Source organism: Haliotis rufescens, unplaced genomic scaffold (assembly GCF_023055435.1).
Source record: "Haliotis rufescens isolate VD_foot unplaced genomic scaffold, xgHalRufe1.0.p SCAF_3, whole genome shotgun sequence".
Taxonomy (NCBI): Eukaryota; Metazoa; Mollusca; class Gastropoda; order Lepetellida; family Haliotidae; genus Haliotis; species Haliotis rufescens.
Genome location: NW_025964001.1, coordinates 51,837,650 through 51,962,984, shown reverse-complemented (window position 1 = coordinate 51,962,984; position 125,335 = coordinate 51,837,650). Strand labels below are relative to the sequence as shown.

Sequence of the window (125,335 nt, the reverse complement as noted above, 5' to 3'; positions counted from 1 at the left end):
ACGTGTGTATATAACGAGACAGTGATAGGTGATACCCGGTATCCAGTAGGACGTGTGTATATAACGAGACATTGATAGCTGATACCCGGTATCCAGTAGGACGTGTATATAACGAGATAGTGATAGGTGAAACCCGGTATCCAGTAGGACGTGTGTATAACAAGACAGTGGTAGGTGGTACCCGGTATCCAGTAGAACGTGTGTATATAACGAGACAGTGATAGGTGATACCCGGTATCCAGTAGGACTAGTGTATATAACGAGACATTGATACGTGATACCCAGTATCCAGTAGGACGCGTGTATATAACGAGACATTGATAGGTGATACCCGGTATCCAGTAGAACGTGTGTATATAACGAGACATTGATACGTGATACCCGGTATCCAGTAGGACGTGTGTATATAACGAGACAGTGATAGGTGGTCCCCGGTATCTAGTAGGACGTGTATATAACGAGACAGTGATAGGTGATACCCGGTATCCAGTAGGACGTGTGTATATAACGAGACATTGATACGTGATACCCGGTATCCAGTAGGACGTGTGTATATAAGGAGACAGTGAAAGGTGATACCCGGTATCCAGCAGAACGGGTGTATATAACGAGATATTAATACGTGATACCCGGTATCCAGTAGGACGTGTGTATATAAGGAGACAGTGATAGGTGATATCCGGTATCCAGTAGGATGCGTGTATATAACGAGACATTGATAGGTGATACCCGGTATCCGGTAGGACGCGTGTATATAACGAGACAGTGATAGGTGGTACCCGGTATCCAGTAGAACGTGTGTATATAACGAGACAGTGATAGGTGGTACCCGGTATCCAGTAGGACGCGTGTATATAGCGAGACAGTGATAGGTGGTACCCGGTATCCAGTAGGACGTGTGTATATAACGAGACAGTGATAGGTGGTACCCGGTATCCAGTAGGACGCGTGTATATAGCGAGACAGTGATAGGTGGTACCCGGTATCCAGTAGAACGTGTGTATATAACGAGACAGTGATAGGTGGTACCCGGTATCCAGTAGGACGCGTGTATATAACGAGACAGTGATAGGTGGTACCTTGTATCCAGTAGGACGCGTGTATATAGCGAGACAGTGAAAGGTGGTACCCGGTATCCAGTAGGACGCGTGTAAAAAGCGAGACAGTGATAGGTGATACCCAGTATCCAGTAGGACGTGTGTATAACGAGACAGTGATAGGTGATACCCGGTATCCAGTAGGACGTGTGTATAACAAGACAGTGATAGGTGATACCCGGTATCCAGTAGGACGTGTGTATAACAAGACAGTGATTGGTGATACCCGGTATCCAGTAGGACGTGTGTATAACAAGACAGTGATAGGTGATACCCGGTATCCAGTAGGACGTGTGTATAACGAGACTGAGATAGAAGACACCAGGTCACCAGCAGAAGGGATCTGAATACTCCACGTATTTCCTTTGATGTGGAGCAGCTGATTATCCGCGTGGAGAGCTTTCTCGGTAGTTTTCCAAGTTAAAACAAAACTCACTGTATCTAACTAACTTCAATTAGGTTTGTTGATCTTTCAGACAAAGGCATATATGTGGGTTTATATACAAAATATATAAACACAATTATGTATATTTGCTGGTGACTTATATGCAGTTGACAACGATGAGTGAGCGAGTATGGTTTTACGCCGCTTTTAGCAATATTCCAGCAATATCACGGCACGGGACACCAGAAATGAGCTTCACACAATGTATCCATGTGGGGAGTGTAACCCGGGCCTTAGGCGTGACAAGCGAACGCTTTAATCACTGGGCTACCCCACCGCCCGACAACAATGAAATGCAATGCCTTATGAAAGTATATGTGGTTTCCCACATCATCAAGAATGTTATGTATGTAGTCCTATCCCTTTGTGCAACTCCCCCACGATAAACAGTGGTTTTGTTGAGGGATGTAATTGTAAAGAGTTATACTATAAGAACAGGACTACTGCCGATTCAATATGTTCTGCAGTACATCGTTAACTGGTATAATAAATGCGCTTTGTATCCCCAACGTCAGATACGACTATATTATGTTTGTTTGTTCTTTAACGCCGCACTCAGCAATATTCCAGCTATATGACGGCGGTCTGTAAATAATCGAGTCTGGACCAGACAATCCAGTAATTGACATCATGAGCATCAATCCACGAAATTGGGATACGATTACATGCATCAACCAAGTCATCGAGCCTGACCACCCGATCCCGTTTGTCGCCTCTCACAAGCATAGTCGCCTTTTACGGCAAGCATGGGTTGCTGAAGACCTATTCTAGCCCGGATCTTCACGGGTCGACTATATTATGCACACCGTCCTATGGTACCAAGGGACAAGGTGGGGAAGTTGGGTTTGACGGCGTTGTCTGGTGATCGTGTCATGGCTTACCTCTCTCTGCAGTTGAGTGTGATCACTAACGAAGACACGCCACGTCCGCGCCTTTCAGGTACTTGTGTCATCACTGAAGTGAGCGCTACGGGAACAGAAGAGTGACGTCATAGAACAGTCTGACGTCACATCCGTCACAGTGAACTGTGCAAGATTTTTGCCGTTTGGTTACGTGATCAAGTCTTGGTGTTGGTGGATTGGCTTAGTGTGTATTCAGGAAGTAGGATGATAGCTTAATTAACTTGTACAGCCTATGTGATATTTTATGGGGAACACAATAGTGCATCAATAAACTTCACAACAGGGCTTGTCGGGGTCTTAGTTACAATAACCGAAATGAGGTATTTTTCCTTCAGTGGAGCCATGGAGCAAAGCTAGTCTCAGTGTCAATTGCAAGCATAGAAATCTGTTGCCAAATTAACAACTAAATTCATGCTTTAGATTCCTGTGATTCATTATATAGCAACTTAAACGTGAGGACGATACAATCACTTTTACATACGCGTATTTACTGGGCTATTTTGTCAAAATCCAGGTGACAACTGAACATCGATCCTGCCCTGTCTACATACAACCGTGATAATCACCGATATTCCGCAACAATTTTATTATTATAATTATAGACTGGAGATATAATGCAATGGATTATGACCATACCCTTTTTACAAAATATTAAACTTTTGAAGAAATTTAAAAGGAACAAAATATTTAGTGTTTTTTTATTAACCTTTCGTCAAAATGAAGAAAAAATGAATTACAATGATTGAATCAATCTATTTTGTATGAGGGCATCAGGACGCGCAACCGCTTCTTTAGAAGCAGTTATATGGATGAAATTAAGATGCATTAAGAATTGAGATGGTTAATAATAAGGTTTTCCAAGTCATGGTAAAGCAGGAACAAGGCTGGAAGTTCTGGGCTCGATCGAAGTCCCTTCTATGTCCCTCCTATTGACCAATAAGATTCCACCTCTTAGCATTCGATATCTCGTGTTCACTATTGGCGTGAACTGCCATGGCAATGTCAGCCCTCTTGTCTTGGGGTGCATGTGCAACCAGTTGCAGTGTCTACCGCCGTCATATAGCTGGAATATTGCTGAGTGCGGTGTTAAACAAACTTGCAGTGTCTGCAGTTCAGGGTCACGCTCTCGTACACGGCGATCCACCTCACCCCCATAGGCGACTCCTTGGGAACCGATCATTTGATGTTCGGGTGGAGATGGGGGCGGGATTTTGTATTAAGACCAGATATTGCCTAATTAAAACCTTGAAATTGTGACTGACAATTTTTTTCTTTTAACAATAAGCATAATTATAATAATAACAATTGGGATATGATGGCATCACACCAAGTCACCAAGTCACGAGTCCAGTCCTCTTAGGTTGCTGGCGACCTATTCTAACCCGGATTTCCCACGGGGAACTCTCCTTGAATCCCTTCCTTCTCACTCAACTGCCTACCGGAAATATTATTTCTTTTGTTTGAGGTACGAATAAGAAAGAAATCACTTTCTCCTACCGTAGGAAAATACAACATGGTGTTGTGTAATAGTAGAGGGCGCTTATAAGGGGCTATATAAGGTTAAGTATGTATAGAGTGGTCATTCTCGCTTGCAGTGCGCCACTGAAAACTTTACTTTTGTTATGGAAGCCCAAACACCTATCAACGACAAGTTAGACGCCATTTTGAAACAGTTGAATTCATCTAAAGAAGAGATAGCGAAAAGTATAGATGAACGATTAGATCTTAGAGTTGCTGGTTTAAGAGAAGAATTCTCAAAGACAAACAAGGAGTTACAGAAACTGAAAGCAGATAAAGATTACGTATGGTCACGCGAGGGTAATCGCATTCAATATTCTTTTAATGAAGAGATTTTAGAGACATTTAAACAAATTGAATTTGGAATTCTGTACGGTAAGAGTGATTACGTAACTGAGTTAGTCAAGAATGAGATAGCTAGGATCGAGAACAGAAACAAACACATAAAGATTGCAGATTCGTCCGAGGGAGGCTGGGAGACCGTGAGAAACTACGTGTCCCGTGAATTGGCTGATGACTCCGATGATGACCGTCGCATCACGAGTGCCGAGAACAAGGCCATCAAGAAAACCAAGGCCAAAAACGCACGTAATGCACGTGCACGTCCTTATAGGTATGGACCACGGCCCATTCCAGCGTCAACAGCGGTCAGCGACAGCACGCACGGTCAGTCTGCTGCTGGTGGTTCTCAGTTTTTTCGTGCCCGTGGAGGTCAGAGGTCAACAGGGGCCTTCTTTCACTGCGGTGACTTCTCGCATTGGAGACGACATTGTCCACTCGCCAACGGCCAGGAAGTACCATTACGGATTTAAAGCGTGGCAAAGGTGGGCTAATTCAAACAACATATGTGTAGACGTTCCTGTTCAGCCTTTGCATTGTGCTATTTATCTTGTTGCTGTAATGCAGCGTAAAGATTCGTTTTCATCAGTTCAGACTGCGTTTTATAGCATACGCCATGCGGCGGCCATGTGCATAATTTGTTGGGACTGCCAAGTCCGACAGATAATTCTCTTGTTCGAAATGTTCTTGAGGCTGCTAAGAGAAAGCTTTCGAAACCTAAATGTAAAAAAGAGCCAATTACTGTAGATATTTTAGAGAAATTGGTTGATGTTAAGCAACACAGCGATTGCTTGAAGGATATTCGCATTGTTGCTATGAGTTTAGTTGCTTGTGCCGGCTTTTTGAGATCTGCTGAGCTTCTCAATTTGAAGAGATGTGATATTATTTTTTACGAATCTTATATGACAGTGTTTATTGAGAAATCGAAAACTGATATGTATCGAGATGGTGCCTGGTTATTAATAAGCAGAACAAGAGGGAAGCTATGCCCGGTTTCTTGGTTAGAAACATATGTTGAAGCGGCTTGTATTGATAATGAGTCAGAAGAGTATCTTTTCAGAAACTTATCAAAGTGTAAGTCATCTTACGTCTTAAGAAAACAAAATTCAAGTATGTCATATACTCATTTGATGGAAGAGTTTATTGAAGCTTTTGCCCCCTTTGTCAGAGATATATCAGAGTATGGTTTGCATAGTTTGCGTGCAGGCGGTGCAACAGCTGCAGCTAACAATGGTGTCCCGGACAGGATGTTTAAGAGGCATGGTAGATGGAAAAGTGAGAACGCAAAAGATGGATATGTAAAGGATTCAGTAGAACATCGTTTGTCAGTATCAATGTCGTTAGGACTATAGTATTTTATATTATCAGCCCGTTCTTTGAATCTCGAGTTGTGGTGCTCTGCATAGCAATCCAGAAAGTGTTCTGTTATTTGTTGTATTGGAAGGTGATATATAGGAGAAATATTATTTCTTTCGTTTGAGGTACGAATAAGAAAGAAATGACTTTCTCCTACCGTGGGAAAATACAACATGGTGTTGTGTAATAGTAGAGGGTGCTTATAAGGGGCTATATAAGGTTAAGTATGTATAGAGTGGTCATTCTCGCTTGCAGTGCGCCACTGAAAACTGTACTTTTATTAATGATTGTTTCTAAGTTGCAGTATGTGCGGTTAACGGTGTTAACCATGATGGCCTGTCGCCCACGACGAGGTATGTCGCAAAAGATGGAGGCTTGTCACCCTGAGAATGTCGCAAACATGGAGGCTTGTCGCGCCGAGAAACTGATGCCTGTCGCATGTAAACAGTAGCTCGTTGCTCATGATATGTTATTATCACTGATTATGGCTTGTTGCCATAGGGCTCGTTGCCACGTATATTTGAAGCTCGTCGCGTTAATCGAGACTCGTCGTCAGTATTTGTATATTGTCAATTTATTCAATGTCATATGTTAGATATTGTGTATATCATGGATGTCAAATGACTGAAAAATATGTAAATGTGATATTAATGTTGAATTAAACGGTGAGTTGTGGTGCACTGCATAGCAATCGAGAAAGTGTTCTGTTATTTGTTGTATTGGAAGGTGATATATAGGAGAATGCCAGTGCTCCGTTCAATTTCAAGACACGGGGCGACCCTGGTCAACTGCTTTACCTTTTGTTGTTCAATGTTAGCACAGTTTAAACTGATTGACGTCATACTTCGGTAGACAATCGTTACTTACTGAATCCCTTGGGTGCGGATCTCTGGCTTAGCAGCCTCCAGGTGATTGTTAAAACTAATCAGTTTCATATATTGATTCAGTCATGAATATAAGCATTTTAATGAATATATATAACTAGGTATTGATACTTTGTACAATGTATGTATTCTGATATGGGTCAGGGACATTTCTTGTGTGTTTCTTTACATACAATTTATTTTCAAGGTTTTTGATGTCCAGATAAGTCCGACATGGGTGAGAGATTTTGTGTCCTAATCATTTTGATGCAATAGAAAAAATAAACTTATGCTCGCTCACAGAGATACAATACCTCAGTTTAACATGAATACCCCATTCAGACACATTCCGAGCTGACCAGTCCTTATTTTAATCCCTTGATGCCAAGCAGGGTAAGAACAAGTACCATCTTTAATATTTTTTGGTATGACGAAACCAGGGATTGAACCTCCGACCTTCCGCTCTTTGGCCGGACACTCTATCCACCAGCCAATGGAAGAGGTCTGTTCACTTGTGGTTGGTAATAAACTTTTGGTGTATAGGGGCTCATGTGGGGTCAGTAGATCTGCTCTCTGATTGGTCAATCTCACTTTGAGGCATAAGGTTTCATATGGCAACAGTTGGATCAAAGGCTATGTCAGCAATAAATTGATGTGTTGTCAGCAGAAAAGAGACCCAAGTTTGCCTAATGCTAACAAGAGTCATCAGAAATGTTGAGCAATTGTCCTCTTTCAGAAATGGGGGATAAATATACTGTCTTGAAATTAATGTGTCTCCAAATTATTATGACTGCTGACCCCTAGCAAATAATGTGACTCAATATCAATGCGACTCCCCCCACCCCCAGTGGAATGATACATATCCTTACCTTAATCCAATCAAACAGCAAATAGCACTGCTTATTGGCGCTGAGTAAAGCACTTCCGTAAAAACAATAAACAGTGTTTTCCTGAAAACAACACACAGTTTACATGTTTATTCTGTTGACTGGCATTAAGGAAGTTCAAAGGCAATAAAATAATCAAACCAACAACAGTTCACTGACTGGTATGCGGAGGAGTCGACAAACTTGAAGGCAGATAACCAGACAAAGGCTGTAGATCTGAGGAGTGTGATGAAGCCAGTGCGCGTTGGGTCGTGTGGGTCTTTGACGAAGAGTTGCATGGGTAGCGTCACTCTGGACTGTTGGAGTGTTCAATGATGCCAAATTTGACTTGAGTGGGTAGAACTCTTGTCCCCAGCAGTGATAAATCACCGGATGCCTATTGTGTTATTCCTATTTTTTAAATGACGTTATATGCTTGTTACAACTGCTGCTCAATAAACCATGTTTGTGTTTGTATTCAAGTTGGTATTTCAGCTATCCAAAGTGTGCAGTCCTATTGGTGATAGTCATTTTGAAGACATGAATGCAAAGCTTAATTAATTTGAACAAAGACCACTCACATTTTTCGCATTTAATTCACGTTAATTTCAAGATTTACAGTATATCCCTGAGCAACAGTGAAACAGAATAGTTTTTATTCAGGCTTTCCAATGTGACCATCTGATTCCCTACGGCACTGACGTCCCATTCACAAGGTACAGTTCTGAATACCATATTCCAACCTTCAATGACCAACCTATTCAAACACAATTCAATTCAACCACTCAAGGTCACAATACAGTTGGACTTAAGAGAAATTTGAAGTGTGCAATACAGTTATTCTAGTGTGCAATTAAAGTTAAGTCATGAACCTCAGGTTGCTATGTAAACACCAGAAACATTGGGGAAAATTGGCCATCATTGATCCTCAGAGAGTTTAGATCTTCTTTGGTTATCTGGAAGGCTTGTCGTGTGGCTTTGTGTGAACTTCAATCGGACGGATGACAGGGTGAATTTGACTCCGTAATGTCCTGGCAGGAACTCCATGTCCTTGCCTCCATGACGGAAGTCAACATAGCGCACGCCAGGCGAGTAGTCCTTGAAAGTGTGGGACGCCTAGAACACAAGAACAAGCATACACAGAGGTTATCACAAGAGTAGTTCTTGAAAGTGTGGGACGCCTAGAACACAAGAACAAGCATACACAGAGGTTATCACACGAGTAGTTCTTGAAAGTGTGGGACCCCAGGAACACAAGAACAAGCATACACAGAGGTTATCACACGAGTAGTTCTTGAAAGTGTGGGACCCCAGGAACACGAGAACAAGCATACACAGAGGTTATCACAGGAGTAGTTCTTGAAAGTGTGGGACGCCTAGAACACAAGAACAAGCATACACAGAGGTTATCACACGAGTAGTTCTTGAAAGTGTGGGACGCCTAGAACACAAGAACAAGCATACAGAGGATATCACACGAGTAGTTCTTGAAAGTGTGGGACCCCAGGAACACAAGAACAAGCATACACAGAGGTTATCACACGAGTAGTTCTTGAAAGTGTGGGACCCCAGGAACACAAGAACAAGCATACAGAGGTAATCACAAGATTATTTCTAGAAAGTGTGGGACCCCAGGAACACAAGAACAAGCATACAGAGGTTATCACACGAGTAGTTCTTGAAAGTGTGGGACCCCAGGAACACAAGAACAAGCATACAGAGGATATCACAAGAGTAGTTCTTGAAAGTGTGGGCCCCCAGGAACAGAAGAACAAGCATACACAGAGGTTATCACACGAGTAGTTCTTGAAAGTGTGGGACGCCTAGAACACAAGAACAAGCATACACAGAGGTTATCACACGAGTAGTTCTTGAAAGTGTGGGACGCCTAGAACACAAGAACAAGCATACAGAGGTTATCACACGAGTAGTTCTTGAAAGTGTGGGACCCCAGGAACACAAGAACAAGCATACACAGAGGTTATCACACGAGTAGTTCTTGAAAGTGTGGGACCCCAGGAACACAAGAACAAGCATACAGAGGTAATCACAAGATTATTTCTAGAAAGTGTGGGACCCCAGGAACACAAGAACAAGCAGACAGAGGTTATCACACGAGTAGTTCTTGAAAGTGTGGGACCCCAGGAACACAAGAACAAGCATACAGAGGATATCACAAGAGTAGTTCTTGAAAGTGTGGGCCCCCAGGAACAGAAGAACAAGCATACACAGAGGTTATCACACGAGTAGTTCTTGAAAGTGTGGGACCCCAGGAACACAAGAACAAGCATACAGAGGATATCACAAGAGTAGTTCTTGAAAGTGTGGGACGCCTAGAACACAAGAACAAGCATACAGAGGTTATCACACGAGTAGTTCTTGAAAGTGTGGGACCCCAGGAACACAAGAATAAACATACAGGAATCTAAAATGGTGTTTTCAAATATTTGTTAATATTTGGAAAATATCAGAAATATTCCCAAATAGGAACTACAAATCTTTGAGGCATTTAGATGCTCAATATGTAACTAATAACAAAACTGTATTGATAATCAACTTATTTTTTACAGTTGCAGTAACATTTTGATGTGGATTCTTACACTTCTATTACAGTTCCATACCACTGATACAATTATATGATCTATTTTTGTCAAGGCTATTTGTATTCAATTACAGGACCAATGAATACAAACTTACTTTCATATTAAGTTCTAAATTATTGCATTAAATGGACTGGTATAATAACTCTGAAAACAATTTATTGAAGAAAAAATGGAATCCTAATTTTGAACCAAAAAAGTCCCGGTTTGCCTGCAAAAGGCACTTCAAATACAATGTAGCTGATATACCTACACTATTCCACTACCCATGAGCACAGGGACACATGGCTGTAGAGTACATGGGTAACTCACCTGATGCCAGTCCCCTCCCTCCCCCTGTCGAAACTGTTTGAGGAACACATGGCTGTCAATCTGGTGTCCCATCCAATCCAATAACCGGACGGTCATTTCATAGGCACACCCGCTATCATGACGAGCCGCATACCTGAAACACAGGCAGGGACAGAACTGAAGACGAGTCAGCAAGTCTGAACCAATTTATTTCATGTTAAACATTATATTTTATTCTATTGTATCACCCTCAACTATCATCACTTACCAGTCAGACACCTGTATATGTGGCTTGACATGATCCATGACCCACTCCTCCACACCCTCAACTATCATCACTTACCAGTCAGACACCTGTATATGTGGCTTGACATGATCCATGACCCACTCCTCCACACCCTCAACTATCATCACTTACCAGTCAGACACCTGTATATGGGGCTTGACGTGATCCATGACCTACTCCTCTACACCCTCAACTATCATCACTTACCAGTCAGACACCTGTATATGTGGCTTGACATGATCCATGACCCACTCCTCCACACCCTCAACTATCATCACTTACCAGTCAGACACCTGTATATGTGGCTTGACATGATCCATGACCCACTCCTCCACACCCTCAACTATCATCACTTACCAGTCAGACACCTGTATATGTGGCTTGACGTGATCCATGACCCACTCCTCCACACCCTCAACTATCATCACTTACCAGTCAGACACCTGTATATCGGGCTTGACGTGATCCATGACCCACTCCCCAACAACCTCAACTATCATCACTTACCAGTCAGACACCTGTATATGTGGCTTGACATGATCCATGACCCACTCCTCCACACCCTCAGCTTTCAGATCAACCTCCTGAGACTTGACACACCAGTAGTATGAAGTGGTCCACACCTTCACACCAGGCTCTGGAACAGGAGTTACAGAGCAAAGTGTAGTGTGATACTATTAACAGTAGAGGATGTCACATGTAAATAAAATGATTGCAAATTGACAAATATGAAACAAAACATAGAGCCAAGGCACTGTGTTTCACCTGCATATGTTTTTTTTGTTTGGTTTGTTGTTTAACGCCGCACTAAGCAATATTACAGTTATATGTAACTGTCTGTAAATAATCTAGTCTGGACCAGACAATCCAGTGATTGACATCATGAGCAACGATCCACACAATTGGGGCTGCGAGTCTGACCACCCGATCCCATTAGTCGCCTTTTACGGCAAGCATGGGTTGCTGAAGACCTATTCTACCCCGTTCTTCACGGGTCACCTGGATATGTAGTCCACAGTCTAAAATGTCAAACAATGAGGACTAAACACTGACACTAGAATCAAATTATTTGAACAAAACATAATGGCATCACAAGGAGAAACATGCATCAGTCTAGCAATTACAATGTACAACAAGTTTACAAAACCAATATGCCTTTTGACATAACTGAGGAGCATGCTCAAAACAAGGTAAAACAATATTGGAAAACAAAACCCAGAACATATGCACAGAATCCCACACCTAAAAAAACAAACACCAAAAGTCTTCATATTTTTTACAAGGGGCGGTCGGGTAGCCTAGTGGTTAAAGCGTTCGCTCGTCACGCCGAAGACACGGGTTCGATTCCCGACATGGGTACAATGTGTGAAGCCCATTTCTGGTGTCCCCCACCGTGATATTGCTGGAATATTGCTAAAAGCGGCGTAAAACCATACTATCTCACTATATTTTGTACAAAAGTTATGACCATAAACAGATTGCTGTGGCACCCATATTGAAAATCAGCTCAACAAAGTGGGGTTACATCACGGGTGAGAAATAGCTTGAGCACTTGCAGCTTCACTGGTCCATGGGTTTCCCAGGTGAGGATGTTTGCAGTACAAAGAGAGAAATTACGAGCATGGTCAAATGTGCTGTGGGCCACAAATACCCAATTGCATCCCATTTTGAACACAAATGGCTGTGTAAGGGCCAAACTGCCCATGCAGGTCCAACTTGGACATACTACAGTAGACATTATTCAGCATGGTCAGTCACCACCATTTTGTAGTCACAGACACAGAGGAAATTACAATGTGTGGGGAAAAAATCACTTCTGCCATTTTATCAATCAATATCGAAGGGACATATCATTTGTGAATTAATTTCTGTATAGATGTTAGGTTAAACAGTACAAATAATAACAAAACGTGTCTTATTTTGTTTTACCCAATATACAGGAACACAAAAAATATGGCAATATGTTTCGTTTGAAAAACGTATTGCAGTATACCGATAATACTGAGCAGTCCTATTGCTCAGTGTAGAATGTGTAGAAGTTACTACTGAACTCACCTTCCATGGGCACAAAATCTGAAAGTGGTTTCACATCAACAGGAACATCCTCCACGCCGAATCCATTGCCACCATCCTCCTTTATCCTCCATTTAATGCAACCAGCTGGGTAAAATAAATCTAAATGAGACCAGGCATATAAACTTGTAACTCTTTCTTCAAACAGTTGAAATTAAGGGAGAAATTAACCAGGCGAGGGGACATGAAAAAACATGGTGAATGTTTTTGTACATTTATTATTAGTTAACAGAACATCTCTGGCCCAGCCACCAACCCTTCCATGATGATCAGAAATTGAATAAAAGCTGAAGGAAATTTATAACTTAGAACCCTTACCTTTCTTTTATCCAGGTCAGAATATTTACGCGAAACCATACCAAGTGGACCCTGATGGAGAGGATGTAACTCATTGACTTGTCTCTGACACTTCTAACTCCATGTTTCTTTCCTTACATTATTTTTTCACACAGATTTACCCAACACGAAATACTACATCAACCCAAGGTTTTAAAGAAACTGTACCGGGTAAATATGAAAATCAAAACATAACTAAATATCTACAAAGCCATACCATTAGTTATTACTAACATAAATTGAAACATTTGTAATTCCAATTTGGGAATTTGTCCTGATATTTGCGTCCGACTTGGGGCCAATTATCAGCCCCCGAGCAGATGTTGTTAAATCCCTAACTTACAGTGTTCCCGTTGGCTTTTGAAACTGCCTTGTGGACTGGCATCTCTAAACATTACCAGATCCCCCTAATTTTTTCCAGTCCCATCTTTCAACAAATAAAAAAACGTACGGAAATTATTTGGTTTTAATTCTTTCAACTTCATGTTCAGTGCACAGATGTCATCTCTGAAGTAACTTAGTTAGATCTATACGTCATTCACAAAACTTCAGTCACAATTTTCCCTTCTTTTTTATATATTTCGAGACATATTCGCTACACATGGATATTTAACTTAGAAATAGACACAAGGAAACCCTGATGGTAACAGACAAGCTGACTTTGTTAGAAAAATGTACTTATATGAATATCACCGATGTTTTGTTCAACAACAAAGATTTATAAGGTACTTTATTTACCGGTCCACAGGGACTGGCAGTCACATGAATTACCGGTCCAAGCCTAATTTTATTGTAAAAACCTGGTAATTACCAGTAAACGGGAATGCTGACTTAATCAAAATATTTTCATGAATAAAACACCTGAAGGTTTCACAAATAGAAGGAAACACATCCAACACTGAACTGTAATTCCATTTGTCATTACTAGTTACCATGATAACAGAATCTAACTATCTGCCTGACCAGTCACCAACTTACAAAAACCCAAGTCGTCACACCGTCCTGTATTAAACAACTTGTCATACCTTTGGCACATGAGTTTTTCAACAAATTTCTCCCATATGGATTGAAGAAATAAAGTTTCATGTAGTTGCCATCGTGTGGTGGAGGAGTGATGTTTGGCAGGAATTTCCTTGTCTTCTCACACTTGATTTGCCACAGATGAGTGCTGTTGATGACGTCTCTCCATTTATGACATACCAGGATACAGCTTCTGATTAAATCAGCGCCAGACACTTGAACTAATATTTCGGCAAGAACTTCATTGGGGAGACTTTCCATTTAAAAAACGTCGAGTGTTTTGGATTCTGTGTCTTTATCCTGATATGTGCACATGAGGATAGAATGCATCGTTCCTGAAAATTCAATTTGAAACTCATTCAAGATCAGCATTATCACGATAATGTCACTACTTCTGCTAATCCTTTATTCTTAATCAGTTGTATGTATGTATGTATGTATGTATGTATGTATGTATGTATGTATGTATGTATGTATGTATGTATGTATGTATGTATGTATGTATGTATGTATGTATGCATTTACACTGTAAATCTTGACATTAACACGGGCGTGAATTAATTGCGAAAAATGTGAGTGGTCTAGGCTCGCATTATTAAACATTGCATTTATATCAACAATAAGACATTTTGGATAGCAGAAATACCAACTTGGACATACGCTGAAAAAAACAACTATGTTTTCCACATCACTGTTTATTGAGCAGCACTTGTAACAAGTATATAAACAATGTCATTCAAACACAAATCACATCCTGTGAATTGTCACTGCTGGGGTCACGACAAGAGTTCTACTCACTTATGTCATCACTGATCACAGCTGCAAGTCCAGACAGACGCCATGCACCCACACAACACAGTGTCTTTGTTCTTTGCGACTGCGTCAAAGGCCGACACGAGCCAGCGCGCATGTATTGTTTTAGCGGAAGTACTCTACTCGGCGCTAATAAGCGGTGCCATTTGGTGTTTGATTGGGTTAACGTAAGGTTGGAATAAGGTGAGGATTCTCCGGTAAACCTGACAGAGGACATTTTCTTAAGATAACATATCCACTGATGCTTGAGAGGAGGGGGTGTCGCATTCATATTGAGTCACGTTTTTGGCAAGGGGCCAGCGTTCGCATTCTTTTGGAGACACATTAATTTCACGATTTACAGTATATATCTCGGATATATATATGTATGTATGGCTTATGCATGTTCTGTACATCGAACTGACAGGTTTTCAATTCAAGTTGAAAAGAACAACACATTCACCATATTTCCCATTGTATCATTTCACAAAAAGTGCAGATACCATATATGTGTCAGATATGCATTTATGATCAAATGTTTACGCTAGGAGCAAATTACCACTCGAGAATGTTGCCAGTGTGCTCATATATTTCTTTCACTTAAAAAATATTTTACGATGACAAACTTCCCGGACGTCCGCATCTTGGAAGTGTAAGAATGCATAACAGGCTAGTTGTCACTCATATGAACATATCGATTATAATGTTCAAAACAATATTTCAAAGTTTTCGGTAACTAAAATAATTGACATTTCCAGAAGCAAAAAACTAAAGTGACCGTTATCATATCGTATTTTTATGGAGAGAAGTAATAGGGCCTCATTTTGCTGCTAAAATGTAAGAGAGGTTCATATACACTTTTAAGGTTTCTACGGATATACACTTACAACTTTCTTTTGCCTCTGAACGCATGAAAAAGCGGGACGACCCAAAATTGAAGAGTGATAAGTATAACGCTACTGCGAGTTACCCTATCTTGAGTATTCACTGCAAGCTCCTTCACAGTGCGTGACACCTTCATTACCCTCCAGATCGACTGGGCTCCTTTGCAATTAAACTAGTAGGTTAAAAGCGTTAAGCTTGCGGCGCGTAATCACAGTGGAACCAGTTTACACACCCGCTTATAGTATAGAGAGCTCCACGAATGGGCTATCACTGCGAGGAGCTTGTTCTGTACTGTATTGGTAAATATGTTCATTCCGGTTTCGGAATTCTCGCCATTGATTGGATCATGGATCCCATAAACGAACCGAAAACGGTTTTGATGGCTGGAATATCATTCCGGATTTAGGGAGTGTTTATTATAATTAAAAACAATGCCCGTAAACGATGGCTAATGATTAATCACAGTGATTAATTTATAGCTGATTAGATGCATAATACCCTGAATTTCTTTTTGAAATGAAGAATTTAAAATTATTTTTGTGATGCGTATTTAAATTCAATATGTATCTCAAAGATAATATATCTCATCAAGTACTCCCAAGCACCGTCGAACAGAATCTGAAATCATGGAAGATGAGAGCAAACTCCGTCAGAGATGCACTTGGGAAAAATTTGAAAATGAAAAATTTGGAGACGATAAAGTATGGTCAGAAACATCTGACGAACAGGTACATGTGTAATCGATATAATGGTTAGAAAATTAACACAGCACTCACTATGATATTTTACAACACAACTGATCAAGCTACTCTTCCAGGTCATTGCACATTTCTGCCATGGATTGTCCTAAAGCTGATAATTGTTGCATTGGAACAAATATTTATGTCGTTGTCTTTAGTTACCACTAGACTTGCACTGTAAATTATATTAACCTTTTTTTCTAAATTGTGCAAACGTTTCTGAAACCTAGAATAGCTGGAGATATGGGATGTTGATATGGTTTATCGTTTTATCATGTTTATGGAATTCTCACAAATATTACTTACCTTGAACATGTTAGAGGTTTATTCTAGAAATATATGGTGAAAATATAAACTGCTGGCATGAATTATACATATGGCATTGTTTTATCTGTGCTGATTGTCTGTGATTTAGGAGATTAACATCATACGTGTTATATGCTTTCAGACCAGTGGAGGTTTAAACGCTGTTAATTTGGAGATAAACCTACTGTTTTTTAATTTGAGGCAGTCCCCCTATAGTTTGTTTAATCTTTGTGTATGTCTGAGGCAAAGACGGAATCAGCAGGTTACATAAGACATTACGAACAGATAAGCATGTTTCATGGACATACTTTACTTGGCAGGGCAATGGCAGTATACAACAGTCGATGACTGTACATACAAAGTTGTGATGTCACACACATGCTGTTAGTAGTGAGACTTCTTGTCACATAGATTAGATACCTTTTATTTCGGTTTGGAACCGAGCGCTTTAGGTTTATGTCATTCTAAACTCTAACTCATTGGTGTTCATATCCAGTGTTTTGAGTAGTTTTCTTTCTGAATTATAGAAACAGCAATGAAAACCTTTATAAAAATTATGGCGACATCAGTGATCAAAAAAAATTTTTTCGCATCATTATCATGATTATCATGATTATACTTTACTTGGATATATGATAGACATTGAAAGTGTGTAGCACACCAACTTTACAATCCAACATCGAGGGGGCAACACAAAAGAAAATGAAGTAAGCCTCACTAGTGTCAGTTCAATACCTACAATACTATTATGACATCACACTGCAAAAGATATGATGTCACTTTCAACTACACAAAAGCTCCATATCTCAATCATGTCAATCACTCTTGTTGTCCATCAAACTTGAAATACACAGCAACTCTGCATTTGTGATCTATAATTGTATACAATTATTTAATAATACCTTCCGACTATGACTAAGAACAAAGTACTTCTCCATACATATAAACTGATACGGCCATCATATCAGCTGTTTCAATCAGGGGTGGTAATTGTGATTTGATACCACCCCAGATTGACCAATAATATTTAGATAATGAACTTGATAAAATCAGCAAATTGCCTGAATGTGATGAATTCAATTTATCAACAGCAAAAGACATGCCATGCTTTAAGGGACAAGACGATGACCATCCTTAAAGGGGCACTGATCTAACGGACTGGTTGTTGCCTTTGTTATTGTTTTCCCCCCGTGAGTACCCGGATGATACGCAACGCAACTGAGCGTGACCAGAGACTGGGGTACCGTCTGCAAGGACAGCTAAATAAACTTGGAGGCTGGAGGCAATATTTGTTTTACGCAGCCTAAACAAACAGACAAAAAAAACAAGGGAGCTCATCGGATGTCGTCATTTGGAAATACCCCAGATGGTTATAGTTTAATACTAAAAAAAATATCCATGCAGTGAAACCTTTTTCGGATTTCAGCTTGCGTCGATAATACGATTACTACTCCCTTGTTGTCATCCACGTTTTCTCGTATAACCCTACACTTGTGTATTTGTTGTCATTCACTTGATGCTCAGTTAATGAATTTATTACAGGTACAGTTAGTGGTAGCACCACTTATATTACCTGACAAAGGTTCCCATTTGGCATTTATTGTGTCTGGGGTAATTATTCAATCTAAATCCAGGTTTGAAGTGAGGTGAAATGTGTGTTATGTAATATGCACGTGGCAGCCCAGCAAGAGATGAATGATCAGTTGATTTACTTTTTTTTGTAAATCAACGGATCGTTCCTAGTCATCAAAGGATTAACAGAAAATACGTTGATTGATTAATCACTGTTATCTTGCACAGTGGATATGTCAAGAGTGAGTGTTTACATGTCTAGGTTTACTAAAACAAACGGAATACACTCATATCATGGCGCGAAGTGCCGATGTAAAAACAACATACTTTGTTCAAAGGGTTAACTGATAATACGTTGATTGATTGATCATTGTTATCTATCACTCAATGGAATTTTTAGGAACCGTGGACGCTATGAAAATAGTTGTCACGTGGGCTTTCTCAGCCGACCATTGAGACTTGACACCTATGTGAAACACCTGAAACAATCCAAGCGATCAGTTGAGAAACGAACACGGGTTATAATATCCCGAAACGATATATATCTTTTAAAATATTTGATTGTTACTGAGACACGTGACATCGAATCAGTTTCTTTGTACAGCTGCAGACGAGTGGGATATTGTTCCTTTGTGTGGATATTCACGGATACATTCCTCGAAAAAGGAAGCTGCCTAAAACTTATACACATAAATTTGGTAGGTTGTAATTATGATATCTGCATTTTGTTTTCCTTCATTTGAACCGATTCGTTCTTGTTTCTCTACGTCTTGGTTGGGAAATTCTTCAATGCGCGATAGACGTTGTTGTCACAGGTCTTTTCCTTTGTAAGCGTGTATATATTACCGTCAATTTGTAAAATGTGATTCTCTCAGGCAATTTATAAAATGTGTAAATATTTCAGTCATTTTGACTAAGAAATCTGTCCAGATTGATCAAGACGATCAAAAGGGCCTACAAACATCACAACAGATTATTATGTAGGATTAAAAGCCAAACAACTTAGAAATGTACTTTTCAACGTTACATTTTCAGTCTCTTGGTGATGACATTAAACATCAAAATGTTTGGAATTCGTTGTCATAATAATACAGATGGAAATGTCTTTCCGTCACTTTGTAAAATAACTGAATATTTAGACGTTTAATAAATTTGTTACACATTTGACAGTAAAAAAATATACACACTATAAAAATAGCATATGCTCAGGTGAAATATTTACTTTGTGTTGCAAGTCAAAATAGTGTAAACGAAAATCGCAAAATTACCAAGCAAGTGACTTATCAAAACTTCGTCACCATTACCGATGATACTCACAAAGATACCTACATTTCCTTATTATCTCGAAAACTGTATTTCATTTTGTTGATCAATGTGACCATACGCCCTTATTACTACCCATAAAGTGACTAATGCGCTTACGAATGGCGCAGCAGAGGTCGCGAACTAGTCTAGATTTCTGCTATACATCCGGGTATTCACTGGGAAAAAACAATAACAAAGGCAACAACCAGTCCCGGGGAATTGCGTTAGATCAGTGCCCCTTTAAGCTTTGTTAGTATGCAGTAGTTGATAACCCCTGAGCTTACACAGCTCTGCTTGTCTTATTACGGGACAAAATGTTCTGCTCTAGTGACCACACTGCGTCTTATCACATGACCAGACTTTTCTCTCAAATGCACATATTCTCAAATAAGATCAGACGGGCCTGATGCATGCTTTTTAGTGCGCTTTGCATATTGGTTTGCTCAATGAAATAGATATACTACTACAACTCCGACATTGAGGTGCATGACAGTATAGCTTTGCACATCAAAGTGACCGTATCGCTCTGTGGGGCTTCAATGACATCACATGGAGGATAAATATGCAAATGGAAATAGCTTTTCATATTTTAGGATATTTTCTCAATGAAAGTTATGTTGTAACTCATCCATTAAAAAAATACACAGGATTTCTCTTCAATTTGCCTCTGAATACAAAAATGACTGAAGCCAGTTTACTCTGTGCAGTGCTTATGTTGGAAATTATTTCATGCATCATTTAATAAGACATAGAACCGTTGATTTACTGTCGCTATTATGACAGCAGTTTTTTTCAAGATTTTGTTACTTTAAAATTTGATATAAATTTATCATATAATCCTAAGACATCAAAGTGCTTTAGTGCTTCCTTGTACTACATGTACAATGTTGTGACTAATCAGAAGTTTACAAGAGCATTCTTTTGTCATTCCATCTTTTCTTGGTCACCTGGTGTTATCACTATTTGATAGTGATTCATAAACACATGCTTATGATATTGTCGGAACTGTACAATGGACAATGTACAGTGGAGGTGTCTTATGATTACTGAAATATTTTTTGTCGCTTTTCATTATTAACATGCTAAATAAGGACAAGATCAAATATATAGTAACTAGCAGAACCAAAAATGTGACAAATTTCATGGTTTTATAATTTAATAAATATTTGGAGAATTTCATTCACATTTTGCACATATCTTCTAATTTTGGATTTGTTGTCGGTGATTATAATCTGTAGCAGTACCATTTCTCTGTAAACACTTGTTTAGGTTGTCCCAGCTTTGGTGAATGACCCAGCACCATTCACTGTTATACTTTTGGCTCCAGCTGTTTCACATTATGTTTCATCGCAGATGGTCGATGGCAGGATTTGCAAAGCATTTGTTTCGTTAACTGTTGTTGACAGACATTTTCCAAATATTTCTGTGTTTTTAATCAAGGTGCTCAAATAATTTGATGCACTTTGCAAGGTAAGACCCATTTTATTACATATAGATCTGAAATCAGATTGTCTTGACTGGGGCATCTTCTGATTGGTTGAGGCACCACTGAAAAATCCCTTCTGAAACATCAGATGAAGCTGGACTTGCAGCATTTACTGCTAAATGTTTCACTGACCAATTGTATAACAAAGCAAGACACACTACCCGATGTCTTTCCTTCGCACCAAAAGTCAGCCAAGTCCCGATCCTGGCCTACACTTAGCGCTTCACCTGCTTCAAACTTCAGTAAACTAATGCTCTATGTAGCCCTGTCAATATTGCAGGCTTTTTTTGCCGATCGGATACCTGAATCATGTAATTCTCTAGTGTTTCTATTTGCTTTGTTAGCCTGACTGAACACCACTTCTGTGTTCTTGTGGTAGAGCATTCACCTGGAGAGCTGAAAGTCGGAGTTTTGATTCCTGGCCACGTCATACCAAAAGACAGTAAAAGATTGTACTTGTTGTTACCCTGCCTGGTGTTCGGCATTAAGAGACAAAATAAGGACGGTTAGGCTTGGAGTCAGTATACGGTGCAGGGTGCCAAATTAAGTTTATTTCAGGTGTGCCAATGGGCACAGTTATGCCAAATTAAGTGTGCCATAGGGGCACGCAGGTTAGGAATTCACCGTGCCATTACAGTTCGAGGTGTGCCCTCGGCATGATGGCACTAATAATTTCAAACCCTGCTGTGTCAGAGTTGGGTATTCATGTTAATTGTGGCATGATATTCTCAGTGGGTTGGCACTATAAAGTGGCACTAGTACAAGCAACCACATACACATATTCATGAAGCTGAAGCGTTACATGCTTGTTCCGACCAATGATGACCAAGAAGTTTGAATCCAAGTTTGAGGCCAGGACAAAGGCCTTTTTTGTTCAAAATCTCATGAAATTTGGTACATGTGTAGTTCAATCTCATTAAAATAAGATCTAAGTTCTTGCTGCCGCTAAACGAAGATCTGAGGACATCCCATTACGGGTCACATCAGAACGACTTTTCATCCAAACAATCAAAGCGTCGCTTACCAGATCATGAAAGTTACAGTCGACTGTCGGGATATCTCAGATCTTTGTTTAGAGATAGCGAGAACTAAGATCTCACTTTAATGGGAATGCTTTGTTTAGCGAATTTGAGAACTAAGATCAGATTTTAATGAGATTGATGTGTAGTTAGTAGTGGGGCTCAACACTTATGTTCCACTTTTATATTTTCATATTTAAGATTTTGGTGTCACGCTTTGATAATGTTCCAATTTTCTCTCAAGTGAAACCTTGTAAGCCATCATGGGCATCCATATTTCAAGACAAACAGACTGTCAACATTGGACATTTTGATCGTTCATGATTCTGCTGGGATCATGAAGATACAGATTCAGGATTTTTCAGTTTCATCATTACTTACTCTGCACATGATTTATCATGTTAATATGTAGAACATTTTGTCAGAAACAATACATGGAAGGTCACCATGGTGATTATGTTTGCAGATGCGAGTGGAGAGATCAATTGCTGCCCTATACACCACTTTCAAGAACAAACTTGACATCAGCCCAGAGTAAGTAGAATTTTATCTGTATTCAATGACTCTCTTATCAAACCTGCGTGAACTTTGACTTATCCAAATAACGGGTGTTTGGCTTTTTGAGATGATGCCCAACTGGCAGCCATGGACATTACTGGAGTTTTATTTATGTTTGGTGAAGGTGAAAAGAGACAACTGTATAAATTATCCACAATTTTATGCAGCAATTATTGCTCTCCATTTGGAACTTCTTTTGGAGATACAGAAAGAAGACATGTTACTCCAAATGCTTCTCTTGTATGTAGCTCGAATAAGAAACCTCCTTGCTGATTAGTTGATTAGAAAGGTCACCTGACATGACCTCCAATGGAGGGTTTGTTTTGATCTTGTTGGAGCAAGGTAGCAAATCAGTGTTAAAGATGATTCTATTTTATGTTGTAAGACACTCATATCTGTTGAGATTCCAGGACAGAATGTGTCCACAGTACCACATACTTGTGTGAAGTTTGTAACATGAATTTGTTAAACAACCATCACATTACTGGAGGCATATACACAGTAGAGCATATTCTTGCTACCTCTCAGGACATTCCATTATAGGTCACGTCAGAACGACCTTTTGTGAACTTTGACCGACCAATGAAATGACTAACAGGAAGGCAATATAAGCCACTAAGAAAGCAGCTTTCTTGAGCATTGCAGCACTAGTTTCAAACTGGCAACTTCCATTCCACAATGTAACATAACAATATGAATATTTCCTTTTTTTATTACACCGTGTTTGTATCGATATCTATCGTGTAGTTGTCCAATTTTTATCACGAACATTGATACTACTCGCTGTGCAGAGTTGCGTTTTTTAGGCACGCCATCAACCTATAATCATGAGTTCAAATCATGGTTCGCCTCCATTATGTTTCTGTTTTTGTCAGCACCATACCCGTGCTTGTAGTTTTCACCAAAGTTGTAAATGTCTAAGACTTGCGTCACTTTGGGCTGAACCCCTACGTCAAGCTGACACTACGTGGTATAATAAAACTAACTACTGCTCAAAGCTGCATTAAACCCAAAACAAAGAGTGACAGTCTATCTCTGAGATCAACAAATTCAGAATATTTTTATCACTACATTTCAGCTCTTGATATTTCTTTCTACTTACCATGCGTACCTGCCAAGCATTGACTTATTTCGGTAATATGAAACAAAGATCTCCATTTTTCCTTGCCAAAATATTTGCATTCACAGGAACTTATAAACTCTCAGCAACATAAATGTTATTGATGTTTTCCATGTTTTGCAGCATTCCAGAGTTGGAGAGGAACTCCCATAGAGTATTTTTGTGGAAGGGCTTGAAGAATTTGTCATCATCATATGAGGTATGATTCAGTTATTCGATTGGTATTACATATAATTAGTGACTCTATTGACCAAGAGATGCCTTATCATTGTATGAGCAAGTGATAAGTATATATACCTAAACATACTAGGCACTAATTGAAAGATGTCTATGAGGCACATAGTAAACACACATACTATTTGTACTACATGTATAGTACACTATTTATTAGCACTATCTCTCCATGTGGATTCTGAGTTAGAATAGGTCCCTAGCAACCTATGCTGTTTGTAAGAAGTGACTTAATGGATTGGGTCATCAGACTCGCTGACTGGTTGATGGCGTGGATTGTTGATCACAATATCAATCACAGGAATGTCTGGTCCAGACTCGATTAGTTACAGGCTGCCTCCATACACCTGGAATATAGCTGGTGTGCTGCATTTAATATACAAAACCACAAATATTACCATGAGTACATTACCAAGGGTGTTGACCGACATGTTGTCTGTGTTTAACAGTGTTTAGATGCGAGTCGGCCATGGTTGTGTTACTGGATCCTGCACAGTCTAGAAATCCTCAACGAGCCTGTTCCTGAGGATATTGCTTTGCAGTGAGTGCTGGACTTTTATTAGGGTTTTAAAATTACCATTGCATGTCGGACTGGTACTTGAACATTGTCCCAAACTGGTACTTGAACATTGTCCAAAATTGTCCCAAACTTCTGACAGATCATGAATATATGGCAGGTCACCAAAATGAAGCGTCCATTCCAAGTTACAAATGAGGGACCCAAATAGGAATGTTCTATTTACCAAAACAAATCAATAAGCTCCACACTGTCGTGTATTGCATTGGGAGATCCAACTGCACCGCCTCAAGCGGCAATCCCTATCATCAGCAGCTCATCAAACTTTAGTGAGACACAAACACACCAAGAGTTCACAGAACATTCATATTAATCAAGTAGGAAGTGAACGAAGTCGCCATTTCATGACTTTTTTAAGACCAAGGGGCGTAAATCCTAATGGAATGTTTGGGATGGATGACATCACAAAAAAGCAACTCTCCATGTTAATATAGTTTTCTTTAAGGAATTACATTTGGTGTTTAAATTGATTGTTGTGTTATGATTTATGTATCTGACAATATTAGGATTGAAGTTGAATTTGTTGACGTGATGAAGACAGGGCCTCACGTGAGCAACCATGAAGCGCAAACAACTTCACTCCTTAAATGGATAGATAAAAACTTGTATCTGGTTACTTCCAGTAGTGTATGTTAGACAACTTGAAAACAGACAGTTTGCAGTGACACGACACCAAAACCAGTAAATTTTTTAACTTATCCTGCATTACTCCGTATTGCATTTACTGCTATGTTTGACAGAGAGACGAACTGTGTGAGATCCAACTGCTGAAGAAAGTTGTCCCAACCAGCCCAGGAGGCAGCGCCCTCTCACAGTCGGCACGTGACCCGGAAGTCATGACGTCACACCAAAAGACATAACTGCTTTGTCACCTCCACGGACGGACGTACTTTGTATCCCTTGTGGAAATTAAAGCTTATTATTTGTTTTTTATATTTTGCGTGTTTCTACATTCATTATATGCTGCTACATTGTTACCTGTTATGGGCCGTGACCTTAGGGTCTTCCCATTCGTAAATTGTAACGTTTATCGCTCGTCTGTGGCTCACCGGCGCTACAAACTCGACCGGCGCCCCCGAGAATCACCATCTTCGGCGTTCCAGGCGCCTCAAGCTCTCCGACGCCTCACGCTCTCCGGCGCCTCGGGCCAGACTATGTGAAACGGTCGACACCCCAACCCTAGATCTGTTTGCCTATCTGAATGTGGCCAGCAGTCGTCTTCCATTCCACCTGTGCCGGATACGACCGCTGTGGCAGTCGAAGCCTTCCATCGTTCCTGAGAAGGATTACGCGCGTACGCTTTTCCGACTCCGGTTCTCCCTCCCACGGTTCTTCAGAGATCCAGGCCACTCGACCCCTGCCATTGACTTTGGTCTCGCCTAATTGGTCAGCCAGAAGTTGGGTTATCGACCTCCGAAACATAGCCAGAGACAACCCCTGGAACTTCCGGTGTGGTCCAACCACACGGTCTGTTGCCACACCCTCATACCCCGCATGTTATCGTCTGCACGCCTGACACACATGCAGAAAGCCAAGGGCTATTCGGCTAGAGCGACCAAGGCTATTGCTTCAGCCCACCGTCCATCTACAGGGGGACTGTATGCTGATAAATGATGCTTGTTCCAGGCATTTTGTTCTGACAAACACCAGGATCCGATGACAGCGTCACCGCAGATTCTGAATCAGTTCCTTCTGTACTTGTGTAGCACCCGTCGGTTGAGGGCTTACCACCCCCACATACCTGGTCGCCATCTACTCCGTTCTGGCCATCCCGGACGATCGGAGAAAGACGAAAATTCCCGACCTACGGGCCTGGCTGCGCTCGTTCAGTCTTGAAGACCTGAATACCAAGTTTGGACCGCCTGCGTTGGATCTGAATGTGGTCTTCAACGCCCTTCGAACCACTCCCCTCGTCTTCCTTCTACGACCTTAAGTAGAAGACGGGTGTTTCTACTGGTTTTGACTACTGCCGCTCGAGTCCATGTACAGCACGCCCTCGACGTCTCCCATGCCCGGTTCGAATGCGGTACCCAGGGCGCCGTTCATCATGGACCGTACTGGGAGGTCAGCGTAAAGACTCAACTCCCAGGACAGCCTGATAGATCATTCCTTGTCCCCTCCCCCCTCGTCCAGTGTGGGTGCCGAGGATGAGGATGAGCGTCATTATGCCCAGTAAGGGCACTGAAGGTTATTCTACGATCTAAAGACTGCCGCAAGTCTAGGAAACACCTTTTTCTGCCGGTCTCCCCTTCGTCGCTGTCATTGGTCAGCGGGAATACTTTTCCCTGTGGCTCCGGGCGGTCATCCTTAAAGCGTATGAGCCGCCGGATTGGACCCTCCCCCCAAGGCTATTACCTGAAATAAAATGAGATCAGGGCGATCGTATTTACACTGGTTCTTCACGGTATACTGTTCCATCCCGTCGTTCAGGGAAGCCTGTTCGTGGCGATCGGACACCGCCTTCACCAACCACTACTTCCGTGAGGTAGCCTTGAAAGTTGTCGCCGGCGTTCACAGTTTTGGTCCCTGGTTGTAGCCCAACAGGTCATCTATCTCCGACGCCACTGATTCTCCAATACCCTGAGCGGGGCCCGTCGACCTCTCTGGTGTTTATCACCCCAGACGAGACGGCTCTCTTACGTTCCGCATTCGCTCTTAGGTCAGTTTTAGTTTTGGGTTACCCGACTCATTCTATTGCTGTCACCTATCCGGGTTTTACTTTTTGCATCAACTCTCGTTTCCTGACGACAGGAATGGTAGTAGATGTGGACACCGGCGCCGACGCCAACGCTGTTGCTTCTCTGGTACCTGAGCGGTGCCCGTCGACCTCACCGGTGTTCCTTGCCTCCAGCCTAGAGGGCTCTCCTGCGTTTCGCATTCGCTCTTGGGATTGGTCGTAGATTTTGCCGCCGATGCCGCTGATTCTTCGATTCCCCGAGCGGGGCCCGTCGAACTCTCTGGTGTTTATCTCCTCAGATTATAGGGTTCTACTGCGTTTCGCTTTCGCTCTTCGGTAAGTTATATATTTTGGCTACACGCCTCATTGTATTTCGGTTACCTATTCGGGCGTTTCGTTTTTGCATCGACTCTTGTTTCCTGAAGACAGGAATGGTCGTAGATGTTCCGGTCATCACTTGTATGCGGTGCGGATTCATCGGACCTTGACGAGGGTTTAATATGGTTCACATCTGCAGGTATGCCCACCGGCCAAGCCGTCTGATAAAGATGCAATACGGAGTAATGCAGGATAAGTTAAAAAATTTAGTAAAATCTAAATATTTTTTACATTTGTATACTTATCCTGCATTACGAAGTCTAAGTGCCCTCCCTTTCGCTACGCTACCTCCCCACGAAGTTTCAGATGTAATGTTTAAAGCAGTTATGTCTTTTGGTGTGACGTCATGACTTCCGGGTCACGTGCCGACTGTGAGAGGGCGCTGCCTCCTGGGCTGGTTGGGACAACTTTCTTCAGCAGCTGGATCTCACACAGTTCGTCTCTCTGTCAAACATAGCAGTAAATGCAATACGGAGTAATGCAGGATAAGTATACAAATGTAAAAAATATTTAGATTTTACTAAATTTGTGGATGTACACAATATGTAGTCTTTGGATTTCAGTTATTGTGTTTCCTAAGTGACGTGACAGATTGCTGTAAGCTGTTTTCTAGTAAACAGAGTCCCATTAACATGTGTATGTATTTGTGTAGAGTCGTGGACTTCCTCAAGCGGTGCCAGTCCCCAACAGGCGGCTATGCAGGTAAGTAGGATGATTACAGACTGATGTCATAATGTTGGATGTTACTCACAAGTGTCACTGGACTGTTTGGCCTTAACTCAATTATTTACAGGCTGGTGTCATATAGCTGGAATATTGCTGTGTGCGATCTTATTCATTATGACATCACATTCATAAAGAAACTCATAAAGGACACCTGTGTTCCAGGAAAGTTCAAACAATAGCTGGCTTTTAAAATGGAGACAGGTAGTGTGACTAAGGGAGGTGATTAGAGCTACTTGATATTCAACCCAATAATAATATTGAATATAAATAAGTTCCTCCTAAAAAAGCTTCCAATAGTTACTGTATATGGATGTTGTGCAGGTGGCCCGGGACAGAACGCTCACCTGGCTCCCACCTACGCCGCTGTCAACGCCCTCTGTATCCTGGCACCAATCACTGACGAGGCTTACAAGGCAATCAACAGGTAATTAACACGCCAATTGGTTACTTCAAATTTTGGAAGGGGCACAGGTAGCCCATGGGTCTTAAGGCTCGGCAGTTTGCTGTCCAGAGTTGCATTGCTTTGTCATACCAGGATCTGCTGTTTGTGGATCAGAATCCTGATTGGTGGAATAAACTCCTTACCATAGAAAATTGAAATAATTGTGGGATCTGCTCCCCCTTTTTTCAGAAACCTTACATGTTAACTGCACCCTCAGCCAGGTCACTTTGTTTGTCACCTAGGTATTATGTGCACCCCCATTTTTTTTCAAATTCTCAATCCACCTCTGTGTCTTGTATCATATTGTTACCTTAGTTTTGAGATAAATAATGTAGTGCACCAAGCAGGTTTTTTAAATCACTATTCTTTTAAAATAGGACCTGCCAGCAGGACTCGCCATAATGCTTAAACTTCATCGTCATCATCATCCATTGTTTTTCAACCCATGAAATCTCTAACACCTTTTCGTCCTTGTGTTATTACTATATATATGCAATTTTTTATCAAAAGTAAAGATACAATAATTGCAAATTGTTTGCAAATTTAGAAAAATACAATCAAAATTCATAATTATTACAGTCACATATTTTATATTGTACATTTCACTAAAATAACTTTTGTATTTCAGGGAGACATTATACAAATTTTTAATGCGGATGCGGATGCCAGATGGCTCGTTCAAGATGCACGATGGTGGAGAGGTGGACATCAGGTATTTGACACTCTATTCTCACGGCATTATAGATTGCTGTGTGACTATAACTGGATCAGAATAGGTCCCATATACAGTCAAGTCTCGTTAATCCGACACTCGGCTTTATCCGACACGAATGATGGGAACCGATTGAATCAGTGCTATTTAGTCCCGTTAATCCGACATTCTCGCACTCCGACTCTGACACACCTAATTTGCACCGAATTGCCGAAATCACTCATTAATCAGTCTCGTTAATCCGACACAGTGATCAGCGTACTCCGTGGTCATCTGACCGCGAGTACACAACCCCGTGTTTTGACACGCACTGGCTGCAGAGATTAACTTAACAATTAACAGGAAAAGCTATTCAAACCTGTATGTACAAAGCTATACAAATGTAGTTTACAAATTGAAGCCAGATAAATGTGCATGAAGCCAGTTTAAAATACGAACAGGTATATAAAACATGGTCGACTGGTATGTAAACAAGAAAGCATGGATGACTTCATTAATATTCAAAGCCTGGCTACTGATCTTGGATCGGCAAATGCGATTGGAGCAACGCCACGTGGTATTGCTGTTGGACAACGCCCCATCCCATGCTACTGTCGACATAACTAATGTGAAATGTCACTTTTTGCCACCAAACACCACATCGCACATTCAGCCACTAGATGCCGGGATCATAAAGAATTTCAAGCTTTATTATAAGAAACAGCAAATGAAATTACACCTCGACAATGTTGATGCTGAAGAACTGACGTCCGATTTTCGATCACAAATCACTTATTCTCTTTCTGATTAAATCCTCTTTGGGGCACTTATTGCATTTTCCTTGCTCAAGAAAATCTATATGACATAGTTGTAACCATTTTCCTTAATAAAAAATGTTACCACACAAAAAACTTCGTTTTTGTATGATATACGACCACCCTTACGGGGCCTCACCCCCAACGGCGCCTCACGCCAGGGGGAGCAACTCTCACCCAAATCACTTTCCTTATGTCATCTGTAAGAGACAGACGTGTTGATTTTTCACACAAGAAAAAAATAAGAGAAATCTATCGTTCGACAAGAACCATGGCTGACCAAACTGTATGTATGGTACATTTCTTTCTTTGCAAAGGCGTAATACCTTGCATTGTGAAGTTATAGAGTTGTAATAATACGCCACGTGCACGGTACCTTTGAATTCAAATGGCCGTAATGGCGTCCATATTGTAGTTCCACGGGCTGATACATGTAACACCAAGGCCATTAAGAAACGGCTTGGGGTTTTGTTATATCATACAGCATTGGTCTACAATTTTTTCCTTTACAAAACCCAAGGTGGTGTGTTAATTCATAAACTACACTTACCTTTTTTACGGGTTTTTACACCTTAGCGCGTAACACGCCCCTTTGGTGTTATAATTATACTACACATTGGCTATTAGTATCGCGTTACAAATCGCATTCTACATTACGCCTTTGCTTCTAGTTTCACAATTTATGCACGTTTCTTTCCGATCTTTATATCGCACTGATACACGTTGATACCCTTCCCGCCCACCTCAGAAATTACGGTCTTGTTTACAAGACCTTCAAACTGTGTACGGGTTGTTCTAAGACAGGCACGAACGCTGCCGAATATGTCTGGCGGAGGACATTGCCTTTACCCCCCAAAAGAGACAAGTTGACTTGTTCCACTTTAAAGAGGTCTATTAAAGGCGGGGGTAGATATCAGATCTACTAAGACATCCCCCCCTCCCCATCTAAAAAGGGTAAAAAAGCTGCCGAGATTGTCTCCCCCGCTCCCTCTCCGGGGGCCGGGGGAGAAGGCTCGAGGGTCCCCGTAGTAAGCACTGCACCCTCTCCTGCACTGTCTTTGGCAGACTTTTCTGCGTTACTTAAGTCGCAGATGGCGTCGATGATGGAGGAGGTAAAGTCTCAGCTCCGAGAGGAGATGCGGACCGAGCCTTCCCCGTTGTCGGCGCCGGACGCGGCTTCGAGACCTTGTGATATGCCCGGCGTCGGCCGAGGCAGGCAACTTGGTCTCGGGGACGATCTCAGACCGGGCTTCGGCGCCGGCTCGAGGTCGCTCCCCAGCGGAGGGGTGGCGGGCGCCGGCCCGTGCACTACCGACGCACAATTTTTCCCCAGCGGAGCCAGACGCCTCTTCCGAGGCCGAGGCTTTCACTAGTGGATTCGTAGCCCGGAGCCAGGGGGGTTCCCTTGGTCTCGGGGACGATCCGAGACCGAGCTTCGGCTCCGGCTCGAGGTCGCTCCCCAGCGTAGTGGTGGCGGGCACCGGCCCGTGCACTACCGACGCACAATTTTCCCTAGCGGAGCCAGACGCCTCTTCCGAGGCCGAGGCGTCCACTAGTGGATACCTAGCCCGGAGCCAGGTTGGTTCCCTTTGTCTCGGGGACGATCCGAGACCGAGCTTCGGCTCCGGCTCGAGGTCGCTCCCCAGCGTAGTGGTGGCGGGCACCGGCCCGTGCACTACCGACGCACAATTTACCTTAGCGGAGCCAGACGCCTCTTCCGAGGCCAAGGCTTTCACTAGTGGATACCTAGCCCAGTGCCAGGTGGGTTCCCTTGAACCTCCGGCACCTCGGCACCGGGACTCGGCCTCGGGCCGGGTGCAGAGACACGTGCGGGACAGGATTGTCCATGTACTGCCTCAGGTTGCTGCGCCCATGCCAGAGTCGGAGACACCCAACTTGACTAAGGTCAAGCAGGGCCGGCGGTTGCCCCCCCTTTCCCGTGTGCGGTGCGGAGTTGAAGGCTGCTTACATATGCTTCGAGGAGCAATATCATAATGCATGCCAACAGCTCCGTGTGTCCGTACACTCCGCGTATCTGTCGGCTGTACAGAGGGAGTTAGCGGGAGAGGGGCCGGCCGACTCTTCGGAGTTGGCCGCGCAACTAACATTATCTTGCGCGGGACGCTATTCGTAGCTGTGCATCGCAGATGATGTGCGCTGTTATGTGCATGCGCAGGCGGTGGATGTCGGTATCTAAATACTCGACTTACACACGCCAAGACCTACTTGCTTTGCCGTATAAGAGGGTGCCACCCTCTTCCCTGGGGCTCAGCAGGCGGTCCGAGAGGCTGCTCAATTGTATACTTCCATCAAAGACTCATAAGGCCTTGTTGGAGGTACCAAGCGTTAAAACCGCGTAAGCGGGCCTCTCCAATTGTCCCCTCCTACGCTAACGCACGGGTCAGACGTCCACACCTGCTTGGAAGCCGCCGCTTCCTTCAGGTATAAGGGCGCCGTGAGGAGCAAGAGAGGCACGGGCCGGGGCAAGGCAGCTGGTCGAGGCCAAAAGCTTTTTCGCGGGGCTGGGAACGATGGGTTCCCATTAGCGCCCGAAGAGCCCCGGGTGAACCCATAGTCGCAAGTTATCGGGAAAACTCATCCGCTCCTCCACTTTTCCGGGATAAAGCACACACCGGTGCCTGCTACCCGAGAGAAGGCGGAATTCCTCCGTGCCGAGGTCGACGCACTTCTTATGAAAGCTGCGATCGAACCGGGTCCCGAGGGACAGGAAAGCGAGGGCTTCTACTCGACTTGTTTCCTAGTCACCAAACAGTGATCTCAACTGTCGAGACAGGAGAATGGCTAACGTCAATAGACTTAAAATACGCCTATCTCCACATACCAATACATCCAGAGTTCAAGAAATACCTGAGGTTTTCTTTCGACGGGAGGTGTTATCAGTTCAGGGTTCTACCATTCGGGATCTCCACGGCCCCGAGGGTGTTCACCAAGCTGATGTTGATTCCCGCCCAAGTGGCCAGGTCAAAAGGTCGGTTCTGCCATCCGTACCTCGACGACTAGGTTACTAAGAGCTCTATTGCAATCCCTGAGTCAGATAGCTACACAACAAGTGATAGATATTCTGATCACTCTAGGGTGGATGGTCAATCTCAAGAAGTCAGATCTGAGCCCCACTCAGAATCTAGTCTTCCTAGTGGCTAATTTCAACACGGTGAGAGGACGTGTATCTCTGTCACAAGATATCAAGTCCCTTAAGCGCAAGTCACACTGCTCGTACATGGCTCCAGTTACTGGACAACATGGCGGCGACAGTGGATTTGGTCTGGCGGGCGCGCTTGAGAATGAGTCCCATTCAACAAGCACTCCGTCGACTTTGGGCGAACTCGGAAGATCTCGAGACTGTGCTCGAGACTCCGTAGTGGCTCATTACACACCTCCAGTGTTGGACCGAGGTCGGGAATCACTCCCGTTCCGTCTCTCACAGTTCAAACAGACGCGTCACTCTCCGGCTGGGGAGGCGTTCTGAATGATCACACTGCCTCGGGACTATGGTCCCAGCAGGAGATCAAACTGCATATCAATGTGCTAGAACTGAGAGCGGTCAGGTTGGTGTTCCAACGCTTCCCGGATCTGCTTCGTGGCCAAGTGGTTGGTCTAGAGATGGACAACCAAACGGCGATGACTTACATCCGGAAGCAGGGGGGAACGGCGTCTCCGTCGCTTCGACGAAAGACGTGGCAGTTCCTACTATAGTGCGACTCTCACGATATCAGGGTGCTACCTGTTTATCTCCCGGGGGTGGACAACGTCCGTGCGGACGCTCTGTCTTGCCGGATCCTCGCTCCTCACGAGTGGAGGCTCGACCCGGGGATATTCGGGATTTTCTCCCTGTTATACAGGTCGTTACAGGTGGATCTGTTTGCTTCTGGGTTAAATAACCAGACACCAACGTTCTGCTCCCGAGTCCACGACCCGAGGTCGGTGGCACCGGACGCCTTTCAGCTAGATTGGACGGACAGTTCTGTGGGCATTCTCCCCAGTACCTCTGATTTCCAAGGTCCTGTCTCAGCTAGGCACTCAGCCTGCGCGACTAATTGTGCTCCTGGCACCTCTTTAGTCGGCGCAGAGTGGGTTTCCAGTAATACTCAGGTTTCTGGCTCAGCCTCCTGTTATATTACCTTTACGACCGGACCTCCTATCCCAGAACGGGGCCCTCCACCCGAATCTCAGGATTCAATGGGTGGCTTGGCCACTGTCAGGAATCGCCTCCAGAAGAGCGGTATTCCTGCACGAGTTGCAGACACAATACTGGCTTCGCGGAGGGATTCGACAAACGTTCAGTACGATAGATAGGCCTGCTATGCGCCCAGGTGTGTCGATAGAGGGATTGCAGATCTTTTTTCTGCAGATCTCGTATCCGTGCTTGAGTTTCTCCAGTCGCGACTAGATGACGGCCTGGCCGCATCAACAGTCCGAGGGTACTCTACAGCTATCGCAGCTTTTCACGTCCCTGTCGACGGGGCACTTCTGGGTGCACACCAATTAGTGCAGCGCTTTTTAGCAGGTGTGGACAGGATCCGACCGCCAGTCCGGCGGATCAGTCCTCCTTGGGACTTGTCAATCATTCTAGATTGGCTGTCCGGTCCTTCCTTTCGGGATCTGTCGTCTCTCTCTCTTCAGCTGTTGAGCTGGGAGACGGCGTTCCTTGTGGTGGTAACGTCCGGCAGACGGGTAGGCGACATTCGTGTTATGTCAGCCGATCCCAAAATAACTGTCTTCCATGGGGTCGATAAATATCACCGGGACAGTCAGTTTTCGTCTACCGGACTATTACCGTCCTAGGGTCGCACACGATTCCACGTGAACGGCTCCTATTGAGCTACCTGCTCTTTCACAGCCTTCCTCGTCGGGGACCACTGCAAGACATGCTCATGTCTTGGATGTCCGCACGACTCTCAAAGCCTATATCAGCAGAAATATGGGTGTCCGTAAGGATAACCAACTATTTTGCTGTTACTGCGGTAGGAAGGTTGGCTCACCTGCGAGTAAACAATCTATCTCGAGGTGGATAGTTTCAAACATTTGTACAGCGTATACGCTTACAGGCAGGGACCCCCCTACCAGGTTGAAGGCTCATTAGGTTAGAGCAGTGGCTGCGTCAAAAGCGTACGCCGCGGCTCTGCCCATTGAGCAGATCTGCTCCGCGGCTATTTGGAGCCAGCCGAGCACGATTCATCAAACCTTACCAACTCGACAAACACTCAAGCGAGCGTACTCGGTTTGGTCAGTCAGTTCTCCGAACTGGGCAAAGTTCTAATCTCTAGCTGATTGAGCATTCGAGATTTTAGACAGTCTTCCGGTTATACTGCTCAGTAATGGTCCGGATTTTATCTTCTGCGGTCGATAAATATCAGTCCTTACTACTCGATAATACTCGTATTTTGCGCACGCACTCCTTCGATCCTCGGGGACCCTCTGGCCTAGCTCAGCGCTGGTTATGGTCTCTCGTGATCTACGCCCTTATATCACTTGTTCAAAAAAGTGTTGGGGGGTGGGAGGTGTTTCGAGTTCTCAACTTATGACAAGCCGCAAAAACAGGCTTTATCATAATATATGGTCGACCACGCCCTGTCTCTAGCCCCCGCCTTTCGACGGTGGTGCCTCACGATAAGGTTGGTTCCATTTATTGAACTCAATATTTTATTCTGTTGAATAATCAAATACGATGTATTTATTTACGCCTGTTGCTGACGGATGCCACTTCCTAGATTATCTTTGGGAGTCTGTCTTGATGCAATAAGTGCCCCAAGGAGGATTTAATCAGAAAGAGAATTTTACAAACCTGTAGAGGTTATGAATTCTCTGATGAAATCCTCCTTGGGGCACGGCCACCCACCTCCCCACATTCCGTCAGCATTTGACATATGGAAAGTGATTTGGGTGAGAGTTGCTCCCCCTGGCGTGAGGCGCCGTTGGGGGTGAGGCCCCGTAAGGGTGGTCGTATATCATACAAAAACGAAGTTTTTTGTGTGGTAACATTTTTTATTAAGGAAAATGGTTACAACTATGTCATATAGATTTTCTTGAGCAAGGAAAATGCAATAAGTGCCCCAAGGAGGATTTCATCAGAGAATTCATAACCTCTACAGGTTTGTAAAAATTTCGTTAATCGGACATACTCGTTAATCCGACACAATTATGTGCAACCAACGATGTCGGATTAACGAGACTTGACTGTATGCCAGACTTCAGAGTTAGAAACCGTCACGAGTCCTATAGTCCTTGCCAATAAGCCCTAGTAGACATTTGCCCTTTTTAAGGGTTTTCCTACATGTCATCATTATAAGAACTAGGGGACTAAAACTGTTAGTTATGTCACTGCAGACTGCCTCATTGGTCTATGAGGGTGAAGGTCGCCCTGTTGCATCATACCAAAAGACATTAAAAGATGGTACTTGTTGTTACCCTGACTATCACTCGGCGTGTGCTTCCTAGTCCAGACTTGTCCTGGTCTTATATTGCTGGTCCAACGAGATTCCATGCAACACCTTAACATGAATACCCCACTCAGATACATTATTCTGACTCCAAGCCGACCAGTCCTTGTTTCATCCCCTAATGCGGTGCGTCAGATCTTTTAGCATCTTTTGGTATGAAGCTTGGGATCGAACTACTGACCTTCCGCTCTCTGGGTAGATGCTCTATCCTCTAGACCACAGATTAAATGACTTTTGACTGTATAAGCACAGGTCAGTAACATGAGTGGTTGTATTCAGGGGAGCCTACTGTGCAGCCTCCGCAGCACGACTGACTAATACAGCCACAAAGGAGCTATTTAAAGACACGTCACTGTGGATTGCAAGGTGAGTGAGTGCCACTGTTGATAGTTCTCTGGGGTTGACTCAAACAGGTGTGTGGGGTCTAGATCCAGGTTAGAATTGGTCTTCAGCAACCCATTCTTGTCTCCCCCCTTGAAGATCCATGTTAGAATTGGTCTTCAGCAACCAATGCTCATCGTAAGAGGTGGCTACTGTGATCAGTGGTCAGACTCGCTAATTTGGTTGATGCATGTCATATCCCGATTGTGTAGATTGATGCTCATGATATCATTCATTGGATTGACTCAATTTTTTACAGACCATTGTCCTATACCTTGAATGTTTCCGAGTTTAACAACAGACAAACAAACTGAGGCTTCCTGAATCCTGTTAAGTTTACTGATGTTTTGTATCACCTCTCGACCATTCTCTGCATGGCACTCAGCATGGTTATGCTTGTAGTTGGGAAAATGCCTAACACATGTGTTGTTATAACTGCTTGCCATGCCTGTTGGTATGCCTATCATGTCTCCTATCCCATACCTGCCAGAAGGTGAGATTTACTGATTTTGTTAAACAAGTGTAACCATGGTAACAGCATGTTATAGTGACAAGACACAGTCACCAGCATGTTCTACGTCAGGTACTACAATCGGCACAACTACTCAGAAGCTTTGCAAGAAATCATTTTAATGAAATGTCCCTTGGTGGTGATGCTCTGTGTAGTGATTACCCGACAGATTCTGTGTGTGGTGATTACCTGGCAGATTCTGTGTGTGGTGATTACCTGACAGATTCTGTGTGTGGTGATTACCTGGCAGATTCTGTGTGTGGTGATTACCTGACAGATTCTGTGTGTGGTGATTACCCGACAGATTCTGTGTGTGGTGATTACCTGACAGATTCTGTGTGTGGTGATTACCTGACAGATTCTGTGTGTGATGATTACCTGACAGATTCTGTGTGTGGTAATTACCTGGCAGATTCTGTGTGTGGTGATTACCTGACAGATTCTGTGTGTGGTAATTACCTGACAGATTCTGTGTGTGGTGATTACCTGGCAGATTCTGTGTGTGGTGATTACCTGACAGATTCTGTGTGTGGTAATTACCTGACAGATTCTGTGTATGGTGATTACCTGACAGATTCTGTGTATGGTGATTACCTGACAGATTCTGTGTATGGTGATTACCTGACAGATTCTGTGTATGGCAATTACCTGGCAGATTCTGTGTATGGTGATTACCTGACAGATTCTGTGTGTGGTAATTACCTGACAGATTCTGTGTGTGGTGATTACCTGACAGATTCTGTGTGTGGTGATTACCTGACAGATTCTGTGTATGGTGATTACCTGACAGATTCTGTGTGTGGTGATTACCTGACAGATTCTGTGTATGGTGATTACCTGACAGATTCTGTGTATGGTGATTACCTGGCAGATTCTGTGTATGGTGATTACCTGGCAGATTCTGTGTGGTTTTTAAGGACAATGCTCTGTGTTGTGATTACCTGACAGATTCTGTGTATGGTGATTACCTGGCAGATTCTGTGTATGGTGATTACCTGGCAGATTCTGTGTATGGTGATTACCTGGCAGATTCTGTGTGGTTTTTAAGGACAATGCTCTGTGTTGTGATTACCTGACAGATTCTGTGTATGGTGATTACCTGACAGATTCTGTGTGTGGTGATTACCTGACAGATTCTGTGTGTGGTGATTACCTGACAGATTCTGTGTATGGTGATTACCTGGCAGATTCTGTGTGGTTTTTAAGGACAATGCTCTGTGTTGTGATTACCTGACAGATTCTGTGTGTGGTGATTACCTGACAGATTCTGTGTGTGGTGATTACCTGACAGATTCTGTGTGTGGTGATTACCTGACAGATTCTGTGTGTGGTGATTACCTGACAGATTCTGTGTGTGGTGATTACCTGACAGATTCTGTGTGTGGTGATTACCTGACAGATTCTGTGTGTGGTGATTACCTGACAGATTCTGTGTGTGGTGATTACCTGACAGATTCTGTGTGTGGTGATTACCTGACAGATTCTGTGTATGGTGATTACCTGGCAGATTCTGTGTATGGTGATTACCTGGCAGATTCTGTGTGGTTTTTAAGGACAATACTCTGTGTGGTGATTACTGACAGATTCTGTGTGGTTTTTAAGGACAATTCTCTGTGTGGTGTTTACTGGCAGAATGCTCAGAAAACTTCAGAAGTCTGAGCTTGATTTGATACATGTATGTACCACTGACAATTCTGTTTCCAGCTGTCAGACGTACGAGGGAGGATTTGCAGGCTACCCTGGACAAGAAGCCCATGGTGGCTACTCGTTCTGCGGCCTGGCTACTCTGGTTCTACTCAATGGTATTCAGTACTGTAACCTCAAACAGGTTCTGGTGAGCACAAACTTAAACTCCAAATAGCAGACACAGTAATATCAATTCATGAGCGGTAGTTAGTTTCATGTTTCAGATGTTGAAAGGCAGTGTTACAGTTCTAACTTTGTATAAAAAGGTTTTCATTTTGTAGACATTTTTCTGTGCCTTTCAATGCTCAAGGATTGTATGACAAAATTTAAATATTTGATCTCATAAACATATAAGAAAACTTTTGATGCTATGCACCAACATGGCGTCAAACTCTTTGTTTGCTAATTATATCAACGATAAAATAATTTCCCCAAAATATTTGATCAACACGGGCATGTTTAAAACTAAATGAATACTATTGTTTTCTTTTCATTTAGTGTTTTACATCTTAAAACATGTTTTTGACTACAATGTGATTACCTCCCTTACATACTGAATTTGATAAACAATGTCTTTCCACAGTAAATGAGCGCAGTAGCCTATTCAGGCTGAAACTAGGTCAAGCCACATTCTGCTTGTGATGAGCCGGCATGTAGGCACTTTCTCCTCATTATTGGGGTAAACTGTCTCACAAATGTCCAGGGTTTAAGTAAAACTAAAACTGAACAACTAACAAAATATTGATAACTACTAGACCAAATTTGACATGTAATAATTTTTATTTTAAAAACTAGAAAGTACTTTCTATTCAATAACCATAAGGCGATGTTTTGATTACCCATAGATTTTTCAGAAAACAGAGCGGTCAGGTTAAAGCGTTTGCTCGTCACGCCGAAGACCCGGGTTCGATTCCTGACATGGGTACAATGTGTGAAGCCCATTTCTGGTGTCCCCCACCGTGATATTGCTGGAATATTGCTAAAAGCGGCGTAAAACCATACACACTCGCTCACTCACATTTCAGAAAACTATTACAAATAGAAAAATAAAGTATTGCAGAAAGTTACATGAACACAGACACATTTAGAAACAAAACAAATATGCTTGTTTGGATTCATTATTTGTTCACTGGTTCCACTTGTATATGTTTCACTTTTGCTTTGCCTCATGTACAGTTACCGTAATCGACGTCATAAGCGCCCCGCTCTAATGAGCGCCCACGGCAATATTTGCAAATATATTTGCTAGTGAACAATCCCAATTAGCAGCCCTCTCCTATTGATCAATGGACAAAAAACATATTTATTCGTGTATATGCACCCTTAATTATAGGCAGTTGATTTCGTGAATAATATATCTATTGTGTATGATACACATATATCATTTCAGGCTGTCAGCATAAACCACAAAATTTATCTTTCAATTCTGTTTTTTTCCACCAAAATAATATTCTAATAAGAGCCCCCTATTTCTAAATTTGAGAGTGCCCTTGGCGCTTATTACGTCCAATACGGTACCTCCTATATTTACCAAATTCAGGAACTTCATTGGAAACTTCATTCTATGAATTTAGGGATTTCATAATAAATATTACTGAACAACTAACAATATGACAGGAATGTGTTAAACACGTATACAAAAATGAATTTTCACAGACAATTGTAGACAAAATTACAAATGCATGAATGTCCTATGTACAAACCCTGTCCAACCCATGCCACCTCTGTGACGCCCTATGTCCAGGATGTCGAGCTTAAGTGACAGAGAACCATCAGGAGTAACCGTGAGACCTTCTACCATGAGTACAGAATAACCTCCCTTCATACTTCCCCTCAGTGACCACCTCCGTGTTGGAGTGGTCTAGTGGTAGGTATCAGGTTCTAGCTATTGCCGGAGAGAGCTGGAAGTCACGTGTGTCAATGAGAAATGCTAGCAGTTTTATCTCTTATGGCAAAAATGTGTTGTATGTTTTCATAAACATACACTGTTCAGAGAATATTGCGGACTCTGACCTGAATTCCAAATCAACGTGCACATAAAAAGCATTGGTTCTGATAGTAATGATGTGAATATTGTGAAAGACCTATAAATATTTTTTCTACGTTGCCTGAATATTTTGTTTCAGAGGTGGACAGCGAATCGTCAGATGAGATATGAAGGGGGTTTCCAGGGACGAACCAACAAGCTGGTAGATGGGTGCTATTCATTCTGGCAGGGAGGGAACTTCCCCCTGCTTCACATGGTGCTCTGCTCTCAAGGTAACCATGAAAACTGCCCTCAAATAATCCTGTATGGCATCGGGTCCAAGCGGTTAAGTTACTGGTCCAAGCTGTCAAAATACTGGTCCAAGCGGTTAAATTAGTGGTACAAGCTGTTAAGTTACTGGTCCAAGCTGTTCAGATAGTGGTCCAAGCTGTTCAGATAGTGGTCCAAGCTGTTCAGATACTGGCCCAAGCTGTTCAGATAGTGGTCCAAGCTGTTCAGATACTGGTCCAAGCTGTTCAGATACTGGTCCAAGCTGTTCAGATAGTGGTCCAAGCTGTTCAGATAGTGGTCCAAGCTGTTCAGATAGTGGTCCAAGCTGTTCAGATAGTGGTCCAAGCTGTTCAGATACTGGTCCAAGCTGTTCAGATAGTGGTCCAAGCTGTTCAGATACTGGCCCAAGCTGTTCAGATAGTGGTCCAAGCTGTTCAGATAGTGGTCCAAGCTGTTCAGATAGTGGTCCAAGCTGTTCAGATACTGGTCCAAGCTGTTCAGATACTGGTCCAAGCTGTTAATGTGTGTTCTCCTCTTGTTGCCAGATGACCAGGCCCTAATCCTGTATGGCATCGGGTCCAAGCGGTTAAGTTACTGGTCCAAGCTGTCAAAATACTGGTCCAAGCGGTTAAATTAGTGGTACAAGCTGTTAAGTTACTGGTCCAAGCTGTTCAGATAGTGGTCCAAGCTGTTCAGATAGTGGTCCAAGCTGTTCAGATAGTGGTCCAAGCTGTTCAGATAGTGGTCCAAGCTGTTCAGATACTGGCCCAAGCTGTTCAGATAGTGGTCCAAGCTGTTCAGATACTGGTCCAAGCTGTTCAGATACTGGTCCAAGCTGTTCAGATAGTGGTCCAAGCTGTTCAGATAGTGGTCCAAGCTGTTCAGATAGTGGTCCAAGCTGTTCAGATAGTGGTCCAAGCTGTTCAGATACTGGCCCAAGCTGTTCAGATAGTGGTCCAAGCTGTTCAGATACTGGTCCAAGCTGTTCAGATACTGGTCCAAGCTGTTCAGATAGTGGTCCAAGCTGTTCAGATAGTGGTCCAAGCTGTTCAGATAGTGGTCCAAGCTGTTCAGATAGTGGTCCAAGCTGTTCAGATACTGGTCCAAGCTGTTCAGATAGTGGTCCAAGCTGTTCAGATACTGGCCCAAGCTGTTCAGATAGTGGTCCAAGCTGTTCAGATAGTGGTCCAAGCTGTTCAGATAGTGGTCCAAGCTGTTCAGATACTGGTCCAAGCTGTTCAGATACTGGTCCAAGCTGTTAATGTGTGTTCTCCTCTTGTTGCCAGATGACCAGGCCCTGAGTGCCCATCGGTGGATGTTCCATCAAGAGGCGCTGCAGGAATACATCTTGATTTGTTGTCAGCACTCCGGGGGAGGTCTCATTGATAAACCTGGAAAGTAAGTAATGGATCATCCAAATATGGTATTGTTACTCACTACTCAGCGGGTGTCAGGATTATAATGTAACAGTGTAACTTTTTATGATACCCGTGAAGATCCGGGGTAGAAAATGTCGTAAGAGGCGACTAACGGGATCGGATGGTCAGGCTCGCTGACTTAGTTGATGCATGTCATCGATCCCAATTGCGTGGATTGATGCTCATGATATTAATTACTGGATTGTCTGGTCCAGACTCGATTATTTACAGACCGCCATCATATAGCTGGAATATTGCTGAGTGCGGCTTTAAACAAGAAATCAACCAACCAACCAACTACTTATGATACCAGTGAAACATTGCAGTTGCACAGGGCTCAGTGATATTATGCAGTCATTGACTTTGTATGAGGTCAGTACCTCTTTTTATGGACCCCCAAAAAGCACATTTTTTAACTTACCCTGGATTTCTCCTTAATGCATTTACTGCTTGTTCTTGACAGAGAGAAAGAGCTGTGAGACGTCTTGCTGAAGAAGTTGTGGTTTCTTTGTGATTGTTATTCATACTTACGCTTTATGAATTCATATCTTTTATGTTTTTTATGCCATAGCATTAATATTTATCGCCTGGCGGTGGTGTTTACCATGGTAAATATCAGGTGTATTGTTGTTCCTGTTAGCCATTTTGAATTCACAACGTGGTCACATATTTTTGTGTCATGCATTCTGTATTCTCTGTACTACTTGGAACTTCAATTCATTATAGTACCCTAGCGATATTATTAAACTGGTGGTTTTTCGCATTGTTGGAGTAAACTTGTTCTTCGTAATCCCACATGGCTGAGATAAAAGATTAAAGCATACATAATCATGTGAGGGCACATTTTCATTACACTCTGCTATCATTGGAGATAAATGCCCTGTTGTACCAAGTGTCAGGGATATAAGTCAGGGTGGGAGCCTCATCTATGGTATCTGAAATACACCACCATCTGCTCCCAGAGTACTAGGTGTAAAGATTGTCTGCTACTCTCCCCTACAGCTTTCTCCAAAATACCTACAGGTATCTTGCAATAGGTAGACACAGCAGGCATGGAAATTCGTCTCAGTCAGAAAATGTCTGACTCATACAAGTCTGCCAACCACTACCCCCCTCACTAGCCACGACCATCTCTTCTTCAGGCTGGATCCCTCCGGTGTTCACCTGCACACCTGTATCTTCATCGGGGATGATAACCACCTCTTCTCCATTGATACAGTCTCTTCCAATCGTCGTTGACACCCGTGAAGATCTGGGGTAGAAAAGGTCTTCAGCAACCAATACTTGTGACTATGCTTGTCATAAGAGACGACTAACTGTATCAGGTGGTCAGGCTCGCTGACTTGGTTGATGCATGTCAAGTATCACATTTGCGTGGATCGATGATCATGATCTCAATCACTGGATTGTCTGGTCCAGACTTGATTATTTACAGACCGCCATCATATAGCTGGAATATTGCTGAGTGCTGCGTTAAACAACAAACAAACAAAAAATGATACGTCACTAGCACCGTCATCCACACTCTCTTCGTTAATTATCATCCTCATCATCCACGGTCATGCCCCGCATGGCGCTGACGACCTTGAGCTCATCTCTCCCTGCGTATTACCTGCTCTCAATGGCGCCAGTGGTGCCACAGTTTCAGGCGCCTCCAGGAATTGGACCTCCATCCTTCCTCCCAGTGCATTCCCAGCCACCTCAGTCACCTTACATGGACCCTGCTTCGTTTCATCTGATGCAGACAATGTTCTAGCAAGCCATGCCTGGGTTTACAGCTCCTCCAGCCTCTACGACGCTTTCTGCGCCTCCAGCCTCTACGATGCTCTCGGCACCTCTAGCCTCAGTAACGTCCCCCAGTGGATCCAGTGGATCTTGGTGATGCCTCTTCAATCCGCTCTTCATCATCTTGCAGCTCTGCCTCTGCCTGTCCTGTGGGATACTGTCTGGTCCCATCCAATGTCTGTTGCTCCTGACCATATGATCAACGATATGATTACGACTTTGGATGAAGACTTTGCCAAGCTGTGAGAGGCCGGCCTGGGACCTGAACGTAGTTCTTACTCTGCTGAGAGGCGGGCCCTTTGAGCCACTCCGCTTGGTGTCTTACTAGAACCTCACCACGAAGAAGGTTTTCCTCTTGGCTCTGAGGGAAATACACACTCTAGACATCACCTGTGTGAAATTTGAGCACTGAGTGCATGGAGCTATTCATCTTGGGCTGTAATGGGACTTCAAAGCCAAGAATCAACTCACAGGACAGCCCGATAGATCCTTCACCATCCTGCCTCTATCTTCGATAGTGGGGGTTGAAGAGAACCAGGAACTTCTACCATGTCCGGTGCAAGCGCTGAGATGCTTCATTTGATGCTTCAAGAACAGTTGAGGACAACATCGTTGCCTCTTCATCCCAGTATCGGGGCGATTGGGTAGCCTAGTGGTTAAAGTGTTCGCTCGTCACGTCGATTCCCAAAATGGGTACAATGTGTGAAGCCCATTTCTTCTATCCCCACCGTGGAATATTGCTTAAAGCAGGGTCAAACCATACTCACTCATCCTGGTATATCCAACGTCCCAGGTAGAAGTCAGCTGCAACATGATCACCCTGTGTCTTCGTGCCATCATTCTTCAGACCTGTGAGGCCGCCGCCATCATTCTTCAGGCCTGTGAGGCCGCCGCCATCATCCTTCAGGCCTGTGAGGCCGCCGCCATCATTCTTCAGGCCTGTGAGGCCGCTGCCATCATTCTTCAGGCCTGTGAGGCCGCCGCCATCATTCTTCAGGCCTGTGAGGCCGCCGCCATCATTCTTCAGGCCTGTGAGGCCGCCGCCATCATTCTTCAGGCCTGTTAGGCCGCCGCCATCATTCTTCAGGCCTGTGAGGCCGGCGGACTGGATCCTCCGAGAGCCAACAACCCTAATCTGGGGCAGTTGCCTCTACCATGGCGCTTCACAATAACTACTCCATCCTTGCCATTTTGGAAGGCTGTTTCTGGCACTCAGACACCATCTTCACCAGTCACTACCTGCGAGATGTCACCCTTGAAGTCATGGACAGCTTCATCCCTTTGTTGGTTGCCCAGTAGGTCACTGCCCTTACACGCCACTGATGCTTGCAAATGTCTGGAGCAGACCTTTTGACATCTCCGGTGTCTGTCACTAGAAGGTTACATGCTGCATATGTGTGTAGAAAAAAACCCACACCCCTCTATATACATATATGTATATATTGATATATGTATATAGAGGGGTGTGATTTATTTTTCTATACGTATATGTTATGTTATATACGCTATCATCGAGTTCCTGTGGTTCTAGACTTTAACTCTATTATTGCAATGATACCTGTTTTTAGCAGTAATGTACTGATCAGTTACGTCACCCCTTCTATAGTCATGTGAGCTGTGGGATAGGGTTAGCCTGGGTCAACCAGTTGGAATAACTTCTTCAGCAAGACCTCACACAGATCTCTGTCAAGAACAAGCAGCAAATGCATTAAGGAGTAATGCAGGATAAGTGTACAAATATCTAGATTTTATAAGTATTGACCAAGGACTTTCTTTATATACAATTGTTGTGTTATGTAATAACTAGACAAAGGTAGATTCCACATCTCAAACTCTATTAGAAAAAAAAAATGTTAGGAGGTTCCTACGAACAGAGACATCTGATTTTCTTAGGTTTGGGGAAACCACTTCCGGGTACTTCCAAGTCTGTTTTTTAGTGACTCAAGTCAATAATACTGTAAATCATAACACTAGGGTGTGTTATGTCCATTTATCCGGTGGGTTGTTATTTCTATTTACAACCCCGAATGTGTGATGTACTGAGGTTGGACAATTTGATACAGACGAGATAACAAGCCTTGGATCCTGGCATTGATTTGTTGCATAGAGTGCATTGCATTCGTGGCCCACATGGTATGAGTTGGTGCGTGTTCTGGGTGCAAGGAGAGTGTGTTCGGGTGATTGTTCTACACTATGATATGATCGAAGCAAGAAGGAATATTGCATTGTGTTGTATCAGGATAAGTAGGCTGAATAAATAAGGGGAATACCCTGATTCCCTACCATGTTGCATGATCTAAATATAAGTACTTTTATTTGGAGGCAATTGGCCTTGGAAGTGAATCAAGTTGCATATGTCGTTAGATTATGATGCATGCACTTTGCTGAAGCCTATGAAGTGTGATGCAGATTTGGATTTGGGAAAACACTATGGGACAGGCCATAGCTCTGCGTAACGACATGTCGGTGTTGAAATCATTTACAGGGAACAGCACAGAACGGCTACCGTATAGAGCTAATTGTGGTGGTGCTCTTGTACCACTTATAGTGGTTATTGGAGAAATAAACAGGCTGAATCTGTATTTGGTTCAGCTTCAACTTTAGTTTGGCGGGGCGGTCGGGTAGCCTAGTGGTTAAAGAGTTCGCTCGTCACGCTGAAGACCCGGGTTCGATTCCCGACATAGGTACAATGTATGAAGCCCATTTCCCTGCCGTGATATTGCTGGAATATTGCTAAAAGCGGTGCAAAACCATACTCACTCACTCACTCACATTAGTTTGGCAACAAGATTTGAACTATTGAAATACTCTCTCAGGAAAGAAGTAGAATATCCAGGATAATTCTGTTGAAGCATTTGTTGTGTGTTCAGCTGAGCCATTGTCGTGTTCACAGGTCCCGGGACTTCTATCATACGTGTTACTGTCTCAGTGGTCTCTCACTTGCTCAGCACTTCACAGGGGGCCACCTGGCGGACACGTATATTGTCGGACATACCAAGAATGAAGTAGTAAGTGCAGCCATCGCATTCACGCTAGCCCAAGACAACTAATTATATAAACTGTGCAGAGGACAAGTAAAAATCCAATGATGGTAGTCAACATGAACAGGTTGTATTTGAGGACTATAACTCTGAACGGAACTAAATAAAACTGATAGAAAATGCAAACTCAGGGAATATTTTTGTCTTGTTCAAGCAGGACTAGCTACAAACTCTGAGGACTAGTTATATACGGCTTCCACTGGGCCTCTGGGCTAGTCCTAAAAAGTATTTCTGAGGCTGTAAGTGGAATGTTGCATAACATAGCACTCTTTGCAATTCAGCGAACCTTTCTTTCAACAGGTCACTTAAGATATTGCTAGTCTGTAGTAATACTAGTTAACGTTTCCTTTAATAGGTATACCAGTATATATATATTATAAATGGTATATTCTAACTCCCTTGATGAAAAAAAGCACACTTTGTACTAATAATGGTAAGAGAAAAAGAGACAAAAACACACAGACACTCTCACTCGGTAGTCAGATTTGTGCAGTCAATGCAAAACATACAAGCACACACGTCACCAGTTGGAGTTGTGCACACACACAGCACTTAGTATATGTTAATTAATGTGTTGATAATTTATAGAATTCAAGTACAGTTTTCTGCGTGCATGTTTAGGGCAGGAAACTGAGTAGGGGCAGTGTTGAAGTAGACATCACCTAAACATGGCACCCTTCATACAAATTCACATCGACCCCATTCATACTTTGTGTATGAAGTTTGCAGTTGAGATCATTCTGTTTGTATTCCAGAAATCGGTGCATCCTGTGTACAACATCGGCATCGATGCCGTCATCCACGCTAATGAACATTTTAACCTGCTCCCAGTTCCAGGGTCGTCAGGGAAACACGAAGAGAAGTAACATCCAATATCTCTGTCTGAAACAATCTATTCTCTCGAGGGGCAGGACTGTCAGTATTGTTTATTAAGACAACTACACCACCAAGACAAGCTACAACCAACTGATAAACTGATGTAACTAGTACTGAATGTTTGTAAAAGATTTCGTCAATGCTTTTTTGATGGTTTCCAGCATAGATCTGTCTCCATGCTCCTAACTATCGAGCAAAAGGGGAAGGGCGTTGAACATTAACATGATAAGAAAATATATATGGGCATAGTGTTCAGGGACGTTGAGGTTTATTATGTATCCAACCCTGTTAAGTGGTATTCCAGATGCTCCTGTCATGAAAAGTTTATCTCTGCGGATGCCAATATTTAAATGTTAAAATTAATTTTTCGTTCTTTTTCTCTTGCAAAGAGTGACAAATCAATCCACTATTTAGCCCTAAGCTCATGAGCAGGCATGGTCAGGCCTTCCATGTGGAAATCCCAGTCTGATTTACTTGTTCAAGCTGTGTACACTGATATGTGTCAATGGTCTCTATTAAATTAATAGACTACGTCTGAGGGCAGAGCACTCTCATGATTTGCTACAAATCAACAGAGGGTGCATTTGCTTCTCACCATTGTCTGATACCAAGAGTTCTTAAATTGAATGTTAAGAGACATTAAGTGGTATGACAGATGGCTAGAGGTGTGGCGATGGCACCCTCAGGATAGATCCTTGTTACATGATGTCAGAAGAGGCAACTAAGGCGGGAACCAGGTGAACACAATAGCTAAAGAGTATGGATTAACCAGAGACTCTCCGTCATAACCTGGCTGAATGAGGGACATTGTACACGGGTCTGGTCCAAAACTTGAAAAGTCTCCAGTATAGTATAATGAAGAGGAATGTTCTACCTTCCACACACAGATAACTCACAACTGTCACAATGTGGGCCACACCAATAAATGTGTATTTTATTTACTTGGGTCAGTGTAACAAGAGGCAGGAAGTAAAAAGCATAATGTCAGTGGTCAGATAACTAAAGCACTCTATCACTTGTATTGAGTATTAGCCATGCATTTTTCAGATGTTGTTTGTTTTAGACTCTTGTGTCTAACCATATGTTTAAAGAGTTACAGTCAAGTCCCATTAATCAGACATTGTTGGTTTCATATGATTATGCGGATTAACGAGTATGTCGGATAAACTAAATTAAGTAGTGTCAATGTTCGTGATCGAAAATTGGACAACTACACGATAGATAATTATATGAACAAGTAAGGAAAAAGGAAAAAGGAAATATTCATATTGTTGTGTTACATTCATACATCAAAACACGAGGCTGTGTACTCGCGGGCAGATGACCATAGTGTAAGCTGATCACTGTGTCGGATTAACGAGACTGATTAATGAGTGTTTTCAGCAATTCATTGCAAATTAAGTGTCGGAATCGGAGTGAGAGACTGTCGGATTAACGGGTCTAAATAGCACTGATTTAATCGGTTCCCAACATTTGTGTCGGATAAAGCCGATTGTCGTAGTAACGAGTGTCAGATAAACGAGACTTGACTGTATATTGTGTTCCAACCATTGTCAGTATTTTCATCCGATACACCTTTGTTGTAACACCTGCAATTATTTGTTTTATTGAAAAGGAGTGATCCAATTATTTTGTTTGGCATCCGTACATTCAAAGCCTTAGTTAGGATTAGCAGTATGTGTCTTCTGAATCCTAAAGTGGAGGTAGATTCTTTTTAATTAGGTGCAGGTACTGTTGGAATACTTGTATAAAACCCTGTGAAGATCGGGGCTAGAATAGGTCCCCAGCAATCCATGCTTGTCCAGTATGTTGTATATGGTGAAATGTGGTACTAGGTCTGACTGATTGAGAAAGAGCTTCCAGGTGTACTGCTTTTCGAAGATGGATTTAGAGTGCCGATAAAGAACCATTTATGTTTGGCTTTTTGGACATGCTGATCCTAAATACGCAATAGTAAAAGAAACAACTTTTGTTACAAAGGTGGTACTTGTTGTTACCCTGACTGGTAGACTCGGGGGTCAGTATACTGTGATTGAGTAGGGATATCCATGTTAAACTGCAGCATATCAAAGTTGTTCAAGCACTCTAAAACCGGCATTAGTATGGGCAGGTACAAGCAGCCACACACACACACATGTAGCACTTGCCATGTAAGTGCAGTAATCTTGAACGTGATGTTTCAGCACAGGTGCTACTTGTGGTCTGTTGATCCAACAAGTAATCCCAGTTGTGGATCACCATGTGATAAAGGTTCCAGCATCGGTACCACATTGAAAGAATAATGAAGTGGAAATCCAAAAGTCAACCCTGTTTCATTAAAATGACAAAAGTCGATTAAAGTAGAAAAACACTCCAAGGCTTGCTGAGGACATTTTTTTCTACTTTTTGATATCGTGTTGATATATTTGATTTGACACAAAGGTGAGATTTTATTTATTATCAAATATCAATCTCAGTCATTAAGTACAAGACCAATGTATAAGACTGATTACTAATTGGACATTTGAGACCATCGTGAAATGATGAAGGTGTATTCCTCGCAAAAACATGCCATTGTTTTAATTGACTGAAACTTTTGCGGTTTATGTTTCTGTACGATAGCTGAGAAATCACTACCAAAGTGTAATTTTTTGTAAGTGTTGTGTCCATAAATTCAAAACTCATTGTTAAACAAGACACCTTTATTTGACTCTATTGGTAAGTTGGTCAAGCGTTTAATCTGCTGAGCAATACTGCCTGTCTGTAGATGTGGTGACATTCCCTTCTGACGTCCCAGTAACGAAGTGGCGATACATTGTAACATTACCATGGTTACAGTGCTAAGACTATACAGCTATGGAGATGTGTTGCACCCAATCACCTCCTCACTAACCAAAGAGCTTGTTATTCTGAATGTAGTTTAAAATGATGGAGAGAACGAAAGAAAATGTGTTTTTTAGTCAAAAGGTGGTCAAAAATAGAATCACTTGTGTTACATTTGAACATAAAAAACCTCACATTAACGCTGATGTCAGTTAACCAGTGGGTGACCAGGAATGCAATGTTCCCGTGGAGATATTGCTTGGTCTCCTGTGGGTGTTAGAATTAGACGAATGAATCCACCTACATCCTGTTAAACAGAAACTGAAAGATTATTTCTTTAGGTAAATTTTGTCAAGTTTGAAATGATACTCTCAATTTATTCAGTTGGTATTATCAGTCATTGTTGTTCTTGGATTAATTCTGAGCGACAGCATGTAGTGTTTTTGTAAATGCATGGAGTAAATTAGAAGAATTGAATCAATATATGAACATATCAGTGCAGTTAAACTTTTTCATCCATATTCTCCACATTACAGGCAATTGTTGGGGAATGTATGCATAGACATATAGAGACATGACCCATGTTTATTTCCTATCTGGAAGTTTTGTTCATGTGGAAGGTTCTGGATTTACAGGGTTTTACTGTATCAGTGGGGGCACGGGTGGCCCAGTCGTCTAAGGCGCCGCTGTGCAGAGTTGCGATCCTTGGGCACGCCAGAAACCTACGATTGTGGGTTTCGAATCCCGGTTCCCACGTTTCTAGGTTTGTGAGCACCATACCGGTGCTCATATGGTTTTCTGGAAGTGGTAAAGGTCTGAGACCTGCATCACTTCGGGCTTTTAAGCTGACATGCCGTGATATAACTGTAATACTGTTAAAAGCGGCATTAAACCCAACTCACTCATTCAAACTGTATCAGTTTGTAGTGAACACGGCTATAGATTATCATTTGGATTTTAAAGGTGTAAGATTAGCGTTATTTTTTATCAAAGCTTTACCTTTTCTGAAAGATGTTGAAAATTTGACATATATTTCTGCTGTATGGACAATCTCATTAAAATCAGATCTTAGTTCCCTCTAATGCTAAACAAAGATCTGAGAACATCCTATTACGGGTCACGTCAGAACGACCTTTCATACGACCAGTCAAAGTGTCGCTTACCAGATCATAAAAGTGACAGTCGGAATGTGTTTTCTAATCATTGAACCTACAAAACGTTAACACAGGATATTTCGAACGACAGTTACGACCTGTACGACTGATTCTGTCAAAACAATTGTCTATCTCTCCCTTCCGCGAGATAAACATTTGAATGGAGGAGTCGTTGCACAGTACGTGGGAAGCACTGCCATACAATCTCAACCATATATTAGACATTCCGTAATGTTCGTTTGTTCAGTTTTCAAAATCTAAATCGAGAACTGTGTCAACATATTTTTCAAGCGTAGTCTGAATTGGAAGTCGCCAAGTTGAAATGAGTGCAGTAAAGCTCGAGAAAGCTGCTTTCTAATCGGCTGATGTCGACTTCTTCGGTCGGTCGGTCAAAGTTTGCGAAAGGTTGTTCTGATGTGACCCGTAATGGGATGTCCTCAGATCTTTGTTGCAGCGAGAACCTATATCTGGTTTTAATGAGATTGGCAGTATGGAAAAAGTAGGGGCAATACCCTATTTAACAGGCATCAGTAGATTCATCAGAACAATTGCAAAAATAATCCATATATGCATATTTTAGCAACAACCAAAATGAAAGAAATATCATTAAAAGCAAAGAAACATTTTTGAGTGTGATGACAAAATATATGCTGTTCAGGATATAACATGTATTTCCAGTGTGAATTTGGTCATGCACTTTGGAGTTGAATTCTCAGATGCTCACTGATTATGATGCTTGGTTTGTCAGCACCTTCACAATGTTCACAGAAGTGGAACAACCAGCTTCACTTTCCTCCAATATTTAGTTAACATGCAATGAAATACTGCTCAAAACAGCATTAACTCAAATCACTCACTATTGTGCATGTCACTCAAAGTGAATACAATGATGTGACTTTTTTCTTCTCAGAATTTATAATAAGATTACTTATTAAGGGAGCCTTATGGTTAAAACATACTCACTCACTTTGTATATGCCTTTGTCATGGTAAGAGTATCCCTCCCCTCCCCTCCCCTCCCCTCCCCAACCCTTACAGTGTTTCAAGAATCAGCCGCCCTTACAATGTATTGAAAGTTACCTCCCCTTACAGTGTGTCAAGAGTTACACAGTTTCCAAGCTCCTCGCACTGATAGCCCGTTCACGGAGCTCTCTATGTTATCGAGAGTTTAACTAAGGTGTCGCGCGCTTGGAAGTTTCCCACTGTTACAGTGCATTGAGAGTTACCCACCCTTGCCATGTTTCAAGAATAACCTGCCCTTACAGTGTATTTTGTGTAACCCACAGTTACCGTGTATTAATGTACCAATATCTGTGGAACACAGTGCAGGTGTAAAAAATCAAAAATTATGGCCCAATATTTTGTTGAGATGTTGTATATGTTTCTGCTTACAAGTCAGTAATGGAGAGTCTGATCTGACATTGAGACTGTGGTACTATATATTTGTCAATGTGATGTCGTCTGCTAGTTTTGTACCATGGATATCAGTAAGATGGATGTTATGTGTAAGTTATATCTTGACATTGGATGTATATACTGTCATGTTACTGTGAGTTTCTGTGTCACATTTGTATGGCAGATGATTCATTTCACAGCACACTTGTCTTGCAGAAGTATCATTACATTTCTGAAAGTAAAGTGTCATTTACTATTCCTGTGTTGTTTTGTTTTTGCAAGTACTAGATCCTGTTTACAATGGATCTTTAGCAACCCAGTCTTTCCGTAAGAAACGACTAATGGGGCGAGTGGTCAGGCTTGCGCTTGCTGACTTGGTTGATGCATGTCGTTCTATCCCAACTGCGTAGATAATTGCACATGCTAATCACTGGATTGTCTGGTCCAGGCTCAATTAAACAGAAATACTATATGCTACTTACCTGTAAATAGAGATTATTAGGTTTTCATATCGGAAATATATCGCAAATAACGGAGAAAAATATCTTTGCTTCAAAAAGTGGTGTAAATGTTATTTTATTGAAAATAACAACATAATATTTAGACCTTTGTCTGATCAATGTCTTGTCAACAAATTCATTGAAAAGACCAATATGTGGTAAGAGCCCTAAACAGAGTGATGGTGTAACAACTCAATTAACAATGTCTATATCGGCTGCATCTTCCCGAGGCAAGAGAGTTAACTGATTTTAAAAGTCCAGTTTTCCATCGGTATGTTGCAAATGGGAGCGACGCAGGAGCCCCTTGCCTGAATCAGGGGCTGCTTCAAGTGCACCATCGCCAGACTTGTCACACGTCACAGGCAAACTGGTAGTACTGCAGACAGGCGAGGAGTGGAAGACCCAAGGTCACGACCCCACAGGAAGACCGGTATTTACGGGTGCTTCACCTGAGGTCCAGGGCCCACTTAGGGATCTAAGAAGATCGAAACTCCCATACTTTAACATAGGCTTACAATAGTCTTAGCGCTAAGATCGCTTTGTGCAAGTGGGCAAAGATTCCTAACTGTGACGTCATCATCCGCAAACAGCCTTGGACATCCAGTCAACAGAAGGACCGTTGGTGGACGGCGGCGCCTGTATGGTCTCTGTGCCTATCGACCTTTCAAAGGCATGACGTCAACGTGTCTACACCAACGTCACAGACTGAGATGGGCCAGAACTGTACAGCAGTGGCAGAAGAGAAATTGGCGAAGAGTGCTCATCAAGTCTTATGGGTGGGTTCGAATCTACTGACGACGTGGTGAACGGACGGCACGTTGTTGCGTCCAAGAAGTGGAGCCTTATGGAGGTTGTAGTGTGATGGTCTGGGATGGCATCTGCGGGCACCAGAAGACAGATCTGGTCATCATCGACGGGAATCTCACTGCACGTCGTTACATTGATGAGGTTTTGCGGCCTTTCCTGCAACGACACCCAAGGACGCTGTTTCAGCAGGACAAAGCCACCCCGCACACAGCTCGAGTCACTAGCGACTTTCTGAACGCCAACAACGTGACCGTATTACAGTGGCCAGCCAGATCACCGGACCTGTCGCCCATAGAGCACTTCTGGGACCAACTTGGACGCCGGATTCGGAAACGTCAACGGTCGCAATTGACGAGGGATGCCTTGGCATGTGCCCTGCAGGAAGAATGGCGTGGGATCCCTAATCAGGATGCCAAGAGACTCGTGTAATCAGTTCGACGTCGTGTTAGGGCCTGCATCGTTGCTGGAGGGAGTCACATCCAATACTGAGCCATGTACATGTATGTGGCACAGGACTTTAAAAGAGACCAACGTCGATTCTGCGGGTGTGATCGAATGCTGGACAGTCCACCCTGCAGAACTTTAAGAACATGGTTTTTTTTTTATCTTGTCACTTTCAAATACCGTTTTTTAAATTATTCTTTTTCATAATGAAACATCACCTGTTACTAAATTTTGCGTCTGTTTTGTTTTAGACCAGAAAATTGTTTGGCTGGCCACTGTAATACGGTCACGTTGTTGGCGTTCAGAAAGTCGCTAGTGACTCGAGCTGTGTGAGGGGTGGCTTTGTCCTGCTGAAACAGCGTCCTTGGGTGTCGTTGCAGGAAAGGCCGCAAAACCTCATCAATGTAACGACGTGCAGTGAGATTTCCGTCGATGATGACCAGATCTGTCTTCTGGTGCCCGCAGATACCATCCCAGACCATCACACTACAACCTCCATAAGGCTCCACTTCTTGAACGCAACAACGTGCCGTCCGTTCACCACGTCGTCGGTAGATTCGAACCCACCAATTAGACTTGAAGAGCACTCTTCGCCAATTTCTCTTCTGCCACTGCTGTACAGTTCTGGCTCATCTCAGTCTGTGACGTTGGTGTAGAAAAACGTGTCAGCAGAACTTTAAGAACATGGTTTTTTTTATCCTGTCACTTTCAAATACCGTTTTTTTAAATTATTATTTTTCATAATGAAACATCACCTGTTACTAAATTTTGCGTCTGTTTTGTTTTAGACCAGAAAATTGTTTGGTGGCGTTTCTTTTGCCCGTTAGTTTACAAGACAAAGTTACTGTTTTCCCCGTTTGTATATTAGGACTTAAAATTGTACTATGCGAGCCTTTTGCATTCCTAATACTCAAAATCATGACATTAATGCGAAAATGCGAATGTCCCTCTCATAAATAAAGTGACATACTAGAGTTTATTCTCGTGTCAGATTAACTGCGCATGGACGCACCTCACAATAAACAATGTAATTGAGCCCTTGCTGGAGTGCTTCTCACCATATCTAGCGTAAATTGTGTTTCATCAAGCAGTTATGACAGTCACCATCCGTATTGTCTTTGTTCTTGGTAACCCTGTCAAATAATCTTATAATTAAGATTTCATTTTTCAAGTTCAAACCAACGACCCCGTGAATGCAACAATGTGCCGTTCGCTCTCCCCGTCGAAGGTCAATACCGAAGAGCTGGATTCTGTTCTACTGGCTGACGGATCGTGCCCACCTCAATATTTGAGGTCGATGTTGAGACTTCAAGGTTATGCTGTGGTATTCCAGTTTGTTGTAGTCTCCTCGATACATTTCTAAGACTGACAGGATGTCCAAAGGCAGTTGCTGTTCCTCAACTGTATAACGCGTCTTCGTACGGAGTCTTGAAGATCCGGGGTAGAATAGATCTTCAGCAACCCGTGCTTGCCGTGAAAGGCAACTATGCGTGTCGTAAAAGGCGACTAACGGGATCGGGTGGTCAGGCTCGCTGACTTGGTTGATGCATGTCATCGATCCCAATTGCGTGGATCGATGCTCATGATATTAATCACTGGATTGTCTGGTCCAGACTCGATTATTTACAGACCGCCGTCATATAGCTGGAATATTGCTGAGTGCGGCGTTAAACAACAAACCAAACCAAACCAAATCGTACGGAGTCTCTCTGGACCTGTCTAGGGTTTGGCCAGTGAGCCTGTGTCATCAACCTATTGATTGTGCCGGTACAACCGCAAAACCTGTCTTTTCTCTTTTCTTTCGATGACCTTGGCATGGTCGTTGTGCTGATCTGAGTGCCACATAAAACAAGATACCCTAACTGTCCAAATAACCCCATGTTGCACGTGCATCAAACTTTCACGGTAAAAAGTCATTTTGCACGAGACCCCGTGACCAGAATTGCGACGTTCAGAAACAGTCGTGTTGGTTATGTTAAGATGGTTAAGTTTTATTTTAATTACGAAAAAATATAATTTAAAGTTTGGTGTAGTTTCTATTGCTCGTAAGTGTATTTCAATTAACTAAAGCAACTTCAGAAATAGCCCAATTTATACCCTCGTGCCAAACGTATTTGCCGCCATGTTGATTTACATAAGTCTCACAAATCCAGAAACCACTGTCTATTCTTTTCGGGAACTGGCAAAGGCAAAAGCAAAAGTAGTAAATCGTAAATATCTTACAAGAGTGTTGCCGACATCAATACAAAATTGATACCAAAATTGAATTGGCCATTTCTGCATCGATTGGGATTGATTTATTGGGAAAGAATGAGGTTTTGCAGACATTTAGTGAAGAGATGGGAAAAACGCAAAACGCAATCACGTGAGACACTGGTGCCGAAACACACTATCATGCACGTGCAACATCACTTGTTGGGCTATAAAAACGTTGGGTTTGCATTTGCATGCCATTATAATCTTGTATCAAGTGAACAGCGAAAACATGTCACGACTGACGGAAACCCAACGCAACAACGCCATCGGCCGACTGCAAACTGGAGATTCATCTTTATCTGTAGCCAGGTTTTTCCAGGTAGCATCACATCACAACATCCAGGTTCTGCCATGGTCCCCGAGGTCTCCATATTCAAACCCAATCGAACATCTGTAAATAATCGAGTCTGGACCAGACAATTCAGTGATTGATATCATGAGCATCAATCCATGCATTTGGGATACGATGACATGCATCAACCAAGTCAGCGAGTCTGACCACCCGACCCCGTTACACGCCTCATACAACAAGCGTAAACGCCATTTTTTTTTTACTACTATCTGCTTACCGTATTCGACGTAATAAGCGCCCCGCTCTAATAAGCGCCCACGGCGATATATGCTAATATATTGGCTAGTGAACAATCCCAATTAGCACCCCTTCCGATTGATCAATGTACACAAGACTTATTTATTCGTGTATAATACGCACTCATGTGTTATATGCACCCTTAATCATGGGCAATTAAATTCTGGAAAAATATATCTGTCGTATATAAACAGTCCAGACCATCAGCATAAACCACGAAATTTATCTTTCAACTCTGTATTTTCCACCAAAATCATATTCTAATAAGAGCCCCCTATTTCTAATTTTGAGAGCGCCCTGGGCGCTTATTACGTCGAATACGGTATTATTTATATGACGTATAGTGGTATACATCTAAAAGCACTTTTGAGTTTCCTTTTTTGCCTAGCAATACCTTACAAAAAAATAGTTCCTGCTAGGTCACCTCATCTGTCGCATCCTGATACCAAGTTGATTGATTCATTTATTGCATCGTACACTATCAGTATTGAATTATGAACTTACATGAAGTTGAAAATGTAAAATGAAAACATGTTATTATTGGGTGAGTGAGTGAGCTTTCAGCAATATCAATGTACCCTTGTGGGAAAATGAACCTTCGACTGACAAGTGAAGGCGTAAACTACAAGGCTACTTGATTGTTGACTTCATGCTGATTTGTTTACTTGTCAGTGAAATCACAGCAGGTGAGTGTTGTGTGGTAGGAAATTCCAAACACCACTTTCAGGATGTCGCAAATGCATATCAGCCAAGTATCGTATATCCAGTCTATCTGCAAGTTAAATCCGCAAACAGCAGATCCTGGAAGACAAGGGAAACAACTGTCCATGTAAAAAAAAATGGATGAATGAGAAAGATGTACATATGTATGTGAAAAAATTGAATATTTGACAATTCCATATATCTAGGCTGGCTTGTAGTCAAGTTACTAGCTTGACCCCTCAAGGAACTCTGGTTTAAAGAAGAGCCACTCTCCTACCTCATCACCACTATCAAACAAAGAACAAAGGCTAGTGTACAAGTATCAACACTTTAGTCTACAGTTTACAATACACATATGATGAAGACAATCTCATGGTTAGACCAGTATACAGAGCAGCTCACTGCTGTCAAGGGTAAAACATTGCACTCTGTGATGACTGCTTCACATAAAAAACTACTAAACCTGCTGCTGGAGGGAACATGAAGCCTACTGCAGTACCTTACAACATAGGCTATGTGCCCATACAGCCTAGTGGACACATTTCTTTTCATCTGTTCCCATTCAGTCTTGCTGCTCAGCAATATTGCATCCTTATACAATGGCAATCTTTAGATACTGCTCAAAACAAATTAAAGAACACTCACAATTTGAAGGTTACCCACCAGCCATGACAAATTAACTATGGTCATGTGAAAATCGGGTGTTCTTTTACTTCTTTTTGAGAAGTGTATAATCTGGACCAGACCATCCTGCGATTGAAATAATCAATGACCGACGCCACTAAGGTAAGATGACATGAACCAAGCCACGGAGTCGCCACCTGATCCATGTCTAGGCTACTTTGAAGTTCAAACCCACAAGCCTCTAATGGCTACCAGGCACAACTCTGGACAGTGGCCAGCTCAGTCAGATAGGAGAAGTTCAAGATGAGATAAAGTTCAGCTGAAACATGCTTAAGACAACTGAAGGAAGTTATCATACTTTGATTACTGAGCACTGAGTCTATGTTGTCAGATGTAGAGCAGCAGCAATGTTAGTTATCAGCCTACAACAAGTCTACAAGCAGGTCAACACATACAACCATAGAAGTAGAATATACTGCATGGGAACATGGAGGTTAGCATCAATGGTTAGTCAGTAACCTTCCATGTTGCGTACCAGTGTATTGATACAGCTCACCAGTGGCCACAAAGGCAACACAACTAGGGACTTGATGGGAAGTTGGTGATAACTTTTACGCAATGTGTAACATGGTTCATGCTAGCATTATTCCTACATGATAAGGTCCAATGTTGTTGACAGGTGTAACCTTGGTTACACTATGTTGTCATTCTCAGATGTTTGTGTAGTATACTCAAACAAAAAAGTAACATGTTCTTATGGATCATAATGTGAATTCTTAGAAGCATGATACTTAACGTTTCTTTTGTTTGGGGTGATTGATGTATTCGCTGATGAGCACCCTGGTCAGTAAGCACCTCTGATCAGTCTAACAATGTATATCCCTGTATGGAATAAGGAGATCATCAATCTTTTAAGTTACATACAGGCCACTTCTCCTTCTCCACATGGTATGGCAACCAGTTGTCCATGTCATATCATGACTGGTTGATATCCATATTGTATCATGACCGGTTGATATCCACATTGTATCATGACCGGTTGATATTCACAATGTATCATGGGCAGTTGATATCCACTTTCTATCATGACCTGTTGATATCCAGTTTGTATCATGACCTGTTATCCACATTGTATCATGACTGGTTGATATCCACATTGTATCATGACTTGTTGATGTCCACAATGTATCATGACCTGTTATCCACATTGTATCATGACTGGTTCATAGCCACATCATATCATGACCTGTTGATATCCACATTGTATCATGACCGGTTGATATCCACTTTGTATCATGACCTGTTGTTATCCACATTGTATCATGACCGGTTGATATCCACATTGTATTATGACCGGTTGATATCCACTTTGTATCATGACCTGTTGTTATCCACATTGTATCATGACCGGTTGATATCCACATTGTATCATGACCGGTTGATATCTAAATTGAATCATGACCGTTTGATATCCAATTTGTATCATGACCTGTTTACATCCACATTGTATCATGAAATGTTATCCACAGTGTATCATGACCTGTTTACATCCACATTGTATCATGACCTGTTGTTATCCACAGTGTATCATGACCTGTTTACATCCACATTGTATCATGACCTGTTGTTATCCACATTGTATCATGACCTGTGGATATCCACATTGTATCATGACCGGTTGATATCTACATTGTATCATGACCGGTTGATATCCACATTGTGTCATGACCTGTTGTTATCAACATTGTGTCATGACCTGTTGTTATCCACATTGTATCATGACCGGTTGATATCTAAATTGTATCATGACCGGTTGATATCCACATTGTGTCATGACCTGTTGTTATCCACATTGTGTCATGGTGTCGGTTGACATAAGCAGCCTAGTTCAGCAGCAGCAGCAGCAGCAGCAGTCTTGGGTAGGGGGTACATGTTCACCATGGATAGAGTTCTAAATGGAGTGGACAGTCACATCAACAAGGGATATTCTACAATGGATTTATTTACACATGACATATCTGATACAGTTAGTTTCACCATATCAGAATAATGAAGAGATGCAGTCAAACCCAACCCAAAATATTTCTCAACCTTTTAACAAATATTTGTTTATCCTACAAGGAGTTTAAAAAGTGCAACATTTACAAATTCCTTTAATCAATCATGAAATGTTGATTTAATCGTGTTGAAGGATAACAACAAGTCAGTTATCATATGCAATACCATACTGTTATCCAATACAATACTGTACTGTTATCATGTACAATACTATTCCGTATTATCATACACCTGAAGACCTACTTGGGAATGAAATAAATACACCTTGACTAAAAATCTTGTTCGTATAACATACATGTCATTTCTACAACCAAATTAAAATGTTCTCGCTTGAACTCAACAATTAGTACAATGTATACATAACAATTCAAGTATCTATCTACAGTTCACTTAAGATATAACAAACTCCGAGGCAACTTTAAAACGAGCTCTAGTATCTGAACTCCACCACTGTGAAGAGTAACATTCACTAGACCTGCACTGATCACAACTAAAGGTAGCAACTGGTCATGTTCCTACCTAGTTTCATCAGGGTTTAGTACAATGCATCTACATTTCAACAGCATCATAAGCTTCTTCAATAAGAACAAAACAGAATATGTATGTTTATCATTTCATATCAAGTTTGCTTACCACTCAACAACTGATAGGGGTACTGGAATTTGTTATCCTATCCTTGTACACACTAGAGGACAAAATATCATTGAATCATGTATTTTTGTTTAACTTGGAACGAAGCCACTCAGAATAACCTTATCAAAAGTTGAGTAAATTGTTTCAAATACATCTCATAGCCTTAACTGCATATCACAGCCATTATGTGAAAAAGTGCTTTTTTCATGGTTTGATACTTCATAAGATCATGAAGACAGAGGGCATTAGAAATATTTTTTTCAAGTTTTTGTAACAGATCTAATTCCAGTTATAAAAATGGTTGACTAACACTTAGTAAAACCTGAAGTTGCTATCTATCAAAGGCAACATGTATTAGAAGCATTCATTAAGCTCCATGGTCCAATAACAAAGCACACATGGTAACTGCTTGTCTGTAAGTCGGTAATACCCTGGCAGCTGGGGGGGGGGGATCAGTTTGAGCAACACTGGAGTAATATCAGAAACACCAACATACTTCTTCAAACATGACTGCCTTGAATGTGGCATATCAACTAGAATTATGTTTCACTTGGCATTTGAGCAAGCTGAATCCTTTTCAGACATGGACATAACCATGACAACATAATCTGAATGGAAACTACTTCAGACATCAGCATCTTGTATGACAAGAACCCTTATGTTACTAATGTGCATCAGGTAGGTGGGAAATATAGGGTCCATTTTGAAGTTAAATTTGATTTTCAAGATGTACATTCTTCAAATTAAAAAGGTTTCCGGCAACATTTTTCTCACACAGTTACAGTTGCATATTTTTCAAGTGATAAAAACATAAAACACAAATATACCAACCATATTGCTCTTTCTTGCAAACAGTAGAAAATCAATTCATGGAATTACCTAATAAAATGACCAAATTGAGATCTTTAGTTGGCCCATTTGAATCCACAGAAGTTACGATCAGTCCTCTCGAACTCACAAGTTACTCTCCGTCTTCTCCGGCACGGAAATCATTCCTCTGGCAAGTAAATGTCCTAGTTGGCATGAAGCTGAACAGTAAAATGATAATGAGTGTCAACCCTACACACAGCTAATTCCCCGCAGCGATCCATCTCCTCATGTCCTGTACCAGACTGCACGAATCAGTTGGCATAGAGTTGACCTGCACAAACATGTGAAGGATAAAATCCCGAGCAATGATTTGCTGCCTTACGTCATATGACAGATGTCCCTCAGCTGGGTGCTGTCTTTAATTTCTTACGTCTACTCCCTGCTGATTTGTCCTCTACATCAGAGCTCTCTGATTCTGAGCCACCATCAAATGGCATCTGTCCTCCACGCAGATTGACCCCAGTCTGTGAGGCAAACGCTCCTGTGGATTTAGCTTTTTCTAGAGATCGAACTGAAATTCAAAGAAGAAACATGAGATTTAGTTGTTGTTTAATGTCGCATTCAGCAATATTCCAGCTCTGGTGGTGGCTAAATAATCATGCCTAGACAATTGAGTGATGGATATTGTGAGAAACGATCCAGGCCGTCTGGGTATGATGACACACAATCAATCAAGTCATCGAACCCGACCAACCCAATCTATATGGTCAACCCTAACAACCAAACTAGATTTCTGGAGACCAATTCTAACCCTGAATTACTATGGGGTAGACAAGTGGGAACATAGGGGAATGAGGTTTGATGCCAGTCAGTATTAATGAGCACCTTCTGAAGCCATCTGGATACAATGACACACAATCAGCCAAGTTAGAAAACATGACCACCTGACAGGCCTCAAAGTTGCAACTAAAATGGTCACCAAAATGCGATCTAAATTTCAATTTGTCTACTGTCTAAAATTCAGAGGTAGCCAAGTGACTACCTTGAAAAATATGTTGTGGCGACTAAATTCTATTGCTACACATATGAAGACACAAAAATAAACAAATAATTCCTCCTAAAGTAAACAATCAACCAAAATGCATAAATATTGATGTAATTAGTATTTTATTTTAGTTGGTAGTTTATTGGATAAGCAAGGATATACCTATATAATCTAGTAACATAAACTGCATTGTTGTTCGAGTCACAAATAACAAAACTCAAGTAGTTTCCACAAATATACAATTCCAAGACTAATGCTATGACTTGTACATGAAATAGTTATTTGATAAAAGATAATTTCAAATGCCTTTGACTACCTACAATATTGGCTTGACTTCTTGATTTGACCACTAGCTACCTGGAAAAAAATACTTGTAGCCATATGGCCAAATGGTAAAAATTGAAACTTTGAGGCCTGCCTGATGCATTAGTCGGCTCTTGCAAGGCCCCAGACCTGGAACCTATTTGATCCAGCATCCTTAGGGGCTTCACACATTACACCCATTTCGGGAATTGAACCAAGGTTGTCTGTGTGATGAGTGATCACTTTAACCACTAGGCTACCTGAAATCTCTTCCATTAAACACACACTGTAATATGATGTGGTGCAAATGAAGCTAGACTTACTTTGTTGTTCAAGGATATTATTCTGTTTCTTGAGGTCCTCAATGTCTTGCTGGTGACTGTGGTTTTTCCTCCTCATAAACTGAATATAGTCTGCTGCCTTCTTCAGAATCTGTGCCCGGGAAACCTGGCACAAACATCACACTTACTAAGTACCAGTCAACTACTTGAGAAGAGATGATTGGTTGTGGTGATACTGGTTTTATGCCCAACTCAGCAATATTTCACCTACATCACAGCATCAACTGCACCAAGCAAACCTGTTGGTCCGGTGAAGACTACCTCTCCTGTCAGGAAACTAGATGTGTTTGCAAGCTCTTGCACAACTCAAATCAACAGCCCCATCACAACTATTTCTTCAAAGACCTTGAATACAAAATATACCCCCAAGGACATACAGTCTGACAACACAACAAGTTTGGGGAAACACCTGACTACTTCAGATAAAACCAGATAGTACCATACCTCAAGTTGGCCTAATAAGGAACAGGTAATACACTTCCCTCTAAATACATTAATGCTGGGAAGACCTGACCTAATGCAGCACAACCTTACATCAGAAAGTCCCATGCCTCTACCCACCTTTCCAAAGTATGTCATCAGTATCTCTAGTTCGATGTGATGTCACTTCCTGTCCAGGCACACATCAACAAATGAAGGTGACCCGCGAACAGATTTGTTTGTTCGCTGTTAAACGCTGCACGCAGCAATATTCAAGCGGCCCATAAATGATTGACAATGCAGTGACTGACATTGAGAGAAATGATTCACGGCATCTTTGTTCGATGACATGCAATCAACCAAGTCACTAACCCATTTAGTCATTGCCTACGACCAACATATGTTGCTGGGGAGCAGTAATTTTTCTAACCCCAGAATCATGATAAATACAAATACTGACATGACATCTCAACCAAAGACCCATATCAACACTTTAGTTACTCCAACCTTGCTGTGATATTCACAACTACCTTAATCAGTACAACTTCTTTACTGTAATCACTGCCGAAACCTGGGATTGAACAATACTAACTGGCAATAAACAATGGAGTCACTTTTCACAACTAGGAAAGTGTTTGCAAGAACTTGGAAAAACAAAAGCAGCCCCTTCACCTCCGTTTCCAGAGGCCCCGGACTTCATTACATACCACCATGCATGCCCACTAATACCATTTCCTTCAGTTTGGGCAAATACATGCCTACAACCTGAGGGCAATCAAGTACCTTGATATCAACCACATGCTTGGTTATGGAGTAGCAAACATAGGTGCTAGCTCATTCCATACCAACAATGTCCATCCCAGTCACCTTGACCTTCCATGAAGGTTACAAACAACGTTAAAGCATCAGTGTCCTCCTTTAAGGATAACTTGTACCAAATATCATCTTACCACAATAAACACTTGTTGAGCTATCATCTTCCCGTGGCAAGGGACTCAACTGATTATAAAAGTCCAGTTTCCACCCTTGCTGAATTAGGTTTGAATTTTTTAGTTATATTTTGGCTGGACTTAGGAGTTTCTTGATAGTCCCATCAAAATCTCATAACAAAATGGACATCCTGTTCGTAAACTGCCGTGCAGATTTCAGTCGATTGCAGAATTTGCAAAGCAAGTGTACCATCACCTCGGTATAAACAGAAATTTTCCAAATCTTTTCATGTTTTTAATCAAGGTACTATAATAATTTCAGTGCATACGCAAGGTAAAACCTGTTTTATTACAATATAGATCTTGATTATCGAACTGATCGTATTGACTGGGTTTCTGCCATTTTGTCTGAAGCAAATGCAAGTAATATGATAGAATATGGTAGAATCTGATTGGTCAGTATGAGGGACTAAGAAGGAACATAACTCATAATAGCCACTGGTGGCGCTACAATCATGCAACAAAATTCCAGCCTAGTTCGGAAAGGTGGAACTGGATTATCATGGGAGTGAATTTGAACTTCAATACCAGTAAGAAGTATCTGAAGAACATTCCCAAGGGCAGTACAGTAGTTCTTATATTAAATGTCCCCAGGCAGAATTCAATTAAAACCACAGCAGACTAATTGTTGATAGAAATACACAAGTATTCAAATCCTATAACCACTAAAATGTTTGATTGGCATTCTTAGAAGTTGGTCAATAACTGTCAAGACAAGATACCTTATGGTGAGTGAGTGAGTGAGTTGGGTTTAACGCCGCTTTTAACAGTATTCCAGTTATATCGCGGCGTGTCAGCTTAATGTGGGAGGAAAGCCCGAAGTGATGCAGGTCTCAGACGTTTACCACTTCGGTGAAACTCACGAGCACGAGTATGGTGCTGACAAACCTAGAAACATAATCGGGGCGAATCGGGATTCGAACCCACAATCATAGGTTTCTGGCGTGCCCAAGGGACGCAACTCTGCACAGCGAATCGCGGCACCTTAGACGACTGGGCCACCCGTGCCCCCAGATACCTTATAGATGACAACTTCTTTATATTATTACATGATATTTCAGTACAGATCCTTATCCAGGGTTTTATGCAACACACAAATGTGCATCAAGTATGCACAAATGTAAAGAATATACATTGTACCTACAGGCTACAGCACATCAAGAGCAGTTATGGGTGTCTGTTATTTCATCCGTCAATCAGGACCACTGTCTGCATGATCATTGATTCATTCTAAGCTCAAGTAATTATCTTTACTTATAGTATACTACACCATTTCATTACTTTACAGAACCCTCATTTTGTCCGCAAGGACCCGTAAAATTCTTTATTGGGTTCACTTTGACCCCTACTTTTGTATGTCATGGTAAAACCCTGCTTATACCATTGTCACTCTTGCTTGAGACTGTAGTTGTCACACTATATCGAAATGTCGCATCATAATAGAATAAAGAAATTGAAATCTATAAAATATCTTGACATTACCTTATAACTGCTAGTTGCAAAAGACGGAAACATCATAGCAGGGAAAGGTATTTTAGTGAAAATAACTAAAACTTTGAGAGTGACCATGACCTTATATGCAGGCATGGTTTCAAAATGTGCAGCATTGGCCTCCATCAATTGTGAAAACTCCTTAAGCATTCTCATTTACATGGGACTACTTAAAAACTACACAGATGCCCTTGACCTTTGCTAGCCATTCCACTTAATAAGGACTGCCATGTAAGGTTTTGGGACAAGTACAGGGCGTTCATAAAGATTACTCACCGACTGGTCTAGAACCTGTCATGGGGCAATTAATACAGGGAATTTGGTATTATCAAATACTTTTTTTTAGAATGTGTCCATAAACAAGTTTGCAGAGCTCCAGACTTTTGAGCAACTGAGTTTAATTAAGTTATTACATTTTTCATTGGGTATCCAATATTTTTTCACTCATCTATTCATCACTCTATTGGGTTTTTGAAGATTTAAAAAAGGGAAATAATGTTTTAGATGTACATAACTGTTCTAAGTATATTGGCTTGACTCAGAAAGTTAATTAGCTCATAATTGTGTTTTGGAAATTAGCTCCTTTGTATGCATGCTGAAAAAGTTTCATTGGGTATTTACGCATGCTGTTTTTATACATTTGATGCATGTGTTTCTGTACGCAAGTTAATTGAAAGTAATTGGGTTTTAAATATTTTGAGGGGGGTATTTTACACAAATACACTGCTTATCTGCAGCTCCGAGTTTGTGATTTTTCTTCTATTTTGTGACCATGACCTTTGATCTCCTCAAACAAATTTCCCAGGGACCTTTGGAAGAAGTCCATCAAAGGATATTCTCTTATGTCAATAATCTTTGAAAAGCAGCCATTAGAAATATCCCCTATGGTAATGGCAGTCAAATTCTGACAAAACCTTAAAGCCATCCTGTTTCATGAGACTCCAAAATATGTCAAAGCCATGGCACACTAGCCCAGGCAAACCCCCCAAGAGCTACATTCCTTGTAAATTCCCAAGATCACAATCATGGGCCATTTCACATCAATGTATACGACCAAATAATCAACTTGACTAAAGTATGTAGGTGAAGTCAGTTTCTGCTTATTCACAGACATATCAAGACAGGAACGCAGTCTAAGGCATTTGCAACACAGCTGTTGCTTGCAAATTCATGTTCTAATGATTAGTGATACTTATGCTTTGCATACTGTTATTTAACATCCATATTTAGAACAAAGTTGCTGAAAATGATAGAGGCTTTCACCTTAAGTCTACTCATATAATGTTTAACATTCACACACAAAAACTCCAAGGCACTGTTGCTCACCTGCTAGATTTGTTTTGAGCTCAAACTGATTTTTTCTGCATATTAATTAGTTATTTAACATGTTTAATGTATGTGAAGCTGTTTCTGAAACAAAAGACGTTCTATTTTCGCATACCAACCATAACAATATGAAAATTCCTAGTTTTATCTGTCACATTATCAACCATTTGTTACATATTTGTCTGACATTTGAAGCTTGCTCAACTCAAGATACTGAGATGGTGATACATATCCTTGCAGCCATCTGGGCCTTGTGTTTTTGAGAAGGTTTATCCAGACATTTTCCACAATTTGAATTTATTTTGCATATAAAACTTAACAAACATTTGCCACTTGCAATACCACAAGTATTTCCATATTACATCATCTACCTACGAGGGGTGTTCACTAAAGATTTCCCCTAAACCACTTCATATTTGGTTGAAATTTCACATGTGTAATGATACATGTATCTATAGGTTATGTCTGAATTTGAAGCACCGAACTATTAATCTTACCACTTTTACAGGTGTTATGATCAAGTAGGATGTGACAATGGAGCCAGTAGAATACCGAGCAGTGATAAGGTTTTTATATTTGAAAGGTCGCACACCAAAAGAAACTTTCGATGAAATGAAAGCAACTTATGGGGAAGATGTCCCATCATATGACGTTGTTAAACACTGGCATCGCCAGTTCAAGTTTGGTCGGACATCTGTGGAAACAGCTGCCATTCCTGGTCGCCCCCATTCAGCCATTGATGAGGACACTATCCATCAAGTGGAGACCGCCAGTTAGCACAAGATGTCAAGATCAGTGTAGGGTCTGTGGAAAAAATCATCCATGACAATTTGAACATGCATAAGGTGTCTGCACGATGGATTCCCAGGTTGCTCACACCTTTCCAAAAGCAGGAACGAGTCAATTGCTCAAAGGATCTTTTGGACATGTGGCAAAAAAAACAGGCAAACTTTTTTGACAGACTTATCACACAGGATGAAACATGGGTCCATCACTATGATCCTGAGACTAAAGTTCAGTCGATGCAATTGAAGCATGTGGAGTCACCCCCCCCCAAAGAAGGTACGTGTCCAACCCTCTGCAGGCAAGGTCATGCTCACGGTGTTTTGGGACCAGCACGGAGTAGTGATGATGGATTTCTTGGCAAAGGGTACCACAATTACAGGAGCTTATTATGCTTCACTGCTGCGGAAATTGCGGGACGCTATCAAGCTTAAGAGGCGTGGCATGCTGACCAAGGGTGTCCGTCTTCTGCAAGTCAATGCTCCAGTACACAACTCTCACGTTGCCCAGACAGAAGCACGGTCCTGTGGCTATGAAATCCTTCCACATCCTCCTTACTCTCCTGACCTTGCACCATCTGACTTCCACCTCTTTCCAACCATGAAGTCATTTTTGAAGGGAAAACGTTTCACAGATGATGAAACACTGATTTCTGAAGTCAAGTCCTGGTTTGAGACGCAAAATGAGGGCTTTTACAAGCGAGGTCTCCATAGTTGCATAAAACGATGGGAGAAGTGTTTAACTCTTGGTGGTTCCTATGTGGAGAAAGACTAATACCTATGCCAAGTTTCATTCCACTAGGTCCATCGGAAGTGGGTCAGGGGAAATCTTTAATGAACACCCCTCGGACATATTGGCGAAAATTCTAAAATGTTTTCCAAGTTATTTTTACCGACTTCCTTCTTTGAAAAATATTTATTACTGGAATGAGCAGATCTGCATCCAATTGTGTTGCTACACATCATACCACAGATTCAGCTTCCAAGGCCTTACAGTTTCAGAGAAGATTCTTCAATTTATTTTCTATTTTTTTCTTTTAGCAAATCTTAAGTGTGATGATGAAGATATACGACTCAAATCTTGAAAAGAAGCTAAAGAACATCCTAGTTTTCATATGACAATAGTAAATCTGGAGTATTGAATAAGACACACAGTGAAGTCAGTGTACAAGTGCTTTAATTTCTAAAGCCCTAACATGTCAAATATTTCATATACTTTCATAACCAGAGAAATACTCAGTGTTTACTATATTGATTTTTTACTTAATTGAACAGTGTTATGTGATTTGATACTCAGTTTTTACTTATTTTGAACAACTTAACTCAATTTAATACTCAGTTTTTTGTTTATTTGATCTATTTCACTTGATGATTTGATACTAAATCTTTGCTTATTCGAACCATTTTACACAATGATTTGGAGACTTAAGCCTTTCCTTAATGGAACTATTTTACTTGATTTGATTTTTTTAAATTGAACAATACAACTTGACTTGACAGTCAGTCTTTCCATACTTAAAAATTTTAACTTGATTTAATACATATTTGAACAATTTAATTCGATCTGATACTCAGTCTGTACTTATTTGAACTTGACGATTTGAGTGGGCGATTGTTGGCTTACACCGTAGTCAGCAATATCACAGCTTTATCACGGCATCCTGTAAATAAAGAACTTGGGCCAGGCAAACCAGTGGTTGATAGCATGAACAACGATCCACGCCACCGGGGGTACGATGACACACAACCAGCCAGGTCACATAGTGTACAACCACCTGATCCTCATGTCAGTTGACTCTTACCGAAGGCATGGGGGCTGTTTCCTGGAAAAGAATGCAAAAACATCATACTTTTCTGTTTCACAAGCCACAGAGTAAAGACAGTGGTACAGAATGAACATGAAATCACTTCCTGACAGACACATGTATCCCAAAAGTCACTAAAGGACAGGACAGTATTACACATCTTTCGTCAGTTTTGAAACAGTTTGATGGTAAGACATCCGGAAATTTGGTAAGTTTGTTAAAAAGTATTCACTGATGACTGGGCAGGAAGAAATGACTTTTCAGTTGCCAGCTAACTTCAATTTCGTGGTAATTGCTAAAAAGTTTACTTGTAAGAGCGAAGGTTACTTGTCCAAAATTTTACGAACACAAAATATTGTGTGTTAAACCTGGGTTTGGACTTGTGGTTTCAAATGCTCTTCTTATCACAAATAAATAAACGTTTCAACAAATACCACACCTTGAACACCAATGGTAAACACCTCATAACAACCTACACATGGCTAGAAAATTTCAGTAAAGGCTAACACTGCACTACAATGAGCTAAAATAAGAAATTCTATTCAAGTATAGTATTTCTGCACCAGATTTAGAATTTACTTTTGCACCTAGCTTACTGGTTGATAGTGTAAGAGGGAGGTCAACTTGATGCAATGATCATTGTTACAGCAGGTAAATAACTGTTGTGAATGCTCTGACCACGGCATTACAGTACTACAGTCCATTACCATAGAAAAGTATACAACTTGTAGCTAGTCAGTGAATACAATGCTTAATGAAGTAGACAGCTACCAATATCATAATATATCAGTATCTAAACAGTTGTGATAAACTAATCATAATATACTGAAATCCTGTTGTCTAGAAACCCTGCTCTTCCAATGATTACTATTGGCAATATCTGCACAGTGAAACCCTATTAAACTGGATGAAATATCTCACTGACTATGGATTAACAAGTTTGCAGAGTAGGTGAGGTGAAATGTGGTTTAACGCTGCGTTCCAAGATTATTGCACTTATATAGCGACATGCATGCATGCGTGCATGAGTGGGTGCGTGGGTGTGTCTGCTTGCACTAGTCTGGACTAATGCCAATTTTAGCAGGTGCTAGCCCACTGAGATACCATGTTGAAGTTAACATGAATACCCCACTCAGACACAGTATATCAACTCCGAGCCAACCAGTCCTTTTAGCCCCTTAATGCAGATAACAACAAGTACCATCTTTTAACGTGTGTGCAGAGTACAGGTAAAAGTCCAGTGATGGTATTCCTCATGGACTAGTAGCATTTGAGGGCTTTAATTCTGAACCAGTTTTCAAGGATTCTATTTTCCTGCAAATTGGTACTGAATAAAGCATGTTCCTCCTTTTCTAGCAGGACTAGCAACAAACTCTGAGGATTAATGAAAAAAGTCAACTAGTCCTGAGGGACTAGTCTAAAATCCTCTCAACCCTCCTGAATTTCTAAGAATGTAATGTGGTGCAGACTAATGAGGCTTCACTGTGTAGATACTTGGTTAACAAACATGAACCCTAATATAGCAAACTATCCATCAATACAGGGATAATTCTAGGAAGAGACAAGGCCAATTTGGTCAAAATTTTATCAGATAACAAACCGATTTTGATTTCATGGATGGGATCCGATACAAGTCATTCTTATTTGTCACTGTTTCCACATGACTTATCAGTTTTGGGTAAAAATGGCATTCATTGTAGAATGCATCATCAATGCTGCTTTGATTTCAATAATTACACAAGGACTTTCATATGTGCGTCACTTGGGCGCACTGTTTCTAACACCAAAGAGTCACATTGCACTGGTTGGCTAATGCCATGGTGGGTAGAGTTCTCACATAGCCTGATAGACACTCATCTAACTTACAGGAATAGCAAGTGTTTTAAGACAATTTAGATTTCTCCCCATTGAAAAACAACAGCACATGTGGCAGTAACTGTCGAATTCCACAAAAAAATGAAAGATTTCCATTCAAAATTCTGAAGATAAGCAAATCTCTGTTCTGGGACCAACTTTTGTAAAGAGTGCCCTTGTGACATGGTGATGGTGGGACCATGGGGCCCCACCCTTTCCAGCATCGGATGGGACAGAGTTACGTAGACAGTACGTCCATGGCACAATGTTTGCCACCTTAAAAGACCTAGGATTATCCCTGGAAATTATACTTGATGGATAGCACAATAGAGCCTACATTGACCTCTGGTCCTAGTGGGCTAAACATATAAAGAAATAAAGATTGGGAATAGATTCCACAGGTTGCTCTGTACTTTGTTCATGCCTACCGAGACCTTTTCCCCTTCCAAGGCCGGGACGGAGTCACGGAGGCTGTGGAAACTCTCCTTGATGTGGTCCCGGCGTTTCCGCTCCAACGCATTGTGGTGCGCCCGCTTCTCCGCCTGAAGAACAACAACGACAATCAGAACAGGCATTCAAAGTTAACAAACATATTAACTAACTTCAGCTGTATACAATTCTGGGTAGCCATCAGCTCAGAAAATGAATGTTTATATTGTGTTGCAAGCTTCAGGGTCCCATCTAATATTCTAGACGAAGTACCCTTGTCAGGCAAGTTGATAAAAAATGGTTATTTTGTACAAATATTAGGATTGTTTAAAGTTCTTTTTTTCCAGACCTCTTTTAACACTGCACTGTAACATTGTATTTGATACAATATATGTAAACTTAAGTCTGACCATTGCTGCAGAAATGGGGCAGATTACCACTAATATTAACAGCCCAATGCACAGACATAAATCCCTTGATGTCATGTAGAGACTAGTTTCATATTCATGACATGTGAATTACCATTTGATTCATATTACTTTGCCAATACTGATTTTGTGATGAAATCTTTCCCAGTTCAGATAATTTCTATTACCCCTTGGGGTAATGTCTTATTTCAAGAAGCTGACTTGTATTTCAGTGAAAGGCAGTACCCATGTGCATCATCTTGTGACAGAGCAATGACTCCTGGTATTTCATGTGTGCAGGCTAACATGAATAGAATAAAATACTGTGAAGTGTTAACTAGTAATTCTAACATGACTATTCTACTGATACATCACCTGATTGGAAAGATGATGGTGTAATTTCAAATATAAATTCAGAACATATCATGCTTGTGAGTTTCACTGAATAAAATTTGACCGCCACAATTACAGAGTTCCACAAATACAATGGTCCACAACTTGGCTAAAGACCCCCCCCCCCAATTTGTCAGTTAGGGGCACTTAGTTTCAAATCCTAGATAAATCCCTGAAGTGGTGCAAATTGCTGGACAGCTTTTTAGGACAGATATTTATTGCAGTTGCTGATCAACCTTTTAGTGGCACCAATGAGTTTTCTGGCGCACTGGACCAGCTGAATCCTTGGACGAATTTCCTTTGTCAACCATGTTTACCCCTTGGCCAAATGCCAAAATATGTGGCTTGAGGATATGTGATAACTGAGCTTATACACCACACATGGATGCACACTGTGTCCAACAGCAATGCAAAGATGGTTTCACACAAACTTGGGTAGCTCAAAGTGTTGACTCGATATATTTTTACATAAGAGAAAAATTGACAGTCATTACCTCCTGAACACAACTGATACATTCGTATTTATCAAAATTTGGAACTTTCTATATTTTTTACATGCTTCAATGCTTACTTGTTGAAAGTTAGGCAAGAAATGCACAATTTCTAATGTCTTTTTCTTGACCATATTTAATGCCCAATAAATGTTTACTTGTTTGGAAAACAATACATGTTAAGGGCAATACTTATCCCCCTCTAGAAAAAAATAATAGTTTGTCAGTGATTGGCTAGCACATATCCACATGTAAGCTGTCTTTTCATAGAATTTTTAGTTCAGGTCGAATTTTATTCTTGTAAGATTGTACACGTAACTGAATAGCTAATTGGTTTAACGGAATAGGTTTTAAAAAGGAACACTTAATTTCCAGACTTTTGAGACTGAAATACAATCCACAAACCAAAATTAACCAGCCAGAGTTTTATTTGTTGCAATTGATGATACAATGAAAATATTATCGTGAGTATTATGCAAAAAAAGCATTGAGCCAACAATGCAGGATTCCTGCACCTGTGAAACCCTGTATGTATAAGTTGGGGGCTCTACTGTTAGGGATGATGTTGATGTCTTATAGCAGCAACAAACAATCTGGACAAAAATGTATAAATAACTCACAAAAAAAAAAATATGTAAAAAATTAGAATTTCAATCTGATGCATAAATAGCGTGGTTAATGATAAAACAACAACAAAAATAAAGAAGAAATGATGAATTTCAAATAAATTAACACACTGTCAAGATCTTTTGGAACAACTTCTAACAATGGATTTATATCAAAACATATTCAAACATGCACGACACCATACAAAACCGCTGAAAAAAGTGTACAAATGAAGTGATATTAGTAAATCTATAACAGCACATAACACAAGCAGGGACATCCTTTCTAATGCAGGGTATTATATCTCCATTCAGTTACCATAAGCACCCTGGACCCTTGCCATCATAATATAATAACGAAAGCTTCCTCAATGAAATGGCCCTTTTGGCACCCCTCTGATGGTAACTTCTCTCACACGCAAGTGGAATTTGATTGGTGTGATATAATTTAATTAGTGTTGTTGCATTTGAACAATATTTTTTTGAAAAGCCATGCTAGAGAATGGGTCCAGAGTGTCCATCATAACAGAATGAAGATACATAAGTCTCAGGTGTAACGATGCACTTTGTGGCTGTGTACATTTACCTAAAGTAAGGTCACAACAGTCAAAAACAAATAATAGTATCATACTGTTGTGTCAAGAAATGAGATCATGTTATATTGCGCCAAAAATAATCAACAAACATTGATATTTCGGTGAATTGTTACATCTCTTATACGTGTGCTTTAAAAAAGTAATATCTCCTACTAAGTGCTGATGACCCTACAGGCCAGAGAAGTAGTGTATAATTATCAATTTGGTTGCATGACAACACTATTGAAGCAATAACACCAATCATTTCATTAACATACATGAATATGTCTCAGTCAGTATACACTGGCATAATGGGTGAATTGTTCATTCAATGAAACTGCATTCACTCAGGACAGACACAGACCAAGCCTCTGATTGTGACATGTTGGTGTGACATACATCACTATTGTGCCGGTCTGAATCCCTTCCCTGTTGATCATCATGAACATGGCCTGATTAGCCACTGCAACTCGGATACACATGACTGGCATGTGAACACAAAGTTATCAACCACACAAACCCCACTATCATATCCCCAGTTGCTTTCACCACACCCCATTCTTAGGAGATTCTTTTAGGTCAAGTAAGCTCATCTATTAACAGTACAATAAGAACATTAAAATCTACAGAAACCGGCCCTTATAGCCACATTCAGGCCAGCAGACTCAAATGTTTTTTTAGCAGATTTATTCTTGACTATTACTACGGGGGTAATATCTTTTAGGTCAATAGCAAAGTTAGACAATTGCTTTGTTGTTTTCAAAGAAACACAATATGATAATTATTATTCACATGCCATTTCTAGTTTCTTTTACAACTCTACCAAAATTTCCTGTCATGTTATCAAAAACTTATCTGATGAAACAAACTTAAAAAGACTACTCGTAATTACCAAATCATCCACCACAAATCTTTCAACATTTTCAAATCACATGACTCTACATCTAGCCTATAGCTTTATCACAATCAACAATGAGAAACAACAATTGTTCATCATCATAACCTTTCCAAAGTTCAGTTCCTACTAACATAGTCAAAATACTGCTATTCTGTCCACTGATTATTAAACATAAAATATTACAACTTACTTTGCGATGGACAGGCATTTCTATATTCAATGTATATAAATAAAATCAGTGTGCGTGTTTAGTGCTGACACTAGTGGAGTAAATTTACCGGCTACTGTCAGTGTGAGTTGGTAATCAGATCTATAAATAGTCATTGTACTTGCCCACACTGGGCTGAGGGTACATGTGGTTGTAGTTGTGCAGATACTGACTGCTTTATCCAATTGTCAGCCTTGCAATAAACATAAGCTCTATTCAAGGCATAACTTAGCATGAATCATGGACACAGGCATTAAGTTACGATTCATGACGGGAATAAAAATGTTTGTATGGCTAACTACTGTGAAATAACCTAAATTCATTCCAAAGATAACCAGATGTGAAGGTCAACTACAAATACAGTCCGTGACTTTAGTCACTCTTCCATAGCACGAGTCTAGTAAAAAGTCTTTCAGTCTAGTAAGCATTGATAATCAAGTCCAGCAACACTGAGATCTACTGAAAATGATGTCAAGAGACAGGTTCGTGGAAAGTAGACTGCAATTAGTGGTAACATCTTTATGGGATATTGATCCTAGTGAATCGTTATATTATAAATGATTTCTACAAGCCATCATAATTAAAGAGTGACTATTAAGTAGTCAGACGTTGCTATTAGACTCTCTGACTTAAGTGAAAGTTTCCTCTCACTTTACAGGGCTACATCTTTCTTTCTTTCCCTGTGAAAAGTTATTTTCTGTATATCACAACTGGAAAAACCTGTTTCACTTAATCCATTATGTCAAAACAAAAAAAGGGTAAAAATAATTCTCCTCATGCTGCATAATCACCATCACAAGCTTACTTCAGTTAATATAGAGTTGGAAGATGAAGTAGTGATATCAGTCTGCGATTTATACCACCAGTCAGAAACCTCAATTTGGTTCTGTCTAGAAAACTCAGCAAATAGCAGGCCTAATAACACCAAACACTACTGAAAACTATGCTAAGATCCATGTTCAAGCCAGCAGACTCAAAAGCGTTTCACTCAGATAATTTGTAATTCTCTGACCCGTGAAAATCTGGATAGAGAATAGGTCTTCAGCAACCTATGCTTGTCGCAAGAGGCAACTAACCGGATCAGATGGTCAGACTCGCTGACTTGGTTGCTGAATGTCACTGTATCCCAGTTGTGTGGATCGATGCTCATGATATCAATAACTGAGATTGTCTGGTCCAGACTTGATTATATACAGACCGCCGTCATATAGCTGAAGTATTGCTGAGTGTGGTGTTAAACAACAAACAAAGAAATCATTTCCAGACTTGTGTTCCATCTGTTACAGCCCAGTAAGACTATCCAATCATAGTCTATACATTCAGACTTAATCTGGCTAAAAAGATGCCCAAAGATGCATGTCTGGGCAGGTACACATGGCTAACAATACTACAGAAGTTCAGACTTGCTGTACAACAACATGTATTGTAGCATCAAGTAAGTATTGGGGTCAAATATGTTGTCCTTTTAGAACGTAGAGTTACTGGCATCAGTGAGTTAAGTTTGATGCTGCTTTGAACAATATTTTACTTAATGTGAGAGGAAACCTCAAATTTACACAGGTCAAGGACATTTCCCATTTTGGTAAAGCCATCAAGCATCGGTGATGTGTTACCAAACGAAAGGTAACACTAAGGCAAAATCTGTTGTTTCAACCCACAATCAAGAGGTATTTGCACTACCAGCTGGGACTGGGCCTAGGGCTGGAACTGTTACCGGGTACTCAAGTACGAGTCGAGTATGATAACTTCTTGAGTGTATTGAATACTTGAGCACTTCCTTTCAATTATTTCCCTTTCTTAGCAGCCATGGTGGAATGAATGAATAAATATTGCTTGAGATGGTATGAAGAAGTTTGCACATATTGGCGCTTTTTTGCACATTTATGCTGCTTTTAGCAATATTCCAGCAATATCATGGTATGGGACACCAGCAATGGGCTTCACACATTGTACCCATGTCGGGAATCGAACACGGGTCTTTGGCTTGACAAGCGAACGCTTTAACCACTTCGGCTACCTGACTGCGTACGTTGGGTGTATTAATGCTGTATCCACACGTTCTATATGCACGTTTCATGGTAAACTGATGTTGACAAGGAATACATGTGGGAGCATAATCTCCGTTTGAGAAGAAAGCCTGGGTAAAAGATGAGTGTCGTGTACAACAGCAGTGTAAACCAACATCATCTCTACAGCATGTAACACAAAAATTGTGATGATTAATGAACGGCTGAATATTATGCAAATGTTCGTTATTTCGGGCAACCTCTCAACCATGTCAAGTGGCAATTATTTGAACTGTCAGAAGATAAAACTAACATCAAATGCATATTTTTCTCCATTCGATGCTCTTTAGGGAGTCACTACCTCCACAATGAGGAGCCACCTGAACAAAAATTGAAACATTTGAAACTACTGCACTTTGTATCCACTTTGTCAAGTTTTGGAAACAAGACTCAGATTAGTTCTTACTACCGAGAGAGATCCAACTGGCTTTATAAAGTTGAAAATATCTTAAATTTGGTTTTAAAAGTTAGCATCTAGTATCAACAGTGAAGTACAAAATAGAATAAATTTGATTGGTGAAAAAAAGCATGAAAGACCACACAAAAACATAATTTGTGACAATGATAAAAGGTACAATTTTCATCTGTGAAATTCTACAAACTGCATTTTCTGTTAATTGCGTACTTCAATAAATATATGAAAAAAACTTTCCTATTTATAATTTTCTTTTTTATCCCGCTTAAAGGTTTTATTCAGCCTCAAATGCCACTATTACTGACAAAATTCTTTCCTTTTACTATCCCACAAGAAATATCACCTTTAGATCTAGTAGGAATAAATATGAGCCTGTTTCTTCTTGAAATATTTACTTTATGAACCACATTAAGAATGCAACAGTCCCACATGAACTGTACACTGCATCGAGTTCATATATGTCAGTGTTTGTTCTGCATGATTGACAAGTGGTATAGATTAACACATGTTGGTATTTGTTTACATACAGATGTGACGTCACTGGATCTGTCACACAGTAAGCTGCACGAGTTGAAATAAAACGGCTACTATGCATATATCCATTTGTGCAGACAATCACAAAGGTGATGAACCGAACCTGGTAGGTGTAATATGCAACTAAACTACATTTGCATGCATAAATATATATATATACACATCTCCCGTTCCTCGATCACAAACTGACAGCTAGATGATCACGTGGTCTTGTCGCTGATTAGCTATTCACGTGCACTTCTGTCAAAACATAAGCGAATTTACCCCCACATTACAAATAAAGAAATTGACAGAAGCGAAGCAAGCATTAAATGTGTCAGCTTCCGTACGGACTACCTGACTCAAATATGGGCCAGAAGCCTGAGATCCCGACGTTGGCGAATCCAGGCAGATACTCCCGTCATCGTCGTCTTCCTGCAAGTACAAACGCGTACGGATCAGACTTTACCCTTCATCTGACCCATACTAGCGTCTTTAGAAATGCAAGGAATGGATTAATTGAAAGATGTGAATCTGTTTTACAACTCACGTCACTTTCAACGTCCACATCCCTGTCCTCATCGCTCATCCTTCGATCAGAACCCACTCCGCCCAACACGGCCCTTCTTGCAAACCACAACAAAATGGCGAACTCTACACGCCACGCGGTCAAACCACGTGCGCACTGAACAACAACACAAGCTATGACGTAAAATTTATTTGCATTATTTCCCGAGATAAGTACTACATATTTATTGTACATATTACACAGATACAGTTCGAAATTAGCCAACGAGTCGAGAAATGTTTATTTTCGACCTTGACAAAATATGTAATAAGGTCAGAGTTCAACATGTGACCTCATCTGACCTCGCAAAGGTTGTGGGTGTGTGGCATCATCGACAACAGTGAAATCAACAAGGGCTTGTTCACAAGCAAGGAAATGAACACTCTAGCACGTACACAGAGGAGCCAGATGACGAGAATTACGTTGAAAGTATCATTTGAGTATCGCTAGGACCGTTTGTGAAGAGTTCAGCGAACAGTTATATATAATTGTTTAAATTCTTGCCGACATTTTTATCTGTGCACGTTCATAATTTTCAATCGAATTCTAATATAAAATATACACAATACGTATATGAATATGTTATTTATTGAGATATATATTAGCCATATAGGTTGGGACAAGAAGACTGGTCCAACAGCTAAGCATGAGAGGAATCGAAACCGGTTCTTCGGTTTTGACGACCCATATATATACCTGGTTCAGCCACTCGGACAAACCACCACCCAATACTTTTTAGACATGTGATGTGTTCGACTAAAGGTATAATTTCAACCAATCAAGTTTATTTCTTAAATCAGTCCACATGTCTAATTGTACAGTTGTAAGATAGATTATGTTTTAGGTCACATGTCCAGAGTGTTACATTTCTGTCGATCTAATTCTAAATAATTTACATAAATATAAAGCTATATCAAGCGTAGTACATTAATATCCCAGGAGTTGCAAACGTAATATTACCTTAATAATGTTTCTGTAATGAGGTAAAAAATGGATTTCTCAAGTGAATATATTTCTTATATTAGAAAAAGACATGTTATTCATCCTCTACTAAATGAAGATCACATTCCTTACTTATAGATTCCGTAGGAGGTATATTTAACAATGGCTTTGTACGAATATTGTTGACACGAAAGTTGTGAAGCGATATTCGAAATTTACATATTGCTCTAACTAATCGTTTGTCTCTGTTATATGAGTACTGTTATATATAACTCGGTTTCCAGAAGAGATTTTATATGAGCATAATGGACTAAAAAAATAGACGATTATAAACGGTGGTACCATGATTGGAAATATATATCTTTTTAGCGTCTTCTAAATGCAGATAAAAACATGTTCTTATCACCAACATCTTGGAATAACGATACATACGCAAAACCGCAATTAAATAACATTTGTCTCACATACGATGCCCAATTGACTTTTCCATTCTCATCTACTACTTTAAGCATAAGATAACTTTGGAAGGGGTATGGACTTAATTACCCTTATTTGCGTATTTGTAAACATACAATGACGTCCAGTTTCACCCAGAAATCTACCCACACCAAGAAAACGTTTAAACTAGTATGTTTGTATCTTTTCAATTGTATCATAATATTTAACACCCTATATTTCCGAACCACACATCAATATTCGAGCGATTTTACTGTCAAATATTTTACAAGCAGTCGACAAATCTATGAATCTGTTATTACTAAACAAATGAAAAACTATCCCTGTTGCCTTCCGTGCTTGCATGGCAAGAGGTTCGCATGCTTTAAGGCCATATTAACCGCTAGGAGAACATAATACCAAGACTCGCCCGAACAGGACTCTTATTTTGTCAGTGCCTTACATGCAAGTTTTCGTGGTTTTCGCCAAATTAGCAAATTATACTCCCGCGCATCCATTCGCTCATTTGTATGGAAACCGCAAGTATTGAGATTTTATAACGCTTCGTGTGGTTTGGTGATGATAATGTGATAAATACTATGCTATGGATGGTGTTGTAATTACCTGCATGGCATGAACATCACTTGCAGTTGAGAAACATCCGCAAGATATATACATGCATGATTACTCTTAGGTGCAAGATTACACCGTGCATATTATATAAACCCCATGCATACATGAACAATGACGCACACACAGGGATTTTGACGTATATCACGTGTAAACCATTGCAAAATTCTGGTAGTTAGTTAATGTAAGAGAATCTGTTTTGCGCCGTCGAAAGTAGGTAATACTTTTTCTGTGATAACCCTTTTATTAAGTATTTAGGATATAGTGCACATGTAGTATTAGTGACCTGTACTCGTCTTGGCGACAACTGACTTACTTTCCTGGAATAAAAACAATCCTACGTTCAACAAGTTGATATATAGTTTGTTCAGAATAATTGAGATATATGTCATCAATAGTATTCAGTCTGTAAAGGTGATGGACTTTTCAAATTCTGGACAGTATATTTTCCCCGTTCATTCACATGATCTTGTTTCGGGCACCAGAATAAGGGGGGCAACTCTTGTAATCTTCTCACGCAGATTGTCGCAAATAGACCTTTGACCAAAAATCTATACAACTAGTGCTCCTGCTCTCTTGCTGCAACAAGAACAAGAACAACAACAACAACAACAACTACTGCTGCTGCTGCTGCTGCTGCTGCTGCTGCTACTACTACTACTGCTGCTGCTAACACATATATGCTGCTGTGAGTGTGGAATGACACCTCTATGCTTCTGAGTGTACAATGACACCTCTATGCCTCTGTGAGTGTAGAATGACACCTCTGTGCTTCTGTGAGTGTACAATGACACATATATGCCTCAGTGAGTGTACAATGACACCTCTATGCTTCTGTGAGTGTAGAATGACACATATATACTTTTGTGAGTGTGTATAATGACATGTCTATGCTTCTGCGAGTGTAAAATGACACCTCTATGTTTTGTGAGTGTACAATGACACCTCTGTGCTTCTGTGGATGTAGAATGAAACCTATATGCCCCTGTGAGTGTAGAATGACACCTATATGCTTCTGTGAGTGTACAGTGACACCTTAATGCCTCTGTGAGTGTAGAATGACACCTCAATGCTTCTGTTAGTGTGTATAATGATACCACTATGCTTCTGTGAGTGTGTAGAACGACATCTCAATGCTTCTGTGGATGTAGAATGACACCTCTGTGCCTCCGTGAGTGTAGAATGACACCTCTGTGCTTCTGTGAGTGTAGAATAACACCTATATGCTTTGGAGTGATTCATATTGAATGTTAAGGTTCAATATATTACGATTCAAGATTTCTAGAATTTTAATATTGCAGAATATCCGAACTGAATAATAATTATAATGATGTTGATAGCCCGCAGCGATAACAACGTCATCGAAATGAAAAGCGGAATCGACAAGAAACAACTTAACACATTGCATCTGAATGCAATTCTCTATGTCAACAACCAAGAGTCGCCACCAGTTGGTTTCGATGCATTTGTCCGCCAAGTGAAGATCAGCCTTGTCCCAGTTATTGAAGCCTGATAACATATAATGTACTCTGCGCTGCGACGCGGCGGCAACGACCTTACAACTCCTCCGATAGCGTTCATCGCTGATAGCCATCATGAGAATTTTATTGCCCGCTTATGTTTTTCTGAGTTTTCGTTTTAGATATATGATCACATATCACTTTCAGTTTCGGAATCAACTAGCTCATTAGGTTTTACAAACCGTTCATAGGAAACGACCAATATTCAATGTTTCTATGGAAACCGTAGATTATGTTTAACAGTGAAAGGTTAATGTGTTTCAAGATGGCAAAAAGCAGCCGGTGATGGAACTAATAAGACAGAGCGTATATAGGCTTATCCAGCCGTACGGACTTACCGTTATCAAATACATAATCTTGGTTTGTGGAGACCTGACCATGTATTTTAGTTGACTGTATTATTCTTCCGACTGTTGGTTTCGGAAGTGAAAACTGATGACCATGTTCCGTTGTAGTTGTTACATATAAAAAACCTTTTCGAAACACTGTCTGAATGAAATATTTTTACCAGACGCTATTAGGCAAACCCTAATTAGTCCAGACCCCAAAAGACCAACCCTCATTAGTCCGGACCCCATTAGACCAAACCCGTTAGTCTGGACGCCATTAGACCAAACCCGTTAGTCTGGACCCCATCAGACCCACCCTGATTAGTCCGGGCACCATTAGACCAAACCCGTTAGTCTGGACCCCATCAGACCCACCCTGATTAGTCCGGACCCCATTAGACCAAACCCGTTAGTCTGGACCCCATTAGACCAAACCCGTTAGTCTGAACCCCATTAGACCTAATCCGTTAGTCCGGACCCCATTAGACCAACCCTCATTAGTCCGGACCCCATTAGGCCAACCCTCATTAGTCCAGACCCCATTAGACCAAACCCTCATTAGTCCGGACCCCATTAGACCAAACCTGTTAGTCCGGACCCCATTAGACCAAACCCCGTTAGTCCGGTCCCCATAAGACCAACCCTCGTTAGTCGGAAACCCATTAGACCAAACCCCGTTAATCCGGACCCCGTTAAACCAACCCTCATTAGTTCGGACACTCAAACCTCCTGTCGACTGCTGCTGGGACGTCTACATACGTGCTACAACCTGACGTTGATTCACGCATGTTTGGTGCAACCAATAGCTCTGGCATGATTTTCAAAACTCAGAAATCAACTTGTTTCAAGTCCCTATTGTAATATACCATTTGGAAATTGTTTTTATATTGTACAGTCCCATGTAATGCAGTTGACAGTTTACTAGTATTGAGTATAGCTAGTTCCAAGGCACCATTCCTGTGACACCCACTACTTCTAGCCCGTGATTAGTCCGTACGTGTGTCGTGTTGAGAATATCATCAGCTGCATTGATGGTAGACACGGACGAGTAGACCAACAGACACAGATGAGTAGACCAACAGACACAGATGAGTAGACAGACAGACAAAGACACAGATGAGTAGACCAACAGACACAGATGAGTAGACAGACAGACACAGATGAGAAGACCAATAGACACAGATGAGTAGACCAAGAGACACAGGTGAGAAGACCAACAGACACAGATGAGTAGACCAACAGACACAGATGAGTAGACCCAGAGACACAGATGAGTAGACCAACAGACACAGATGAGAAGACCAACAGACACAGATGAGTAGACCAACATACACACAGTTGAGTAGACCAATATACACAGATGAGTAGACCAACATACACAGACACAGTTGAGTAGACCAATAGACACAGATGAGTAGACCAACAGACACAGATGAGTAGACCAACAGACACAGATGAGAAGACCAACAGACACAGATGAGTAGACCAACAGACACAGATGAGTAGACCAACAGACACAGATGAGTAGACCAACAGACACAGATGAGTAGACCAACAGACACAGATGAGAAGACCAACAGACACAGAGGAGTAGACCAGCAGACACAGATGAGAAGACCAACAGACACAGATGAGTAGACCAACAGACACAGATGAGTAGACCAAATGACACAGATGAGAAGACCAATAGACACAGATGAGAAGACCAACAGACACAGATGAGAAGACCAACAGACACAGATGAGAAGACCAACAGACACAGATGAGTAGACCCAGAGACACAGATGAGTAGACCAACAGACACAGATGAGAAGACCAAAAGACACAGATGAGTAGACCAACATACACACAATTGAGTAGACCAATAGACACAGATGAGTAGACCAACATACACAGACACAGTTGAGTAGACCAATAGACAGACAGATGAGTAGACCAACAGACACAGATGAGTAGACTAACAGACACAGATGAGTAGACCAACAGACACAGATGAGTAGACAGACAGACACAGATGAGAAGACCAACAGACACAGATGAGAAGACCAACAGACACAGAGGTGTAGACCAGCAGACACAGATGAGTAGACCAACAGACACAGATGAGAAGACCAACAGACACAGGTGAGTAGACCAACAGACACAGATGAGTAGACCAACAGACACAGATGAGAAAACCAACAGACACAGATGAGAAGACCAACAGACACAGAGGAGTAGACCAGCAGACACAGATGAGAAGACCAACAGACACAGATGAGTAGACCAACAGACACAGATCGGTAGACCCAGAGACACAGATGAGTAGACCAACAGACACAGATGAGAAGACCAACAGACACAGATAAGTAGACCAACAGACACAGATTAGTAGACCAACAGACATAGATGAGTAGACCAACAGACACAGATGAGTAGACCAACAGAGACAGATGAATAGACTAACAGACACAGATGAGTAGACCAACAGACACATATGAGTAGACCAACAGACACAGACACAGTTGAGTAGACCAATAGACACAGATGAGTAGACCAACAGACACAGACACAGTTGAGTAGACCAACAGACACAGATGAGTAGACCAACAGACACAGATAAGTAGACAAACAGACACAGATGAGTAGACCAACAGACACAGATGAGAAGACCAACAGACACAGATGAGTAGACCAACAGACACAGATGAGTAGACCAACAGACACAGATGAGAAGACCCAGAGACACAGATGAGTAGACCAACAGACCCAGATAAGCAGACAGACAGACAGACACAGATGAGTAGAAAGACAGACAGATGAGTAGACCAACAGACACAGATGAATAGACCAACAGACACAGATGAGTAGACAAACAGACACAGTTGAGTAGACCAACAGACACAGATGAGAAGACCAAGAGACACAGATGAGTAGACAAACAGACACAGATGAGTAGACCAACAGACACAGATGAGTAGACCAACAGACACAGACACAATTGAGTAGACAAATAGACACAGATGAGTAGACCAACATACACAGACACAGTTGAGTAGACCAATAGACACAGATGAGTAGACCAACAGACACAGATGAGTAGACCAACAGACACAGATGAGTAGACCAACAGACACAGATGAGTAGACCAACAGACACAGATGAGAAGACCAACAGACACAGATGAGTAGACCAACAGACCCAGATAAGTAGACAGACAGACAGACACAGATGAGTAGATCAACAGACACAGATGAGTAGAAAGACAGACAGATGAGTAGACCAACAGAGACAGATGAATAGACTAACAGACACAGATGAGTAGACAAACAGACACAGTTGAGTAGACCAGCAGACCAGAATTCTATCTTAGTTGTGTGACTAATAATAAAATTGTAGGACACTTGCCCAATGTACATGTTGTACGGGCGGTGGGTAGCTTAGTACACGATGAAGTGCGTTCTCTGTCGTTATATTGTTGGAATATTGCACAAAGCGGCATAAAAACATATTCTTGGGTAAAGAACCAAAATAATTGTTGTGTCTCTCCTGGTCGGTACGGCAACCTCCTTAATTTGCCACATCACATCAATTACCAGAAAGTAGATTCACGTCTATGCAATGTGAGGTCTCGAGCCTGGGCTCCTCGGCTTCAAACGAGAAAGGCTTAACCACAAGTCTACAAAATTGTACACAGAGCTAAATCCTAGTAATTAAAAGAACTACGTGCAAACCAAAACATAACGTTCTAAGGCACCTGGACTGCATGCCTCTCAGTTTGGGAATTCCTTTGACAAATGAATATTGATAAATCATTTCATGACTATAGTGATTTTGTTGCCTGTAAAATCCAGAAGTGCTTGAAAATTGCCATTTCCCCATCACCGCGTAATGGTATAGACTCAGTAACACGAAACTTATGAGAGAAAACATATAAAGCAATTATCTCCACTCGAGGTACTAGTTATTTCCCCGGAATGATACGCGTTGGTCACGAACGGAATGTCACCTTCCACCCGACAGTACCAGTGGCTGTTAGATAGGTATTGGAAGGTGGGGAAGCTTCAAAGGGTTCAACCCCCAACTTAAATAACATACATCCAAGTGAAAAAATACCCTCACCCACCCCACACTGCTACACATTCAAAAAGTCCCCTCCCCTCCCCCTTCAAAAACACGCCTATGCGTAGGTTCCGTGGCTTTCGATACATGACAATCACATCATATGCTTATTTAACTATCCCCCATTCCGAGTAATGTCCGAACCTTACTCCTTGCATGATGTAATAACCACGCTTAAGTGTTTATGACAGACTTTATAATTTGTCAGCGGTCAACTGGTGGAATTATATAATCAAGTGTGTAAAGCAGTCGATAACAAAGAGTTCTATTGTATGGTATTTTGCGATATTTCTAAAGCGTTTGATAGCGTATGGCAGAGTGGGCTTATATATAAATTGTCATGTTTTGGTATAAACGATGAATTACTAGAGTGGCTGGCTGATTACGTAACAGCTCGCAAACAATCTGTATTTTTAAATGGAACATTGTCTGACACTGAAGAGTTAAAACCTGGTGTGCCACAGGGATCGGTACTAGGCCCTTTCTTGTTCCTTGTGTACATCAATGATATTACTGTCCGATTGAACTGTGCTGTCCCTGGGGATATCATCTAATAACATTGAACATATAGAAACTACTATGAAAAGCAATCTAAACAAAATTAATGAATGGGCTCGAGACTGGTTAATTCTATATAATCCGAGCAAAACAAAGTCAATTATCGTTTCCACAAAAGAGCCGCAGAGAACTTTGAAATTATTTTTGGATAATCAAAACATCGAAAATGTTAAACCACACTAACACCTGGGTGTTATATTGTCGTCATCGGGCAAGTGGTCATGTCATATTGATTCAATTATTAAAACAACATCAAAGATGATTCATTCAATGAGAAAGCTTAAGTATATGCCCTGTCGTAGTGTGTTGAATAAGATTTATGCCATGTTTATTAGACCACATTTTGAGTATGCATGTGAAGTTTGGGACGGTTGTACCAAGGAGCAGAGTGACAGATTAAAAAACACACAACTGGAAGCAGCAAGAATTGTAACTGGTTTACCAACCTATACTTCCGTCAAAAATTCATATTTCGAAACTTTCTGGGAGCCCCTATCACAGCGCAGTAGAAAACGTAAATTGTGTTTATTCTTTAAAATGTATAACAATATGACACCTTCATACCTTAAAGATCTTGTACCTCACTCTGTCGGGACAAACGTAACATACGACCTTAGAACCGCTCACAATAAAACTATGCCTCTATTACGAACTAAGTTATCTGAACAGATAGTCCCTAAGTTCCATCATATTTCTCATATGGTTTAAGGACAATTAACATAATACATACAAAATTAAGATATGATGACAGTGAATAAAAAAATGACTTACTTAGAAAAGGTTTAAACGAGGATCCAAAATGCCGATGTGGCAGCCCATGTGAAAATTCATATAATTTTTTCATTGAATGTCCTTTATTTAAATAAGCTAGAAACGAATTGATACACTCACTATTGTTAATTGTGAAAGATACTTGTGATGTAAATATTGACCTGATGCTAGTTGAAAATGCAAGTTTACCTAACCATGTGAACGAAAGCATTTTTAGTGAGCAGTGTGAATGTACATACGTTTCTCTATCTCTTTTCTTTCCTTTCTGTCATTTGATTTATTGACTGTAAATAAGCATACATGTAAATCTATGGGAGAGGGCGTTCTAAGTTGTGATAACTTGTGCCCAATCCTTTTCATGAGAATAAAATATGTTTAAACACGGAATTTGTCAGGCGATATAGATTTGAAACAATCTTACTAAAAGTATAATTAATAGTTCAATATTTATCTTTGTTGAATGTGTCTAACACAGATTGTGGCGATAGGGTAGTTGTTAAGGCGTCACACCGAATACCCGGGTTCCTGCCCCTCGGATTTGAGTGAACAATGCATTACTCATGACTAGTGTATGACGTAACACTCAGATCCCCACGGGGGGTCTGAGTCCCGTTTCCGCATGGCTACTTTGACCCTACAGGACCCCGCCTTGGTGCACTCTGGTCTTTCAATATTTACAAAGTTTTTAAATTGATTGTCCATTATTTTAAGGCTTGTAAGTGCTACCGACATTCACGTACAAACATATCCCCCGAATAATATATTGATGTTCGGGTGATTAACTAGACAAATACCCTCGCCATTTATCCCGTCTGGGGGTAACATCTGACAAGTCAGAGCCAAGCTATAGAAACAAGACTTGGGGGTTTATTGGCAAAATCGATAAGATATTTATCGATCTTCGTCAATCATGAGCTCAGCATTTAGTTTGAGACATGTTGATGTTTCTGAGGAAGGTTTCGTAATGTCCATATATATCCGTAGGCATACAGAGGGGACCCGTAGTGCGACTTCATTTTCCTAATGGTTGGTGAACATCACCAGCCAAGTGAGGACCGCACGCCGTCATGAGGATTACGTGTCGGGTACTTTACCAGGCTGTTAAAAAGATACGCTGATGCCTTTCCATTACAAGGATTAAATACATCAAATATTAAGGCTGCGTTTGCACTTTTCTAACCCCACGAGATACATCACCTGACTGTCATGTCCCTATATTTTTGTGCATTTGTAATATTGGGAACACATAAAAAAACATACGCTGGTATGTGCCAACTATTAGGATTACTGACATCAAACGTTGCTGCATAACAGAGGTTCTGGGATTCTCATGGGAACATAGTATTCTACATCGTGTTATTAGGACAGGGCAATGGGCCGGAAGGTGATATTGGTCATATGTCTGGAATAAACCTGATTTAATTGAGACACGTTCCAGGAGAGTGATTTAACTGAGACTGCATGTCCTAAGATGTCGCAACATGATGTGCGGAGTTGCGCCCCTTAATTGTCTATTGCGATTATATTCCAGTCTTGGAAGGAAAAGTACCAGGCTTACATATCGATCACGCTTACATGGGGTCATCTATAGCGACTTCCGGACTTTGAAACCTGGCGAACACGCTCACGTGGTGTGGTCTATAGCTACTTCCGGTCGAGTGAGTATGGTTTTGCGCCTGATTTTAGCAATATTCCAGCAATAGGCTTCACACATTGTACCCATGTAGGGAATCGAACCCGGGCCTTCGGCGTGACGAGCGAACACTTTAACCACCAGGCTACCCCACCGCACCTCTTTGAATGACACCTGGGGTACACGCCAACGCGGGGTGGTCAACACCTTGCCTGTAACTACATTCCGGTTTGGGAACATAAATGTAAAGCAAGATCACTTCAAAACAGAAAGTCCTATTCCTCTAACAACACTAGGGGGCAATGGTGGCCCAGTCGCCCCACATTAAGCTGACACGCCGTGATATAACTGGAAGACAGTTATATGCAATTACTATTTCGGGAAACACATTTTCAACGCATAAAAAATCCTATTAATTCCTATGCCTCAAAATAGCTTGATGAGAAAGTTAAATGACATCACTCCCGGTTTGAGAAAATATGCTAACGGAACAAAATAACAGTGATTCATATTTAGTTCAATAAAAATGAAATTAATATAGCAACTTCCAATACATATTCACGAAGACATCTCCTCGACTTTAAGGTCGTGATTCACAATTTGCACGTGCATGTTCATACACGGTGCGCGATTTGGATGTTTGCATAATATTTCTACACGATTTTAATGTCAACAGCACAAAATGATGGTTTAGCTAATAAAAAAAACTTTGTTTACCGTATATAACGCTTACCCATTGCCACGGCTTGCTTAAAAAAATCAACGCACCGTGGGTATGCGGCAAACAGGAGTGGCGCAAAACTATGCTGCCAGACACTTCTAGTTTCCATGGATACACAATATTAACTCAGCAGGGCAAGACACTCATGCCTTGCCACGGGCCGACCGTCCACGTGTGACGTCCCGTCAACCCAGACAGCCATTTTCAGTTAGTGCATCTACGGATTCGATACCAAACTGCCTATCCACAGCTCGGACAATTCATGGGTTGAGACAGAACCGTATGCACCGGTTGAGGGCGCACAACATTCGGTATACTGTTCACAGATGAGTCCAGATTCACATGGACAGCTCTGGTGGTCGTGCAAGGATCTACAGGCGCCCAGGAGAACATCCAGGAGAAAGTTGAACGTTTCGCTTTGAGTCCAAGTGTATTATGGGGTGGCGTCACAACTCATGGGAGAACTCATACTTGTTCATGGCGTAAGATAACGGGACGACGTCGCTCGAGGTCATGCTCTACGCTTTGTGACTATGCAGAACATAACATCACATTGCAGCAGGATAATGCCCACCTACAAACTTTGCCAGGCAGCAGAACATTGCTGTACTGCCATGGCCTTGTATTGCCAGACCTCTCCCTTGTCTGGGATGAGAAAGAGAGACGCCTACGACACCGTTAACGCTAGCTCAGTTGAAACAACATCCGCTAGGCTGTTATCAATCATCTGGTGTTTTCCATGCGCCGCCGGTGCCCCGCCTGTGTCAACGCAAAGGGTGGTCACACCCGATATTGACATTGTTTGTTGACTTGTTACACCACCCCCTCCTGCAGGGCGTGTCTCTCCGTCTCCTGGTACCGGGTATAGGTTTTGTCAATAATGAATTTGTTTTGATAAAACATTGATCAGACGAATGACCAAATATTCTGTTGTTATTTTCAATAATATTTACACGACTTCATACCAAGCACAGTTACTTTTTTCCGCTAGTGTATAAATAGTCCGGGTCTGTAATAGACACAGTGTTGTTTAACTTCTTTTGAGTAGTATATCACGATTTATGAAATAAATAGCATAGCATAGCATAATTCTTTATACATCATTGAGTGGTATAACGTGGTTGCGTTCACCGTGACACACGTGTGTATTGTCTACAGGTATGTATTATAAGTTGTAGCAGGATCTCTCGGGTTACATGGGGTTCTATGTGTCCCCCGTTAGGTATAAAGCCTAACGAGGGACTCATAAAACCCCATGTATACCTCGAGTGATCCTGCTGCAACGAATTTATCTTATCGATATGTTTTAATATAACATTGTAAGAAATTAATTTATTTTTTTCAAAACTGATAGAAAACGGCTGTTTTGTTGAACTGAGGTCAGCTTGTGCTATGTCACGTGACTATCACTGACTCGGAAAAAGCGTGCGACTTTTTTACTTCGTCCCGCTGAGAAATACACGTGCAACCTGTTTTCTTGGTGGCGGTGTATAAGGGAGGAATTATCACGCTGAGAAATTTATTTCCCCCCAAGGCGGGATACAGTGTTATTTATTTTGTAATATGATAATATAATATTTTTGTTAATTACCTGTGAATGAGTCTAGACAGATGGATCGTGTCTACAACCACGTAAATCTTTCTTTGTTTTGTTTACACGTTATAGGACAATGGAGTGTTTACATTGTCTCCATGACAACAACCAGCTCGCTCAGAAGTTGGAATACATTGTTCAGCCAAAAAAATCACTCATCAATTAAACCAATCACAATTTACACCACAAACAAAGCACGAGAAAAACAATGGTTGTTCAATATGGGCGATATCAAGTCATTATTCGACCAGCTTTTCCGTGCTTATTTGCAAGCAGGAATTTCAGTGGGCAGCGTTTCGGCACGGTATGGCTGTGGACCTGGCTATTGAATTTATGTTAGGCAACGTCTGCCTCCCGCCTCTCTGATATGACTTCGTCTGTGGGACACGCAATATCGCGGAAATTTAACAGTAAACACATTCAGTTTACATCGGCGTTGTCTCAACGTCGGTTTGGGTTTAGTTTTATAAGAGTGCGATTTGATTAACGAGTTGGGGATTATAATGCTCTGGAGAGAGATGAGTGGTTCTCCATTCGCTAAACACAATAGCCATCGAACTGTTACACGTACGATTCTCTTTCCACAATTACTTCCATAAATATTAATAACCTCCAATATTTTTTCCTCAGTTATTGAATTAAGGTATGGATTAACGTGTGTTGACACCTGCCATATTAAGTTCGAGCCTTCAGTTGAGAGGGTAAACAAAATGTCGTAATAAATAACGCTACTGACATTTTAAAATATATACGGAGTGTTTTCGTTTCTCTTATTAAATGTTCAAGTGACATATTGTCATGAAATATGAACTATCAGTTGCATGTTTATAGACCCGGCTTGTGCAATAAGGGCAGGTGAGTCAATTCGTTTATCAAGTTTGTTTATTACGTTACCATAGAAACATAGTTCAGTCACCTCTTTTCACAATCGTAGGCATTAGGGGGTTATATAATCCCCAGGGAGACGATAATGCAACCTCTGTAAATAAGGTTGTTCTTTAACACGCGTTGTGGTAGCGTCGTAGTGATGACCTTCACAAGACACGGGTGATTGTGAACTGTTTTGAATACTTGGAGAATAACCAAAGAATTAGGCATCATTGATTACAATCACATTAGCCGTATGGGCCCGGATATAGGTGAAATTATTGATGTTAATTCTCACTTAGCAATATGATATTGCTCGAAGCAGATTGGCTAGTTCGTTCCAAGTCCGCCATTATGTTCACTGTTCGCGAAGAGCTCCATTGTGAAAGAAGTCTGATGAAATCTTTGCTGCAAATAATTGAAAATGACGTCATCGATTGTTCATCGTTTCAAAAATTAGACTGGTAGTGCGGCGATGAGTGCAGGCGTTCAAGGGCATCAAACCTATTCCAAAAAATGGCTGCCTGTGCTAATGCTTGAGGCTCGGAAATTAATCCCCACTGGACAAATAATCCTTAACCAGTCTCAATTACGTAACTTTTTGTTACGTAGATGCCATGTATATCTTACTAGTTCTGTTTCATTTGCCCCTCACTACAAAATGTCAAACAGCGAGGCTAAAATAGCACGATTATGTAAACCTCGTTTCTGGAATACGTCCAAGGTGGAATGAGCGCTCTCGATGACTACCTTTTGTCCTAGAAACGGTACCGTTTCGATTAGCAAGGTTTGACAATATGAAAATGATCTGTTTTCATTTATTGTACGATTACTATCAATGTGTGTATGTGTATGTTCTTTTAGTGGCGTAGAAACTGGTGTAAATATATTTGTAGTGATGTCAGTGGCATCAACTGACAGAACTACTGAGGAAAAGCATAGGACGTGCTGTCGTCGCCAGATGTGAACTGGAGCTTTCCAGAAAGGTTTTGTGCTAAAATTAGGGTTATCTGCTCTTGTTGGGTACGTGAACACGGCAGGCTTAATCGTTCAGGTAGTTTCGGGTCAGGACAGTTTCTGGAAGGCTGTCTATACCTAAAAAGAGCGACAAGCGGGCGATTCGAGGCCTTTTCGACCTCAGTTGTTTCTAAGTGCGGTTTGGATACTTATTTGGAAACACGCAAATCCTGCAAATTTCCATAACTATTTTGGATTTAAAGAAAGAATCAGGCCTCCCTCAAGACATTCAACTGTGACAATATTCTGTAATTTCGTAAGAGCAACAAACATTAATTGCAGGGCATGTTAATATATTGCCGCTGTCATGCGGGCAATCATTGTTTGAAAAGTCTACATTAATACGGAAACCTGCCTTGCAGATAATAACTGTTTGGAAAGTCTACATAAGTGCATATGTTACATAACTCCTTCGCTATGAGCGTTAATGCCAAAACTCGTCTAGCCGAAAAATATTTAGTGGCAAAGATGCTGCCCAGGTTAACGGGTTTCACTGTATCAAACTCTCCAGTTTTAACACCAGGGGGAATGTTTACCAAGTTTGGTCCAGGAGTACTTTTCATGACCTTCATCATTGTAACTCTTACCATTGGTTCCAGAGGGAAAGCGTGGGTTGTTCTGGAATGGTAAATGGTAGCCTATGGAACTACCTATTGACAACCATCATTAATAAAGTTCATGCAAGGTGTTTATATCGACATTTTTAATATCGTATGTTCCTGTCCTAAGGAGCATTGTCTATATATCTTTAAACCAGTGCTGGGTAACTGAGTTCAAACAAGAAATAGACTGTTTTATTGCAAGAGTAGCATTGAATATAGCCTTTACATCAATAGAAGTTCATTTACAACAACATCGTTGTGAACGTCATCATGCCGTGATTATCCGACGACAAACAAGAACAGCGGATATGAACAATGAAAGTTTGATGATGTGCGTGACTACACATGGACTCTCTCTGTGCTTTCCTGGGATTCCCTGACGTGTTGAGGAAGCAGTGCGTCTTGGCGGCACTGATAATGCTGTTTTTAAAAATGTAGCGAAACATTTCATAGCGATCGAACTCAGTTGTCCCTATCGGTCCACGTAAACTGCCAGGCAAAAGAATGTGTACACCCATGTTTGATGGTGGCTAAGAATGAAACAAAACGTAAATGGTTATTCTATGGTGATGTATTTGATACGGGTATCACAGCTGTGTTTTTTACATATGTATTTATTTCAGTTGTGGCAATCAGGATCGGTCCACATAGACATCTATCTCAGGTGTCGTACTTACGATCAACAGGTACTTGCTGGTTTGTTTGTTTGTTGTATAACGCAGCTCTCCGCAATATGCCAGTTAAATGCCGAGAGCAAATAACCGAGTCTGAACCAGACAATCTAGTGATTGGCATCGGTCCACGCAATTTAGATACGAAATGACATGCATCAACCGAGTCAGCGAGCCTGACTACCCGATTCCGTTAGTCACCTCACACGACAAGCGTGGATTGCTGAAGGCAAATTCTCTCCCGGATTCTCTACTTCTAGTGACTAAACACTACGGACCTTGTTAACGAATCTACACTAATGACATTGCCAAATCCTGGGACCACTTGCACAAAGCGATCTTAGTGCTAAGATGATCGCAACTCCCATACTTTAACATAGGCTTACAATAGTCGTAGCACTAAGATCGCTTTGTGCAAGTGGGCCCATGGCCCTGTTCCACAAATCCATCTTAACGGTAAGATTATCGTAACTCCCATACTTTAACATAGGCTTTCGACAGTCGTAGCGCTAAGATCGCTTTGTGGAACGGGTCCCAGATCTCAACAAAAACATAGCCTCTTTAAGACATGCGTCTAAATGCATGAATATATTTTAACTGACTACGTGGAGTGGAGTAGCCCCGTGGTTAAAGCATTCGCTCGTTACGCCGAAGACCTGGGTTTGATTCTGCATATGGATACAATGTGTTAAAGCCACCCGCCAGGATATTGCAAAAACGGCGTGAACACCAACTCACACACTCACTATTATTAGTTGTTTAGTTAAATGGTAGGATGTAGAGGTGGTGGGTTCTGGTGTAAGGTGTATACCACATTTGTGCTATTGAAATTCACATGCACGTGACCTAAAGTTTGTGTTTTAATTCGAAATTTGATTATCCGGAATCTACTTCCTGTGTTGATCTTGTCGATCTGGTATTGCTCAAGTGCCAGCTCTGTGTTTCACGGATGGGTGGACACATTGTAAGGCTTTACACTCGGGCCAGCGACGTTCTCATACAAAACGTTCTGTTGGTTCGTTTAACACTGCTGTTATTTAACAACCCAATTAAACCCATATTGCATTTATCTGTCAATATACATAAATTGGACCATGCTGTTTGACTGTATCGACAACAATGTCTTCACGTTTCAATGGACAAAAGCTATAAAATTCTTATTATTTATTCAGATTGAAAAGAATCGAACACGCGTGTCACAATGTCAGGTGAGGTAAGGTGGAGTGGGGTTTTACGTCGAGTTAACGATTATTGCACTGATATAAGGACGTGCATGCACGCGCGCGCGCGTGTGTGTATAAGTGTGTGTGACTGCTTGTACTAGTTTGGACTAATGCCGATTTTATAGTGCTTGCCAACTGAGGTACCATGCCGCAGAGACGCAGTTTACTGACTTCGAGCCGACCTGTCTTTGTTTTAGGTCCATAAGAGCGAGCGCCAGGCAGGGTAACAACAAATATCATCTTTTATCGTCTCTTGGTGTGACTCACCGAGCGGACTAGACCACTAGACCACAACATTGTCAGGTAACGTCATGACTGGGGAATACGTCTTTCAGAGGTGATGTGTAAACAATCTGGGAACAGTGATGTATGAACACCCTGGCAACAGAGATGATGTGTGAACACCCTGACAACAGTGATGATTGAACACACTGGCAACAGAGATGATGTGAACACCCTGACAACAGGGGTGATGTGTGACACCCTGGAAACAAAGATGTGATGTGGGAACACACTGTGGGAACACCCTGGCAACAGTGATGATTGAACACCATGACAACAATGATGTGTGAACACCTGGCAACAGAGATGATGCGTGAACACCCTGACAACAGAGATGGTGTGTGAACACCCTGAAAACAGTGATGTGTGAACACCCTGACAACAGTGATGATATGTGAACACACTGATAAAAGAGATGATGTGTGAACACCCTGGTTACAGACATGATGTGTGAACACCTGGCAACAGAGATGATGTGTGAACACCCTGGCAACAGAGATGATGTGTGAACACCCTGACAACAGTGATGTGTGAACACCCTGACAACAGTGATGATATGTGAACACACTGATAACAGAGATGATGTGTGAACACCCTGGTAACAGACATGATGTGTGAACACCCTGGTAACAGACATGATGTGTGAACACCTGGCAACAGAGATGATGTGTGAACACACTGGGAACAGTGATGTGTGAACACCTGGCAACAGAGATGATGTGTGAACACCCTGGCAACAAAGATGATGTGTGAACACCCTGACAACAGGGATGTGTGAACATCCTGACAACAACGATGATATGTGAACACCCTGGTAACAGACATGATGTGTGAACACCCTGGTAACAGAGATGATGTGTGAACACACTGGGAACAGTGATGTATGAACACCCTGGCAACAGAGATGATGTGTGAACACCCTGACAACAGTGATGATATGTGAACACACTGATAAAAGAGATGATGTGTGAACACCCTGGTAACAGACATGATGTGTGAACACCTGGCAACAGACATGATGTGTGAACACCCTGGCAACAGAGATGGTGTGTGAACACCCTAAAAACAGTGATGTGTGAACACCCTGACAACAGTGATGATATGTGAACACACTGATAAAAGAGATGATGTGTGAACACCCTGGTTACAGACATGATGTGTGAACACCTGGCAACAGAGATGATGTGTGAACACCCTGACAACAGTGATGTGTGAACACCCTGACAACAGTGATGATATGTGAACACACTGATAACAGAGATGATGTGTGAACACCCTGGTAACAGACATGATGTGTGAACACCTGGCAACAGAGATGATGTGTGAACACACTGGGAACAGTGATGTGTGAACACCTGGCAACAGAGATGATGTGTGAACACCCTGGCAACAAAGATGATGTGTGAACACCCTGACAACAGGGATGTGTGAACATCCTGACAACAACGATGATATGTGAACACACTGACAACAACGATGATGTGTGAACACCCTGGTAACAGACATGATGTGTGAACACCTGGCAACAGAGATGATGTGTGAACACACTGGGAACAGTGATGTATGAACACCCTGGCAACAGAGATGATGTGTGAACACCCTGACAACAGTGATGATTGAACACCCTGGCAATAGAGTTGTTGTGTGAACACCTGGCAAGAGACATGATGTGTGAACACCCTGGCAACATAGATGATGTGTGAACACCCTGGCAACAGAGATGATGTGTGAACACCTGGCAACAGAGTTGGTGTGTGAACACCTGGCAACAGACATTATGTGTGAACACCTGGCAACAGACATGATGTGTGAACACCTGGCAACAGAGATGATGTGTGAACACCCTGGCAACAGAGATGACGTGTGAACACCCTGGCAACAGAGATGATGTGTGAACACCCTGACACCCAAGAGATGGTGTATGAACACACTTACAGCATAGTTTCGTTTTGAATACATTGAGATCCTGCGTGAACACACTGCAAAAAGAGAACGTGTGTGAACACACAAGCACCCAACACACTGTCACTTGAGGTTCTTTATGAACACACTGTACACACCCCGAGTACGACAAGTGAGATAGATGTCTACGTGGACAGAACCTGAGTACAAGTGAGATAGATGCCTAAGTGGACCGACCCCGAGTACGACAAGTGAGATAGATGCCTAAGTGGACCGACCCTGAGTGAGACAAGTGAGATAGATGTGTACGTGGACCGACCCCGAGTACGACAAGTGAGATAGATGCCTAAGTGGACCGACCCTGAGTGAGACAAATGAGATAGATGTCTATGTGGACCAACCCTGAGTACAAGTGAGATAGATGTCTACTTGGACCAACCCTGAGTACGACAAGTGAGATAGATGCCTAAGTGGACCGACCCCGAGTACGACAAGTGAGATAGATATCTACGTGGACCAACCCTGAGTAGGACAAGTGAGATAGATGTCTACGTGGACCAACCTTGAGTACGACAAGTGAGATAGATGTCTACGTGGACCGACCCCGAGTACGACAAGTGAGATAGATGTCTACGTGGACCGACCCCGAGTACGACAAGTGAGATAGATGTGCACGTGGACCGACCCTGAGTACGACAAGTGAGATAGATGTGCACGTGGACCGACCCTGAGATGGATGTGTACAACAGAGACATAGTGTGGACACATTAGTTTCAGAGATCTATAGAGATAACCATCCATGATGAATTCGAGTCCAGGTGTTGTGGACGTTCCTTACATAATCCGTCCGAAAGAGCGAATTAAGCGAATAAAGGGTTTCGATGAACGTATGGATGGCGCATCGTCTATAGCATTACTTATTCCGCTGCAATTGATTGCCGTTATATAATGATGTGCCGCCATATTAGGAACAAAGCCATACTGAACAAAAATACGTTCCCGTTTCCAGCTGATGTCTCTTTGTATGAACTAGCTGGTCTAAATACCTAGCACCATGTGACCTAACACTTTGGGGCGGATGTAGTCGCCCTTCATACTTGATGGGCTCTCGATAACTGGGGTATAAACCACATTTGAAGGGATGGTGATGGTCGTAAAACATTTAATTAAGGAGTGTATTTGAACAAGATAAAAATCTTGCGTGATTCACGCTGAGATGCAGTTCGATAATCAATATACATTTCTTTTTATGTCATCGATCTGTGATTACCAAAGTCATGGTGACAAACTGTAAAGTCAGAACTCACATTATATACACACGTAATTGAGTATATACACTCTTCAAAAAAAGAAAGGCACAGGTAGATTTTAGTAAATTTATTGTACCTAATAAAGTCGATATATTTAATTTAATATCATAGATACAGATATGAAAGTTTGAAGCTCGATAGTCACATGTTGTCGTTGTACAAAGGTATTGACAACTATTCATTGTCTTGTCACATAAGGCCACAAGGATGCGCTGAACTCAGTATCTCGTGCCCGTCCACGTCAGCAATCACGGCTCTGGATCTCCTTGGCACTGACTGGATAAGTGTACGAATTCTGTCCTGCGGAATTCCGCGCCATTTTGCTTGGAACACGTTGGCCAGCTAAGGCGAGTTCTGACGTTGACGTACACGTCGATCGAATTCATCCCAGAGGTGTTCGATTGGGTTGAGATCTGGAGATCTCGACAACCAGGGCAAATCGTTCATGTTGGTATTATGAAGGTAATCTACCGTGACACGAGCTGTGTGCGATGGAGCGTTGTCCTGTTGAAACAGCTCCCGCTGGAGGTCAGTGATAGGAAGGTGAGGTTAAAGAATTCAGAATTAATGTAGCGATTTGCTGTCAAATATCCCCGAACCACAAACAAGTCAGATCTCGTGGTGTAGGATATGGCCCCCTACACCATGACACTACCGCCACCGAAATTGTCGAAATGTGGAGCAAAACGCTCATTTCGACGACGATAAACACGTTGTCTTCAATCTCGCCGGTGAAGAAGAAATTGTGATTCATCGCTAAACCACACTCGTCTCCAGTTTCTCAAATTCCAAAGGTTGTTAGGTATAGCACCAACGCAAGCGTCGCTGTCGATAGATCGTTTGCAAAACAGGGACGATTACTGGTCTTCTGGGTCGGATTCCAGCCTCGCGAAGATGGTTCCTGACAGACTCCTCAAACCATGGATGCGTCCTGCAGTCTCCGTAGCTGTGACATATCGATGACGTAGGTGGAACAGTCGAATGTAGCGATCCTGTGCAGGGGTGGTAACTCTTGGTCGGCCGGCTCTCGGACGGTCTGCAGTGGAATTGAACTGTGTGTATCGGTCACAAAGGCGGCAAATGGTGCTGTGTTGGACGTTGAAGTGGCGTGCAACAGAAGACTGCGATTGCCCTCTTTGGATACGTCCTATGGCGATGTTCCGATCGGCGTACTTATAATATATTGGCAATTGAATGACAAATTATTGGCTTATGCTTGCCTTTTTATAACCACTACCACGAGTTACGAATGCCATAACTGGCACGTGCTTTTTGCTTTACAGTTTTCCTCCATGACATTTTTGAACAAGTGTAAAAACAATGCCGTTTGAGACATTGCAAATCGACAAATGCACCGTTTTGACGCACCGTTTGTCGAATATCAGGCAACCAACATTTTCCAATAACATATATCCAATTTTTTATACCGGATTTTATGTGTAGTCATGTTCAATGAACTACATACTACCTGTGCGTTTCGTTTTTTGAAGAGTGTATATTACAGTCAATGTGTAAAACGACTGAAAGTTTCACTTCAATACATCAGTTATTTTACAACCACGTTACTATGTATTCTATTATGATAACGAATTCCAAACATTTTTGTGGTTTATTTCATCTCTGACTGAAAATGATATGATTTAAAGAAAAGGAAAGTCAATGTATAAGTTTTATTTTTGGGGCTTCTAATGCTAGCATTACTAGTCTAATGTGATGTTTTAAAGCTCCTTTAAACTTTTTAATACATTTTAGTCAATCTCACGGAAAAAAGGTAGGATAGCCTAGTGGTTAAAGCGTTCGCTCGTCACGCCGAGTTTGATTTCCCCACATTGGTACTATGGGTTGAGCACATTTCTTGTGTCCAGCAGTGATATTGCTGCAATATTGCTAAAAGTGGCACATTGTCACTCACTCACTAAATTGGGGTGAAGGAGTTTCCCAGTACCTTACTGTCCGGTATATACGTGCTTCACTTAGCAAACGCCAAAGATAACCTTGACAAAGTCCAGAGAAACATCTTGGCGGTACCGATCTAAGAGAGTTTTTTAGCATTGATACATTTCCTGATTACGATGAAGATAAAGTAGTGGTATGGATTTTACTCTTCATAGATGTTTTCAGAAGACTTCTCCCGGAGAAAAGGTCTCCAAATTAACGCGGTCCTTACAGAAACATTTTCTCTATAAATCTTAGAACCAAATAATCATACATGCCTTAAAGATCACACACCATGAAGCAACTTCCCCCTTAAGTTGAGCAATATTCCTGCAGCTCCAGCCTTAAGTGCTTGCATTTCACAACGTTTGAGGTACAATCGAGGATGCTCTTTCTACGAAGATTTTAAAATATCCGATGCGATTCTCTATTTTGTCTTGTACCATATGTTCGCGTGTTTATTCGGGTGAACAACTGATTTGCTTTTGCATGTGTTTCTGAATGGTGCCACAGGTGGGTCAGGTCACCCGCACCTTTTCGCGAACACCTGGTATCATCACTATTTGATAGTAATTCATAAATATTCTCCTATAGCAGGAATAGTACAATCGACCCTGCTTTTGGCATAAATTTCTTTATGAATATGGAAAGGGTTTTGTCGCTTTTATATCTGTGGTATAAGGTCCTTGTGTAGTATTAGTCCGCGATTAAGAGGTGTTTATATATCATAATATATACACTATAACGCTTTATGGAATCATATATATTACATTAATCGGGGCGAAATTAGGACCCAAGCCCATACGCAGCAGTTCCTGGTACATCTAAGAGACGGAACTCTGCGTGGCGAATTGGGGCACCTGGGACCACTTTACTATCGTTGCCCCGTAATTAGCTATTGTACCTGAACATGCATTGTTTAAACGGCTCGTGTTAATGCTCGTACAGCATATCGACATTGTAATCTAATAGATCAATTATTTGCTGTACGTGTCAGCGTACAACCGGTGTATGAACAACTGCATGGAGAACGACACTCGATATTTTTCAATGGCTTCATTAATAGGCACACTCCACCTGCCCTAGAAGGGGGGACACTCCAAGGACCAACCACAACAGGAATTGGAGTGTACAATTTACATAAACTGCATAAAAAAACCGTTGAAATTTCCGTTTGATGAGGACTAAAACACAATGGACAAAAATGGGAAACTTGTGGAATTAACAGTGCCAACTATATATACACGCCCATAACGCGTAAGTAAATGAGTGAGTGCGTCAGCAAATTTTGACTCACAGCAGTCGGAAAAAGACAAATACATCCATACTCTTTTCCCTCTTTGGGTTCGATGTCAGAAATTTAAATGCTACAACTAAAAACCGGTCTGTCGGGATGGTCACACAATGTAACCATGCTACAACTAAAAACCGCTCTGTCGGGATGGTCGCACAATATAACCATGCCACAACTGGAAACCGCTCTATCGGGGTGGTCCCACAATGTTACCATGCCACAACCGAAAACCGCTCTATCGGGGTGGTCACACAATGTAACCATGCTACAACTGGAAACCGCTCTATCCGGGCGGTCACACAATGTAACCATGCCAGAACCGATAACCGCTCTATTGGGGTGGTCGCACAATGTAACCATGCTACAACTGGAAACCGCTCTATCGGGGTGGTCGCACAATGTAACCATTCTACAACTGGAAAACGCTCTATCAGGGTGGTCACACAATGTAACCATTCTACAACTGGAAACCGCTCTATCGGGGTTGTCACACAATGTAACCATGCCACAACCGAAAACCGCTCTATCGGGGTGGTCACATAATGTAACCATGCTACAAATGAAAACCTCTTTATCGGGGTGGTCACACAATGTAACCATGCTACAACTGGAAACCGCTCTATCGGGGTGGTCGCACAATGTAACCATTCTACAACTGGAAAACGCTCTATCGGGGTGGTCCCACAATGTAACCATTCTACAACTGGAAACCGCTCTATCGGGGTGGTCCCACAATGTAACCACGCCACAACCGAAAACCGCTCTATCGGGGTGGTCACATAATGTAACCATGCTACAAATGAAAACCTCTTTATCGGGGTGGTCACACAATGTAACCATGCTACAACTGGAAACTGCTCTATAGGGGTGGTCACACAATGTAACCATGCTACAACTGGAAACAGCTCTATTGGGGTGGTCGCACAATGTAACCATGCCACAACCGAAAACTGCTCTATCGGGGTGGTCACAAAATGTAACCATGCTACAACTGAAAAGCGTTCTATTGGGGTGGTCGCACAATGTAACCATGCTACAACTGGAAACCGCTCTATCGGGGCGGTCACACAATGTAACCATGCCACAACCGAAAACCGCTCTATCGGGATGGTCACACAATGTAACCATGCTACAACTAGAAACCGCTCTATCGGGTGGTCGCACAATGTAACCATGCTATAACTGTAAACCGCTCTATCGGGGTGGTCACACAATGTAACCATGCCACAACCGAAAACCGCTCAATCGGGGTGGTCACACAATGTAATCATGCTTCAACTAGAAACAGCTCTATCGGGGTGACTGAAAACCTTATCCGGGTGGTCACATAGTCACGTTGGAGGGGTCGTTGGACACCAGGGATATATTCTACTGGAATCTCCACCAGAACTAACACATTGATGTGAAACCTTAGAATGGGAATAGATGATAGATGACAAAAGAGACCTATTCTCCTAGAGCTTTAGGGATTTGATGTTATTGGTTTCCGAATATGTGACTCCTTTTTTTTATGTCAATACCAATTTCCTGCTCTCTTCTAATAACAAGTTACGTGACTGTTAAAACACATGGACCCCTAGGTTCGCGACCGAGCGCGAACATTTCGCGTTTGTTTTGACTAGTTGCAACCACCCAAACGTCCCCATGGTCGCGACCGTGATGCGAAATGCCCGCGACCCAATCGCGATCGAGGGGACTTATATTTTGAACAGTAATGTACCGCATGCAATTTTACCACAAGGGCTGATTGTGTCTGGGCCAATGCTATTATTGACGTAACACACAGGGATGAAAGAATGCATGGCGCACTTTTGACTAGTATTGGTCCATAATTGATTCTCCACACAAATAGCGGGAAACACCTAGGTGTCACGTGACATTCCGGAAACAAGTCTCAAAGCTGTAGTACTGTGTATGTCGATTTCGGATATGTTGAGGTGGAACTGCTCATGTTCCTTTTCAGTTCGGTACTTTAGGGTTAGGTCTCGTAGAAAGACACCTACTGGATGGTCGACCAGAGAGTTTGAGGTACACACATGGATAACAAAAACAAAAATATAAAACAATCAAATCATTTTTTTTAAATATCACCGTCGACCCGAATAAAGAAATAGAAGAATAATCAATTTCTTCCTAGAATCTTGCAACGCAGGAACAAAAGTCTGCACTGATGGAATCCATTGATGTGAGTCTGCACCAAAAGAATGCATCGGTGTGAGTCTGCACTGATGGAATGCATCGATGTGAGTCTGCACTGATGGAATCCATTAGTGTGAGTCTGCACTGATGGAATCCATTGATGTGTGTCTGCACTGATGGAATCCATTGATGTAAATCTGCACTGATTTGAATGCATTGATGTCAGTCTGCACTGATAGAATCCATCGATGTGAGTCTGCACTGATGGAATCCATCGATGTGAGTCTGCACTGATGGAATCCATCGATGTGAGTCTGCACTGATTTGAATGCATTGATGTCAGTCTGCACTGATAGAATCCATCGATGTGAGTCTGCACTGATGGAATTCATTGATGTGAATCTGCACTGATGGAATTTATTGATTTGAATCTGTGCTGATGAATCTGTGAGTACAATAGATGTGAGTCAGTGTTGATAGATCCAATAGATGTGAGTCAGTGTTAATAGATCCAATAGATGTGAGTCAGTGTTGATAGATCCAATTGATGTGAGACAGTGTTAATAGGCCAAATAGATGTGTCAGTGTTAATAGACCCAATAGATGTGAGTCAGTGTTAATAGACCCAATAGATGTGAGTCAGTGTCGATAGATCCCATAGATGTGAGTCAGTGTTGGTAGATCCAATAGATGTGATACAGTGTTGATTGATGGCTTGTAACAGCCGACTTAAAAATGAGGATCATTGTTCAATGAAAGCAAAAGTACGTTTAAGTATTAAGTCTGTGATGGGATTCCGGGGCAGAATACACCCATTGTTGTAACCTATTGCTGAAAGGGTTAAACCGGGGATTTGGTGGTCAATACGTAGAATAGTATTGAGCACATATTATATAATTTCAAACCACATAACCAGGATCATTCCAAATAAGTGCTTGGCATGGACGGTTCTTTGGCAGAATGAAGGCCTTAGGCCCACAGAACACAATACATATGACACAATAATCCATATTACACAATAATACATCAATACATAGAACACAATAATACATAGAACACAATACAAAGAACATTGAGCACATGCTATACAATTCCAATCCACACAACCTGGCTTAATACGTGATTGATTATTAGTAACAAGCCTCGTGTCTATTTTGATGCCTCTCCTGATGCGTGAAACACAAAGTCACACATGGCAATATGGGTATCATAATACAAGTATTCAAGAAGGAAAACATTATAAAATTACATGGACAGTGTCATAGGTTTATCAGTGATTGTCTGAAGTACATCTCTATTTCTGCAAATTGAGGTGAGGTCACCACAACCTGATGAGAGGCGATAGAGTTTACCCCACACAACCGATGGCCATGGAATACATACTACTTAAAAGAAGTTAAAGGACACCGATTCATATCGCTGTTACTGACAGATAAACCACGTGAAACATGAAATAACCGAGTGTTCTGTTGAGTTCCTGTTGTATATCAAAAACACAAAGGAATGTCCTAGTTCCGGAGTATTGTGTTTTACTAAAACTACTTAAAGGTGGCGATAATCGTAATTCATCAGACAGTAACGAGGTCTTAACCAGACTCTGACACCACATACTGCGGTAAGGCAACACATACACAGTGTCTATGACGTCAGAAATACAGAGGCGTAACAACAGTCCATCCCTGGCTTTGTACTGACTGGACTCATTCCTGGTGCTTCGGCAAACACAGGTTTCTGTTGTTTAATTTATGTACATGTTTTAGCAATGTGGAATTCGCACTAATGTAAAACAAGTGAGAAAACAAGAAATAACTTCAACTTACAACTTAATGTTGAAGTTCAAATGTGATACGTGTGTAACTTTGATCTGACGCGACGCCCTGCGTAGTTATGTCCTTTATCGTGCCAGGATCTGCTTGAAGGTTCAGATGCCAGATTCCCATCATCTCGCACATTCAGATGCCATAAGAACTGAAATATTGTTCAAAATGACTCGCCCCAAGTCTACACTGACAGTTCTGGTTGTCACAATAGACACAGACTGACCACTCCCCACTGGCTCCCTTTCAATGTGCGGACCATCGATCAATCAAAGTCAGTAGGAATGTATGGGCGATCAATTCCGTTATGATAGACTGGACCACATGTCCTGCGATAAACCTTTACCCGATACCCCCAACTCTGGAGCGTCTGAAAGACGTATGTGTAGGCTGTATATTCAGGTGTAGAATACGTTATATTTGAGTTCATGTGTTCAGCTTAGGGTAACGTATGTGTTTAGGTTGGGATACGGATTATGTCCAATTTGAGATACGGATTTTGTTAAGGATAGCGTACGGATAATGTTCAGGTTGAGATACGGCATACGTTCAGGTTGAGATACGGCATACGTTCAGGTTGAGAAACAGGCTTACGTTCTGGTTGAGATTCGGCATACGTTCAGGTTGAGATACGGCATACGTTCAGGTTGAGATACGGCATACGTTCAGGTTGAGATACGGCATACGTTCAGGTTGAGATACGGCATACGTTCTGGTTGAGATACGGCATACGTTCAGGTTGAGATACGGCATACGTTCAGGTTGAGATACGGCATACGTTCAGGTTGAGAGGGATAAAACTAAGGTGGCCCAGAGGGGACATCGCTTTTATCGCTTTCTCACCTTCTCGCCTTCTCTCCACCAGAACTAACACATTGATGTGAAACCTTAGAATGGGAATAGATGATAGATGACAAAAGAGACCTATTCTCCTAGAGCTTTAGGGATTTGATGTTATTGGTTTCCGAATATGTGACTCCTTTTTTTTTATGTCAATACCAATTTCCTGCTCTCTTCTAATAACAAGTTACGTGACTGTTAAAACACATGGACCCCTAGGTTCGCGACCGAGCGCGAACATTTCGCGTTTGTTTTGACTAGTTGCAACCACCCAAACGTCCCCATGGTCGCGACCGTGATGCGAAATGCCCGCGACCCAATCGCGATCGAGGGGACTTATATTTTGAACAGTAATGTACCGCATGCAATTTTACCACAAGGGCTGATTGTGTCTGGGCCAATGCTATTATTGACGTAACACACAGGGATGAAAGAATGCATGGCGCACTTTTGACTAGTATTGGTCCATAATTGATTCTCCACACAAATAGCGGGAAACACCTAGGTGTCACGTGACATTCCGGAAACAAGCCTCAAAGCTGTAGTACTGTGTATGTCGATTTCGGATATGTTGAGGTGGAACTGCTCATGTTCCTTTTCAGTTCGGTACTTTAGGGTTAGGTCTCGTAGAAAGACACCTACTGGATGGTCGACCAGAGAGTTTGAGGTACACACATGGATAACAAAAACAAAAATATAAAACAATCAAATCATTTTTTTTAAATATCACCGTCGACCCGAATAAAGAAATAGAAGAATAATCAATTTCTTCCTAGAATCTTGCAACGCAGGAACAAAAGTCTGCACTGATGGAATCCATTGATGTGAGTCTGCACCAAAAGAATGCATCGGTGTGAGTCTGCACTGATGGAATGCATCGATGTGAGTCTGCATTGATGGAATGCATCGATGTGAGTCTGCACTGATGGAATCCATTAGTGTGAGTCTGCACTGATGGAATCCATTGATGTGAGTCTGCACTGATTGAATCCATCGATGTGAATCTGCACTGATGGAATCCATTAGTGTGAGTCTGCACTGATGGAATCCATTGATGTGAGTCTGCACTGATGGAATCCATTGATGTAAATCTGCACTGATGGGGTTCAACGATGTGGGTTGCACTGATGGAATCCATCGATGTGAGTCTGCACTGATGGAATCCATCGATGTGAGTCTGCACTGATGGAATCCATCGATGTGAGTCTGCACTGATGGAATTCAACGATGTGAGTCTGCACTGATTTGAATGCATTGATGTTAGTCTGCACTGATGGAATTCATTGATGTGAATCTGCACTGATGGAATTTATTGATTTGAATCTGTGCTGATGAATCTGTGAGTACAATAGATGTGAGTCAGTGTTGATAGATCCAATAGATGTGAGTCAGTGTTAATAGATCCAATAGATGTGAGTCAGTGTCGATAGATCCCATTGATGTGAGACAGTGTTAATAGGCCAAATAGATGTGTCAGTGTTAATAGACCCAATAGATGTGAGTCAGTGTTAATGATCCCATAGATGTGAGTCAGTGTCGATAGATCCCATAGATGTGAGTCAGTGTTGGTAGATCCAATAGATGTGAGTCAGTGTTGGTAGATCCCATAGATGTGAGTCAGTGTCGATAGATCCCATAGATGTGAGTCAGTGTTGGTAGATCCAATAGATGTGAGTCAGTGTTGATTGATGGCTTGTAACAGCCGACTTAAAAATGAGGATCATTGTTCAATGAAAGCAAAAGTACGTTTAAGTATACACCCATTGTTGTAACCTATTGCTGAAAGGGTTAAACCGGGGATTTGGTGGTCAATACGTAGAATAGTATTGAGCACATATTATATAATTTCAAACCACATAACCAGGATCATTCCAAATAAGTGCTTGGCATGGACGGTTCTTTGGCAGAATGAAGGCCTTAGGCCCACAGAACACAATACATATGACACAATAATCCATATTACACAATAATACATCAATACATAGAACACAATACAAAGAACATTGAGCACATGCTATACAATTCCAATCCACACAACCTGGCTTAATACGTGATTGATTATTAGTAACAAGCCTCGTGTCTATTTTGATGCCTCTCCTGATGCGTGAAACACAAAGTCACAAATGGCAATATGGGTATCATAATACAAGTATTCAAGAAGGAAAACATTATAAAATTACATGGACAGTGTCATAGGTTTATCAGTGATTGTCTGAAGTACATCTCTATTTCTGCAAATTGAGGTGAGGTCACCACAACCTGATGAGAGGCGATAGAGTTTACCCCACACAACCGATGGCCATGGAATACATACTACTTAAAAGAAGTTAAAGGACACCGATTCATATCGCTGTTACTGACAGATAAACCACGTGAAACATGAAATAACCGAGTGTTCTGTTGAGTTCCTGTTGTATATCAAAAACACAAAGGAATGTCCTAGTTCCGGAGTATTGTGTTTTACTAAAACTACTTAAAGGTGGCGATAATCGTAATTCATCAGACAGTAACGAGGTCTTAACCAGACTCTGACACCACATACTGCGGTAAGGCAACACATACACAGTGTCTATGACGTCAGAAATACAGAGGCGTAACAACAGTCCATCCCTGGCTTTGTACTGACTGGACTCATTCCTGGTGCTTCGGCAAACACAGGTTTCTGTTGTTTAATTTATGTACATGTTTTAGCAATGTGGAATTCGCACTAATGTAAAACAAGTGAGAAAACAAGAAATAACTTCAACTTACAACTTAATGTTGAAGTTCAAATGTGATACGTGTGTAACTTTGATCTGACGCGACGCCCTGCGTAGTTATGTCCTTTATCGTGCCAGGATCTGCTTGAAGGTTCAGATGCCAGATTCCCATCATCTCGCACATTCAGATGCCATAAGAACTGAAATATTGTTCAAAATGACTCGCCCCAAGTCTACACTGACAGTTCTGGTTGTCACAATAGACACAGACTGACCACTCCCCACTGGCTCCCTTTCAATGTGCGGACCATCGATCAATCAAAGTCAGTAGGAATGTATGGGCGATCAATTCCGTTATGATAGACTGGACCACATGTCCTGCGATAAACCTTTACCCGATACCCCCAACTCTGGAGCGTCTGAAAGACGTATGTGTAGGCTGTATATTCAGGTGTAGAATACGTTATATTTGAGTTCATGTGTTCAGCTTAGGGTAACGTATGTGTTTAGGTTGGGATACGGATTATGTCCAATTTGAGATACGGATTTTGTTAAGGATAGCGTACGGATAATGTTCAGGTTGAGATACGGCATACGTTCAGGTTGAGAAACAGGCTTACGTTCTGGTTGAGATTCGGCATACGTTCAGGTTGAGATACGGCATACGTTCAGGTTGAGATACGGCATACGTTCAGGTTGAGATACGGCATACGTTCAGGTTGAGATACGGCATACGTTCTGGTTGAGATACGGCATACGTTCAGGTTGAGAGGGATAAAACTAAGGTGGCCCAGAGGGGACATCGCTTTTATCGCTTTCTCACCTTCTCGCCTTCTCTCTTTCTCTCCATCTCGCTCTGTCTCTTTCTCGCATTATAGCAATATTCCCCCCTGGCCACTATAGGGGTCACATGTTTTATGTGTTTCTATGCGATAAAAAGTTTGAACGTAAAACAATATTAAATTATTAAACCTGACCTCAGTGGGGCGAGGTTGGGGAGGGTTTTTATCACAGAAGAAAGCTGAGATTTTCCAGTCACATTTCAAATGATAAAATGTTGACATTTTTCTCACAATCTACGTTAACATAATGTAACTGTACAGACGTCGGTGACTTTATAACAATCCACGGATTTCTGCGTAAAAAGTAATTGATTGATTTATGGCCCCCCGCCCCCAGGCTAGGTTATCAAAACAAACAGCAAATAACACCGCTGAGTAACATACTTCCTCAAAAACAATAGTGTTGTCCTAAAAATAACACTTAGGTTATATCAATGTGTATTCTGTTTGCGGAGTAGATGTCATCAAACTGGAAGTTCTCACCCCAGCAATGGTTATACTACCGGATGTCCATTATGTAATGTCTAGTGTTTGAATGACATATTGTTCTCAATTACTTCTTTGAGTGGCATTTAGAAGTTGGAATGGTCACTAAGACAACATTGTTATGGATGAGCAACTTCTTTATTACAATTGTAATAAAGAAGTTGCTCACCCATAACAATTTTTTCTTAGTTGTTCTCAATTGTTTGGTTTTCTATTCAAGTTGATATTTCCGCTATTCAATGTGTGCAGCCGTCTTATCAGCATTCATTTCCAAGACATAAATGCAAAGTTTAATTTATTAATTAACTCTCATTTTTAATATATATAATTAACTTCCAAATTAAAAGTACATACTAATCAAAAGAAGTTAAAGAACATCCGATTCTTTCTTATGACTCGTTAGTCATGAGAGAAAGCGATAGAGAGAAATTGAAAAATTGAGAAAGCGATAGCGCGAGAAAGCGAGAAAGCGATATTTCCCATAATGCCGTATATTGAAACGGTTTTTGCTGATATTCAGTGATCCATTCCTATAATTCCCACCGCTATTTAACCTCTTATATTCAGATTTTTTTTCAAAATCTTGTAGCAGATAAATAAGTTACATAAACATACATAATTTCTTTGATAGGCATTTAGAAGTTGGAGTACTTAGTAAGGATAAGAATTCATGGATGAACAACGTCGCTCTTAATTGTAATATAGAAGTTGTTCATCCATAAATTCTTATCCTTACTTACATACACAATGGAATTCATTTCTTACTTACGTGTCCCTTTAAGAGTACAGTAAGGCAAAACATGTATTATTCGTAAAAGGCTACGATTTAAATTCAATTCTAAATGGTAATTCAAATTCAACGACAGTAACAAATCTTGAAATTTTGAAATCGGTGCACAGTTTTATTCTATCTTCTTGCCGATTTAGAGATTTTGTCTGAGATGTTGGCTTTGCTATATGATACTGCGATGTTGTTGTGCTGAATGTAAATAATAATGTAACTTTAGTTATGGAAGATAATCCAGTAATTAAACACTTACAGAACAATACTTATCTTTAATGCCAATTATGCGATGTATGCTATTTCTCATGTCACTATCAATACATTGCTATTTGGATATGTATCATGTTTGGGAGAGGCATTCAGATAAGCGAAATTTGCTTGTTTGCCAATCCTTCCTCTTTATGGAAATATATATGTTTTGGTCACATACACAATGCTGTCTCGTTTAGTTTGTATACACGCATATGTTTATTTTCCTGTAGTGTAGTAAATAAGCCAGATTCACAGACTACAACAGAATAGTCGCTATTCATATTTTCATTTTGTTCATAATACTTTAAAGGATAAATTCAACTGGAACAAATGATTTACATATAGATCATATATTGAAAAATAATTGTCAGTATTATCAACCACTGTTTGTATTGGTTGCAATGTCCAAAGAATCTTTTTGTCGGTCAATGGATTTGGAGTTAAAGCCGAATAAGTGCTCGTCCGATTTCGGGATGACAATTATCTTGATAAAGATGCATGTACATTATGCAGACAAAAGTTATACATGTACACTGTTATGTTTCCCTTACAAAATACAGATCGATAAGATATGTGTCTCTGCCTTAAGTCTTAAGTTTTGAGAACGTCACTAACCCGTAACCTCAATCCTTAGACAACAGAAATGAAATGCGTTGTAAATATTGTTTAAAAACAACACGTTTCTAATAATTCCTTTCGATGAAACTGTCTTCGGGAATTAAATTTAATGCTAAAGTTCTTGTAAAATAGAGTTTAACTTTCCCGCCAGGATAGACTAGATATCCAGTTGTAGTATAGGCTCAAGCAGGAACATATACTGAACCGCAAAAGAAACGTCACCATGGATATATATATGAGAAATGTTATTTGTCCAAACACTTTAAACACTACTTTGATACATATTAAAAAAGATGAAACTGGGCAAAACTGATAATCAAGGTTGAGATTAAAGTGTCAAATGGTCTTAAAGGGGAAGTGTACACGCAAAAATCACTTTCTTTCTTTTTCTAAACAAAACGGAATTTTAGAATTAGTTAGTATCTGTGTTTGAAAATATACGCTCATTTTTTTTCACAGTGAAAGTAGGAAGCTCACAATAGTGTTAAAATGATATGTCGTTATGAGGCCTTCGTTTTACGAGCGAAATAGGCCTGAGTTATCCCCCTTAGATTATGACGTAATTGGTGCCAATTCAACTAGGTCCCTGTCTATTCTCAACGCAAAAGATATCAAGGACCAGTTTGCCGTAAAACAACATGGTCTACGACACACTCCGGCGCAGTGGTGACTCAGCATAACACAATTCTGGCTGGCATCTGAGACGCTAGAATCACAAAACTGTACCTACACCACGTGAAGCGGCTCTAACAAAGCATGATGACGTCATAATGTTTATCAATTGGCACCAATGACGTCATATTGCAAGGGGCATAAGCCATGGTGTTTTTGTTATGGAAATAGAACACTTGGTAAATGTGAAAAATATAAATCGTTTTAATGCAAAAAATATGTTAATTAAATATGATGTTTTTATATTTTTGTCTATGACACTTCTATGTTAACACTTTTAATGTGGAAAAAGTACAAGAAAAATTGGTTCATTTCCGTGTGAACTTGCCCTTTAAAGTGAAACACAATACTTGTCTCTGAGAAAATGGCATCACAATTCAGTATCTCGTGTGTCTGTTATGTGCATTGATGACTGCCGTGCAACGTCGATACATGGAATGGATTAGGCGGTTGATGAAGGCCATAGGCACTTGAGACCACACTCTGAGGAACGCCAGACGCAGTTCAGCTGCAGTTGTCGGCCTTGGTCGGACGTCATTCACCCGACTTTAAATCTCGCCCCACAGGTGCTCAGTGGGATTTAAATCGGGACTAAGGGCAGACCACTGCATGGTTCTGATGCCATTCTGCTGGAGGAAGTCTCTTGCCGCTCGCGCAATGTGGGCACGGGCGTTATCATGCTGCAACTCGTGGTTGCGGCAACGTGCCAAATGAGGTATGGCGTGTGGTCTCAAGACGTGATAAATGTACCGAGCTGCTGTGACACCATTGCCACACCCTGGACCGATGTTCTGGAAGACCACAGGGCCGACCCTATGTGCAAGATCAATTCCACCCCATACCATGATGCTCGGACCACCCCACGAGTCTCTCTCAACAACACAAGCATCCGAATAACATTCCCCACGGCGTCGCCAGACTCTCTCCCTGCCATCTGCTGTTGAGATACAGTAACGGCCCTCGGCTGAGAAGAGGACTCTTCTCCACTGCTGGTGGCGCAAATGCTGGTGCTGTTTTGCCCACTGAAGACGGTCCCGGCGATGACGTGGTGTCAGAATGGGTCCTCGGTGTGGCCTGTGACAGTGGAGGTGTCTGCTCGTCTAATATCGACGCACGGTGTCCGCACTAATGTGTCGCTGGTGTGTCCCCATGGTCTGTCGAGTAATTTCCGCAGCAGTAACAAAGCGATCTTGAAGATGCTATCGCACAATCTGACGATCCTGACGTCGGGTGGTGACCCTTGGTCTTCCACTACGTGGTCGGTCATCTGTAGTGTTGGTGGTCTGGTACCGTCGCTGGAGCCTGTATATGGTCCTTACGTGGACTTGAAATGCATTGGCTACTTGCCGGGCGGTTGGTCCAGCTTGCAATCGTCCAAGGGCTTGGTGTCGCTGATTTCTTGTCAGTCTTGGCATGTGGTAGCAATTCAATAACGAATGAATGTTATCTGATCTGGGTGGATTTTTATGGGGCAAGAAATGGGGGAACACATGTGCATTTCAATTTGCACGGAACCCACGTGCATCGGGTTACCATGGCAGTTGCCGTGATGCGTTCTGGCGATCGGTTTTATTGTCACCTGCTTTTTTTTTTATCATCAAATTTCATTTTTCCGGACAAGGTAATGTTAAATTTTAGAAACTTTGACAAAAATTACCCAGATATTTAAAAGCCAACTTTTCATGCAATGTTACTTGGGGTGACGTTTCTTTTGCGGTTCAGTATACATATTTATGTTAAAATTCTCTATCTATTAAACTGTATGGTTAACAATTGTGCGTTCTGATGTGAGTTATATAGTTATCTAAACGTTTTCAGCACAATGCACGTGCAAAATGTTGGAAACAAGAGTAGAGACACTGACTATAAAAGACCGTACACAATTCATCGGTTCATTACGAATTTTCTGACGTGAACGCAGATCGAAAAATGCCAAGATTAACTGCAGCTGACCGAAATATCGCCATTGGACCTTTGGACGCAGGGGAGTCCCAGTCTGCCGTTGCAAGACACTTCAACATTCACTAAAGCACCATATCTCAACTATGGGATTGATATACCCGCACTAATTCGACTCAAGATCACCACAGAAGTGCAGGACCAAGACTGACCATCCCTGCTCAGGATCGGTATATCCGGTTGCATCACCTTCGGAATCGATTTGCTACAGCAACGGACACTGCAGGACAAGTGCCTGGAATGCGACGGATTTCAGACCAAACCATCAGAAATCGTCTGAGGGAAGTGGGAATTCGAGCGAGACGACCAAAAGTTGGACCTGTCTTGCGACGTCTACACCGTCAACGACGTGTCCGGCGGTGCAACAGAGTACAGGCATGGGATCTCAGGAACTGGCGAGACGTTTGGTTCAGCGATGAGAAACGTTTTCTTCTTCAACGACGGGATAGAAGACAACGTGTATACCGACGTCGACATGAACGTTTTGCACCGAACTGCGTTCGACAGGTGGACCGATTTGGTGGAGGGAGTGTCATGGTGTGGGGAGCCATATCCTACACGGGTAGATCACAGTTAGTGGTTGTCCAGGGCAATCTTACTGCAAACCGATACATAGACCAAATTCTGCGTCCTCACCTTCTCCCAACTTCGGACCGCCAGAGGGAGCTGTTCCAACATGACAACGCTCGGCCCCACCCAGCACGTGCAACAGTTAATTTCCTTGTTAATGAGAACATCGATGTCCTTCCATGGCCGTCCAAATCGCCTGATCTCAACCCGATTGAACATTTATGGGAAGAACTTGATCGACGCGTCCGTCAACGTCACCAGCGTCCCCACACACTGGCACAACTCGCCAACGCCTTACAGGAGGAATGGCGAAGAATTCCCCACAAAAACATCCGACGACTTGTGACATCTGTGCCAAGGAGGTGTCGAGCAGTGACGGCTGCAAGAGGTTGTGTGACCAGGTACTGACCATGACGCCCTCTTGTGGCTACACATGTGCAATGACTGCACTGAATTAATGCTGACAATGACGCGATGCTTTTGTCGATCACTGTGTCTAATTTCATTTGATTGTGTTCACGCATATTCTGTGTAGATACTTATCCGCTTAATAAATATCCTTATTTTTTTAACTGTGAGTTTCTTATTTTGAAGAGTGTAAGATGTGTATCCTTACCCACCGGTGGCACCCGTGACAAACACATGCAAAGGCAAGTCAATTGTTCACCTGATAAAACACGGGAACACATGGTTTAGAGAAATTAGGGAATTACAATTTTTGTCACGGAAGCTTCAAATTTAGAAATGTCATGTGTGCAGTTATTGGATAGGGTTCATAATTGTAGTTCCTTCACATGGCTAGACTATTTTCGATCGTTATGGCATATGTTATTTAGCGTGAAAGCTGGCCTTTTCTAGCTAAATGAACGCTCCCTGTCACAAGGATACAATGACATGAATCGAATAAACGTTATTAAAACACATATCTTAGATAGATTTCTTGACATATAAAAACATAAATAACAACGTCATTTATCCTTTATTTTCTAAGTTACACGTTCTTCTGAAAGTCAACATTTGCAAGGGATCACCTAAAACGTCGAGTCTCATCATAACGGTGGTTGATAACAAGAACAACGACCCACTCCAACCGGATGCGATGACACACCATTCAGGGCACACATAATGAACGCCCATTCCTCAGTTTAGTCGGCTCTTACGCCCGGCACCTGATACTGAGGACAAGTAACCGTAATGTTACATTCATGATATCATCCTACTGGAAACACAGTGCCAGGTGAGGTGAGTTGAGTCCTTGTTTTAGCGACTTAATGCAGAGCGGAAGGCAGGGTAACAACAAGTACCCATTTGTAACGTCATCTGACTCCGAGCAAACGCCCTATCTATAAGAACACGAAACATGAATCTTGGTTACATATTTCTGTGAATACATCTGTACTGATTCCAAGAACATCTGTAAATAGTTCTCTATCGATTGTAAGGTGTCGGTGACGTTGCTATGGAAGTATTGATTAGAATCAAACATTTTACAATCACAATTTAACTGTTTGCATTTGACTTCAAGCTCCTGTGACCATGTGCTGAGATTGTTTGAACGATACGGAAAATTGTTTACCTTGACTAAGTTCTGTGTGGAACATTCAACTATCGGGGTTCTGTCGTGTTATGCAGCATTGCTGGCGTTGCTGTGTATGCGTAGTATGATGACATCAGTGGAATAAGATAGTTTGAGTGATATTCACTTACACCCTGGAACTAGTTCCCATACACAGGGTGGTTGAGTGGTTGGTGCTTTCGTCCTTCACCAGGACAATTTGTTCGAATCCCATCATGGATACAACTTTTTTAATTATTCAATATTGGCGTTCCCTGCAGTAATAAAGATGTCTTTATATGAGGACATGATGTTTTATGCCGCAATCGTCATTAATGTATGGACAGCATGTGAATAATCACATTTTACCCCTGACAAACCAGTGGTTGATAGCACGAACAACGACGAACTACACCATCGGAGCACGTTGACACACAATCTGCACACAATGTGCCCCTCCTGTCCTCATTGCCGGCTCCTTCGACAAGCATGGGCTACTGTACATCCATCTTCACCTCGGAACTCCCACGGTAACTGAGATGCACACATAACTAAAATTATACCACCTTCCTGATTTCAAGTATTCGGTGCAGAGAAAACGAAACTGTCACCTACAAATAATCGAATCTGGGCCAAACAAACCAGTGATTTATAACATGAACAACGTCCAGCGGGGTTGTGGTACGGTGATACGCAATCGGACAGCCTGACCCTCAAAAGCCACATAGTGCTGGGACCTATTCTAAGCCGGGTCCCCAGGGTGTCTACATTTCACACTTTTTGAGGCACAATTGGACATGCTCTATCTATTAAGCTTTCAAAGAGCGTCATACGACCGTTGCTCAAAAGTTGTTTGATCATGGTTACAACATTCAAGGCCTAAGTAAAGCATTAAAAAGTTTTATGGTAGACAAAAATTATGTCAGATGCAATTCCCTATTTCCACTTGTACCATACGTTTCCGTGTTTTGTCAGGTGAACAATTGACTTACTTCTGTATGTGTTTGTGACGGGTGCCAACAGTTGGGCGGTATACGCTCACCTCTTCGCGAACACCTGGTATCATCGCTATTTGATAGTGATTCATCAATACATGGGTCATGATATAGTCGGAATGGTATAATGGACTTTGCATGTAGCAGAGTCTTTGATTATTGAAACGGTTTTGACGGGACATGTTCCAATGGCTATCAACTAAGTGTTATTTCTTTGCATGTTCTTACTCAAGTAGAGGAGTATGACAAACAAAAGTGAGAAAAACTATAGAACATCTGTGAGGAAGGCACATTAACCAAGATGATCCAAAACCTTTTATCACATGTAGAGTCTTTGTTAGTTTGCTAAGGTTAAATATAAGATATGGCTCCTCCCAAATCAACCCTGTGATTATCCCATAACCTTAACAAGTGGCGTTATTTGAAGACCAAAATATACACGTTTTGAAATGAAAGGAATAAAACCCTTTCTGTATCCATAAGAAATCTCTGCTAAAAACAGTGGATCGTCCGAATCCGACGTTACCACAAGCATGTGTGTGAATCCCTATCAAATAGTGACCAAAAAGGTGAGCGAAATGAACGTGTTCTGTTTTAATGCTTATAAAGACACCAGATAACTCGCATAACCCAAAAGGTGAGCGAAATGAACGTGTTCTGTTTTAATGCTTATAAAGACACCAGATAACTCGCATAACTATTGCTAAAGCTTTTACTCTTACGTAAATAGTGAAGTTACTAAAGGACAGAAGGGGCTCTTTTTATACCTTTTCATCAAGTATGTTTAGCTTCAGCCGTGATCTGTGTTTGGAAACAAATGTCACCAACACGGAACACTAATTGCGAGGCCTCGTCAGACACGTGCTATAGTCTCTGACATTCCAGCCATTGTCCCTGAGCCGGAACTCCGTCCCGAACATCAGGTTGTATTATTCATGCACATAAATGCTTAACACAATGTCTCCCAAAGACCAACGCATGGCTAACAAACTGCATTACACTATGGACCAACCACCATACATGATTGATATGCCTTAATCCTGGTGTGACGAGATCTGGGCCTCAATATAGGTCAAACGTTCTTGCTGTACGCGTATCTCAGTCACGAAACAAATAAGGGTGTAAAACGAAATGAAAGCAAAATCATCACCACTCTCGCGAATTAATGTAAATTTTAATTGATGAAGTTACGAACATATGCGGGACTTCCCGTCACATCTGCGTGCGTGAAGGTGCTGGTCAACTCGAGTTCGGTCAGTATATTACACCCACCACCCACCCTGTAATTACTTTTGAGGCTCTCATATGGTCAAACTTGATAAACAAATCAAGAAGACAAATTTATTTGACATGATAACAAATACCTTTCACTTAACCTAACAAGTCTTAACTGTAATCAAATAATAGGATAGAAATGAGATTAAAATACTCAATATGAATGCGACGCCGCCCTCTTCTCAAGCATCAGTGGATTTATATCTAAAGAAAACACAGGAGAATCCTCACCTTAATCCAACCTTACATGTCGGCCTTTGACGCAGTCGCAAAGAACAAAGACAAGATTTACAATAATTGTTTTAACAACACATGGTTATCATTGCCATCAAAGAATCAGTGTTAGAATATGAAGTACAAAAACTAGTTTTATGGTATCATGGTATCTTTAACAACATGACAACATTGATGCAGCTTGCATATGTCTGATCGTCTGCCAGTCACGATGTTGGTGCTGTTGGTGCTGTTGGTGCTGTTTCCTTGGTGTAATCATGCAAAACCTGCAGGATATAGATAAAGCGAAACCTCGTTAATCCGGAATGCACCGTTCTCAATTAAATCGGCCAGATATGGAATTATAGGTACGGAATAATGTCTTAATATTAGAAAACATTCCAACAGAAATCGTTCTGAATTTGTGATTTCTCGAACTGACGAGTTTTCGATATGTTCAATTGTGCTAATTTCAGTTGTCAGTGAACGGATGTCCATATCAGGAAAAGATTCGGAGCTGATTTATTACTGAAACTTATCAAATACATTCTGCTACAAGCCAGGACCATGTAACACACAATGATCATAGAGCCATTACGGTCGTTGATCTATGTTAAGTTTAGGATTTAGAAAACCCAAACGTTATTATCTTCTTCGGGCCACGATCGTTTTGTGGAACAGGTCCCAAAATCTTAAATGAAGGGAATTAATTCAAGATATACGACCTAGGTGATTACATGTTTACATTCATACATTATATTCTACAAACGCTTTGGTTGATGACATTATATTCCACAAACGCTTTGGTTGATGACATGATATTCTACAAATGTTTGGGTGATGACATTATATTCCACAAACGCTTTGCTTGATAACAAAATATTCTACAAACGCTTTGGTTGATGACATTATATTCTACAAACGCTTTGGTTGATGACATCATATTCCACAAACGCTTTGGTTTATGACATTATATTCCACAAACTCTTTGCTTGATAACAAAAAATTCTACAAACGCTTTGGTTGATGACATCATATTCCACAAACGCTTTGGTTGATGACATTATATTCTACAAACGCTTTATTTGATGACATTTAATCTACAAACGCTTTGGTTGATGACATTATATTCCACAAACTCTTTGGTTGATGTTAAGGCGTCGTCATACATTTTAACTTTAATAGGATCCATATAACAGGTCAGGTAGCATATACAGTAGATTAAACTTGAATACTTGTATCGGCACTTGCGCGTGCTCTATAAGTGCCACAATATTCAGTGCGATGTTAAACTCCATATCACCTCTGGGTGGTCATAACATGTAGTACATTGATCTTAACGCCTTGGTGATCAGCGCTTAAATCAAAGCGATAGAACCCTTCCCATAATCATAAGGATTCTGACAATTGTATGAACATGTAATTATGAATCACTTTTAAGTAGTGATAATACCACGTTTTCTCGTAAAGAAAACGCATGCAAAAGCACGTCAATTGTCCATCTGAAAAAGCACGGGAACATGTGGTAAAGTCAAAATAGGTAATTACATCGAACATTCCAGTCTTTCAGCTCAATGTGTGAGGAAGGCCATACGTGATGCAAGTAATAGCCGGCAACTACTTTCTTGAAGCCCTTTGGTTTCAGTGTGTTATTGTAAGAACTCGATGTGACACAGGGCACATAAACTATTAATATATGCATTCGCTGCTAATTAACAAAATTGATTAGCATTTTCAAAATGTTACCTCAAAATCCATATGGTACATTTAACAATTTTAGCTGTTATATTCTCCTCTACACTTAAGGCGTTTGCGGAACACGTTCAAGAATAGTACAGGCAAATGCAATCGATTTTTGGA

General features: G+C 41.4%; 3 protein-coding genes across 14 annotated transcripts; 1 reads left to right on the top strand and 2 right to left on the bottom strand.

Annotated features, from left to right (window-relative positions):
- Window positions 1-7,482: 7,482 nt before the first annotated feature.
- LOC124141972 (F-box only protein 2-like) lies at window positions 7,483-15,808 on the bottom strand. Of its 2 annotated transcripts, none has more exons than XM_046510181.2 (6): window positions 15,672-15,808; window positions 13,998-14,327; window positions 12,619-12,723; window positions 11,071-11,200; window positions 10,299-10,431; window positions 7,483-8,502 (listed from the first exon to the last, which is right to left on the bottom strand). In XM_046510181.2, exons 2-6 carry the CDS (start codon window positions 14,251-14,253, stop codon window positions 8,305-8,307), a joined length of 822 nt encoding a protein of 273 aa, XP_046366137.1. In that variant the 5' UTR covers window positions 14,254-14,327; window positions 15,672-15,808; the 3' UTR covers window positions 7,483-8,304. The 2 variants fall into 2 exon arrangements, with proteins under 2 accessions (XP_046366137.1, XP_046366136.2); XM_046510180.2 differs by lacking the exon at window positions 7,483-8,502 and adding an exon at window positions 8,522-9,719.
- Window positions 15,809-16,276: 468 nt separating this feature from the next.
- On the top strand, window positions 16,277-52,303 carry LOC124141973 (protein farnesyltransferase subunit beta-like). The gene is made up of 13 exons (XM_046510182.2): window positions 16,277-16,397; window positions 22,564-22,631; window positions 23,899-23,974; window positions 24,456-24,547; window positions 28,291-28,340; window positions 28,686-28,788; window positions 29,435-29,518; window positions 37,050-37,136; window positions 39,367-39,496; window positions 41,475-41,607; window positions 42,892-43,003; window positions 47,702-47,816; window positions 48,605-52,303. The coding sequence occupies exons 1-13, from the start codon at window positions 16,296-16,298 to the stop codon at window positions 48,713-48,715; spliced, it is 1,263 nt and encodes a 420-aa protein (XP_046366138.1). The 5' UTR covers window positions 16,277-16,295; the 3' UTR covers window positions 48,716-52,303.
- Window positions 52,304-59,687: 7,384 nt separating this feature from the next.
- LOC124141974 (protein max-like) lies at window positions 59,688-81,531 on the bottom strand. Of its 11 annotated transcripts, XR_007223154.1 has the most exons (7): window positions 81,405-81,529; window positions 81,209-81,289; window positions 74,268-74,396; window positions 71,998-72,018; window positions 65,170-65,293; window positions 61,835-64,069; window positions 59,688-61,726 (listed from the first exon to the last, which is right to left on the bottom strand). XR_007223154.1 is itself a non-coding variant. In XM_046510183.2 (6 exons), exons 1-6 carry the CDS (start codon window positions 81,441-81,443, stop codon window positions 63,900-63,902), a joined length of 564 nt encoding a protein of 187 aa, XP_046366139.1. In that variant the 5' UTR covers window positions 81,444-81,529; the 3' UTR covers window positions 59,688-63,899. The 11 variants fall into 11 exon arrangements, 10 of the variants coding, with proteins under 10 accessions (XP_046366139.1, XP_046366141.1, XP_046366140.1 ...); XM_046510183.2 differs by having other exon boundaries at window positions 59,688-64,069; XM_046510185.2 differs by having other exon boundaries at window positions 59,688-64,069; window positions 74,283-74,396.
- Window positions 81,532-125,335: the final 43,804 nt, after the last annotated feature.

Excerpts from the sequence above, each read along its gene's own strand:
- LOC124141973 (XM_046510182.2), top strand. The coding sequence starts at position 16,296 with ATGGAAGATGAGAGCAAACTCCGTCAGAGATGCACTTGGGAAAAATTT. Across the intron at positions 24,548-28,290 it reads CCTGAGGATATTGCTTTGCA|AGTCGTGGACTTCCTCAAGC; the intron begins GTGAGTGCTGGA and ends GTATTTGTGTAG. Across the intron at positions 41,608-42,891 it reads CATGGTGCTCTGCTCTCAAG|ATGACCAGGCCCTGAGTGCC; the intron begins GTAACCATGAAA and ends TCTTGTTGCCAG.
- LOC124141974 (XM_046510183.2), bottom strand. The coding sequence starts at position 81,443 with ATGAGCGATGAGGACAGGGATGTGGACGTTGAAAGTGAC. Across the intron at positions 81,290-81,404 it reads ATGTGGACGTTGAAAGTGAC|GAAGACGACGATGACGGGAG; the intron begins GTGAGTTGTAAA and ends TTGTACTTGCAG. Across the intron at positions 74,397-81,208 it reads GCCCATATTTGAGTCAGGTA|GCGGAGAAGCGGGCGCACCA; the intron begins GTCCGTACGGAA and ends GTTGTTCTTCAG.
- LOC124141972 (XM_046510180.2), bottom strand. The coding sequence starts at position 14,253 with ATGGAAAGTCTCCCCAATGAAGTTCTTGCCGAAATATTAGTTCAAGTG. Across the intron at positions 10,432-11,070 it reads CATATACAGGTGTCTGACTG|GTATGCGGCTCGTCATGATA; the intron begins GTAAGTGATGAT and ends CCTGTGTTTCAG. Across the intron at positions 9,720-10,298 it reads AGGGAGGGGACTGGCATCAG|GCGTCCCACACTTTCAAGAA; the intron begins GTGAGTTACCCA and ends CTTGTGTTCTAG.